General features: G+C 36.2%; 3 protein-coding genes across 3 annotated transcripts in view; 1 reads left to right on the top strand and 2 right to left on the bottom strand.

The window, feature by feature from the left end:
• Window positions 1-34,605: 34,605 nt before the first annotated feature.
• Window positions 34,606-64,856, bottom strand: LOC121429283 (regulator of G-protein signaling 3-like). Its single transcript, XM_041626280.1, has 8 exons — window positions 64,591-64,856; window positions 52,851-53,176; window positions 50,932-50,982; window positions 48,031-48,092; window positions 41,755-41,849; window positions 40,009-40,074; window positions 36,212-36,272; window positions 34,606-35,185 (listed from the first exon to the last, which is right to left on the bottom strand). Exons 2-8 carry the CDS (start codon window positions 53,146-53,148, stop codon window positions 35,174-35,176), a joined length of 645 nt encoding a protein of 214 aa, XP_041482214.1. The 5' UTR covers window positions 53,149-53,176; window positions 64,591-64,856; the 3' UTR covers window positions 34,606-35,173.
• A 3,881-nt stretch (window positions 64,857-68,737) lies between these two features.
• LOC121429248 (monocarboxylate transporter 14-like) lies at window positions 68,738-90,873 on the top strand. The gene is made up of 6 exons (XM_041626218.1): window positions 68,738-69,478; window positions 75,328-75,624; window positions 86,252-86,787; window positions 88,976-89,201; window positions 89,902-90,045; window positions 90,556-90,873. Exons 1-6 carry the CDS (start codon window positions 69,295-69,297, stop codon window positions 90,759-90,761), a joined length of 1,593 nt encoding a protein of 530 aa, XP_041482152.1. The 5' UTR covers window positions 68,738-69,294; the 3' UTR covers window positions 90,762-90,873.
• An 8,988-nt stretch (window positions 90,874-99,861) lies between these two features.
• The window catches only part of LOC121428397 (transforming growth factor beta receptor type 3-like), a 14,947-nt gene continuing 5,407 nt past the window's right edge, over window positions 99,862-109,401 (bottom strand). The window contains exons 7-10 of the mRNA XM_041624997.1: window positions 108,930-109,092; window positions 107,815-107,862; window positions 107,121-107,222; window positions 99,862-106,143 (exon numbers count right to left, since the gene is read on the bottom strand). Coding sequence (XP_041480931.1) covers window positions 105,905-106,143; window positions 107,121-107,222; window positions 107,815-107,862; window positions 108,930-109,092 — 552 coding nt within the window. The 3' untranslated portion in view covers window positions 99,862-105,904. The remainder of the gene's footprint in view (window positions 106,144-107,120; window positions 107,223-107,814; window positions 107,863-108,929; window positions 109,093-109,401) is intronic.

Here is a 109,401-nt window from a genome sequence, read left to right as displayed (position 1 = left end):
CAGCTCCTCAAGGTTTCTGTCTCCTTCGCTTCTCTTCTTCTTCTCCTGGTGCAGTCCGTCTGTCTTTAGCCACCTTCTCTGTCTGTCCTTCTTTCCTGCTTTTGCTCCTCCTTCAATCAATTCCGCCTTCTCTGTCTCTTCTAGTGAGTCATCTTCTCTCTTCCTCTTGCGGGTGTTCAAGTTTGGTCTCGTCCAACTGTTTGTTGGGTGCTCCTCTTTCTTGTCCTCTGTTGCGTTGACCTTGAGGTGCTTGGTTCGTCCTACATCTTCTCTCAGGAGATGGTACCAACCGCTGATCACCTGAAACAGGAACAAAAAAGAGGAAATACGTGGTTATTCACAGTGCAAGGTGCAATGTACTTCCTCCAAGAGACAATATGCAATGCACATTCCTCAAAGATAGTACTAACAATAATAATCATGTCCTATCTTTTTTACCCAGGGTAGCCACTTTAGTTCCGAAAACTTAACATGATAACGGTATTACCCCGGTTTTAGCACGGCTACCTTGATTGGGAGCTCGAACATTCAAGGAATTTCTTCATATCGGGTACCCATTCACCTCACCTGGGTCGAGCGCAGCACAGTGTGGATAAATTTCTGGCTGAAGGAAAACACGCCATGGCTAGGATTCGAACCCATGACCCTTTGTTTAAAAGGCATTGGTCAGAACCACTAGACCACTACGCACCCACTAGTACACAATTCAATGCTTTTTATTAAAGATAGCAGACCTTATGAGCATCATTGCGCCGTCATCTTAGTGGCCTTAGATGCTGAAGTCATTGCCTTGCATGCAATGATGATCTGCAGCTGACACAACTCTGACTACTCTGTTTATATGTATTCCCATATCCTTTGAGGGAGGGCGCTATGATATTTTGACATCACATGCATAAGGCCTGTAGACAATCTCTTCTCCTTGGGTAAGTACATGTAGTAGTTAAAATGTTTAACACAATCACCAATCATTTTACCAATAAAATGAGATTAATATTATGAGGAAAAAAATAAAAATGAATACTTGTCATGAAAATGTGGAACATTATTAAAGGTCAAGTCCACCCCAGAAAAATGTTGATTTGAATCAATAGAGAAAAATCAGACAAGCACAATGCTGAAAATTTCATCAAAATCGGATGCAAAATAAGAAAGTTATGACATTTCAAAGTTTCGCTTATTTTCAACAAAATAGTTATATGAATGAGCCAGTTACATCCTAATGAGAGAGTCGATGATGTCACTCACTATTTCATTTGTTTTTTATTGTTTGAATTATACAATATTTCAATTTTTACGAATTTGACGATTAAGACCTCCTTGCCTGAAGCACAAAATGTTAAAATAATGGAATTCCATGTGTTCAGGGAGGAACGAAACTTCATTTCAAGTGACAATGACGAGAAAATGAAAATATTTCATATCATAAATTACAAAAGAAATAGTGAGTGAGTGATGTCATCAACTCTCTCACTTGGATGTAACTGGCTTGTTCATATAACTATTTTGTTGAAAATAAGCGAAACTTTAAAATAACTTTAAAATGCCACAATTTTCTTATTTTACATTCGATTTTGATGAAATTTTCAGTGTTATGCTTGTTGAATTTTTCTCTTTTTATTCAAATCAAGTTTTTGTTGGGGTGGACTTGTCCTTTAAAGAAATATATAGCTTGGTCATTTATTAACATCTCACCTATAGGTACCTGATGGTGTACCTTACCGAGTGGTGAACATCTGCAAATGCAGAAAAACATCAATTTTGTCTTGTCAGATAAGTTGATCTGACATCTTATATTAAACAAGTTTGAAAGCACTTATTAAAACACTTTTACAAATTTCAGCAGGAAATGCATTCTCCTTTCCAACTTTTTGCAACATCATCAAACTATTCGCAAACTGCTTTCCAATATTTCCAATGCAAATCAACAACTCAGAGCAGAACTTGACATTTTCTTTTGCCACGTACACTCAATGAGATTACTCCGGAAGGATTTTTCGGTAAGGAAGTCTTGCCAGTAAAGAATATCCTGAAAATGAACGGGTTGATATAATGATGGTCTATCAAACAGGCTATTGAAATAGCTAGTTTTAAGTTGCTTGCTTTCATAAATTTCCTCTTTTTTTAATTCATTAGGTAGCTATATGATTCATCTTAATAAGTCTTTCACATGCAGCCATCTCAGACCTTGACACAGAGAGGGCCATCTTAAGCAAAAACCTCCGCGGAAACAGATGAAAAACAACTCCCTCTTTTTAGGTCAGGGATATGCGGATCTCTTGTGTTTTTGATGGCACACCCCTGCAAAGCCGTAAGAACACTCCGTCCCCAGTCAGGAAGTTTTGGTCTGGATCGCTGGACAATCCCAGGGGCGAAGCAGAACCGACCGAAAGACCGAAGCTGCGATAAGAATCACCTTCCCTCCTGGGAGGGTTGGACCAACACAACACGAGGTGATAGTGGATTGTTTCCCCTTGGCTTCCCGGAGAGGGAAAGGCCAATTAGACGGATGGCCGGGGGACAGGAAGCTGGGAGGGGGAATGTTCGGTGTTGATGTTGTTTCAGGGCGATTAGGATAAGTTTGGAATTGTAGATTAACGACCCCCAGTGGGGCTTTGATACGAAACTGGAAAGAGATAGGAATCGGTTATGTATGAATGATGGGAAGTCTCCAGCAAGGAATGGATCTATTTTTAAGGACATTTCTTGGCTCTTCTTGGTTCAAGTTATGAACAAAAGTCTGCAATGGTTTGAGGAGTCTGCCAAATCAAGGTCAAAGGCTCCTATGTTATATACCTTCATTCAAAGACTTACAACGCATTGTCTTTAAAAAAAAATGATTCTAATCAAATTAAAAAGTAAATAAATCTCAACTAATTTACCTTGAATCAGCGATCCGTCCATGAATGGAACAAGTTGTCAATACAGAGCTGATAACATTGACAGTTTCCAGGATCCCCTACCGAGATAATACTCCCATTCGTCCTCATAACTTGCATGCAAGTTAAAGGTCAAGTCCACCCCACAAAAAATGTTGATTCCAATATATATAGAAAAAAATCAAGTAAGCATAACACTGAAAATTTCATCAAAATCAGATGTAAAATAAAAAAGTTATGACTTTTGATAATTTCGCTAATTTTTCATAACTCAGTGACATGCAAATGAGAAAGTCAATGATCTCTTTCATTCGCTATTTCTTTTGTTTTTTATTGTCTGAATAGAATATTTCATTTTTTACAGATTTGATAATAAGGAGCAAATATTTAACCATCCAAAGTTGTTTAAAAGATATTTTCATAAATCAAATGGTAGCAGACCACATATTCACTTGCTTCCATGTCTCAAAAACAAGCCCCCTCCCCCTACATTTGAAAACAAAAACATTTCTACTAGTAATAAGCTTGAGGTACTGCACAATACTCCATACCGCCCCCCCCCCAAAAAAAAAAGTCCCAAGCCTATCCAACAGAATGCATTCCACATACATACTGATTTGCCAAACGTCAATTTCAAGTACACTCATACTGTCAAAAGATATTGACAAAAGAACGTCAGGTTTATCGATTTTGTCCCCAGAATCCCCAAATACCTTCTCGCATCTCCCCAAATTTGCATTTGTGAAGGCATGGATGATGAAAATTATACAGCAAATCTGGCGATGTCGTTTGTTTGTGGTTAGCAATAGCAGTAATTTTTTTCTAGTCAGATTTTATACATATTGTTTCAAGCATATTTCATTTCAAGCAAATTTTCAACAAGTATCAATGTGTTCGCACTGCAATTTTGTTTCTTCTTCTTTCTTATACGAGATATTTAATAAAGGCAAAGTCTACACTGGTCAGGAACATGTTCATTTGAATAAACGGAGAAAACTGAAACGACAATACATTGCAAATTTAATCTAAATCAACTGCAAAATAAAAGTTAAAATATCTTGAAGGTTTGCTATTTTCAGAAGACAGTGATTGCACAAACAAAGCCATTACTTCTTTGTATGTTATTCATGGAGCAGCAAATATTCCATATTCATTATTTTCCTCAAAATAATGTAAAATTCAGACTTAATCCCCTATTGATCATGTGATTTTGCCATTATTATCTTAACTTACATTTGATTTTCATTAAACTTCTAGCATTAAGTTATAGTATTATTTTATTTCAAGGTCTGTGACCTGAATAGGCCAAGATCTACTTATGTGCTAAAGTTATACAAAGCCAATTGAGGGGTAGGGTTGGCTTGGTCATTAAAACGCCTGCCTGTTTCAAACCTGAGGTTGTAGGTTCAAGTCCACTGTGGGTGGATGACTCAAGCCTGCATTGTGTGTAAACGTTTCCCTTCCCTGTTCCATAGATGCAGGCTATGTTACAGCACTGGAAAACACTCCGTTCCTCAGACTGGACGTTAGATATAGAAGCGTCACCACCTTTGCATTAAAGAACTCACTGCCCCATTCTTATAAGAATAGGGGGAAACCCCAGCAAAAATGTCTTAACTTTCTAATAATTTGACATCCAATTTCTAGAAAATGTTCAGCGTTAAGCATATTTGATTTTATTATATTTTTTTAAATCTTTTTTTGTTGAGGTAGACTGCCCCTTTGAATTAGACAGGATTTTTTCTCAAATTAAAAGATAGTTTAGAATAAAGAATACAGGTTGGGTTTGTCTTTTAAAAACAACTTATACACAGTAAAAATGATGAAATTTATACAATGCTGTTTTTGCAAACCTAAAGTAATTTAAACCATGCGCCTCCTCAACCACGTTATTGAGAATTAAGTATTAAGAATTGAAATTTATTCTTTAATATTTCATTCACTTGTTTAACTGCTGTTAAACAACTACTATAAGGTTCATACAGTAAACAACGTTGAATAAAGTTTGTAACAGCATTTTTATACGACTGAACCGATCCAAGAACCTGTGTATTTTTAGAGGAGTAGCATCATCACACCAATATGGAAGTAGGTACCCATTTTCTGACTCATGACAGTCAACAATCGCTTATCAGACAATAGACGATGACGAGAAGGAAATCAACAGGAAGGACAAGTTCTAAATATACAGACGTTTTTTACTCTCGTTCCATACTCTTAAATTTGATGAAGTTTCCTCTTTCCTTGTGTGCCAATGGCCAACATTTCACCAACTACTGAGCAAATTAAAAAAATTCTAACTGAATCTGTATAAAATCTAACAGAAATGTGTTGCTTCTTTCATGCAGTAAAGGTCTATTTTTCCAAACTCTCCTGATACTTCCCCAATGCTGACGTAGAAGACAAGAAGTAACTCTTCATTTCCAAGAGTTATTCAGGTTGAAAAAGACTTTTGAATCCAAGAGGAAATGGTGTAAATGGGAAAAAAATGTTAGATAACACAGTGCTAGTAACTAAAAAATTGAAATCAATTTATTTGCTAAACCTCATTAAAAAATTCAATCTAATCTTTGGTAAAATAAATCAAAATGGGTTAAATAGTTAGATGTCTTGGGTTGGACTTGAAATATAAGTCTCTGGAATTTAACCAGCTTGTCACTAACTTTACTCATAGTGAACTGATCAGCACATTGTGGATCAATTTCTTGCTGATGGAAATTAGGCTATGGCTGGGATTTGAACCTATGTCCCTCTGATTCCAAGTCTAAAGACTAATCCACTTCCTTCCATGTGAACCCTGCTTGTCTGTGAACTTGATTTCTATTTGAACATAATTTTTGGTAATATTTAATGTTTCTTACATTCCTCTGGGTTTAATAATAATAATAATAATAATATAGGATATTTATATTGCGCACATTTCCACCTTGTTAGGTGCTCAAGGCGCTCCTATACTCAATGATATGAATGGATATCTACATTACCAAATTCCATGCAATATAATTAACAATAAGTATTCTCAATCTCAATAAAAATATTGAAGTAGGGCAATGCTCACACAAATTTAGAACTAAGAAGCACAAAAAATGAATCATTCCAACCACTGGCAAATTTTTGTTTCAGCTCTTTACCATAAAAGGAGAATGAAATCATCAGAATAAGAGAGCTTTCTATGAAAACAGAAAAATAAAAGAATAAGAAAAAGTTTGTTTTTTTTATTTAATTTATTTCCATTAAACACAAATAACAATACATTGATTGTGAAACTGAATTAACTGACAAATGAAAATGGCAGGATGGCCCTACTCAGCAGCATCAATCATGGTGCTGCTGGTCTTCCGAGGGGTACTCAAGAAATGAAAAAGTTTGAGAACAGTTGGACACATCATGAGAAAGTCAAGAAAATAGAGAGCAAAAGGCATTTTATGTCTGGACGATGACAGAACTTTGCAGTATTCATCATTCATCTTCAGGTGAAAAGATGCATGAAGGATATTTCACTGGGGAAATCTAGAGATACAAATGACATCATTCCATTTCCTTTCCTCTGAGCCATTGAAAATTCCCCAGACCAATGACCTTTATCATCCTTTCAAACAAATGTGTAATGTCTAAACAGAGTACAGTGACGAATGTTTTCTTTTTCTTAAAGTGATTGGTTAACAATGGTTTGACTTTTAAAAAATCTGAGCTAGAAGGTCACACTTGTCACCTGTGTCTGTGATATGTTCCAAAAATGAAACCCTGAAAAAATTGCGTTCGAAAATGATTATTTAGTGCTTCAAAAATTGAAATATGAAGTGACCGGAAACACCATCTTAATTTCATCCCATACACTAATATGTGTACTATTTAGGTGTCTATAAGATGCCTATTTACTAAATCGGGGTTTGCCTTGTAGTTTTAGCTTTTCATTCTCAATAATGGTTGTTTTCAGGGTTTATTAGTTCTAATACATGCACTTGTACCGTACATGTTTCATCTTGGTTTGAGAATTTTTTAAATCGGCTGCTCACAAAGTTAAACAATATCTTTAATCCTTAGTTTTCTTTGCCCCAGATTACAGAGCATCAAACTGATGACGTCGCAAAAACTGTTAGCATTTTTTTGTTCACCATAGCTCGGCAGGGCATGACAAACACTCACACCCCAAATTTGGTGGGAATCGGTCCATGGGGCCCCAAGATATGACCTCATGAATACATAATTAGCCCCATTACAGTCAATGTAATACAATGACTTTAATGAGGCTAATTATGTATTCATGAGGTCATATGTCCGTCCCCCATGGACCGATTCTCACCAAATTTGGGGTGTGGGGGTATTTCATGCTCTACCACAAAATGGTATAAAAATGTTTGAACTTTCGCAAAAGTAGATAACGTGATGTCCCACTTCGGTACTGTATATCCTATAACCTCAGACTTACTTTATCTTTTTTATTTTTTACCCTTACAATCTTTTTTCTTTCCTGAAGAACTATGAAATCCAATAATACTTCTTAAATTCAGCAAACTGTGGAGAATTTTGAAGGGTCAGCCCAAAGACAATTGTCATTACTACTTGTCCATTTTTTTAATAAACACAAATAGGAAATGGCTAAGGATGGTCGAAAATTATTTTGAGGTCAAGGCCTCCCCCAGTATTCCAGTTTATGCTTAATGTTAATGGTTGCCCAGTTAGGTTAGAGGGTGGGGTATATAGGCCACACCTATAATTTGTTCTATGGTTTGGCACAAACTCACTAAATTAGAATCTCTTGCTTGTCCAAATGGAAGAAAAGTAGCCTGTAGGCACATAATCAACACGTGGGTCACAAGTTTCAACATACTGTATGGATCGGAGAAGCTCTAGTACACAAAACCAATTCGGATTAGTTAGCCTGCAAATTCAGACCACTTTCAAGAAACACATTTGCCCCCATTAACTAATGCGGACGGGGGAGGTGATAAGACAGTATCCACTCAAGCAGACGAGTGACCTTTATAAAGCACTATAGATCTGTAGAATCGTCTCCAATCAATACTCATAAAGCTGAAAGGCAGCAAAATGTGAAACTATGATGATGGAGATGGTCTCACCAAACTCTCTCATCGTTGATTCAGTTCATGCCCGAAAGCTCTTCGGGAGGAAGAAGGATGGTGATATTTGGGATGAGGGGTGCCAATAGGGTGCATAAGTAAATACCATTGCCTTTATTAATATCCTGATGGGAAGGGCACCAGCACAAGGCAGTGGGAACAGGGTCATAAATCAAGGTCATCTTCACAAGGGCGAATAGTAATCACTGTTGCCTCCATTAGAATACTAAATTAGGATTTACACACGCCTGAGCAGTACCCGAGGTATTAAATGGGAAGAAATTATCATCACACCTTCGCCATTATAATACATATCCTTATTCTTCACATTCAAAATCAGGGTTAATTATACCCTACATTTAAAAAATATTTGAAAAATTTCAAAGTATAAAAAGTAAATAAAAGAACCAACTTTCTAACTTATATTGACAGCTATCTGTATATTTTCAACACTTATGCCGAACAAAATCTACCATAACTTCACAGTCAGTATTGTTGCAGAGATTACCATGACTACCAGTCGGTCTCAAATATGGTTTGTGAAACATCCCCCTTTACTGCAGAGTGCAGATATTACCATAACTGTGCATTATCAATGGGGTAATATATCGTCATTTTTATCCCTTAATACTGGTAGGATTTCAGCAGTTATATGGCATGTTTTAAACTACCTCAAGGGCAGGGACAAGTCATTAAGTCAAAACCATATTACTCACACACTTACATCACTAGTCGTTAATCTCATTGAATGTGATCGAGGTTGCCTGATATGCTTTTCACACTGCACCTTTTTTCCTTAAAGGTCAAGTCCACCTCAGAAAAATGTTGATTTAAATCAATAGAGAAAAATCAGACAAGCACAATGCTGAAAATTTCATCAAAATCGGATGTAAAATAAGAAAGTTATGACATTTCAAAGTTTCGCTTATTTTCAACAAAATAGTTATATGAACGAGCCAGTTACATCCAAATGAGAGAGTCGATGACGTCACTCAATCACTATTTCTTTTGTTTTTTATTGTTTGAATTATACAATATTTCAATTTTTACGAATTTGATGATTAGGACCTCATTGCCTGAAGCACAAAATGTTAAAATAATGGAATTCCAGGTGTTCAGGGAGGAATGAAACTTCATTTCTCATGACAATGACAAGAAAATAAAAATATTTCATATTTCATATAATAAAATACAAAAGAAATAGTGAGTGAGTGATGTCATCAACTCTCTCATTTGGATGTAACTGGCTCGTTCATACAACTATTTTGTTGAAAATAAGCGAAACTTTAAAATGCCATAACTTTCTTATTTTACATCCGATTTTGATGAAATTTTCAGTGTTATGCTTGTTGAATTTTTCTCTTTTTATTCAAAACAAGTTTTTGTTGGGGTGGACTTGTCCTTTAACCTTCTTTCCTGGGGTTAAGCTTAGCCCACTTCGTTTTCACACGGTTTAGAAAAATGGACTTGCACGTACAGTACTATCTGGCCCTGCGAAAAGCAGGGTTAGCCAGCTTATTGAGATGAAGAGATGCAGTGTGAAACCTAACAGGGCTAAGCATCAGCCAATCACAGAAGTCAAAATTGCATGTTAATCGCGCTCTGCATGGTAAAATCATCAATATTCATGAGCTGTGTGATAGTCCGGGGTTAATGCCTTAACCCCGGCTAAGCAAATAGAATGGGGTTAAGAAAGACGGTGTAAATCGAAAAAAAAGGTAGTATGGGGTTAAGGATAGTCCGGGTCATGTTAAGGATAGTATGGGGTTTGGGAAATGAGTGTGAAAAGCATATTAGTGTGACAACTTTACAGCAGTATTCCTTAATATCATACTAAACAGCCCCGATACCTAATACAGAGAGTAGTTTAAAGGTCAAGTCAACCCCCGAAAAAATAGACCATTTCGTAGTTACTTCTTGGACAATTTTGGTCAAATGACCTTTCATTTCTTTCATTATGATAGGCAGATTTCAAAGCAAGATATTACGTAAGCTTGCCTTACATAGTAGGATGAAGAGATTGAATAGACCAGGTGACTAGAATAGCACACCAATGAACACTTTATGAAGGTATCTGTTGCATTCCTACTTTGAATGCAGATCATAGCATGTTGCACAATGTACTTGGCAAACTGTGAAATACCAGTCGTTCGTGGACGCATTGCTGTTTTTTGTGGATGTAAATGAAAACTACAATTCAAAAGAATATATGAATAATCAAGACATCAAAGTTGGTGCTTATCTCATTAAATTTTAAACCACCATGTCACTTCAGTACAAATGACCTTCCTCTGATTATGCGTAGAATATTTTGATCATGCACAGAAAGGAACTACGAACTGGCTTATTGTCACTGAATCCACGAAGTGGCACAATGTCCCGAAATCATGTGAAAAGTCAATTTTAAGCATCTTTCAGTTTTTGTCTATCATTTCACCGAAATACAGAACTTGATTTTCTCTATTATTAATGAGATAATTAAAGTGAAAAAAAATGACACAAGCCTCAATAATCCATGTATTGGCAGGCAGATGCACGCCGTTTCTATGCACGCTGAAGTAATATTTTCCACAAAACAACACTTGTCATGTTTGTGTTTGAATCACTTCTATGTCAAGATTTGATGTTCATTCGATAAATCTTTAACATGGAAGGCAGCAGTAGATACCTGGCTCTTGGTTTGTGCTTTCTTTATTCTGTTAAACTTCACAATTGAACAAATCTTGAATCTTGAAACAATCATATATAGCAACGGGCAGTTTAAAATGTAATATTCTTTATTCGCATTTATCTAAAAAAGAGATGTATTTTCAAAAGAACATACAGAAGCATGTTATCTTGTTGATATTTTGTGCATTCCCACTGTAAGGCATTGTGCTCGAGGAGAAAGCCACAAATCCCTGATAATTAAAGTACATGACAAATGAGGAACATCACCTCTACTACTTGTCAAAATCCACTAACCACATGGCCAATTTGAGATTTATGTACATTCTAAAAACAATACACTCAAAATGAAAAAGACAAGTGTCAGAGAGGCACTTAAAATATCGTCGGCGGTCATCCGAACCGTCGTATCCACGGTTGAAATCCCATTTCAGAGAACATCGACTTCAAAGTTTACTATAATGTTCACTCTTAAATCTCCAGCCTTACAACATATTCATTGTTAAAATAAATTCTTGGTATAGGAGGACCAAGACAATTGCTTGAAAATTGTATCCTTATTTTTACACAAAACCATGGATTATAGAAAATATCGCAAAAGAGCTCTGTGCTTGTAATTTCGGTTTGAGCATTTTAGATTTTCCCTGTACAAAATCCCCTCATATCTCAGAAAATAAAAAAATTGCTGCCTAGAAATTCATTTCTGAATAGAATAGGACTTGTACATTCATTTTCTGCAAAAATCTGAAAATCGACCAAAATTGACTGATACTACAGTTCCGATGAATGCCAAAGATATATAAGAATTTCCATTTAAAAATTAATTAGATTTTTGTCAAATTTGAAATCAACATGACATGAAGATTTTTGTCAGTACAACAAGAAACTTTTTAATGTTATTACTTAAATAGTGCTTATCTGATTAGATATAGATCAAATTTGAGTAAATTGTTTTTGGTATTATAAACTTAGTAATCTCAGGTTGATTTCTTTTAAATTTTCATTGTTCTGTTTTAATTTCTCATTTCCTCCTCTTAAACACATCATTTTAATATCACAAAGTTTTAATTTTGTCTGATTTCTTTAAAAAAAATTCACCGTTCAAATTTACTCAAATTCTCCTGGAAACACGTCATTTTGTCACCAAGGTATCTCGATATTTATTGAAGATGTCATATTGATTTGCATTTGTTTTTAAAGTAGAAAGGAATTGAAATAGAAATTGAAGGTTCTTCTTTAAATTCAACCCCTGAAAAGCTGGCATTTTTCAACTGAGTATTGCAAACCATTATCTAGGCTTAGCGAGCTGCAATACCCCCCAAAAAATGAAATTCTCCTTCCTTCGATCTACTAATAATCAAACCAATAAAACGCTTAGAACATGACTTGGCATTCAAATGAAGCGAGCAAATGAATTATAGAGCACTTTCAGTGCTTAACGCTCTGAGGCCCACTACATACGATTATCAAGCTGCAATATGGCTAGAATTTATTGAAAATGATTTTTTTAATTAGTAAGGACATATATATACGGAAATGTCTAAGAGTAAACAAAGGCTTTGGGACAATGGTTTATCGAAATCAATTCTCACTATGTTAAATATTGCCACTTATGCTATAAAGCAGCTGGCAAAGCTTCCTAATCAATTATAATTGCCTAATGATTATCTTTATTTCTGTTTCCCCCTATTAGAATCCATCCCTCTCCATTTCTTTCTCTCTCTCTCTATTTCTTTCTCTCACACAACTATAGCACTCATTTTCTCTCTTCCTCTCTCTGGCCCGTATTCTGAAGTCAGGTTTAAAGTTGTGGTTTAAGTATGGGAAGCCAAAAGTATCAAATTTTTTTATAAAGGCGTACATTTCTTGTTTACTGTGCTCTATTCATCGATGGTGAAGACAATAATCTATATATACTTCCTAGACAATTATGAAGGATTTGAGAGCCAAATGAGCTGAAATATGATATCTCTACTGTTAGTGATTTATGTAACAATTGGCTATCCATATTTAATTTTAAACCACAACTTTAAACCTGAGTTTAAGTTAAACCCGACTTCAGAATACGGGCCTCTGTATCTTAATAATATATCCCTCTCACCAAACTTATTTATCTTACGTTCTCTATCTCTCAAACAATCATCATAAATTTAAACTAATTCCATTCCAATCACATGGGTTATCTTGGAATTGAATGATGAGCAATAGATGTTATCAAATAGAATTTCAAAAACCACAAAGTATAGTCTACACCTTTGGGTTGGATAGTTTTGTTTGTGTTGATTTCATGGCAGTGCCACTCATCGGGACCAGGAAATTGAAATAATGCAATTTGAAATCACAACTGTGTCACATCACACCAACTTCAATGTAAATGGAAATATACTCTTGAAGTTGGTCTCCCACATTCCTGGCGAGTATCTGATCCATTTTTGACATTTACTAGTTCAAAAATATCACTGCCAAACAAATCTGTTTATTATGGAAAGGTGACAAGAATAACTCCTGGACAAAAGATACAAGAGTTAAAGGGGAAGTTCACTCTGAAGAAAACTTTGTTTCAAAAATAGCAGAAAAAATAGTAAAAAATATTAGTGAAGGTTTGAGGAAAATCCGTTAAAGAGTAAGAAAGTTATTAGAGATCAAAGTTTTGCATTTGTGACGTCATAAACGAGCAGAGCAGCTGCCCCATGTGTTATGTAATATAAAATGCATGAATTTCAATTTTTTTTATGGTTCCTGATGACTTAATTTTGTTTTCTATTCATGATCGGGTGTGAAATGATTTGTCTATTGATATACAAAAGGTACAGCGAAAACCATTATCAATTTTCTGAGAAAATGACATTTCATTGATTTTTTACCATTCGCTATGTAGGAATGCTGCTCGCATATGACGTCACAAATCAAATAATTGAAATTCTAATAACTTTTTAATTATATGATGAATTTTTCTCAAACCATCGGCAATATTTTTTATTATTTTTTCTGCTATTTTTACAATAAAATTTTTGTCAGGGTGAACTTCCCCTTCAAAGAGTGATTAATAGTAATGATAATAGAAATTCATATAGTGTCATCTAACTAGAAATAATTTATTCCGATGCGCACCGTTATTATTACTTCGGTTTTAGCGTCAGTTGCCTCCTAGCGCTAAGTGCATTTAGGGAATTAATCCTGCTGGGTACCCATTCACCTCACCTGGGTTGAGTGCAGCACAATGTGGTAAAATTTCTTGCTGAGGGAAACCATGCCATGGCTTGGATTCAAACCAGAGTTCTTAGGAAAGACAAGGGTTGCTGCACCGCTAGATCAAGACACCATGCAAGTTATGCATATAGGGGTCAATGAAGACTAATGCCTTTTTACACAGGATTTTCTTAACCCCAGACTATCGCTAACCCCGTACTATCCTTAACCCCGTACTATTTTTTTTCCTTTTCACACATGCCAAATTGTTATTGCTAACCCCGGATAAGGAATGCTTGCTTTTTACACACGAAACTCGCTAACCGCGGACTAGTGGTTTTTGTCAATCATTCGTAGTACAAGTGCTTCACTCGTACACTTTTTACACACGCTACAATTTCCTTAACCCCGTACTATAGGTAGGGCCAAATTGCCATTTAGCCCCACCTATAGTACGGGGTTAAGCTTAGCCCACTTTCGTTTTAGACATGCGATCTTAACCCTGTACTATTGCTCTTAGCACCGCAATTGGTGGGATAACCCTGCTTTTTTGCAGGGCCAAATAATCCTGTACTATAGGTGGGGTTAGCCCACTTTGCAAAAACGCTGTGTAAAACGAAAGTGGGCTAAGCTTAACCCCGTACTATAGGTGGGGCTAAATTGCCATTTAGCCCCACCAATAGTAGGAAATTTTTCTTTTTTTTAGCCTGTCTAGAAAGGGTATCTAAGTTAAATTCCATTGGTTTGCTCTGTGCATTAATCAGCACTTACACATTTCTATCAAAGTCATGCACCTAGCATGAAGAGAATATTTTATACTAATTATTTAACATACGGAGCGTGTTTGTATTGGCTTTTGAATATTTCTTAAATTGTTAATTTTATTTTATTTCTCACTGTAAAAAAAGCTGTTTAAATTTTAAGCACATTGTTTATGCCAGTCCTTTTAACAGCAATACTTTAAATTCTTTTTTTCTAATTGCTTAAATTTTAGACAACTTGTTTAAATATTTAAACAATTATAGAATAGGCGGCTTAAACAACATGGTTAAAATATTAAAAAGCATTTTAAACATTAATATATTACAGTAACTTTGACAGAATGGTAATTTCCCTGAAATCCTTGATTCTGATAGGTTACTTAGCATTGCTGTAACCATGGTAATTACGACTGGATGGCAAAGTTACTATAAAAGCAACTTTTATACAACAGGCAGGGGAATCCAAACACATGAGTGCACGAAGACAGTCAGAAATCTAGATCGAATGAGCATGACTCATTTCTCATGCTAATTAATTGGAGTCTTTTTGGCTCATATTCAGTTTTGGATTTCTGTCAAATAATACCATCATGTCATTATAAATGTAGAGGTATACTGATTGATAGCATCAGCAGTCCATGGACTACAGTTATTTGGCTATCAAAAAAAGAAGTGTTTATAACTGCAAAATCGTAAAAGAGCCTTAAAAACGGACATATTGAAGCTTTTCGTCATGCACTCATTAGAGTAAAATCGCATTAATGACCAGAACGCTTGAGCAAAAGAATACATAATAGAACCAAAAGTTATTTGGTTTACTTTGCCAAATGCCTGGCGGCTCATCCAGGTTCATTTTTGTGTTACTGCAAAAGTTACTTTTGTCTTTGCAATGAAAGTGTTTGATTTGTTTTATATCGTATGTATGTGGTCATGACTTTTACAAAGCACGCAACTAGGCATTTAAGTGTGACTCTAAATCATACTTAAATCTTGGTGAAAATCCCCCCCCCCCCCTTCCCGGTTGGGTGGTTGATAGGAAATTGTGTTTGTGTCAAAATGAAATGCACCTCCTACGCGTGCACCTCCAGTGGGCTGTTCTAAAATTTCATGCAACAGACCACAGATGTATCAAAATATTTCGGTTCTAATGTCCTAAAAAAAACAACCTCACCATACTCCTCCAAGAGTGGAGAACAACAACAAAGCATATACTTGAAAAGTTCTTTATAGAGACAGCACTTTGAAGAATGTTATCATTATCACCATCAAAGGGTACTTTATCCACTTTCTAAGGGTACTTTGGGGGATGGATATATTGGAATAACATAATGTGTACATATAAGGGTGATAAAAGTCATATAGGGTGATAAGTCATATTTACTCTCAATATGTTTGCAAGTATGAGCTAGGTTTTATAATACCATTACCAATAGACAAACAGGATAATTTTCTTTGATTGGGATAAACATGAGTATCCTATTGAGAAAAGATACATGATTAGTATTTATCAAAGGACTAAACCAGTTCATAACTAAAGTGTCAAACAGCCCCACCCCATTTTTTGAACTAAGAAATAAGAGAAAACAAGCAAAAACAATAAGTAAAATTTAACCTTTTGCTTTGACGAAGGGCGATTCAAGCTTCCGAGTGTCTACTACCTAATTATCGATCGCTACATCACTAGGTCAAGTCGGGTCACTTTGGTCATTGCTGAAGAATGCAGCAGTTAGCAGCCGAAAATTTTGAGATAATACTTCAGATTTTTCTTTGTGTTGTGAGCAAAATGTTAAATTTTACTTATTTTCAATCAACACAGATGATATTTCATGAGCAAAAACAATTTACTTCCCATATACCATTCCATTCCCTTAACTCCCCATAATTCAGTATTTCTCATCTTAGGAATATTACAATGTTATTATAAATTCATGTTAAGAGTCGGAACTTAAGTTAGGCTGCGTACCCCCCCCCCCCTTCCTTTCCAATCCTCATGGTTCTATTCTGAACCGAATCTGCTCATTCAATATACATATGCATTACTTGTTTTATATTTGTTTCTGTACATAAACTTTCTGTATTGATTTTATGTCCCCCTACATCATGTTTACTTAGGACACATAACCTGGGCTTAATATTGTTTTGATTGTTTTTATCTATGAAAGGTGATTAATCCCCCCACCCTTCCCCCCAAAAAAAATAATAAATAAATAAATGAAATAATAAAATAAAAAATATATATATTGATATAAATCATATAATGATATCCATTAATATACCATACATTACTGTAAAGAAAGAATATCTAAAAAAAGAGGTGAAAAGAGATTTTCAAATCCTCTTTTAGAATTGAATTGATTGGAAAAAACTTAATGATTCTTACTTACCAAAATAAATTTGATAAAATCCTGATTAATAGATTTCCAATAAAAGTCAAATGGCAAGGACACTAACTGGTGATCCACATTCTAAGCCCAAAGGGATGAAAATACACACTTGAAACTATTTGACATCAATCCACCATGCAGCGGTGGGCCCCTCGAAAAGAGCTCGCACTGTAAATAAAAAAAATCCATCTTTCGGCATCATCGCTGCATTGCTAAGTCATGTGCGTCCAACACCCCCTGATAAACATGAGACGTGTGTGAGAGAGAGAAAGAGCAGTCACCCCCTCACGTTCACTCGCTTGGTCGCTCTTACTTCTTTCTCTCGCCGAGCCGACTTGCTTGCGCTTCCTCCCCTCACACTGAGTGGAGATCACCGTAAGAAGACTTTGAAATGGGGAACCACTCTGTCTCGGGCCAGGGACGTACAGTCATCGTCGTTGCCATGGCAGCAGCAGAGTTCCTGTCACGTGGTCACTGCCAGGGAAGGGTTAGTCATATAAACCTAAGCTCTGGGGGGAAGCACAAACTTCTCAAGATGATATGAAAAGACATATCGAGAGTCAGGTAGAGAGGGCCAGGTGGGGGGAGGGGAGGGGGGGCTAGTCTGAAATTTATTGTGCATGTTGCAGAGTCTGAAGTAGAAAGACTAGCTTCGCTTTAAAGGACAAGTCCACCCCAACAAAACATTGATTTAAATAAAAAGAGAAAAATCCATCTACATGTAGTATAACACTGAAAATTTCATCGAAATCAGATGAAAAATAGGAAAGTTACGACATTTTAAGGTTTCGCTTAATTTCACAAAACAGTTATGTGCACATCCTGGTCGGTATGCAAATGAGGAGACTGATGACGTCATCCAATCACTATTTCTTTTATCATTTTAAATTGTGAAATATTCTCATTTTCTCCTCATGGTCAAGTAAAACAAAGATTAATTCATCCCTGAACATGTGGAATTAGCATGTTTCAGTCAAGTTGGCCCTTAATATTGTCAAATCAGTAAAAATTGAAATATTGTATAATTCACACAATAAATAACAAAAGAAATAGTGAGTGAGGGACATCATCGACTGTCTCATCATTTGCATGTGGCTGACTTGTGCAAATAACTGTCTTGTGAAAATTAAGCTCAACTTTAAAATGTCATAACTTTCTTATTTTACATCAAATTTTGGTGAAATTTTCAGCATTATGCTAGTTTGATTTTTCTCTATTTATTCAAATCAAAATTTTTCAGGGGTGACCTTGATCTTTAACATGTATTTCTGGTATGAAAGACCGTGCAGTACCAGCTCTATTAAGCCTATCGTATCAAAAATATTTCCTACATTCAAACCACAAATATTTGGTAATCACTATCCATCGGGGGAAAACCACACTTTTCACCAACGAAATATCCCTGAATCCTATTCTCTAATACCCTTTTTACACACGCTAAAATTTCCTTAACCCCATACTTTAGGTGGGACTAACTTGCCATTTAGTCCCACCTATAGTACGGGGTTAAGCTTAGCCCACTTTCTTTTTACACAGCATTTTTGCAAAGTGGGCTAACCCCACCTTTAGTACGGGATTATTTGGCCCTGCAAAAAAGCAGGGTTATCCCAGCAATTGCAGTGCTAAGAGCAATAGTACGGGGTTAAGATCACTAGTGTAAAATGAAAGTGGGCTAAGCGCTCCCATTCATGCCCCGCAACAGAGCCGGCCCTGTTGTCCAATCAGAGGTAAGCATAATGAATATTCATGAACAGCGAACACGGCGATGAGAAAAAGCGAATGATCGACAAATGTATTTAAAGCCACTACCACTAGTCCGGGTTTAGCGAGTTCGTGTGTGGAAAGCAAGCATTCCTTATCCGGGGTTAGCAATAACAATTTGGCATGTGTGAAAAAAAAGTACAGGGTTAAAGATAGTAAGGGGTTAGCGATAGTCCGGGGCTAAGAAATTCCTGTGTAAAAAGGGTATAAGGCTGTGTTTATGCAACCTCAAGCCAGAATCATAATTTGAATCTTGATTCAAAACACAAACATGAATCACAATATCACAGTCGAACCGAAAGTAGCCCGACACAATGAGGTCATAGAATCACGATTGCATTTATACGACCTTTTTCTGTGTTTCATGTTTGTGATTTGAAAGACGTTTTCTTTCACTTTTGACTAAATGCAATCGTGATTCTGCAGAATTATGATTTGAATCATGATTCAGATCATGATTTTAGGGTAGAAAAGTGGCGTATAAACGCACCCTAAGTCTGCATTTATGCAATCTCAAGTCAGAATCATGATTTGAATCATGATTCAAAACACAAACATGAATCGCAATACCACAGAATCAGCGTTTAAACAACCTTCATTCTAACGCCGTTTCTCCTTGGAGTCGGGTCTATCCAGTGCACATCACAGTGCGCAGTTTGACCCAGGAAGTACATTGTATAGGTCAACTTTTTTGTGCTTGTTTTTGCTCTCGAAAAATCAATCTTTTACTTCCAGAATTTAGTCTATTATACCTCATTTTGTTTACTTTTATTCATCTTGTTGGTTTTATTAAAAATGGTGTTCAGAAGTGACAAATCTGAATCTGAATATGAAATTTACTAGAATTTCGCTGATGTGGTTTATGGTGCACCATGTGGACTTTTAAAAATCACTCTTGAATGATTGATATTCCACTCCATCAGGAGTGGTCCCTCAATTCACTCTTAGAGGAGTGTATGATTAGGGATCAGATTCGCTCCTTTGCATTTTGAGAGTAAGTAATATTCCAATTTCTTAGGGCGTAAAATACATCATGCAGTGAAAGAAAAGTACTTTGAATGCAGATAGATTTTTAATTTATATGGTATTAAAAATAATTCTACTTCAGATAAGTTTTCTTCTTTTTTACAAAACTCAGTGGTGACTTGGGCATTGAACAGTATTTGCAGATATCTATAATATATTCGTGATCAGCAAGTGCATACCAGCATGAATTTCCTTTTATGAACTCTCTTTTGATTCAATAGATGATCAATCATTCAATTTTTATCTAGGTTATGGAATGGTCTTCCCAAATTCTTTTGACATGATCACCAACTACCCATCTTTGAAACTGGAATACAATACTTTATTTTTCAGATTATTAACAATGGATTATTTACTCTTTTAAAAGGATCTGTTGGTGAATAAAAACTGTCAAACCGATAAAAATGGTCTATATCAACCAAAATTTTGGTAGATGATAACCAATATATTGGTTGATTTGAACTTTTTTTTTGTTGGTCAGATACATAAACACCAAAACATCCTTTTATGCATTACATATAAAGTCGTTTTTTTTTTTTCCGTCTCATCTAGGTCATTCCTTGGCAACTACATAGGAAGTGGATACAGGGGTAAATTACCAATTCGTCTATTGACAACTCGTCCACTCATCACATCGTCCAATGCCATTCCGTCCACCAACATTTCGTCTTAACAACCATTTGGTCCAATCATCACTTTGTCTAATCACCAGTTTGTCTATGACCATTTCGTCTCATAACCAGTTGGTCTAATATCCCTATCATTTTCATTCACTTCAACCAATTAACACTTATACCCCTTTCATAAACCCAATTATGCGGATAATATCTGCATAATTTGGTCTTAAAATTGGAGCGGGACCAGAGTTATCTGCATTATTTTGATGCTGCAATTATCCGCATAATAGCGGCATCAGGGCCAGATTTTGACTTTATGAACGCATTTCCAAAGTAATGCGGATAATTGCCATGGTGCGGTCACGAGGTCACCCTTTTCCAACATAACCCCATCGGAGGGGGTGTGTGCAGTTGCCATGACAATTATCCGCCTTTTTCAGGTCGGGCGCTCGTAAAAAATAGTGCAGATTATTTTCGGAGTTTGTGAATGCAATTTTTATTGAATTATCCACATTTCTCTTAGGCGGATAATTAGATGGGTTTGTGAAAGGGGTATTAAAGTCCAATTAGACCAAAATGGTACATGGACTAAATTGCTATTGGACCAACTGGTTATTAAACAAAATGGTGAGTGGACGTACCCTGTGTCTAATGGACGAACTGATGGAGGAGCACATGATACATGTAGATGAGTTGATAATTGGACGAATTGGCATTAGAACAATCGAACACAAACCGATCGGGGGGGGGCTGGGGGCTCCTGGGTGGTCAGCCGAAATAGTAACTCTATGGAATGGATGCCACTGGGTCCCATGTATTTGTGATGGCACTTAATTTTTGCTTGTCATATTTGGTTGTTGTTTTTTTTATGACAATGATGTCATTCTTGCCAACAGGGACATTTGCTATAATCTTTTTAATTTTTGCAAACAAAATGGAAGAATCAAGGATAAGCCTCCTACTCTGAGGTTGATATTGGTACTATATACTAATTCCAGGAATAGATCACTACAGTAAAACTAAAACTTCACTCCATCTACTCGAATCAAAAGTTATAATATAACATAAAAATCAACTGTTTGTTTACAACAAGAAGGGGATAATTATAAACACAAACTCTTTGACAATGTCAATGAGTTAATTGGAACATACAAATCATAGAAAGATACCTGCAAATATCATCACAACTTTGTCAGTTCTATCTGAGAAAGATCATAATATAATTTTTTTCTTCTTCAATTATCTGACAGATAAGATTCTAGGTCTGTCTTTCCTGATGAATCCCCAAGTCTGGTGGCATTTACAGAATGCTGAGGCAGGGGAGACAATACTTCCTTTCCAGTAAGACTCTGCGGGTCGGGTTACGGCATCGCGAAAAGAAGAATCTGTCCATACGGGGTTTTATTCCTCAAATCTAGAAACTGATCTTTAGTTGGTGTATAGCTTATTCTATGGCATAGGCCTAACATCATCATACATGTGGCTGAGTGGATTAGTCTTCTGAATTTGAAACAGAGGCTCATGGGTTCAAATCCCAGCCATGGCGTCATTTCATTCGGCAAGAAATTCATCCACATTGTGCTGCACTCGACCCAGGTGAGGTAAATGAGCACCTGCCAGGAATTTATTCCTTGAAATGCCACTGCACTGTAAAAGGCTGCGGGGTTAAAGCCAGGGTAATAGTATCTTAGAACTGAGTGCATAGGACACATTTGGCAGTGATATGCACAATAGCATGTTGGTATTATTATTATTATTACATATTATTATTATCATTAATATTATAATTATTATTATTATCACTATCATTATCATCACCATCATCATCATCATCATTATACAAGGGACTCGAGGAATAACACCTCTATTCCATTGGATATCATTGATATTTGAATTAAGTAACATTCCTTTGTGATGATCTTTGAATTGAAAAAGCACTTCCTTAGCTTCAAAAATGACAAAACTTGTCAAAATGTATCAACAATGTCAATATCTCGCACAAGTAGACTATACTTGATTGAATGTAGAATGAATTCAGCAAGAGCCTCAAGAAATAATAAAACAGGGTTTGAAGTTCGGGACTTACATGTACTTCAGCACGAGATTTGAAAACTGTGCAATCTCTATGAAGTTTCCGATCAGCCCCCCCCCCCCCCCCATTAAAAAGACTCTAGAAACTCATCATATTCACAACGTAGTTTTACAACTTTATATTTTGAAAGTATGAAGAAGGAGAATCACTCTTACAGAGCTCTTATTGTCTTATTTTTACTTTTTGAAGATCAAGTTCTCATTTTTAGCTATTTACAGAGAACCATCTTTTGAGTGTGGCTGGTCACATATAGCAATATTTAATTCAAACATAAAAAAATGAAATCATCAATTGTTTCATTAAAGTAAGCATAACAGTGTCATATCCCTAGATTTAAACTTAGTTTGTATAGACACATTTTAGTAACCGAGGCATTTCGCCTCCTGTGCATACAATAATGTGCACTTCCTCGTAACCTATGCCAAGGTCTACCGGCCAGAGGCCACAATATCATGAAAATATTATCTCATAAAGGGAAAAGTATTAATTTTGAAATAACGTCCACCTAGGTGAGGTAAAAGCAATGAAGCTCAAACACATTTCTTAAGTTTGTTGATGGAACAATTGTATGCATGTTATACAATGAGTAAGCTGATGATGTTACACCCCTTGTAATGGTTTTTTTTAATAATTCATTTTCATTAACATACAAAATTTGCATCCCTTTCAAACAAACAAGTTAAAATAATGAATAAATCCTGTGTTTTAGAAGCAAAACATCTTTAGACAATATTGTATTTTTGTAATGAAATACCAAAAAGTGGTGATAATGTTTCATCAGCTTTCTAATTGAAAACAAAATGATATAATGGACATAAAAAAAATATAAAGTTGTATTTAAAATACAACTTTATATATTTGATATCCGATATTGATGGAATTTTAAATAGTGTGCTTCTCCAATTTTACTCTATATATTCAATTTATATAAGTCATAGACAAGGCAAGGGTACTCTTTTAATACAAATAAGAAGTTTTTTCAAAGGGTAGCCCCATGTAGGATATGAACTTGGTTCTATTTCAGGCAGTCTTGGCAAGGGAACTACATGTACACCATTTCTTTCATTTCCATTTCTATTAATTCTTCCCACTCTAAAGAAAGTCTATGAAAATGTACATGTATGTTAGGAAATTCAATCACATGTTAAGCTTATTGGGGCTTATTGAATATCCGTAGAGGAAAAGAAAGTTATAAAACAAGTGAGGGTTTAAACTCAAAGAGATGATTAAATACTGTGAAATTATCAACAGTTGATAGAAATGTACATATCTGAATATAAGGGAGTTATTGGGGATGAAATAAAAATTCAAATGTGATTTCATAAATTACGTGATTGATTGACATTCTAAAATCTCTTTAGATGGTTTGACCCAACATTTAAATTGTTGGGACTCACGTGGGAGCGTCGTGGTCTAGTGGTTAAAACTTTCGGCTTTCAATCAGAGGGACGTGGGTCAAATCCAAGCGATGGCATATTTTCCTTCAGCAAGAAATATACCCGCATTGTGCTGCACTTGACCCAGGTGAGGTGAATGGGTACCCGGCAGGATTTATTCGTTGAAGCCAGGGTAACAATATGATACCAAGTATCAAGCACAGTAGAGTATAGAAGCTGCACTATACAAATGAAACATATTACTATTATTATTATTATTCAGCTTTGTTCGAGGTTGGATATGACATTTGGAAAAGGTTGTCACTCCTCCAACCTTTCAATTGTTAAAGGTCAAGTCCACCCCAGCAAAAAGTTGAATAAAAAAGAAAAATTCAACAAGCATACAACTGAAAATTTCATCAAAATCGGATGTAAAACAAGAAAGTTAGGACATTTTAAAATTTTACTTAATTTCACAAAACAGTTATATGCACATCCTGGCTGGTATGCAAATGAGGAGACTAAGACTTCATCCACTCACTATTTCTTTTGTATTTTATTGTATGAAATATTCTAACTTTCTCCTCATTGTCAAGTGATACGATTAATTCCTCCCTGAATATGTGGAATTAGCATTGTTTAATACTACATGGTTCAGTCAAGTTGGTCCTTATTGTCAATTCTATAAGAAATGAAATATTGTATAGTTCAAACAATAAAAAAAAAAATAGTGAGTGATGGACGTCATCGACTGACTCACCAAATTGTGCATATCAGTGCTGTTTTGTGAAAAATAAGCGAAACTTTAAAATGTCATAACTTTCTTATTTTACATCTAATTTTGATGAAATTTTCAGTGTTATGCTAATTTGATTTTTCTCTATTTATTCAAGTCAGCATTTTCCTAGGGTGGACTTGACCTTTAATATAACAATTCAGTTCTTAGAAGGTTTGCTTTAAATCTTTGTTTCCATATTTATAGATCTGAATAAATTCAAATGAAAGGGTTGGAGGACTGACTGTAACTTCAATTCTTTTGGACTTGTTTCAAATTTTGAAAGTTTCAATGGTACCTCAGGTAGGACATTTCGCTTTTCAATTTTGATTCTTTTTCATCAAGATTTGAACCGATAATTTCCTTTTATTCCTTTTTCTTTTACCAATTTGCTCTGATGCATAATAATAATAACATTAATAACAGGCATTAATATAGCGCCATCTATCTAAAAATATTCTATTCCGAGGCGCATTGTTTATTATTATTATTACTCAGACTTAAGCTCGAGCTACCTTTCAGCGCTCAGTGCATTCAAAGAATTAATCCTGCCGGATACCCATTCACCTCACCTGGGTTGAGTGCAGCACAATGTGGATAGATTTCTTGCTGAACACATAATTTACATGAAAAAAAGTTCTATACAACTTCTATGTATTCATTAACAAGTTTATTATTGTTTTAAGCATTGTGTCCAATTTTAGTAGTAAAAAAACCTGATCTGAATAGGAATAAATAAGTTAAATTATCTGCCTTAAATATAGCATAAATGACAGACATGTAAGATCATACAAAATTTCATTTATGATATCTGGGCCCCGTCTTACAAAGAGTTACGATTGAACAAATCAATCGTAACTATGGAAATTCATCAGTGTCATAATTTTTCTACAGGAAATTTGCAAAATGTCCTTTGTAAACAAAGAACATACCAAATTGTCAAGTAATCAATTAATTCATGGATATATTATGTACAATAATTTTTGAGCAAACATGCATTTAACATGTTGACTTTTACGGCTTTCCATAGTTGGGATTGGTCAGATCACTCACAACTCTTTGTAAGACGGACCCTGGTGCATTTCAGTGTGACAAGCTGAAACAAAATAATATTAAAATATTTGCCTCGAGTCAAAAGATAAATATGCAAGATCATCAAACATTTACTCATGATATCTGTTGTATTTCAGTGCAGTATTTATTAAAAGTATACTTTGAGAAATTAAAACAGAAATGAAAAGATGGAAAATGGGTAATAAAAAATTGTGAACCCCTACATGTACAAAGAGCAATTTTGTTTAACTAGTATTTTTCTTCTTTAATAAGATTAATTGACAATTCAAACTTGACATCTTTTTTTAAGCCTTTACTCCTTTTTGTCACGACTTTAAATTGCTGTTGATATTTGAGAAATATGCCAGGATTTATTGGTACCGTACCGCTAATCAGCTAATTCCAATGACCTTCTTCGACCAATTTAAAACAATTAGCAATTCCTAATTCCTCTGAATTATAAAGTGCATTCATGTTAACATAATTAGGCATATTGTTACATTTTGTAACATGAAACTTAAAAATGATTCTCCAATGGTGAAAAAAATCAAAAGTTTTATGTCTTAAAGCCTGTGTATATATTGTTAAATTTGCATATTCAGATCTTTCTTATTCACAGGTTAGTGTATATCATTTAACATAAGATAATGGAAATGCTATGTACAAAAAATATTTATGGGTAAAATGTCACATGAATACTTTTAAGTGCCCCAAAGTTTGCAAGAATTTGTTTTGCTCAGATTTAGGGAATATTGGATAGCCTTGAGTGGGATGCGAAGAAATATTGTTCTTCAGCGAGTAACAATATTTCAACACATCCCACGAAAAATGGTCATCCAATATTATTATTATTTAGATACCCACACAAAGCTAAACATAAAGTAATGAAGCAAAAAAAAATTGTTTTTAGTAACCATCATTTATGGCAATCCTGTAAATGAGCATGGCGCCCGAGTATTGTCATTTTTAAAAAAGAAATATCTGTAATAAAGTAAAGATGCACAAGCATATAGTGCAAGCGCATTTGAATTCAATAAATTGACGCTCCTTTACCACACCTCCTGGCAACTAATATGCAATGCAATTTCATTGTGACATAACTATAGCTTCATGCACACAATCATTTATTAACAATGATAATCTTGTGGGTGGGCAAAATATTCATTTCGTCCAATATTTTCAATATTGGATGGTTTTCATAGGCATGCACGTTAAAAATTAGTTGTAATATTTTGTCTCTTTGAAACAACCTCGCAAGACATCAAAATATATCTGCGCCTCTAAAACCCTACATCTAAATAATAATAATGAATATGGTTTACATCATTAGTTCTTTATCAGAACTGTAGATAGGTCTGGTTTAAATTGAGGTTCCTTCTATCTGCAAAGGCTTGAAATCTAGAACAGTATAAAATTCAGACTCACATTCCTTGATTCCACTATTCAGTGATCATATGTCATTTTCTTGTAATTTGAACCTAATTCTAGTGTATAAAGTTTACAAAAATTGAATTGTGATACTGATAATCTGATTCTTCCTATTTTCTATAGTTCTTTAGTTTCTAGCCATCTTTGCCCCCCCCCCCCCCCCCCCCCCGCTTATCACTATTCCCCCCCCCATATTCTTCTTCATAAATTTACCTCCTTCTTCCCTGCCAGCCCTCCCTCTTCTCCCCCTGTCTCTATTAATTAATCCCCCTCCCTCTCTCTCTTTCCTCCTCCTCTAAATTTATATCCCTTCCCCTTGAAAACACCTCTCTCATCCTCCATTTCTCTGTCTTTCTCCCTTCCCCCTTCCTCTCTCTCTTCCTCTTTACCCCCCCCCCCCCTCCCCCTTCTTAATCTAATATTCAGCTGGTCACTATTCACAGCTGATCTGGGGGGTGTTTCACAAAGATTTAAGTATGACTTAGGTCACACTTAAATGCCGGCGCGTACATGATATGCAACACGCAATGATCGCAATCTTATTGATCAATACGCAGTAGTGCATTTCCTCTGCCTTTTATACTGTGTGTAACCAGACATTTAAGTGCGACTCTTTGTGAATTGTGATACGCGCCCAGGTCATACATGTATAATCGGTCACAGTAATTGGATTAATTTGAATCCTATACAAGCATATATTTGTCTGAATAATAATTCTCTACATATGTCAGTGTTCGACTTTGTGTAAATATCTCCTTTTTCTATGTTCAAATACCATGTAAAAATGTAAATTTTCATTTAATTACTTAGGCAATAAATGCTACCTCATGAAACCTTATGAACCTTTTAAAACCTTTGAAATGATGCGGATGTCAACACCTATTTTCCGTAATTTCCCATTTCCAATCTGATTGTTTACATGAAAGCTTATAGAGGAAGTAATCACTAGTCTGTGACCATACAACCATATATCCATCCAGGGGTGCGGAAAATGCCTGGTAGGGCAGAGGTCGCTGGAGGTCAATTTCAATCTGAATAGCACCTGTCCAAGGAGTTACATGCATTCCTTGATCTGTCCCATCAAGGAGAAAGGGTACAATTCATACCGACAGCACCCCTTTTCTTATCAATGCAAAATCATACAAAGATCTTTCACTGAAGCACGACCATATGACTCTAATCTCCAATCCTTACAATAACAATAACAACACAAGCATATATGATTTCATCCAGTCATATTGTGCTTTGATATGCACGGCATACGGACACACCCACGCAACCTAGTAAGATGGAGGCCGACTCGAGTGTACGATGGCAGACGATATTCACATTTATTGATTACCATCGTATCAGCGGAAATTTATAAAGAAAAAACATCCTGGTACTAGTATATGGCCGAGAGGTCAAGCAATTGGATCAATGGTAAGGATTATCTGTTAACTTTCATTATTTTTATGGATTTTCACGTTAAGGGTGAAGAAAGGAGTCAAAGGTACAAGACCTCCTGTAAGAAAGTGTTGTTATCATACTTGATGGGTATAAGCCTATTTAACATGAGCAGGTATACAGAGTCATTTTACAATTGCGTGTAGATATGAATGATATGCACATACAAACATAATTTGAATATGAATTAGTGGAATTCAAACAAGATGTGCTTGAGGCAATGTCTGTATAAGCATGTCAACAAAATTAATTTTCATTAAGTTGGACAATAAACAACAATAAAAATATCATGTATTGGCTTATATCCTGCTGCATTTGAAATTGTTTGATATGATTTGTTTACAAAAAGCATTAGCAGGCACGCTACAACTGTAGAGTTATAATATACAGAGTTAAAATCATAATTTGAAAATGATATGAGTCGTGATGAATAGTATACTAGTAGTAGTGTAGAAAATAAAACATACAACTGGATAAAGAAATTTGAAAAATGTTCCCTCACTATCAATATCATAAATTCAATGATGTTCAGGTTTGTGATCAGATAGTGGCTATATAACATGGAAGAGCCATGGTGTAGTGGTTCAGAATCTAGCCTTGTAAACAGAGGGTCGTGTGTTCGAATCCCACTTCAGTCTAGCGTCCTTTGGCATGGTGTTAATCCACACTTTGCCACTCTCGTGCTAAATGGGTACCCGGTAGGATGCGAAAGATGTCGTATGTTTGATTTTGCCAGCGCCATAATGAGGCTGCAATGAATGCTCCCCAGGTAGTGGAAATTGTGCACTTTTCGTGCGGGATTGAAATGAATCCAATGGCCGGGGTAATAATTATATAATATTGACTAGCCTTGAGGGGAACATCAAATATATTGCCAGCAAATGAATCATATTGGCCCGAGTCTTTAGACGAGGGCAATATGGGTCATTTAAGGGCAATATATTTGATGTTCCCCGAAAGAAGAGCTAGTCAATATTTTTATTATCATCCAAATCAGATATCTAGAGCAAAAATCATGATAATGGGGATATTTCTTTTAAAAATAGAGTTATATTGTGCCATGTTAATATCGGTCTAGGCTCTGCACTTTACCATTATGACGTACTTGTAAGCGCTCGGATCCAGCGTTGTCTTTATTATGACGTATTTGTTGGTGCGCGGATCCTTATGAAGCGTATCTCTTTATAAGCATCCTAAAATGCCCGGATGTGAGACCAGGGAAAATACAAAGGTATATTTTGTGTCGTCTCTACATGCAAAGTAAATACGCGCATTGAGACCGAGGAAAATACAAACAATATACCTACCCTTCCCGATATTCAGAAAATGTAGGGCAATACGGTTTTGTAAATGACCAGCTCAGATGTCTGATACGGGTGATAATATGCTGTAATGCCCTTTGAGCCGTTCTGGGGAAAGCGCTCTATAAAAATTGGCTATTATTATTATTATCATTATTATCATTTTCAATGTTTTAGTCTATCCTGAACCTGATTTGTACAGTGTCACAATTTATTTAAGTCCAGCATATCTAACAATATCAATACACAATCATAAATTATCAGTACATGAATATTTTATCTATAATATACAAACATACCAGGCTTGGAGTAAGTATAGCGGGATTATTCATCCGAGGTTGGACTGGCATACCATAATTTAGCCAGTACGACCGAGGACAAATAATTCTTTCTATACTGGCGAAATAAAGGCCTGGTATATTTGTTTTACATGTATATCCTACTTTAATAACTTAGAGCAATCATAGATCTTGATAATCTAGTTCTTGTACTCGCAGTTCATCCTTTTTAAATCTGAATCAAGATAACCCTGCTGCGCTGACTATAAACCTACTTTCCCTGAAGCCATGCACTTAGCACGCAGAACGCGTATTGGTGCTTGCGCCGCCATGATCTGTGACATCAAGATGGAAAAGTCGACTTATCCATCCTTGACATCACAGAATAGCACATTTTCTTTGGAGAGCGTTTCATTTTCAACATCATCGCAAAATAGAGAGAAAATGTTTGGTCACATGATGCTATTTACACCAATCAGCATACATGATTTGATTTATGTAGGATAAAATATGAACTATATCCGGGTAGCGTGGCAGCATAGAATATACATGAGAGCAAGAAGCAAATCGCCAGGGAATGCTTTGGGGCAATGATCTTTTCTAAAGTTGCCCAGAGATCTGCTACGCATAATAGTCGAGGACATTTAGAAAATCAATATTCTACATCCAGCCGAATAATAACAGCATAATTGCTTGATGAACAAACAAAGGAGCCCTTGACATGAAAGAAATTGCCCACAAAATGCCCCCAATGGCCCCCATTTGTTGCTCCTTTATTTATATGTATATTCTTTAAGATTGTGCTGTATTTTGCATAATTATATGCATGTAAACAAACTGAATTTCCATGAAGTTGGAAAATAACTAATATATCATATAATTCAGCAATTGCTGCAATGAGGCAAAAACAAAAATTATTGTCAAGCCTGCTTTGAAGATGGAACAGTGACATTGATTGAAGGAACTTAGGACTGTCAGGTAAACTGATTTGATGAGTGAAGAGGATTAGTAAGATTTAACACAGGAACTATCACTCAATTGTGAATGAGATCATATTACTCCAAAATGAAGTGATACGTTCTGCTCGATCTAAACTCCCACTTTGCTACCATACAGTGCACCTACATGTAACGCTTACCCGAGAGAAAAACCAGGGTGTATAGAGTCAAGTTTTAAAAGGAAGCTTGACACCTGTATTAGGTGTTAATTGAAGATGTTCTACACCAACCTGAATTAAATTCTGAATGAGATCATATCAATCCTATAAAATGAAGCTATACTTTCTGCTTGATTCCAATTTTCATGTTGCTTCTGTAATACCCTTCTATAGATACACTTAAATAGCTTACCCTCGAAAACCAGGATGTATAGAGTCAGTTTTCATGGGAAGTTTGACACCTGTATTAGGTGTAAATTGATCAAAGGTGTTCTACACCAACCCAACTTCAATTTTGAATTAAATCATATTAATCCCACATGTAAATGAAGTGATAATTTCTGCTTGATTCTGACTCCCACTTAACCTTCATTTACTGAACCAGCACTGAATAAATTATTCATTACAAAAACAAACCGGTCTGCATAACATGCATTGAAAGGAGCTGATTAGAAAACCGTTCCAAGAGAGATACTGATTCTATAAACTTGCTTGCTGTAATTAGTCAATGGTGCTAATTGTCAAGAGGACTAAATGATTAACAACTAGTCTAAAGTCAAGGATTAGTCTGGTAAATTACGCTGTGAGCGTGCATGTGTTGATTAGTATCATTTAATGTTCACAGATAGGCCTACACATACTCCTAAACCTTATTTCAAGATGGTGTAACAGTGCCTACAACAAACCAATTGTAACTTTATTTCTAACAAAGTCAATGGAATATGAAGCGATCAAAACGCCCTTGAGACACAAGATGCCTTCCCCCGCCCCCTTTCTTGAGGAGTGGGGTTTCTCTGGGCTGAAAACAGATTGGAATCAATAAATTTCTGAAAAGGGAACACCGTCTTTAGAGTTAGATATAAAAATTAAAGGTCAAGTTCACCCCAGAAAAATATTGTTTTGAATAAATAGAGAAAAATCAAGTATTATGCTGAAAATTTCATCAAAATCGGATGTAAAATATAAAAAAGGTATGAAATTTTAAAGGTTTTGCTTATTTTTCACAAAACAGTGATATGCACAACTCAGTGATATGCAAATTTATGTGCCAGTCGATGACATCCATGACTCACTATTTCTTTTGTTCTTTATTATTTGAATTATACAATTTTTTACAGATTGACCAACTTAACTGAACCATATAGTATTAAACATTGCCATCTACACATGTTCAGGGAAGAATTACTTGTTGTTTCACTTGACAATAAGGAGAAAATTAGAATATTTCATATAATAAAATACAAAATAGTGAGTGGATGATGTCATTATTTTCCTCATTTGCATACCGTCCAGGATGTGAATAGAACTGTTTTGTGAAATTAAGCGAAAATTTAAAATGTCTTATTTTACATCTGATTTTGATGAAATTTTCAGCATCATGCTTTAAGGAAGTTCCTCTTTTTATCAAAATCAACTTTTTGTTGGGGTGGATTTGTCCTTTAATAAGGAATGTTCCAGTGCTCCATTCATTAAATAAAAACAGCTTTGACTCTTTCAGAAATAATGAAAACAATTTGCAGTCCCGGGTTGGCAATATTCTGATTCAGACTATTTGAAGGTGAATTAATGAACGGGGTACTGGACTAGTTTGTCACAACAGGGACCGGGGAGTTGCAGAAATATTTGCAATCAATTGTAAATTTAAGATGCAAATTTTCAAGGGAAAGATCAATTTCAACTGAAATCAATTCATATTTTTTTAACATTGTCAATTTCTTTTATTCTTGCTATTTGCTAAATATTTTTTAAGTACCATATTCTTCCTTATCATGTATATGAAGAGTTGCAAAAACAGTGAATGAAATGAAATTTTAAAAAAATCATACTTGTTGATGCAAGAGGCAGACCACAAATCAATTGCAAATTTGAAATGAAATGCAAGACTTGTGATTGATTCAGGGACCTGGAATTGACTTGCGATCAATTACAAGTTTGTTGCAATACCCCACATGTTTGATACATCTCAAACGGAATGTGAAAATAAGCAATCCAACAAGGTCAGTCAAAAATAGAAATTAAAATCATAGGAATTTTAAACACTTGGGGTGTGCATATGAATCACAATCGAGTGGGTGAGTGCTAATTTAATTACCAAAGTGATTAAAATATCTTGAATATGAAGTTCATATTGACATAATTCGATATAGAAAAGTAATGCAACATGTAATAGACTCAACACAAGTTTAATTCAAAATATGGTCTAAGGTTGTGGTACTATGGAATAATATGGAAAGCCAATGTGACACAAATCTCTTCAATTTACCACATCCATTGACAATTGATTCATTTATGATTTGTCTCTAAATATCTACATGTACAATAGTTTTCTTTACTATAAAAAAATCTGGAAAATAAACAGTAAAGACAGAAAAAAATACAATAACAACATATTAAAGGTTTTTTAGCTTCAAATGATTTTAGCACCTGCATGACCAAAGTTAAACTGGATTTCAAAAAGCATGCCAATCAATGATGTATTCAGAAATTTATGGGGTTCACTTTAGTTCTTCTTTTTGCGTTTGCAATGGATTCCATATTAATCTATTAGTGATCAGTATCACATTTAGAATCATATCTGCATTGCTTTCTTGATGAATCCATGCATTGGTATATCATGAGTCATTGCATTACGATTATAAACCTGAATATGAAACAAGATTCATGATTAACATTGCTGTGAGTATCAAATCGCAGATAATATATTTGTATGCATATCATCACACAGAAACATCTCGAGTATTCACGATATTCACTTTCACCTTTCGAGAAACTAAACTTTTTACAGATCACTTTCTTTTATAACAATTACTTCACAGATTTATATCTTAGAACTTAAAGGGAATGAAACCTTTGGGATAAGTAAGCTTTTGTCGAAACAGAAAAATCAAAGAAACAGATCAGCGAAAGTTTGAGAAAAATCGGACAAACAATGAGAAAGTTATGAGCCTTTGAATATTGCAATCACTAATGCTATGGAGATTCTCCCATTGGCAATGCGACAAGGATGTGTGATGTCACGTGTGAACAACTTTCCCTTTGATGGACTATAAAATGCCCCCAAAATGTCTCTTTTTGCTTTTTCTTATGCTGATACAAACTCTTTATCCATGATGTATTCTTTAAAAATCTAATAGATATGATAAAAGAGGCAATTCAAGTGAAATATATACTAAAGTAATGGGGAGTTGTTTACAGGTGACATCACACATCTTTGTCAAATTGCCAATTGAGGATCTCCAAAGCATTAGTGATCGCAATATTTAAATGCTCATAACCTTCTCATTATTTGTCCAATTTTTCTCAAACTTTTGTTGATCTCTTAGATTTTTCTGTTTTCACACAAGCTATCTTGTTCTAAAGATTTCATTCTCCTTTAAAAAGCCTACATTTGTTCTTGGTAAAAATCTAAGTGAATGTCACTATTCTGATTCCAAATTAGACTATAAGAATGTGTATGCCCTATAAAAACAATCATATGAAAGATATGGGGGGATTTTTTTATTGAATATAAATTTTGCATGAAAATCTGTTTTGATCATGTGCAAGATCAAAACAAAATATCTGGGAGTTTATTCATACAATATAGATCTTTGAATCTGTGATAATGTGTTATTCTAATGTGAAAAGAATATATCATTACCATGTGACTATTCTTATTGTAAATAATATAATTTTGTTAAAAGTGCATTTGGGATACATGCATATTGACCAATAATGTGTGTCACAGAAATAAAAATAACTCATATTTAGTGAAAATATTAAAGTGTTTATAAACCGATGATTTTAATATATCACTCTGCATCCACATGCTGATTATTACAGGCTTATCAAAAATTATACAGTAAAACTGTAAAGTGCATATTAATCATAAATTTCTAGTTAGTACTATCGCAGACAGCACACTTACCGTTTATACTTGGGATCCCCATGCAGCAAGCGATAATACATATAAAACAAATGTGATTTGCTGTTAATGATACTAGTTGAAACTAAAGTGAATATCTCTGCTTGGCATTTGGACATGCAGGAACATTTTATTGATCCCTTGTCGGAATTAGGGATTCCACCATAAATCTATACTCCATATCACATTACAAAGCCATGGCTGAATTTCCAACATATAGAGGTAACCTGACGAATCTTTCTGATTTCATTAAAACGTGTTGGCTCATATATATACATATGAAATATCTTGGCATAAAATGTGTCAGAGGGAAAGAGGTTTTTAGAATTTTGAAAAAAAATGTTGGTTTCTCTTTGCAGTGAATATTATAGGTGCTGTACTAAAACGAGTGCTCTAAATAGAAATTAAAAAAAAATCACTTCATTTGCACCCAAATGACCCGATGAGGAGCGGACATTTTAGGAGTTAAAATTCAAATGCATGAGCTGCGTACGGATGTAAGTTTTACATAACATGCCGAAAGACTACAACATACCCAGTAAATATGTTGTTTAAAACTTTTATACAACACTGTTTTATATGAACCTTACAGTAACTGTTTAGACAATTCAAACAAGTGTTTAATATCTTAAACAACAAAGATTAATTCATTATTTGTATCTCTCAATCAATCAAGAATGGTTGTTTAAACTTTTAAACAACTTCTGTAAGGCTCATATAGTAAACAGAATTGTATAAAATTTTGAACAGCATTTTTACTGTGATAGGAGCTTTGACACAGTAAAAAAAACTTTTAGAGTGTTTGTTTAAACCTGTCACTCTAACAAATTGTTTTTAAAAAATTCAAATTGTTTAATTCTTTTGTAAAATTGTTTAAACATTTTAAAACAACTTGCTTAAAACTTTAAACAACAGTTGTTAGAGTGAAGGGCTTAATCCATGCACTTAAAGTTTTAATCAGCATTTTTACAATGTAAACCGTATCTTCATTTTATATTCACTTTGAACAATTTAAATAAGAATTGTAGAAATCTTACCTTAGATGAAGATATCATATTCTTCATACCAAAGGACATACAGCCAATGACATCATCAAATCTGCAATGAGAGCACAAAAAAACGGACAAATGAAAGATCATTTATTTTAACAATTACAATAATTATGTACTGCACTCAACCCAGGTGGGTGTTTCATAAAGCTGTTCATAAGTTAAGAGCAACTTTAAGAACGACTGGTGGTCCTTTCTTGTGGTAAATGATATGCACCATTTAATGTTCATTGGTGGTAATTTAGTGCGCAAGAAAGGTTCACCAGTCATTCTTAAAGTCGGTCTTAACTTACGAACAGTTTTATGAAACACCCTCCTGGTGAATGGGTACCATTAAGAAATGTTGTTGATGGATTTCCATGTATACTTGAGGTTGAAGCCTAAAACGTAACTCTTTGTAAGACAGGGCCCAGGACCAAAGATGATGCTCTTCAAGGTAGCCGTGGTGTAATGGCTTTACTGTTACACGGAACAAAATGATTCTTAAAGTCGCTGGTAACTTACGAACAGCTTTATGAAACACCCTCATGGTGAGGTAAATGGGTACCATTATGAAATACTTCTTCAAATGGCTAAGAGTACCGGAATCTGTAGACTAGCTTGACCAGAGTAATATCGGAGTGTCTTGAGCACCCAACAAGGTAGATACGTGGACTATCCAAATACCCTATATTACTGTTGTTGTAATGGTTTAGAATATGGGAGAATCTTTGAACAACCACAACCCCTACACACTGTACGGGTTAACTATATGAAGAATAGCTTGATGATTTGAGAATTGAGCTCATTTTATACATCCTTGTATGATTTTTTCTATGATTTTTTTTCATGTTTCCATATGTCTTTCTCCTATTTTCGACCTCTCGTATCATATTATTTATTGGGATATACTCCTTCCCCACCCCCATGGTAAGCTGTATAAAGTGCCTTACAATGTTGACTTTTGGGAAACACTTATAGGATATAATGTTATAATCAATGGGTTCCTGGCAGTATTGGTTTGAAATGCCTGAATCACTGTTCTTCACAGATAATGATCATTTGAGTGGTTTATTGAAGTACTTCTGACCTAGAAGTATAAAAGGGTCAAGGAAGTCTTTTAAAGGTAATATACCACAGTTATCTTGTATAAGCTTCAACTCAGTCCTTTAAAGGACAAGTCCACCGCAACAGAAAGTTGATTTGAATAAAAAGAGAAAAATACAAGTTTAACACTGAAAATTTAATCAAAATCGGATGTAAAATAAGAAAGTTATGACATTTAAAAGTTTTGCTTATTTTTCACAAGACAGTGATATGCACAACTCAAGTGAGACAGTCGATGATGTCCCTCACTCACTATTTCTTTTGTTTTTTATTGTTTGAATTATACAATATTTCATTTTTTTTATAGATTTGACAATAAGGACCAACTTGACTTAATCATATATTATTAAACAATGCTAATTCCACATGTTCAAGGAGGAATTAATTGTTGTTTCACTTGACAATGAGGACAAAAATAGAATATTCCCTATTTCATATACTAAAATACAAAGGAAAAAGTGAGTGGATGACGTCATCAGTCTCTTCATTTGCATACCCACGAGGATGTGCATATAACTGCTTTGTAAAATTAAACAAAACTTTAAAATGTCATAACTTTCTTATTTTTCATCTGATATTGATGAAATTTTCAGCGTTATGCTTGTTGGAATTTTCTCTTTTTATTCATATCAACTTTTTGTTGGGGTGTACTGGTCCTTTAAAGTATCTCTACGAAGTTCTAGTAAATATCAAGCAAGGTAAATTGCAAATGGGGCCAGTGTAAATACTTCAGGGCCCCCATCTTACAAAAGACTTACGTTTGATCAGGGGGGCGTTTCATGAAAGGACTTGTCGGACGTTTTATCCGACAAGTCCCATTTTATCCGACAGTTACCATAGTAACAGTACCTCTCAGCCAATCAACATCTGAGAAAGATGTCAGATCTGACAACTTATTGGATGAAAATGTTGATGAAACGCTCCCCTGATCAACCACAACTATGGAAAGCCAGCAACGTCAACATCTAAACTGCATGTTTGTTCAAAATATTCCGTAGCTATGATGTACGTTCATACAGTCACTGTTTTCTTGACGATTCAGTACATGCTTCTCTGTTTTCAAAGGACATTGTGCAAAGTTCCTAAAGAAAAACATGTCATTGATGGATTTCCATGAAAACTTGAGGTTGATAGGATCAATCATAACTCTTTATAAGACGGGGCCTAGGACTGGCGATGATGCTCTTCAAGGTAGCTGTGGTGTATTGTCTTCAAATTTCACCATTACAAGGGACAAAATGATTTTTCATACATGCACTTTAAGAAATTATGCATTCTGGGTAATTAATTGGGACTAGTTTGAGTAGTTCAGGATTGGAGAGGGTGGTCTTCATGGTAGCTTCGGTGTATTGCCTTTGAAAACTTCACCATTTCAAGAAAGAAATGGATTATAGTATGCACTTTAAGAAAAGTTTCATTTTGGGCCATGAATTAGGAACAAATTGGGTAGTTTAAGACTAGAGATGAAGTTAATTATTAGTAGCTGTGGCCGATTACTTTTAAAGCTTCACCATATCCTGTTACAAAAATGTCATCGTAGCACACCATGGCTTGCTAACGATTAACCAGCTGATGTCAGTTCAGGTTGGGACAGTCCTGAACCTTTCCTAGGTACTTTTGAATTAGTCACATCAGAGATCTACGATGGTGGCGTCAACGGAACTCCGCATGTCACATGACCCATAAATGTGTGCCCTTGACTTCCAGGGTGGCCAGGGGGAGGGGGGTTAGGGGAAGTGACATAAGGAAACATGAAACCAAGGCTTTTGGTGGGATAAGAGCAGTATTATGTGCAATGAGTCTAGAATTGCATGAGTTTGAACTGTGTTATAGTTTGAGTGACAGAAAGGCTTTGTTTGATTTAACACCTTTTTGACAGTTAAAGTCATTTGGGGAGTAAAAGTAAAAGTTAATTTAACCTATTAGGTTTTTGATGGTACTTGAGGGTCTGTTATGTCCCTTGTTAAAAGACAAAATAGCAATAGCTCCTTACATCTCATAAGACCTGAATTATATGTATGTATATCATAAAGCCCTAGGAAACAAAACTGAAAGTAAGATATTCATCAGATTGAAGGGGAAAAAAGGGAAGATTAGAAGAGAAGAAAAAAAAGGAGGAGTAATACAGGAAGATGATGACAAAGAAAAAGGAGGTGAAAACGACAACAAAAAAGGAGAAGTACAAGAATTAGAAGAAAAAGAAGAATGAAGAGGAGAATGATGAGGAGGGAAGGTAGGTGGGAGGAAAGGTAGATGGAGGATAAAAAGGATTAGGGTTAGGGTTAGAGGAAGAAGAAAGCAGAGAATGCGGAGAAGAAGAAAGAGAAGATAGAGAAAGAGAAGTAGAAGAAGACATTGGAGTAGAAGAGGAAAGACAGTGGAGTAGAACAAGAAGGGGAAGAAAAGAAAGACGATGAAGACGATGATGACGGAGAAGACGGAGATGCAGATGACGACAGCGAAAAAGAAAAAGAAAAAGAAAAAAAGACGACAAAGCTGATAACAAAGAATAAGAAGAAGGAGAAAAGGAAGAAGAAAAGGAAGAAGAAAAGGAAGGAGAAGAGGAAGAGCTCAACTAAGAAGAAAGCAATGACAACAACAAAGAACAAGGACAAGATAAAAAAGGAAAAAAGAAAGAAGTAGAAAAAGACAGGAAGACAGGGTGTGTAGAAAGAAAAACAAGATGACAATCTTTTTACCTTTTTCCTGTCTGTCTGTTGAGATGAATGATGAGTCTACTTGAGATTTGAACCAGTTCTAATGGACTGTGATGAAAGAACAGAAAAAATATATATTTCAAATTTCAATCATTTTACTTTTCTTCCACATTAGTACATCTTTGATATGAAATGATGTAATACCTCCTAATCATGTTCGATTGTCATTTTTAGTCATCAAAATCATTATTATTATCAAAACATTTTTCAATTTTCATAATATTAAGACTAAGAATTGTTTCTAAACAATATGTCAGAAGTTACTTGCTCCTATAATTCAAAGCATTGTCAAAAAATATGATTGCTACATATAACAAATCTCTAGGTCGATTACTGTAAATACTATACTTCCACCCTGCCAGCTCCATTTTATATATGCATTCCTATGCTACTTATCACAGATTTATACTTTTAATCAGGTCATTCACTCTTATTTCTGAAACCAGACAGGTTGAATTTACACATCTTTATATAATGTCGCATACACAAGCGAATCAAATATGGAACATAAAATTTTTCATTAATGAGATCATAATGGATTCTTTGGACTGTCATTCTTCATCAGACTACAGATTAAATTCTCAACAAAGGGCTGTAATTAGGCAATAAGCCAGGTGCATTGCTTTCAGTGCATACATTATTTTTTGTTAGGCAAACTTAGGTGGTTTCAGACCGCCTCAAAGTTCGCCAGTTCCAGGTATTCTCTGATCGGGAAATTTACCCCGATCAGAAAATACCAGGTATTTTGGTAATGTGAAAGCAAACTACGCGTAATTTCCCCGAAAGAAAATACCCGCTAAATAGTAGGTACTTGGCGAAATTACGAGAACTTTCGCGGGGATTTTTCCAAGGTCGCAGGTATTTTGGCAATGTGAAAGCAAATTACGGGAACTTTTAGCCAAGCGTGTCGTTGGGCGCGACGGCGTGGGTGGCTGCTGGGCTAGTGATTTTGAATCTCGCGCCTTGCCTGCTCATCAGAGCATAATGCGCATGCTCGTAACTTCAGGAACTTATCCCGAAAGGGTATGTTTCGGGGCGGTGCGAATGCAGGAATAATTAATGGGTACTTTTTAGCCTAAAGAAGTTCTCGCAATTTAACAGGGATTCTTGTGATCGAGGCGGTTTGAAACCACCTAAAGAAGCTGCCCAGTAAAGCCAGGGTTAACACCAAAACGGAATCCTCCCAAATAAATTTGGACCGATTTTATGGCCTGATTCGGATGGATTCTGTGGTTTCGTTTCAGAACCTATTTGTTTCTGATTTGGTGAGCTCCCCGAATAAGAGGTGAATAGGTCCAGGACAGGTCCCAAATCAGAGCAGAATCATCTAATATTGACTGCCCAGAATACCCCCATGCCTCTCAGAATCCAACAAAATTCCATCCAAATACATCCCGAATGTGGCCCGAATAAAACCACATTCGGTAGTATTTGGGGGGGGGGTATTCAACTGGTTTTGAACATTTCAAATCAAGCCAAATCCCTCTATGAATGTTCTTGCATTCGTGGAGAGATAACAGAATAAATAATTCTGAATCCTGATGAATATGTCTATTCAGATGGATTCGCAGCTGATTTGGTTCCGGTGTAACCCTTCCATAAGAAGTCTTTGAAACAACTATTTTGGGGGAGGGGGGAGGGTTCAACTATTATTCAAAGGGAAATCATTTTTACAGAATACATCTCACATGTGAGATTATCAAGTGCTGTTCACATCAGCATACTTACATATAGAATGTTTTGTCAAACTTTGGTTCTCTGGTGTCATGTTGGACAGATGTGAACTCCCTCAGGATCTCTTTGCCTCGAGTGACGACAGATATCTTCAAATAAAAAATGATTAATAATTACAAATTCATAAAACTTAAAGGCCCAAATTCACAAAAGTGGTTTTGAAAACCCACGGTTGAGTCCATGGTTTATGCAGATTTCCTGTATAAATTACGATTTATTTACCGCGTATCGGGCGCGTGTATAAAACATATCCAATGCTGATGCGCGCTTTTGTCACAGTGCGCCTAATTGACGCCTGTTACCATGGTTATCTACGCTATCTTATTCATGAGTCTACTGTTTGAAGAGTGGACTCATGAATAAAATAGCGTTGATAACCACAGCAACAGGCGTCAATTAGGCGCACTGTGACAAAAGCACGCATCAGCATTGGATATGTTTTATACACGCGCCCGATACGTGGTACATTAAGCGTAATTTTATTCAGGAAATCTGCATAAACCATGGACTCAACCGTGGGTTTTCAAAACCACCTTTGTGAATTCGGGCCAAAATGGCCTTTTTCTTGTCAGAGAGACCAAGGGACAAGACCTTTTTTTCAAAAGGGCACTCAAAGGCAGTGCTATTTCTAGGGGACATCCAAGGTCAATCAAAAAGTGCATTGATAGCAAATGTAGGACTAAACATTAGCAGTGGCCCGATGGCCTGGGGCAACCAAAAATGAGAGTCGGGCCATTGAAATTCTCTAAAAGCCCACACTTGGTGGCCCGGTTGGATTACCAAAGTTTTGATAAATTGTAACGCTTCCTTTTGTTTTGCTGCCAGCAAATTTGCTTCACAGGCCCCCAAAAATATGAAATTGGTGATTTGGGGGAACGATCGGGCCACCAACAAAAAAAGTTAGTCTGGAGCATCGAAAAATGTACTTTCAATAGGACACATGCACTGGAATAATGCAGGTTACAAAGGCCAAAGGCAAAAAGGGCACTCATTTTTTTTTACTTTTAAAGTCTACAAATATTTGGAAGGGCATCAAGGCCAATCAAAGGACATTGGAGGCTATGTCCTTGGATTGCCTTGAGTTTAATAATTTGAGCCCTGTAGTCATCACATGGTACCCCAAGCTATCCGTTAACACCCAAACCCTTATTTTCTCAAAGCATTCTCAATGCCAAATCCTTTCTTGATCAAAATGTCAACTCCTGGGGAAAAGCAAGTTGAAAGACGCTTGGATGAAGAACAATACCTTCTAAATTTAGGGTTGATATGGAGTTGACTGTATTTTTGGCTTCGTACCCCCGAAACCCATCTTTGCAGCGTCCAAGACAATTTTAATTTCCTCCGAGCCAAAAACCACTCCTCAGACCAGAGGCCTTTCGGCAACAAGCGGGGTATTGGACAAAACATGGAACTGTGAACTTTAAAAATTCAATCATTTAGAAGGTAATTCTTAGGATACAGTAAATAGCTTAGACAAAACAAATATAGAGAAAGAAATAGTGAAGGAAGAAGCGGATTGATTGAATGAATGATTGAGGTTTAATGACACTATCAACACAATTTGTCATAATAAATGTCTGCATATTAATCATTTTTATGTTAAATGGCAGAATTTGTTTTCTGAATGTTATCAATATCATCTATAGATTGAATTAACAAAGTAAATGGAGTAATAAAAAAAAGTTAACTACTTCACCAAAGACATCTTGCCTGGGCAGTCTTCAGAAGTAGTTAAGGGGGGAATTCAACTTGACAAAAAGTTTGTTGTAACTAAGGAAAGCAGAAAAAATGAAAAAAAAATATTGAAGGTTTGAGAAAATCCATCAGACTATTAAGAAAGCTATTAAGTTTTTGATTTGTGATGTCACATACGAGCAGCTGCCCCATATGTTATGTATTAATGCATAAATTCCAAATTTTTCATGGTATATGATGACTCACTGTTTCATTTCTTTCAGGAGCAGGTGTGTAATATTTTTTTCTATTGATATATTAAAGGTACAAAAATCAATTTTTCTGAGAAAATTACATTTCATTGATTTTTTTTTACCATACTATCTGTGGAAAAGCTGCCAATTCTTCCAATAACTAAAACATCTACTATCATTTGGTCTACCACCAGTTCGTCCACTATCCACAGGGTCTAACTGCCATTTCGTCCACCCACCATTTCGTCTAATAACCAGTTGGTCCAATAGCCATATAGTCCATACACCATTTGGTCTAATAGGACTAAGTGTTAATTGGCCAAAGTGAATGAAAAGAAAGTGGGTATTAGACCAACTGGTTATGAGACAAAATGGTCAAAGATGAAATGGTGAATAGATGGAGTGATTATTGGACCAAACGGTTTTTAGACAAAGTGTTGATGGACGGAATAGCCCTACTAAATGAAGGTAGACCGTGTGATGAGTGGAGTGTGCAATGGACGAATTGGCAATTTACCAAAGGAATAGGATGGAAAGTAGGTGTGACTGAAAGATCAGGGATTGGTGCTTATTTAGAGATTGTATAACATCTTCATCTATTTTGCAAATTAGCCCAAGACTTTGGCAGAATAATATTACTGAATGGGAACAAGGAGTGAATAGGAGTGTAAAGAGTGGTGGGGAATACTTTGGATGGACAGTCTGCAGAAAAACAGAAAAACCTGGAATGAAATACCAGGAAGTTCAGACTGTTGTCAAATGCGACGGTAACTTGCTGCTGAGTTTCGTCATCTCTGACCTTTGTTGCATGTTGTTGTATGAACAAGCATTAAGCCTGCTTATAAAGTGTGGAAAATAAGTGGATAATGACAACGGGAGATAATCTTTATTCTCAAACTCAAAGTTCATAAAGCAAAGACTTGGCCATTTGGGAATGAATAGATTTCAAAAACATTCTTAGATGTAAAAACTTTCTCCACATTTTACTTAGCAAATGAGCACAGAAAATCTGAAAATGGCAATGTGATACCAGGAATATTAAACCCTAAAATAGCATAAAACGCATACCAAAAATGAGTTTCTTTACAATAACAAAGCTTTGTCATCTCCTGCAACTACATTGATACACAAGAGAGCTTTTAATTAAATCAATACAATAGAAACCTAAACAGGGCATACTTGTTCTTGTCTCAATTGTCCACGAGACAATCAATTGTTACAAAAATCCCAATTCTACTTTTAACAGGAAATTCTTTTCTGCACTCAGCCCATTTTAGTTCAATCCAAATATTCTACCTTGCCAAGAAAAATCTTAAGATAGTTCCATCATCAAATGGGGAGAAGGGGGCAAGATTGCGGGGGATAAAACTTGGCGATGAACATGAATATCCGCTTTTGACTCATCACACACCCGTCAAAATCAGTGACATTTCAAAAGTTGGTCTCCAGAGTTGGTAGGTGGTGACTTGCAGGTTTCATAATAGTTTTTATTTGTTTAAATTAATTAAGAACAATTATTTGAAAGACGGTTTTCCACAAAAGGTACATTGTAGGTGTTCGTTGTAATTTCTAGTAGGTTCCATGGTAACGTACATGTCTAGCCAGGATCACCAGGCACTACTAGTTCACTTCTCCTCTTTTTCCTTCTCTTGCTCCTCCTTCTCATCCTCCTCTTCTTCTTCCATTTCCTGTTTCTTCTCTTGCTTCTTCTTCGTAACATTCTTTTCCACTTCCTTCTCCTCCTTCTCTTCCAATTCCTCTTCCTATTTTTTTTTCTTCTCTTTCTTCTCTCTCTTCTTGTTTTCTGATTGCTTGTCCTCTTGTTTGTATTCTCTCTTGCTTCTATTTCCCCTTTCTTCTCCCTTTCTTCCCTTTCTCATTCTGCTTCTCTTCCTCCTCCTCCTTCTTCTTCTACTTCTCCTTCTCCTTTTCCTTCTTCTAGTTCACTTCTCTTTCTCCTTCTCTTGCTCCTCCTTCTCATCCTCCTCTTCTCCTTCTTCCATTTCCTCGTCCTCCTCTCGCTTCTTCTTCTTCATAACATTCTTCTTTCTCCTTCACTCATTATTCTTTCTGAATCTCATTCATCACATCCTTATTTATCTTCTACTTCTAATTTCCTTCTGTATCACTATATTTAGTTTGTTTTTATTGACATTGATTTCCATTATTTCGCCCTTTTTACACTTTGACGTACAGAACAATGGAGAAAGTTGCAATTTTATGACTCAATTTTATAATTCCTTGAATTCCTGATAATCCCACCCAATAATCAATTATAAATTAGGCACTGAGAAATCTACTTCTGATGGGCAACAATATATTTTAACATGAACATGAAACTAGAATTCCCAGAGGAAAACTCCAATAAAGCAGAACAATCAATTGCCAAATTTGGGGTCCTCGGCAATTTAAGGTAATCAAAACCGTTGTTCATCCACGGTTAGATCAGTCGCAATCTTTGGCAAGCCAGGTGTTAGGAGAGACCTGGAAAATAATTAGGGGGATCTGGGAAGGTGGTTCAAAATGGCAATATGATTGCCAAATTGGCATTAATTTAAGCATTACTGGTCATGTCGGACCCATAAATCTTGCTATTTTTGGAAAAATTACTGGCCGACAATGATATTTTTTTACAGATCAAGTCGGACAAGTAAATCTTGCTCTTTCTGAAAATCTACTGGCCCGACAGCGATTTTTACCGGTAGGGGACCGTCAGACCGGCACTAGTGTCGCGCCCTGCTGTTATATATAAAATGAAAATAAATTCTTGGCTATGTCACAATTGTGATTGATCAGGGGCTAATACAAATAATTGATCATACACAATAATCAATGCAATCAATCCTAGAAAACAGTCCCAGATCAATTGCTAAGCTTTATGTTACAAGGCCCCTGATGCAAGTTTCTCAATTAAGACAGGGTCACGTATCTTCAACCCTGGACATTAAAACATAAGCTTTGTAATTGATCATAAGTCCGATATCTATGATTGATCATACACAATAATCAATGCAATCAATCCTAGAAATCAGCCTACGATCAATCACTAAGCTTTATGTTACAAGGCCCCTGATGCAAGTTTCTCAATTAAGACAGGGTCACGATGTGCATCACTGGACCCAGTAACATAAAGCTTTGTGATTGATCGTTGAGCAGATTTTACAATTGATCATACCCAATGATCAATGCAATCAATTGTAGAAAACAGCCTAACAATCAATCACTCTGATTAATGTTAAATGGCGCTGATGGGTGCAAGCTGTTTGTAAAGGCCACCACACACTTTAAGATTGGTCTGTGACCCAATTTCGGAATAAAACATAGTAAAACTTGATGACAAAATTGATACGTGGAACATCCGTTCAAAATTCTAAATCATAGTATGAATATTCATGTTCAAATCTGTGACTACACTATTACAATATCATCCCTATTAGAATAAATGCAAACTGAATTTATTGAAATGTAATGACGTCATAGCAAACGTATTTGGCAACTATGGAAACCAATTTGGCCTTTACTCCAAAATAAAGGCTTGCAATCACCCAAAATTGAAAACTTTTCATTCATATTTTCAGCAAATAAGCAAAATGTGATTTGTTCCAAAATCTGACCGTGGACCAGTGGTAAGGTGTACAGAGGCCTTAGTTATGAAGTCTGCAACATGTACTTTGTGTATAAAACCAGAATCTCAACTTTTATTGCAATCACAAGAAGCTATTCACACAGATTAGAATTCTTGCATTCAATTGCAAGAAAAAACAATTCAAATCCCAAACAAAGGGTGGGGAAGACATTCACAGAACTGTTGTAATTGACCAACATAATTCAAAACTAAATCATAACTTTGTTATCCAAGTTCTGATTTTGATCCAATTTTAAATGTTTTGTTTGTCCAATTTTACTTCATCTGTTCAAATTATATTTTTTTTTCTACCAGGGGCCTGTTGCATAAAGCTTTTTACCTGAGAAAACACTGGTAAAAACTGAAAACTAAGGTTAGTCTGATTTCTGCCATTCACTTTAACACAGGGCAAAAACTCTGGTAAAAACAACCCGAGTTTTCTCAGGTAAACAGTTTTATGCGAAAGGCCCCTGGAGTACCCCTTTAACCAGCCCAAACCAGCCATATACTACTACCAAAGTAATCAGTAATCATCTTTTTTATTTTTTTGTTTATCCCTCTCTCTCTCTTCTTTATAATATTTCCCTTTTCTTTCTGTTCTAAGGGGGTGGGAGGGCACGTTTGGATAGAACAGGTCATTGATTGAACTTTCAACGCTGTCAAGGTCTATTTCCTTAATATTAATTTTCATTCTGCATATAAAAAATGCACACTCACCCTTGCATACAATCTGCACTCCGGAGTCCTGGTTGGTATTTTGAGTTCCTTGGCTCCACAAACTATGGTGTGAAATAAAAACAGATGACACAAAGGGATTTATGAGTTTGGCACATATTTCTCTGCACACTACTGACAAATAACCTAGATTACTAGTAAGATCATTGTGAATAAGTGGGATTAATGATCATCACGTCCATCTTCTTTTGTTGGCATTCATGTAAATCCCCAATTGCTTTGTCGCTAAGCTAAGCTTAAAAAGACACATCACATCAATCAAATAGGTAATGCATACTAGGTAAAGTATATTGATCATGAATTTTGTAATCTCATTTTGTTATAAATTCCTGAATTAATTAAAGATGTACTCCAAAATGATACTATTGTAACACTGAATATTTTATGTTTGTTAATATATATATTTTTGTAGTTATGGTAGCGTTCGATGGCGTATCGAGGCCAGTGTTACAAACGAAAAAAGATGACAAGGCGATAAATATTCAGTTCTGATATAATATATTTATTCACCCTTTCCTGATGGTAGAAAGGATGTAATAATGAAGCACAAAAGGAATATCGATGAGAAGTATACAAATGAAGAAATATGAATAACAATATATATGAAAGCTATAGGACTACTTTGCTTACGGCCATGGGATGGGCCAGGAGAATGAACTGTATGATTTTATGCGGGGTGGAGCGGTAGCTCAATAACCCCCAAATCTCTCTGAAATATCTATTTTGTAAAACTGTATAATAATAATAACCCGCTTTTATATAGCGCTTAATCCATCGGAACAACGTTTCTAAGCGCTTTACAGATATATTTATATATATTTATACCCTGGACTTGATATACATGTATGACAATCACAATGTTTCTATATTCTTGGACCAGTTGACTCATACCATTTCTAGATAAGAAGGAAATGGGTGTGAGTGAGAGAGGGAGAAAGAGAGGCCCAAGTATGAAGCAGAAACCTTGAGTCCGAAATGGTCATTTTCATGGAAGAAAACTTTGAGTGTGACATAGTGAACAAGTGGACTTAAACAAAGTAGTATTGGGTTAGTGAACTCTTTGATTACAGTTCAACTAATTTTTCTTATTTTAAATCATATATTGATTATTTCTACTCTTACACTATCAAAGAAACATATTCAAAATTGTAAATATACATACACGTATATGCTAAATTAAAAAACATTGTGAGCTTCTGGATCAATCTTTGATGGAACTGTTCATCATCTGTGTCACAGTCACAATTAGAGGATGTTATTTCTGATATTGAGTGTTTTCGTGTTTGAAGTTTAAATTCATCCTGGATTATGCTCTGAAGCTGTTAGAAACCGTCTTTCTCCCTATCGCTATCTTCCCTCTTTCTTTCTTCCTATCTCTCCTTTTCTTTTTCTAACCTTTCCTTTTCTTTTTTACTCTTGGTTAACTTTTCAATGTTCTGCATATATGGGTGTGTGTGTTGGTATATGTATGTTGATGTGATTGTGTGTGTGTACGAGACAGTTTTTCTTTTTATCTGCTTTACGCTTTAACAATGTAAGATCTGTTTTGTTTTGTAAATTATTGTACAGGGCCCCATCCTCGCAAGCTATGCTTTTCTTGGGGTCCTTCCGATTTTTAGTTATGAATTTTGTATGTATTTATTTTGATTGAGTTTTTAATGGAAAATAAATGAACTGAACTGTCTCTGATGATTTGTTTCCAATCCCATCTAAAAACGTTAAAACTGATTGACATCTCAACTGGTTTCAACTGATTCCAACTGTTATCATAAAAGAAATTCGAAAGTAATCCAGTATCTACCCATTCAGTGTTTTTCTCCTATCATTCATCAAATTTTCCTCACCAACATACACATTACACACTAGTCATATACACTCACTGTATTAACAATTTGTGAAAATGTAAAAAGTAAAAATAGCATCTCTAAGATGTAGAGCTCTTGGAATTCCAGTGGGTGATGCAAACCTGTATTTTTTTTTTCTTTTTTGTAAATTATGTACCGGTTTGTATTTTTAGTAACTTAAGATCTCTTTGTTGACTTTGTTTACATGTATTTATATGTAGTTTATATACATGTATCCAAAGGAACTGTTGCTGGGCTAGCGCCATGAGCGTCTTTAAACGGTGTGTGCACTCAATAAGACATCACCATTATTATAATATTTAATCAAGACAACAAAGACTTTTATTTGCTCAACCTGCATTGCATCAGAGTCATTAATAGAGAGTTTGGCAATTCTGGTTTCAATAGGTTACCAACATCATCAACATGGGGCAATTTCTTTCGAATTGGGCTTGCCCAACAAAGCATTATGCACTGTGTTGGTAACCCATTGAAACTGAGTTGGCCACACTCTCCCTCTATTAATGGATTTGCATTGCATTCCGTCATACTACCCTCTGTTGTTCAAATTGAGCAGCATTCAACTTTAGCTCCATATGGGCACTGTTTCAAAAAAACTTGTTATCAATGGAGGGATGCACACTCCGGTTATAGGCTACTGGAATGAAGCTTTCTGACTGTCTGAGAGTACATTTGCCTTGAAATTTCAGTATTTCACATTGAAAATAAGTGTTACAGAACAAGATCAGGATAAAGGCCTTTTCCAATTTAGTTTTAGTTTGGTCATACATGTATATTCAAGCAATTAACTATGCATTAATGTATTTATATCATTTCCAGGAAAGATGAAATACAAGTACCTCGAAAACATACATGTAAACGCATTGCATGTAAGTATGCTTTGGTCGAATCAATTGCAATAAACATAATTTAAATAATCATAATCATTTCTGGATTCAAAGGATCCTACAGTTTTGATTAAAAGATTGGTGAAATTTATTTTACATCACTCAGTCTCATGACTGGAATAGTATCTTACCTCGAATTGAGAAACAGCTTGACTTTGTCTTGATTAAGATCTTCAATTTTCCTGAAAAAAAAATAATAAAAAGAGAAATTATAAGATTTTTTTTCCTTATGCAAAAGTGTCAGTTACTCTATAGATTGTATCAATAAATTATAGTAAGAATCATAATCCTTATCATGGTCATCACCAATAACCACATGTATCATCTTCCAAATCATAACCACCATCACCATCATCATCATCAACATCATCATCATCATCATCATCACCACCACCATCATTATCATCATCATCATCGCCATCATCATCACCATCATCATCATTATCCTGATGCTCAATACCATCATCATTATTGAAATCACTATCATTACCATGATCACCACCACCAACATCATCATTATCAACATCATCATTATCAACATCATCAACATCATCAACATCATCATCAACATCATCATAATCATCATCAACATCAACATCATCAACATCATCAGCAGCAGCAGCCACAGCACCATCACTATCATCATCATTCTCATCATCACCAACATTATCATCATCATCATTATCATCATCAACATCAACATCATCAGCAACAGCACCATCACTATCATCATCATTCTCATCATCACCAATATTATCATTACCACCACCATCATCATCATCATAATCATCATCATCAACATCATTAGCAGCAGCCCCAGCACCATCACTATCATCACCATTCTCATCATCACCAACATTATCATTACCACCATCATCATCATCACAATCATCATCATTCTCATCATCACCAACATTATCATTACCACCATCATCATCATAATCAACATCCTCATCAACATCATCAGCAGCAGCAGAAGCACTATCACTATCATCATCATTCTCATCATCACCAACATTATCCTTACCATCATCATCATCATAATCATCATCGTCATTACATCATCATCAACAACATTACCATCACTTTCTTTACCATCATCATCTATTATCACCTTAACCACCACCACCATCATCATCATCAATATCATCATAATCATCTCCATCACCTTCACTACCATCATCGTCATCATCATCACCACCACCACCCTTTATAATCATCATCACTATCATTATCATCATTAAATTGAGATACTGCCCTGTGCCCACTAATTGTCTTTTTGGTATCTTTCCTTCAAATTGTTTTTATTCACTCATGTGTACATAAGGAATCAAACGAAAGAGGAGCCACTAGCTTAACAGGTTCTGATAAATCATTGAAAAATTCTGGGTCCGGTGTTTTATGACTGAGACACACTGTATACAGAAGTGGAAACTGCTAGACTCAAAATTTAATAGCAATTAAGATATAATAAATCCCAATGCCAACTAGCAGTCTTTATTCATGTTGCACTTGCAAAAAAATAACCGCTTTCTGAAGTACTAGGCTCTGTAGGCTTGCAATCGACAATGACCAATCACGATCATCGTCGTATGCACAATTTGTTTAAAGCAATGATCAGGAACCAATCCCAAATGTCTTTTCATATTTGCAGTCCATCGTGCACATTTGTGTTACAGCACTTTAATATAAAGACTAATCCATCAAGTTAATACTGGTATTATTTTTATTAACTCTCGATTACAAGTTTGTTGAGTGGCATTTAGAGACAGACCTCGATAGGTCAATGACCTCCTGTCTGTCCTTCACATCTGTCAAATGACAGTTTTTTCTTTGCTTTATTGTTTTTGTTTGTTATTTGCTCATTTTGTAAAACATTAATATTATGATTATATTGTAGTCTTGTTATTTCAATATTTGTGATTTTTAGGAGAAATTTAACAATGAAATTGAAATTAAAGTTGATCTTTAGCAAAGAATGAAAAATACTAATGCTGCCAACACAATGTAGGGATTAAACAAACACATTGTCTTGGAGGAGTAGACGCACCTGTCAATTTAGCAGCCTCACTATCCCCCGTGTCACACCGCTTGGCAGCTAGCCTCTTGCCACTGCGTCTCACCGACTCACTCCGGCTGAAGTAACCATACTTCTTGCTATCCTGTTGCTGCTGCCCTCTCTTGTCAGGCTTCATATAGTTTTGCTGGCCATGGCTGCTGCTGCTCTTGGGCTGGAGGGTGGCAGAGGGTTGCTGGTGAGTTGTAATAGCTGTAGCAACAACTCTCGGCCTTGTTTCCCCTTTGTTGCGATGAGTTGTGGATAGTGAATAGTAGGATCTGGATGCCATGTTTATGAGAGCCTTTAGCACTTTCAGTCTGCAAATGTGCAAACAAAATATCATTTGAAATAACACTGTATCAACTCATGATACGAAGCTTTATTAGTAATGCATTGATGTGCTTGTTGATTGATTTGTTTACTTCATCTAAATATCAAAGGGGATTGAAAACTTGGGTGACAATGGTAAAATTTGATAACCAAAGCGATGACAGTTTGAGAAAAATTGTACAATTAATAAAAGAAAGGAAGGATAATTTTTTAATGTTGATACCGATTATTAATGATGTGGATATCCGCCCGTTGGCAATGTGACCAACATGTGAAGTGTCGTTCACCTAATTACTTTCCAAAGATATACTTAAACTGTCAAAATTTTATCAAGCCTATCCATGTAGATCTAGTGGGTTGAGTTTTTTTTTCATTTAAGGCTTGCGACAGAGGTTTCAAAATGTGTATCATGGATAAAGAGTTTATATAGGCCTACTATCATTAGAATGAACAAGAGATGTTTGGGGGCATATTTTCAATGTAAATAGGGGAGAGTCGTACTTGTATGACATCACAAATCTTGGTCGCATTGCCAATGGGAGGATCTCCACAGTATTAGTGATTTTTTTACATTCAAATGCTCATAACTTTCTTATGGTTTGTCCAATTATTCTTTTTCCCAAATATCATTTTCATGTGAGGCCTCATGCACTTCTGTTGTTACATATATGAATAATTGTAAAAGAATTTTAAAAGGCAATTACATTTATCTATTAGTTATTTCCCTTTAAGGATAGCCAAGAATTGTAAAGAACATTCCAGGATGTCTTTTTATTATGCAGGCCTTGCCTATTTAAAGGCCAAGGAGTTTTATTGTTGAATAAGGAAAAGCCAAACAATAGAATTGTATTGGTAGTGGAAATGAATAGGCTTAGGTATTTTGTTTACCCATGTTGATTTCAATGAGGTCATTCAAGAATGTTTTAGAAATAAAGAAGCTTCCAGAAGAGTGAATTCTAGAAGCTTGTAGATTAGTTGAAATTTGAGAATGATCTAGAACACTTGTAATTAGTATAAAGCTGCAGATTTTTCAAGATGATCATCACATCATATGAGAGCAGGAGATCACATCACATCATATGAGATCACTTCACCAGATCAGATCAGAGCAGTTTATGCATCAATGAACTGTTTGCAGTTATTTTGAGAAATTATCAGTTCTCATCGAGATCATCAACATCATCAACCTGTTCAATGAACACGCTTCAACCCATGGATTGCTGAAATTGACTGTTAATCATCATCAACATCGTCTTCACGGACATTTCAACTCGTTACAGTGACTTTTATTATTCATCGGACTTCAACATCAGTTTCATCATCGCCATCATCAATAAGGAATCTTCCCAGCCTACCTGGAATATATATATATTGGACTATAACAGTGAACTATAACCCTGGATTGTACATCAGACACTTCAAGAGATTTATGTAAGATCATTATTTGTTTTATTTATGTATAATTATTTCCTGTAATAAAAAAAAGGAAATTTAAGTAAAATTTTTTTATTGTTATTTGTTGCAGTATCGTAACAAATAATTTTGGGGGCTTGTCCGGGAAACGGAAACCAAATTTGTACAAGCCAAGGCAATTTGAAACAAAAACCAAATTTGTATAAGCCAATTTGAAATTAAAACCAGTTTTTCAGGAAACGAAAGCCAATTTGAGACGAAAGTCAATTTGAAACAAAAGCCAATTTGAATTGAAAACATTTTGGAAATTTTTGGAAAGTTCTAGAATATACTGTACTGTGTTATTACTTGCTTGTATTTGTGTATATTCACTATGGCTACATTTGATGTTGAAGAATTTCTTGCAATGACAGAATTGTCATATGATCATTTGAAGTCACTGAAGAAAGATGATTTGATAACAGTTTGTGATCATTTGGGTGTATCTCTAGCCCCAGGTTTAAAGAAGGCAGAGATAATTGACTTGTTAGCTAGTCACATGAAGCTTACAGAGGAATCTGAAACTTCTATCAATATTTCAGATGATGCTCAGATCCAACTAGCAAATATTGAATTGGAAAAGGAGAAAATCAACCTTGAAAAGGAGAAAATAAACATTGAAAAGGAAAGAATCAGAGAAAACATTGAAATGGAGAAAATGAGATTGGAGTACCAGTTAAAGTTGAAAGAAATGGAGTTACCTCATGCAAATACTAATACTAACTCTGTTAAAGATAAATCTCCCCAAGGCTTTGATGTGGCGAAAAATATTCGCCTTGTGCCAAAATTTGATGAAGAGGGAGTTGATACATATTTTGTGTCATTTGAAAAAGTGGCCAAGAGACTGAATTGGCCCGAGGAATACTGGACTCTTCTCCTCCAAAGTGTTTTTGTTGGAAAGGCTGCAAAAGTCTATTCGTCGCTCTCTGAAACGCAATCATGTGACTATGCTACAGTGAAAGAAACAATTCTCAATGCATATGAGTTGGTACCAGAAGCGTACAGACATAAATTTAGGAACATGCAAAGACAAACAGGCCAGACGTATGTTGAATTTGCTAGGGAACAAGAAATGATGTTCGATAAGTGGTACAGATCACTGAAAGTTGACAAAGATTTTGTTCACCTTAGGGAAGTTGTCCTCCTAGAAGAATTCAAAAAGAGTCTTCCTTTTGGCATTAAATCTCACTTAGATGACCATAGAGTTACTGAAGTCAGTAAAGCAGCCATAGTAGCTGATGAATTTGAGGTCACACATAAAGGTAGTGGAGATAGGCCTCCTTTCAAGAATTATTGGAAAAAGAAAGGTAAAGGGTCATTTGAATCCCACAATAAACCTAGTGAGGGAAAATATGCAAGCAAGGACAAAGACGCTAACAAGAATCAGGCTAGTGGGGGCACAGAATCAACCAAAAGGTCTGAGAGTCGTAGTTCCAAAATTTGTACTCATTGTCATAAATCGGGACATTTGAAAGAATCATGTTGGAAATTGGTTGGAATGCCAACCAAAACTAAGAAAGACATGGGTTTTGTCAAGCAAACAAGTGTTCCCTCGATGGAGTTTGTTCCATCAGAGCCCAATCAAGATGTTGAGAGTGTTTCTCTGGTATTTGCTGATAAAGTCAAACAGGTTGATGAAACTTTTAGAAGTTTTTTGCATGATGGTGAAGTATCCCCTTGTTCGACTGGTGCTGCTGGTAGGTCAGTGGTGATCCTTAGGGATACAGGGGCTGCACAGTCCCTGATGGTGCCAGGGGATTCGGCTCTTCCTCCGGAGAGTTCAGAGAATGCCAACGTCTTAGTTCAAGGTATTGGCCCAAATTTCATGTCGGTTCCTTTGCATAAGGTCGACTTAAAGTGTGACCTAGTTAGTGGTCCTGTGACTGTCGGTGTCGTTCCAGAATTACCCATGGAAGGTGTTGATTTCTTGTTAGGTAACGACTTGGCTGGAGATAAAGTTGTTGCATCTCCAGTGGTTTCGGAAAAGCCCGTTGAGGTAGCTGAAACTGAATTGTTGCAGGAAGATTTTCCAGGGATTTTCCCGGATTGTGTTGTTACTAGGTCTCAGACTCGTAGAGCTGAAAAGGATGATGCGAAATCTGCTGATGTAGAGGAGAGTACTGATGTCTGGTTAGCTGAAACCTTTTTCAAGGATTTGAATGGGGATAGTGTTGAAGGCTCTGTTGCTAACAATGATAGTTTGTTTAGTAAATCCTCCCTTGTACAGGCACAACAGGCAGACCCAGAATTAAAAAGCTTGTCACAAAAAGCATGTTCTGAGGCTGAGGCTGATAAGGTTCCTGAGTGCTTTTATGTCAAAGATGACATTTTGATGAGGAAATGGAGACCTCCCCGGAGACCAGCTGATGAAGATTGGTGTATAATTCACCAGGTTGTAGTTCCTCCTTGTTACCGCACAGATATTCTGAAAATGGCTCATGAATTACCTATGGCAGGTCATGTCGGTATTCGGAAGACAGAAGATAGAATTATGAGGCATTTCTATTGGCCTAAGATGCACAAAGATGTTGTGCATTTCTGTAAGACATGTCATACATGTCAGATTATTGGTAAGGCACAGCCTTCTATCAAGCCTGCTCCATTGATACCCATTCCTGCATTTGATGAACCTTTTACTAGGGTTCTTGTTGATTGTGTCGGACCCTTACCCAGAACGAGGTCGGGTCACAGATTTCTCCTGACGATTATGGACTTGTCTACACGGTTTCCAGAGGCGATACCTTTGAGAAGTATCACTGCAAAGACAGTGGTGCAGGCGTTAGTGCAGTTTTTCACTAGGTACGGTCTGCCGAAGGAAATTCAATCTGATCAAGGGTCAAATTTCATGTCAGGAATATTTCAGCAAGTTATGAAGGAGTTGGGAATAAAGCAGATTAAGTCTTCTGCTTATCACCCACAGTCCCAAGGAGCGTTAGAACGCTATCATCAGACTTTGAAGACCATGATTAGGGCTTATTGTGAAGACTATCCCGATGACTGGGATAAAGGGATCTCATTCCTACTGTTTGCAACTAGGGATTCCCCGAATGAGTCCACAGGTTTCAGTCCATTTGAATTGGTCTATGGTCATGAAGTTAGGGGTCCCCTAAAGCTTATCAAAGAGAGGTTTATGGTTCAGAATGATGATGTAAACCTTCTAGACTATGTGTCAAAGTTTAGAGAAAGGCTCTCAAAAGCTTGTGATGTGGCTAAGGAACACTTGAAAGAGTCGCAGGGAAAAATGAAAGCTCACGCTGACAAAAATGCAAAAGAGCGAAGTTTCAAGCCTGGAGACAAAGTATTAGTGTTGTTGCCTTTGCAAGGTGAGCCCTTGAAAGCTAGGTTTAGTGGTCCCTACATAGTCAAAAAGAAATTGAATGATGTCAACTATGTGATCAGTACCCCTGATCGAAGAAAGTCTCAAAGAGTTTGTCATGTAAACATGTTGAAAGAATACTTTGAGCGAGAGGCTAGTCAGCCAATATGTACAACACAGGTCAAAGAAGAAGAAAAACATGTAAATGTACATGAAGAAGAATGTTATGGAAAGACAGATAATGAATTGTCTTATACAGATGTATCCAAGAACGAACCATGTGGTATAAAGTTATCTAACTCAGAGATGTTAGGAAACATGGATGAGGCATTAAAACACCTGCCTGAAGATCAAAGAAATGATATATCTGGCCTGTTAAGAGAATATGAGAATGTATGTAAAGACAAACCAGGTCGTACACCTTTAACTGTACATGACGTAGACATAGGTGATGTAAGACCTATCAAACAGAATCCTTATAGGCTCAATCCAAGCAAGTTGGAAATGGTGAATAAGGAAATACAGTTTATGTTAGATAATGACATAATCGAACCGAGTCAGAGTAGTTGGAGTTCTCCCATTGTAATGGTTCCAAAGCCAGACGGCTCTCAGAGATTTTGCATTGATTACCGAAAGGTAAATGCAGTAACTAAGACTGACTCGTATCCAATTCCTAGGTTAGAAGATTGTATTGATAGGGTTGGAAATTCTGCCTATATCACAAAGATAGACTTGCTTAAAGGATATTGGCAAGTGCCACTGACTGACCGAGCCAAAGAGATATCAGCCTTTGTTACACCTGAAGGCTTGTTTCAATGCAAAGTCATGCCTTTTGGAATGAAAAATGCACCAGCAACCTTCCAAAGGTTGACAAATCAAGTGATTGCCGGACTTGACAATTGTGTCGTATACATAGACGACATCCTAGTATACAGTGATACTTGGAATGATCATCTGAATCATTTGCGAGCACTGTTTGACAGGCTGGACAAAGCCAATCTAGTAGTGAATCTGATGAAGAGTGAATTTGCCAAGGCAAAGGTCACATATCTTGGTCATGTGGTTGGTCAAGGGCAAGTGCTACCAAGAGACGCCAAGATACAAGCTATCTTAGACTTCCCAATTCCCACAACTAAGAAAGAATTGCTCAGATTCTTAGGTATGAGTGGCTTCTACAGGAAATTTGTTCCAAATTTCAGTACAGTGGTTAGTCCTCTGACAAACCTGCTGAAGGCAAAAGTGAAGTATGTTTGGTCTGACGAATGTCAAAGATCATTTGAGAAATTAAAGGCCATTTTGGTGAATGAGCCTATTTTGGCAGCTCCAAACTTCACAAAGCCGTTCAAAGTAGCTATTGATGCATGTGATGTTGGAGTAGGAGCAGTATTGCTCCAAGAAGATGAAGAAGGCATCGAAAAACCAGTGTGCTACTTCTCTAAGAAACTCAATCGGTTTCAAAAGAAATACTCAACTATTGAAAAAGAGGCCCTGAGTCTCGTACTAGCCCTTCAGCAGTTTGAGGTGTATCTAACCAATGGAGAGATTACAGTCTATACAGATCACAATCCTCTTGTGTTTTTGGAGAAATTTAAAACAAAGAATCAAAGACTGTATAGATGGAGCCTAATGCTCCAACCATTCCCTTTGAAAATTGTACACATAAAGGGAAAGAATAATGTAATTGCTGATGCTCTATCAAGAGTATAAAAAGTGAAATTATTCATGATTTTGACCAAGTGTGTCATTTGAAGAAAACATCTTTGATGTTCATTTATTTCAACATGTTCGTTAAGTACTATATCTTTGTACACGATAACTGTAAATGATTTATCAAGATGACTTTGAGCAGTTAAAAGAAAAAAAAGTAATCTTAAAGAAACCTTTACTACGGTAAAGCTTTCTTTTCCCCGGTGGGGGAGGTGTTACATATATGAATAATTGTAAAAGAATTTTAAAAGGCAATTACATTTATCTATTAGTTATTTCCCTTTAAGGATAGCCAAGAATTGTAAAGAACATTCCAGGATGTCTTTTTATTATGCAGGCCTTGCCTATTTAAAGGCCAAGGAGTTTTATTGTTGAATAAGGAAAAGCCAAACAATAGAATTGTATTGGTAGTGGAAATGAATAGGCTTAGGTATTTTGTTTACCCATGTTGATTTCAATGAGGTCATTCAAGAATGTTTTAGAAATAAAGAAGCTTCCAGAAGAGTGAATTCTAGAAGCTTGTAGATTAGTTGAAATTTGAGAATGATCTAGAACACTTGTAATTAGTATAAAGCTGCAGATTTTTCAAGATGATCATCACATCATATGAGAGCAGGAGATCACATCACATCATATGAGATCACTTCACCAGATCAGATCAGAGCAGTTTATGCATCAATGAACTGTTTGCAGTTATTTTGAGAAATTATCAGTTCTCATCGAGATCATCAACATCATCAACCTGTTCAATGAACACGCTTCAACCCATGGATTGCTGAAATTGACTGTTAATCATCATCAACATCGTCTTCACGGACATTTCAACTCGTTGCAGTGACTTTTATTATTCATCGGACTTCAACATCAGTTTCATCATCGCCATCATCAATAAGGAATCTTCCCAGCCTACCTGGAATATATATATTGGACTATAACAGTGAACTATAACCCTGGATTGTACATCAGACACTTCAAGAGATTTATGTAAGATCATTATTTGTTTTATTTATGTATAATTATTTCCTGTAATAAAAAAAAAGGAAATTTAAGTAAAATTTTTTTATTGTTATTTGTTGCAGTATCGTAACACTGTACACGTAGAATTTTCATTCTCCGAATCTTGGCCCTTTGGTTATCAAGAGTGGTGTGGTCAAATTCCATATTGCTGTCTCCGTAGGTGGCAGATTTCGTTGCCAGATAAACGTGATAATTTTTTTTTGAAAAATTCTTTTAAACATATTTAGTGGGTGAACCACTAGAGTTCCTTTTGCCGACAGCCACAGTCTCAAAGTGAAAAAATATATATTAGGGTTAGGGTTGTGGTTAGGGTAGCTGTCACAAAGGAACTATTTTCAGTTAGTGGGAGAATTTTAAAACAATTTGGGGAAAAATTTGAGATCTTTGAGAAGTGTAGGGGAGACCGGGGTTAGTTGGAACATGGGGTAAGTTGAAACATTGCAATTTTCTTTAACGCCTGTAAAATAAATTTATGCGATACTGCCCTCAATTTATAGCAACAATAATTCAACACTGTTGTATTATTAATAGCAATAAATTAAGGGCAGTATTGCATAAATTTATTTTACAGGCGTTAAAGAAAATTGCAATGTTTCAACTTACCCCATGTTCCAACTAACCCCGGTCTCCCCTACTTTTAATGCAGGGATAATGAAATGTTATAGCCTACACTATAGGCCTACATGCAGACTGTTCTCAGTAAACTTAACTGTTCTCAACTCAAGACAAAGGAGCAAAGTCATATCTGTGGCTGCAGATCTAGGCCTACACCTAGCACAGCCAGCAGATGGATCACCTGCACAGCGTGTCCAATCATCTGGCCGGAGCGTGATTTTTCCATACATGATAATACAAATTAGTTCATGAATATTCATTACCAAAAAGGCCAAAACAATAAGTGAATGGGAATATCAGGTGTAAAAAAAAATTGGACAGACATCACAGTCATGACTGCCCGGGGGGGCCACTTACATTGACGAGTGGATACCATGCGCGACCAAAAAAACACGTAAAAAGGATGTCCTTTTCACCATAGGGCACGTTACGTACGTAACGTGAAAAGGGTGTCAAAAACACAAAAATTATGAAAAAAGGGTATCTATTTCGCTAGGGAAATTACGTGTTTAGGGTCGAATTTGCGGGGATGATAAAACAGAATTAGAATGTTTTATAAAGGATGTCCTTTTTGCCCCAACATTACGTGTTTAGAGTCCTATTTGCGCGAGGTGTAGAAGGTGGGGTCGTACTAAACCAAATAAGGTAAAATAGCCGACAACCAAAGGACCCGTAACAATAAAACATTCCTGTACTTGTTTAGGGGATCATTTCAGGGAATATTTGCCAAGAGTATCGTTTTGTTTCCAATACTTGTTAAGGGTAGGGTTTCACACGCCAATACTTGTTAAGGGGTGCATTTTCAGAATATGGAAATTACGTGTTTAGGGTGCTTTTCGAGACCCCATGGTCGCGCATGGTATCCACTCGTGAATGGAAGTGGGCCCCTGGGCATGACTGTCAGAAAAGTGGTGTCAATGTCAGGTGCACGTCAGGAGAAAATGGGGTGACATAAATGGAAACACCGATTGTGAGCTTGTGAGACTTGAACGTAATTAATATTTCTAGTGCCATCATGACTGGTTACCGATTCCCCCCCTCTCTCCAAAAACAAGGAGGCATAATTTCAAAGATCAAAAGCCTTCATGCAGATTCATGCAGTAGGATTGCAACATCGCCATCTCCAATCTTGGAAGAAAATTCAGTTCTGACAGACAGTGCATGCATGATTATACATTTCTAAAATAATGAATTTATAAGATTTTCACCCCCTTTAACATGACTGCCACCTAGCCTGGGGCGTTTTGGGGAGTGAAAGTTATATACTGTACGTATGGAGTCACTCCCCACTAACGCCTGGGATTCCTCCCTATACTTCCCCACATACGGGTACAAAACCAGAAACTTTCGCCCCCGAGAATTCTACTTTCCCTCTAAAAGATCTAGCCCTAAAACATGTACATGGGGTCCAACTTCATTTCCAACATTTCAGCGATATTGATTTCATTTTTAAAGAAGAATTCATTAAAAAAACGAGAGATTTGTTTTGAAAAGATGGAAAGAGCTTACTTCCGTGTTTACGTCGCCATCTTGATTTCTTTGTCTTCCGCTTGGAAATCAATATCGCTGAAATGTTGGAAATGAAGTTGGACCCCATGTACATGTTTTAGGGCTAGATCTTTTAGAGGGAAAGTAGAATTCTCGGGGGCGAAAGTTTCTGGTTTTGTACCCGTATGTGGGGAAGTATAGGGAGGAATCCCAGGCGTTAGTGGGGAGTGACTATACGTACAGTATATAACTTTCACTCCCCAAAACGCCCCAGGCTACTGCCACCTGGATGAGCTGTCCCTCTTTACTTTCTGTATCTGTCCGTTGACGTACAATCACCAGCATCTGGTTGTCGCGTACGTTTGGGTTTAGGGGGTCAAGCGCTAAACACAGTTAGTTTTGGTAGTGTGCTTTGGAGACAAGAGTGTTGATGTCCAAACTTTCAAGTTTGAGTTTGAAAACTCCTACGTCTTTAGAATTTCTAACATCCTCAGAGAGAAGGTTCCATTCTGGGATGGTCTTGGGATACAGGGAGTATCGGTAGCAGTCTTTATTTGATCTTATAACATTGTATTTGAGAGTTCCCTTTTGTCTTGTTCGATATCTACAACTAGTTGGGTTTTGAGATTGAAGGTGGGCTGATATGTTGGAGGGTACAAATCCATGTGTCTCTTTGTACAAGGTTGTCAGTCTAGCCTTACTTCTGCGGACTTTCAATGTGTCCCACTTTAGTTTTTGTAGCATCTTGGTGACACTAGATTCCCTACTGTAATCCCCGGGGGGGGCACTCGACCAAAAAATTGGTAGGGGTGTGCCGCGGGCGAGACAAAAAACGGGGGCCCCGGAGCGGGCTTATTGTAAAAAGGAGGGTCCTCGGAACGGGCTTCGGAACTACAATTTTGTGAAAACGGGGGTCCTTGGAACGGATCGCCAGCAAGTGAGTACGTGCGTATGCACCCCTATGGAACGGGCAAGCGTGCATGATGCAGCTAGCGCGGCCTCCGCCGGGTGCGCTCGCACAGAGACGATGGTCGGACAGCGCTCGGCGGCCGCTTTTCACCAAAATCGCAGCAGATCAATGCGACCGGAACGGCGTAACGAAAAATATGCGAAGCTTTGGAGCGGATTTCTGTCTTACTTTTTTCTCGATAAGAAGAAAATGGTATGCCTTGGAGCGGCTTTCTTTGTTCTTTTTCTCAATAAGACAAAAATGCTATGCCTTGGAACGGAAATTTGAGTGTAAAAATGGGGGTCCCCTCCGCGGCACATACCCACTATGCATTATATACTGAGTGCCCCCCCCCCCGGGCTGTAATCCTTCAAGGTAAATCTAGCCGCTCTATGTTGAACCCTTTCTAATTTATCCTGGTCTGATTTGTGTTGTGGATCCCAAACTGCTGCGCAGTATTCCAACCTTGGTCGTATTAGAGATTTATATGCAATTTCCTTTGGTAATAATTGGGGTAATACTTTAGTAATACCCCAATATCCAACAATAAACATGTCTAATTCCCATTCCATTAATATGTGAGCCAGGCTCGTCGAAGCATCACAACTTGTTCAGCCTCAGTTGCAGCTCAATCTCATTTTCGACAATGCAGCACACATGTATGGTAAAAGCAGCTCCATGGTAAAAGTATAATGGGGATTTGACTGACTGGCCGTGTGTGATTGAAAACAAATTATGATCAATTAATATTAAATCGATTTAGTCTTCATGCAGGACGCAAACAATATTCTGTAATTTTCATGATTTCCTAACGTCAAATGTAACATACAGATAAAATATGAAGGGGAGATACTCACCATTCACCGACATTAGAGAAATCGCCAAACTTTGCAAATACGAAAAGACCGCCATATTCAAACAACGGGAGCTCTGCACGAGTCACACTTGACTCGACTTCAATGCATGCATGCAATGCACTGCACTGACACTGTACGTGCATGAACTCTGGGGAATCGCGGGCAAACAAAACGTAAACAAACATTGAGCGAAGCCAATAACTGGTGAGCACTGTTTCGGTGTTGGTGGAAGTGGTGGTGGTAGTGATGGTGGAGGTGATGAAGGTGATGGTGGTGGTGATGGTGGTGGTGGTGGTGGTGGTAGTGGTGGTGGTGGTGGTGGTGGTGGTGGTGGTGGTGGTGATGGTGGTAGTGGTGGTAGTGGTGGTGATGGTGGTGATGGTGGTAGTGGTGCTTGATGGTGGTGGTGGTGATGGTGGTGGTGGTGGTGATGGTGGTGGTGGTGGTTGATGGTGGTGGGTGGTAGTTGGATGGAAGTGGTGATGGGGAAGATGATGTTGTTATGATGACGAAGGGGCTGCGGAAACTGGAATCTTTAGAGGGAATTTGAAGAAAAAAGTTTTTGAAATAACCGTCTGATTTGGAGGATGCGAGATCAGCCAGTAGCCAAGCTTAGGATAAGGGTTGGGTACCTTCGACAGGCTCTTGCGGAACTATGTTTTAAGGTGTCCGAATGTAATTGCTTGCGACTTGCAGAGCAATCCCTCCTCTAACTTTTCCAAGAGGTTAACGCTTTTTGCCCTCATACCCATATAATGTAATATACACTTTTCTTTCGCGAAACTCATGACATGCATTTATGCGTGCTAGTCACACCACCAAAGGCGAGGCAAGACTGATTGAGTCAATTGTACTCGTTTGAAAGGCAAGCTATAGTGAGCGCATTTAAGTCGGTATCACTAGTGTGACTATGACGGAGGTTGCTTTTTGGTGTCATTTTATCGCAATATCGGGGAATACATTTGGAAGTATTTTCCCTATATCTAAGCAAGTTAATAATACTGTCATGAAGCATATCAATATTCTCGTTTATATATTCTCTTTCGTTTTGAATGCTGATATTTTTCATTAATTGTTGATATCAATGACAAAACAGAAAGATATCAATGCACACGCAAATTTTTACCCCAAAACATGGAAATTTTTGCATAAATTCTTATATTTTTTCAAAAAAATATTAACCGGACTAAATGATTGCAATCGATTTCTACTGTCTAAATCATTGTGAAATGCGTATTTATTTGATATTTTTCCATTGTTTGCACAAAAAATATGAAAATAATTGATTTTCATAAAAAATCCAAGATGGCCTAGGCGAAATTGGGGTCCTCTGGGCCTTCCGTACAGGATATGACCCGGCAGCAACACATTTTCTTGACCACTGATGTCATGCCAACATGTTGGGACCATCAAACCTTATGTACCCGATCAGCTGAATAACCCCCCCCCCCCCCCAGCCCCCGGACTATTACCTCCAAAACTAAATAGACCTTAATCCTAATCTTTATATTATTCTGAACCAAAAACTCTATTACAATCCTAGCTCTAATCTTATGCCTTCTGAGATATTAAGACTGGAGCAATTGTCACAGGAGCAAATGTAGTGCTACCACTTAGGTTCACCACTTAAGCCATTATTCCAACAAAAATCTAGGTTGTTAAAATTATAGACCTTTCACCCCCAAATGTCATGATATTTTTATCAAATGAAAACGGGTTAGAGAGTGATCTTGCAGTGAATTGGAGGGCGCCATCTTCTCTAAGAGTAGTTCTACTTTTTCCACAGAGGCTCCACCTCTACGACTACTACCTATGTACTTAATTATATTGTATGTCCTTTTTATCCACGAAATCTCAAGGATGAGGAGTATATCTAGCGACCAGCCGAACATTTTATTTATTTCAAATTGCAAACGATTTCAATTCAAATCATTTTGCTTTCCACAATGTTTAGATATAAATCCATTGTTTGACTGGGCACATCCGATCTAGATCTTTATATTTTACATCCTTGAAATTCAGAATACACATTGACATTATTAAGTTAGCATATAATGGTTATTTTGGGGGAGCTTCGAGTATATACCTAACAAAAGATTATTAATGTATTGGGATATCAATGTACCTGGCTCTTTGCATGATCAATTGAAAGCGATTTTAGAAAATAATTTTTAGAAGCCCCCCCCCCTCCCACCGTGATGACAGGCGGATCAAGGGGACATCCTTTAAGAACATTTTTTTTTTAATGTAAATATGTCGTTTTTACCACAGAATACCCCCTCCTTTATTGTTTATTGTTTGTTTATTGTTTATTTAATAAGGGGTAGCCCATGCAACAACAGTTGATGCATGGGGACCCTTATTTGCTTGTCCGCGGACGAAATAATGACCTTCAATTTTTAGGAGAAAATATTTCATTTTTATTTTTTTACTTGTCAAATTGATGTACAATATTGAGATTTGGTATGGTAATGACATTATTTGGGGCTAACCTCGATTAGCATCTTGCTATTATGTTAGCTCCAATTACCAAATGTTTTGTTTATATGTGATGCACCATCACATATAATAAATAAAATAAGATAATAAATTCAATTCAATTTTAATTTTCATCGGGAAAATGTGCCCCCCCCCCTTGGGAAAATCCTGGATCCGCCCCAGCTTGTTGGCCACCAAAGGTTGCAGTGATCTGAAGTTGGATTCATCTATAGACCATGCATGTAGACCCATCACATGGTTATGTCCCTAACCTCGATATAAACAAACTTCTATAGTGCCAAGGGCGCCATCTCAGTGTCTTCTTCACTGTGGGCTCGATCCCTCGCCGAGTGCCCGAGTCCCACCAACGATTTTTATTTTAATTTGATTTGATTTATTGATTTCCGTTTCACAACATAATTATGATAAATATAACATAACAAGGTCGAAAATACTGCAAGACATAATAAAATTTATATATAACATAATCTTAGATTTAAGGAACACAAGTCAATGAATAAAATTACCTAATATGACATTTGTATTTAAAAGTAAAACGTAGGGTCTTGCCGAAAAAAAAGCAAAGCTTATACAAACGGCAAGCCCCTAAAAACTTAGTCAAAGTTCTTGTTAAAGGAAGGTGATAATATTGTCGTTGCCTTGTTGGGTAGCAATGTACGGATGCATTTTTATGAAACATATTTGAAAAAATAGTGGGGAGATCGTCCTTGCTTAATTTGAACATGAATTGACTAAGTTCGAAGAGATATATGTCACTTTGAGAATGTTATTTTCAAAAATAAGATATCAGTATGTGATCTAAATTGTGTTTGAAAAATTATTCTTAGAGCTTTTTTCTGGAGAAGTAATATTCTATTTAGTTGTATTTGTATTGCACATCCCCCATGTCCCCATGCAATTATTCCGTAATTAATAGAATATGGTTCAAGCATAAACGAATCATTGGACATTAATGTCATGATAGTGAATTGACTTACAATTTCTACATAATCAAAATAATTTGAATGTATTTTAATTGGGAGTACTCGATTTGCACTGTTGCTATCTTTGTGCAAATTTCTTTTCATTTTTCCGCAAACATTGACAAGCTATTTGCGAACTCTTTGAGCGAAAATTGTCAGCGTTCACCCAACCGTCAAAAGGCAGGTCCACACGGGTTTGTCCTTTGTGGTTTTTCGAATATCTGGTTTTCAGTTTGAAGCATGAGTTTGACAGATTTTTCAAATGTGTACTTCATACACGTACATTGTGAAAATTAAAACGAAGGGACGTGGTTCAATCCGTTTGCGACAATACAATTTTGCTTTTAGCATAGCGTTAAAATGACTTAAAATGACAAAGAATTGTGCCCGTTTTCTTAACGATTATGGTAACTTTGTCACGATGGTAATACAGCCAATCAGAATCTTCGTTTCCATTGTATAGTTATCATATTGAAAATGATACCATAACTCGTAAGTCCTTTGTGAAAAGGACCCCTGTAAGTTTCATGTATGATTTTTGTTGCTCGTTTTGGTTCCTTTCATCATGTTCATGGTACGGTTTTTGTTATATACATCGCGTGCAGACATAGAAATTAATATGACTCGCGGTTCGATAAACATGCGTCGATACGATTGTGAAACGTGTAACGGTGATCTAGCTACCTCCTCATATCTATATTACATGCGTTTCCCTCCGTGCCATATTTCGTGGTCATATAAGAGCTAATCATTGTTTGTAAAAGGGCAGAATTCAGGGATTGGTCACGATCACTTCGACTTGACATCGTCACTATCATAACACTCTTTCTGACGTACGTTATCGTTATTGGTATACCAATCCCTAGACACATTAATGGTGGTACAAGATGGATTTAATAGGCGCTTTGTAGATGATCAAACAATATCATTTTGATATGTGGAGTTGGATCGACATTTATCTATATTGGCTGCTCTCGGCCCGGGGGCTGTTCTGAATCTATCTCTATGTTTATTATCGCTGTCATCTTTACCACTGACCCCATAACGTCATTTAGGACGACGTCGATCGAAGCGGACAATGATCTCCTGAGAATTCAACCCCCACCATCCATTGCATAAATCATATGTTTTGTTGTCTGAACTTAGGTCTTTGAAATTGGGTGACATCGGGACAGGCCGTCCGATTCCCCCTCGTCGTCTTCGTCAACAGTTGCGACGTCTCCGGCGTCGCTGATCAACGACCATGTCTAGACCGTGGATTCGAATGAGGGAAGTCCGGCTTCCAGGCAGAATCCAACGATACTGGGGGTGGGTCGTCACGGTATGCGCCGCGCTCATTTTCATCGTCGTTCATGGTTTCTTCTATTCGTTCGGCCTCCTCATGGTTGAGCTCATGGAGGAGTTCGACAGTGACGTCACGACCACGGGTAAGTGAAAGCATGACGTGTCTTTTGCCACTTTTAGTAATTCAGCACGCATGTTCTAGACAGGGGGCGGATCGCCAGCTGGTTCCATGATATCTGCTCCGGCAACGATAATGCTCCGCTCTAAATTCCACACTACAGTGCGTATCAAAAAAAACGGGACAGATTTGAAAAGTCTATAAAATTTTAGTTTCATATTATTATTTCTATATTTTGGTGTTAATAGGTGCTCTAAGGTCTGGTCTTCCAAACGCTAATAAAAAAAATAGTTTTGTTCATGCTTGAGCGAACACGGGACGTTTTTGTTGGGGGTTCAAAAAGAGGCTTGCGCCAGAATTGCAGAATATGAGTAATATGATGATCGGACTTCTTGCTTATTAGCAGACTTCCTCTTAACCTTTTCATTATCTTTGCCATAATTTTCAAATCATGCGGTCAAAATTCATTTTCAGATCTATTTATTTGCTTGAATTATTCTGTTATTTCTTTTCAATATGCTCTCTGTTAGCTTTGAATATTCCTTCTTCAAGCTGAAATTATTTTTTTTCAACCGAATTATGGGAGAGCATGGATTTTTTTATTCAAATCCTTTCATTATGTGCTACAAAGATTATGGTGCCTTTTGAACAAAGCCACACAGATGGGTGGGCGCTCGGGTTGCTCCCCCCCCCAATTAAAAAAATCATGACCAAATAAAAGTGGACAGGAAATAAAGGACAGATAGAAAGTAAAATATTATATTCTTTTCTGAATATTATGTCAAAATCTATCACAAAATTTGACATTGTAATTAAAAAGTGGGAATATTTGCGTGCTCACTTCGCTTGCTCACAACTTTTTAATACATTTTACCCGATCTGCCATATCTAGCTCCTTCAAAATTGACTCAATACACCATTGTCATTGAAAGACATGAATCCCTTCCTGTGTTTCCTGTCAAGCAATTAAGCTTGGTCAAGGAATTAATGACCCATTAAAAAATAGATTCATGTCTTTTAAAGGTACATAACATTGTTTGTTTCACATAATAAAACGATTTTAATAATCACAAGTTTTCCCAATTAATCATTCAAATCTTCTTGCTTGGGTTGACAAAAAAAAATCTTCTTTTCTCAGTTACTTATGAAGGAAAATTAAAAGGTAAGAGAAGATTAAATGAAAAAACGAAATAATTCAATTAAATAAATAACTTTGTAAATGAAATTTGAGAGCATAATTCGAAAATTGTGGAACAGATAATGAAAAGGTCAAGAGGATTTCTCCTGATTAGCAAGAAGTCTGATCATTGTATTACACATATTCTGCAATTCTGGCGCAAGCCTCTTTTTGAACCCCCAACAAAAATGTCCCGTGTTCGCTCAAGCATGAATAAAATTTATTTTTTTAAATTGCATTTCAAAGATAAGACCTTAGAGCATCTATTAACACCAAAATATAGACATCATTATTTGAAACAAAAATTTTATAGACTTTTCAAATCTGTCCCGTTTTTTTTGATACGCACTGTATAATTGAATGGCTAACTTCAACCCTGGATTTAACACTCTACCCTACCCTAAACCTAACATTAAAAAAAAAACGCTCCTGCAACCCTAACCCACCTTAACCCTCCATCTCAGACGAAATTTAGCCCAGAGCAATTGTTCCAAGAGCAAATTTCTTTTGACCATCCAGATTTATAAACTGGACAGAAATTATGGAGAGTTGAAAAAGGAGATGGATTTTCACTTTATTTGAATTAATTCAGCGATGGCACCAAGATTTTTATATAAAGGGGGGGGGGGGATGAGGATAAATGTTTCACCTGGGGGCGGTACCTTACCTAATTATTCCGCAAATGACTAAATTGAAAACGTGGTAGGGGGGGGGGGGGTCTTGGCAGGTCATGCCCATGTGCCGCCGTTATAAAAAGGATGAATCTGATTTCCGAATATTCTATAAAAAAAAAAATAAGATGACATGATTATTATTTTTTTCATTTTTTTTTTGTTCTGGGTCGATAGCGTTACTGTGCATGTGGTAATATTTCAATTTTCTCCTTTTCATTTTAGAGTCTGCATTTAAAATGTAAACATGAGTTGGTTTTTTTTTAAGTTAGTTTGGTTCAACATCAAGAAGGCACTTTCCTATTTTTTGCTTTAGGGGAGGGGGTAGGATGTAAGATTTTATTTTCACGTTTGACCCTTTCGGGATATGAGAGTCAGTGGTTTATTACCAACAGAATATATGATACATATATATATATGTCACTACATACATGTAAAATTCCATTCAATTCTATTTATGAAAACTTTAGTACAACCCTAGACAGTAAAATCGCTGTTTAAGATTTTATACAACGCTGTTTACTATATGAACCATACAGTATTTGTTTAACCGTTTAAACAATCATGTTTAATTTATTGAAAATTAAACTTTGTTGCTTAAGATTTAAAAACTTGTTTAAACTGTTAAAACAATTACTGTAAGATTCGTATAGTAAAGAGCGTTGTACAATTTTTACTGTGTATTTACGTAATATAAACAACGTACAACAATTGCACAAGCAAATGTACTAGTGCATTATATATATATATATATATCTGCATCCCGACCTGCATAAAAAATACTAGTAAAAAGAATGTATGTAACACACATTATACCGTGTAGTTTTTATTCAGAATTATACTCCATGATTATAAAGTCTATTTACACACCAAAATCATCTGAATCTTATTTACCATTGCGCGAACGAACTGAGTACTATAGGATCACATGAAAAGTCGCGAAGCAACGAAGTATCCTTGTGGACAACAATATAACATAATAATAGCAGAACAAACACAACTCTTGAATTTCAAATGACACCCCACCCCTGTGCCCCCACGACCCCCCCCCCCCTCTCTCTCTCTGCCTGGTTATTGGTAGTGATTTTAACCTGATTGGTAGGAAATAATTAGGCAAGTGACCAGAGGACCGACGGGTCGCGACGGCTTTAGATCATCTCCGAGGGACCTGGTAATGAGGATTAATAAAGGGCAACAGTGCACCAAGTGAAAATCGAACCCACGTCACAGGAATCCACAACCCCTCTTTACCGATTGTGCTCAGTCATATTCCTTTGAGGTGTTGTTATTGATGGGCAATTTCAGAGGAGGGATGTTTTACACACAGGGTTCTGCACCGTACTTTCATATAAAAAACAAGATCAGGTATTATGAGACAGATTCAATTCATTTTTCATTCTTCAAAATAATACAAATAAGTACAAAATTGATTCAATTAAAATAATAGCATAAACAAAATTCAATATTGAAAAAAAAGATATACATATTCGAAAGTGATTCAAATATAAATTAACATACATGTCAAGTTTAAATCAATATAATTTTATAAGTTTAAATCAAGATTCAGATATTATCGGATAAGAAAATCAGATAGGACAAGAAAAGATGCGGTATACTGGAAAATATATTACTAAACATGGTTTACACTACTTAATGTGAGTGTTTTAATAATATTGGATAGCGATGTACAAAAGCTCCTGACAACTTATCAATTCATCTCAAGTTTGAATGTTTAGTTCGTTGGTAAGCTCCTTGGCAGGGGCCACGGAAGTGGGGAATGGGGGATGGGCTGCAGCCCCCTCTTTTTTTCCAAAACCGTGTACAAAAACGTAAAAATGACCATATGATTGTGGTTTTTGGCATGGTCAGCCCCCCCTCCCACTTTGAAAACCGTTCCGCGGCCCCTGCTTGGTACATATATATATATATATATATATATATATATATATATATATATATATACGTGATCTTTTGAGTTATAATAAATCCATTCATATTCTATGTTACATTATTATGTAAACGATCCCCGCGATATGGACGTGTATTTATGCCCAATATTTGCACCTGCATGGGCTCTATAGAAGTAGTGATATTCATGTCGCCAAAGTTTGCTAAGTTTTGTCACTGCTCTGTAGCATTACGGCGTGTATTATTTTGAATAAGTAGAAAACTTTTGAAATGAGATCCGTTGCTATAACGTGTTGCCACAAAAGAAAAATCACCGCGCAGGAGTTGCTCCTTGGCCTGGATTCGTACGCACCATTATTGGAATTCAACAATGCAATATGCAATTTTCACCTTTCATCTATATATATATATATATATATATATATATATATATATATATATATATATATATATATATATATCAACGCTTATACCAGCTGAATATACTTTAGCACTACATTATTGAACTTTGCATCATATACAGTGCGTATCAAAAAAAAGTTTACACTTTGAAAAAATCCTGTAAAATTATACATTTGTAATATCCTGAAGATTTTTCCACATTTTAACTTTGGTACAGATCCATTTAAACAAATGACGATATAACTGTCGAAAAATAGTTCCGCTTGAGTGAGCACCACTTACTTTTGAAAAGTTGGTGAAAAATGATTTGCGCAGAACTTTGAAATAGTTATGCGAATAAAAGTAGACATTAATCATGAAGAACACGTTGAATTTAGCTAGTACAATTGATTTGAAGATACCTTTTACATTTTTAGCTTGTTTCCTTGCCCGAAACACTTCGAAGAGTGCATTGCGCCCCACCCAACTCCCCAAACACAGAGGCCATCGTCACGATATTTGCCATACACTGAGCTGTGATTTACATGAAATGGCTTAGGCTTGATTTTCATTTTGTTAATCATTGTCAAGCTTGGAAAAAGTGTGGAGAAACAATAATTAAATGAAAATGAAATGTGAACCCACTTTAAATGATGAAAACTTAGTGAAAAAAATGCTGGAGATGTCCGATATAAACTTTTGTTCAGATTTAGTTATGTCCTCAGATCCAGTTGGCACAAAAAGGGTAAAGGTTTTGCTTACTAAGTGTTTAAATTTCAATTTTGGTGGCAAAAAATGTTACAAAATGCTTGAATGTATCCATTTATTACAATTGACAAAAAGTGCATTGGGAAATGTATGAGAAATGTTTCGCAGGGTAAGTTTGATTTCGCCATTTCCCCTTGACACAGCGTGAAAACGAGCATTTCTGCGCAAAGAGATTTCTGCGAGCTTTACAAAAATGGAGAGTGCTCACTCAAGTGTAACATTCTGTCAAAACTTTTACTTTCATTGGATAGATGAGACCCAAACCAAAGATTATATGTGAAAAAATTACCCACATGTTGTATATTTTTTAATTCCCAGGGCTTTTTCAAAGTGTAAACTTTTTTTTGATACGCACTGTATATTCTTACGTCAGGGATCCCTTGTAAAGCAGGCTCTGGCTTGAACGGGACTACCCTCCAATTTAAAGGAGAAAATATAAATATCGGAAGTTGCGTTACATGTTTGTTTACTATACTTTAATTTAAAAGTGTTAAAACAATGGGAATTCCACATGTTCATGGAGGAATAAATCTTAGTTTGTTCAACGAGGAGAATATATTTCATAATTCAATGTAATGAAAAACAAAGGAAATAGTGAGTGGGTGAAGTCATCAGTCCCCTCGTTTGCGTACCGAATGTTCATGTTACTGTTTTATGAAATTCGGCGATTTTTCCCCCTCTTAAATGTCATTACTTTCTTATCTTACATCAATTTTCTGTGTTATGCATGCTAGATTTTCCCCCTTTATTCAAATCAGCTTTTTGTTAGGTTGGACTTGTCGAGTTATAATTAATTTGTCAACGGATTCAAGCCAGTGAGACCAGATTGATGGCTCACCAATGCGAGAAAATCTAAATATCTAAATCAAATACTCATAAGCGGTCAAAGTGATTAAAAAATGCATTGTTTTATTTTCATCTTCACTTCCAATAAGTCTTTTTTTTTCTTTATTCTTCATTTTCGTCCAGGTTACCTCGGGACGGTCGCCTACGGGTGCACCTGGATCTTTTGCATCTTCGCTACACCAGTCGTCAATCGCATCGGGTTCCGACCCGCCCTCATCCTGGGCGTGGTCATTTGTTCTCTCTCCACCCTCATCAGTTCCTTCATGCCCGGTGTATTACCCCTCTTTGGCTCTTACAGTATTCTCTTCGGTGTGGGTAACAGCTTCATCTGCTCGGGTGCCTTCCTCTCTGTCCTTGCCTACTTCCCCGTCAAGCACACCACATTGGCGTTCGGGATTTCAACGGCTGGGGTTAACACAGGTAAATTGTGTATCAAGGTCAGTGCAATCTGAAAAAAAATATTGGGTAAAAGTGCCCCATGAGAGTAAAGTGTCCAACCAACATTTAACATTTCTTTTGGGCATTTTTATTTATTCAGTGTGATGAAAAAAATTGCCCATTATATTTAAGTAATTGCTTCTTATTTTTTGACGTATACTGGACAATATCCTTCCCGCATTGGGTTAAACACTGTCCCAAATTGGTTGGACAAATAATTACCCTCGTGCTGGTTAAAATTTTACCCAATACTGTTTACAGTGTGGCGCACCCAGCGGGGTGGGGTGGATAAGGGGATGCTGTGTACAATCATCCCCCAGTTTTCGAGGTAGGAAATAAAGCCGCGGTTTTCGCGTACATGATTCAACTTGTGCTTGTCATAATAGTAGAGCGGATAAGCTCCAAAAATCACAAGAATTGTGCAAAATTTGACTAAAGCATGAAACTTTCACAAGTATTAGTATATGCCGTAAGATTTATTTAAAAGATGGGAGGTAAATTTTGAAATGCCATTTTCGGCCGTTGCCATGGCAACGGAATAATTTCTCAAAAATGACATACATTCCCATGTAAATGGTAAATAAACATGATATAGATGAATAAAATGATAACTTTCAAGCTTCCAATTGAATATATATATAAAATTTAGAAACATTCAAAATCAACAAGATAGTTCCATTTGGTCCGTTGCCATGGCAACGGCTTGTTTTTCCCCAGAAAAATAAAAATTTTGATTAAAAAAACGTTGTAGAATATGATTTATCTTTAATTTTCCCTAATTTTACAGTGTTAAACAAAGATATTTTGGTTGCTAGATGTATAAATCATATCTCAAGCCATTGCCATGGCAACCAAATAACAACTGATTTACAAAAATAACATGGTTGACAAGACAATGGGCAGGTGGAAAAATCAACTGGAATTGACTTTATATGTATGCTTTAGTTTTGACCCCCTCATTTGAACCAAAATACAGAAAGTGTTCTGCAGGAGTTCTTTATAAAGATAAAACTTTATGTTGCATTGGTAATGCTTGAATTAAATAAAAAGAAACAATGTTGCAAAGAACCCGTTGCCATGGCAACAGCTTATTTCCCTCTAGAAAGGTAAAAATATTGATAAAAATGTAGAATACATGTATGATCATCAGTCCATTTTCAATCATTTTTTAGGTACTAATCGGGATATGCTTTTGACTAAATTTATAAATATAATATCTTAAGTCATTGCCATGGCAACCAGATAACATCTAATTAAAAACAACAACAACAGGGATGACAAGGTTATGGAAAGGTGAAAAGTACAATGAAAATTAACTTATATGTACATGCATAAGGTTTGACCTACTCAATTAATTTAGGGGAAATAATACAGTGAGTGTTCTGCATGAACTAATTGGAATGATACAGATTGATGTTGACTTGGTAATACTTGAATTAAATGAAAAGAAACAATGTTGCAAAGAACCCGTTGCCATGGCAACAGCTTATTTCCCTCTAGAAAGGTAAAATATTGATAAAAATGTAGAATACATGTATGATCATCATTCCATTTTCAATAATTTTAAGGTACTAATCGAGATATGTTTGTGACTAAATTTATATATATATATATATAAAACATCTTAAGTCATTGCCATGGCAACCAGATAACATTCAATTTAAAAAACAACAAAACAGGGATGACAAGGTTATGGATAGGTGAATAATACAATGAAAATCACTTTTATGCATAAGGTTTGACCTACTCAATTATTTTAGGGGAAATAATAAAGTGAGTGTTTTGCATGAACTAATTAGAATGTCCAACATTGATGTTGCCTTAGCAATACTTGAATTCCACGATAAATATCAATGTTGCAAATGACCTGTTGCCATAGCAACGGCTCATTTACACAAGAAAAGTACCAGTTTTGATTAGAAATATGACTATAGACTCTGATTTTTCTTTCATTTCTCCTAATTTTGTGATAAGAATTGATGTTTGCTGTTAACATACAAATAATATCTGAAGCCATTGTCATGGCAACCAAATTACATCGAATTTGAAAAAAACATAGTTGACAACACAATGGACAGGTGGAAAATACAATTAGAATTATTCTGTATATGCTTAAGTTTTGAACCCCTCATTTGAACATAAAGTATAGAATGAGTTCTGCAGGAGTTCTTTAGAAAGATAAAAAATTATGTTGCCTTGGTTACGCTTGAATTAAATTCTTTTTAAAATGTTGCAATGGGCTCGTTGCCATGGCAATAGCTTATTTCCCTGTAGAAAGGTAAATATATTGATAAAAATGTAGAATACAGACATGTATGATCATCTTTCCATTTTCAATTATTTTAAGGTACTGATCAAGATATGTTTGTGACTAGATTTATAAATATAACATCTTAAGCCATTGCCATGGCAACCCGATAACATCTATTTTTTTCAAAAACAACATGGATGACAAGGGTATGGAGACTATGGACAGGTGAAAAATTCACTTAATGTGCATGACCCCATTTTGGAGGCCATCTTGGATTTTTAACATATCATTCCATTGATTGTCCTTGTAACTTGTTCTAATGCATTAAAAAATGGTTTTATGATAATGGTTGAGACATCAAGATCATATTCCCCAGACAGATATTGAACAAACTATGTCCTAATTTATTATTTGACTCTTGTAACTATGGTTTAGACACCAGAATCACATTTCACAGGCGGATATAGAATGATCTACGTCAGATTTGATTAAAAACAGTCAATTTTAGACCCCATTTTTGTAAGTCACCTTGCGTTTTTTTACATACCAGACCAATGACTGTCCTTGTAACTTGTCTTAATGCATTACACGACCCTTTAAACTATGGTTTAGACAGCAACATAATATGCCCCAGACAGATATTGAACAACCAATGTTTATTTGTAAGTAACATTAGATATGGTTTTACAAAACTTTTTTTGTAAGCCATCTTGGAAATGTGGACATACTAGACCACTGACTGTCCATGTAGCTTGTCCTTATGTATTGACCCTTGAAATATCAATTCATATTCCCCAGACAGATATTGAGCAAACTATATCCTAATTTATTATTTGACTCTTGAAGCTATGGTTTCAACACCAAAATCATATCTCACAAGTGAATATAAAAGGAGCTATTCCATTTTCAAGTATCAGCAACCGTTTTAGAATAGTTTTTGGAAGCCATATTGGATTTTCAAACACACCTGTCATTGTAACTTGTCCTAATATTGTTAGACTCTTGAAACCAATGATTTAGACACCAATATATCATCCTCTAGGCCAATATGAAATGAGCTATGTACGCTTTAGGTATCAGCAACCATTCTAGATTCAATTTTTCGAAGCCATCTTGGATTTTTTGGACATTCCAAACCACTGGCTGTCCTTGTATTTGGCCAAATGTACTACTTGATCCTTAAAACCAATGAATAGAAACCAAATTAAAGCCATTTTATAAAGTAATGGATAAATTGTGAATTTTTAGCTCGCGGCAGCCAGTGAGGGCATCATCTTGGAACACCCTTGAGTGCTTAAATTATTTTTAACCTTTCAACCAGTAAGGGTATTTTTATCGTATTTGACCAGTCTACTTTTCATGTAAAATAACCAGTGAATAGATTAAACTTCGTGTTGAATAGATTCAAACGTTACTTTAAAAATTATCACAGTATTACAAAATTTTCTTCGTCAAAATCAGCAGTGTAATTTTGAGGGGGCCAGATATGACGTATCGAGCAAAATTTACTTTAAAATGTTCTCACCGAGCCAGCGACAGAGCAAAAAATTTCATTTTGTTTTTCATTTTGGGTACATTATTCGTAAAATAATATTTCATCCATCTCTCTTTCACTTTCTCTTTATTTTTTTAGTAATGATTTTTTTTTGGGGGGGAGAAGGGTTGCTAAATTACTGGGAATTTTCTTGAAACTTTCCATGGGAATAAATTTGACTTTTGTGGGAATTTTTTAATTTTTGGCAATTTTCAGGAATTAAAAAAAAATGATGGGAATTTTTAAAAAGTAACAATTTTCTGATATTTATATGCAGGAAATAGGCATATCCTGGCAGATGATGCTTAATAGTGCTTTGCTATCATATTTCAAGCCAAGTATGCTAAAACAGTCAGACAAGGCATGATTTCAATGATCTCCATGTAAAAGATGATTTACTGTATTTACCTTGATTTGGATATCAAGACCATGTCGACTCCTTACATAGACCTAAGATTTTGAGTTATCAACCCCTATAATCCCCTTATATATTGATATGTTGAACAGCTTTAAAACACATATCACCCCAAGATGCTTTCTTCAAAATGGCCGCCTGCGAATACTTTGAACGAAATTGTCCAGCATCGAGTTTCGGGCATTTATTTGAGCCCACAAAACTCTGATACGAGTTTTGTTGGTCTTATTTCGATGCCATGTATAATGAAACAAGATTGTGCTTATCATTTAGCATTTTTATGTTCAGCACCCCCCTAAAAGGGGAAAAAATAAATAAATAAACATATTTTTATCGATATTTGTACTTTTCTGGAGCCATTTGCAACATTGATATTCATCTTTATGTTCAGCATTACAAAAACATAAGTATTTTTGTCAACCTAATGGAACAATGCATAACACTTAATGTAACACTTGTTCAAAATTACATGTAAAAGAGCAGGTCCAATCTTGTGCATATTAAGTTAATTTTATTGTATTTTCCGTCTGTCCATTATTTTGTCAGCTATAGGTTTTTGGGGTAAATTAAATGTTATGTTATTGCAATATTAATGCCTCAATATGTTTTTATAAACAACAAAAATGTACGCGTATCTTTGGCACCCTAACTTTAGTAAAAATAAATGAAATATAAGATTCTACTAGGTATTTTTTTAATCAAAGATGGTCTTTTTCTGGAGGAAAAATGATCCGTTGCCATGGCAACCGAACACACATTTGCAAACATTGATATCATTAAGTTCAACCGTTACCAAGGCAGCATCAGTTTTATCATGCTATTGTACTCATGCAGAACACTCACTGTAATTTTTGTTCAAAACTTAATGACTGTTCAAACATTATGTAGATTAAGTAAAATTTTATTTTACATTCCACCTGACCATTATCATTTCGGCTCGGTGTAAAAATGGCAGAGGTAATAATGGCAGAGGTAAAAATGGCAGAGGTAATAATGGCAGAGGTAAAAATGGCAGAGGTAAAATTGGCAGAGGTAATAATGGCAGAGGTAAAAATGGCAGAGGTAATAATGGCAGAGGTCATAATGGCAGAGGTAAAAATGGCAGAGGTAATAATGGCAGAGGTAAAATTGGCAGAGGTAATAATGGCAGAGGTAAAATGACAGAGGTAATAATGGCAGAGGTAAAAATGGCAGAGGTAAAATGGCAGAGGTCATAATTGGAGAGGTAAAAATGACAGCTCTAGGTAAAATATGGCCAGCCGTAAACCCCCATGCAATGAATCAAAAAGCCCCCGCATGTACATAGATTCAATTAGAAGTGCATGTAACGGTTAGGCATTTCATCATATCATTATGTCTTTATCGGCCTAACAATGCTACGAATTCGTTGGAGGTGTACCGTGAAGGCTTTTTAAAAAGAAATCAAACGAGAAATATTTTTTCATTCAATTCATCAGGAGCAAAATGAAACTGCACTATTCTTTTTCATCATTTGAAGACATTTCTTTTTGTCTGTTTTTTTTTCATAAAGTTTTGCCAGGTTTACCGATACAAAGAGGAGGAAGAGTAGACATAAGAGAGGTGGAGAGACGGAGAGGGTTAGGGGGTGGGGAAAAACATAGAGAACATAGCGGGGAAAGCTTAGACGTTGAAATTGTCACGAATGATTGTGGTTAAATATTATGTCCTTATTTGTATTGTCGTCTGTACTATTCTTTTTAGATATTTGAATGACAATAAGCATGCGTTCCCAGACTTGGCACTGAATATGTAACTGATTATGGAAATTTGGGGTCGATCGAGGGGGACCGTCTGGTTCAGATTCTTTGCATAAAAGAAGACCCTGAACCTTCTTTACCACTGCATCCAATATGATATAGACGGCTTGATGGTTATTACCCTTGGAAGCGGAAGTGCTGTTGGGTATTTTGTACACCATAAGCAGCACCCTCTTGGTAATTAGCTTGGTATGCTAAAAAACATTGTTTATTATCTGATTGTTATTATTTTTGTTGTAATTCTTTTTTCTGACCCAAAAGAATTTTTTGAGTCATTTTCCCCCTAACCAAATCCCCTTTGTTTTAGAGTGAAAACTTTTTTCTTCTCGGCTTTTTAACAAACCAGCACCCCATATCTCTTTCATTTTTGCTTATGCCATCTTTATCTTTGCCATTTTCAACTCCGCCATTTTTTACACTGTTAGAAAATTTATACTTAAAAAAAAAATTGCTGCAACAGAGTCTGGAGAACACCTGTAATCTCACTGCACTGTGTAATCCTACATGCATGCATTTGTATAAACTTACAGAAAATTGGTATTCTGTGCATGTACCCTTACAAATTTATTGTAATAAAACTGTTTTCCCCTTTTTTAAAAAACATACCTGTTCTGTAAAATTGTAGCAAAATTATGGAAAATCCTCCTGTTATTATAATCTTCAAAATTATTTTTTTTCTGTAAAACCTGTTTTTTTTTTATTTTTCTTCTGTAGAATCTACTGTTTTTTCCAATAGTGTACCTCGGCCACTTTTACCTCTGCTATTATCACATCTTCCATTTTTTTTTTAATCTTGTCATTTATGTCTTTGCTATTTTTATCTCTGCTGTACTTACCTCTGCCATTTTTACCTCTGCCATTTTTACCTCTGCCATTTTTACCTCTGCCATTATTACCTCTGCCATTATTACCTCTGCCATTTTTACCTTTGCCATTATTACCTCTGCCATTTTCACCTCTGCCATTTTTACCTTTGCCATTATTACCTCTGCCATTTTTACCTCTGCCATTTTTACCTCTGCCATTATTACCTCTGCCATTATTACCTCTGCCATTTTTACCTCTGCCATTTTTAGTTCTGCCATTTTTACCTCTGCCATTTTTACCTCTGCCATTTTCACCTCTGCCATTTTTACCTTTGCCATTATTACCTCTGCCATTTTCACCTCTGCCATTTTTACCTTTGCCATTATTACCTCTGCCATTTTTACCTCTGCCATTATTACCTCTGCCATTATTACCTCTGCCATTTTTACCTCTGCCATTTTTACTTCTGCCATTTTTACCTCTGCCATTTTTACCTCTGCCATTTTCACCTCTGCCATTTTTACCTTTGCCATTATTACCTCTGCCATTTTCACCTCTGCCATTTTTACCTTTGCCATTATTACCTCTGCCATTTTTACCTGGCACCATCATTTCAACAGTGTAATTTTTTTGTATTTATAAATTACATCTTAATCTCAATGGCTGAAGATGTTATCTACATATTAACAAGAAGCATATATGCTTAGCACCCTAAAATTAGGTGAAATGAAAGAAAAATCAAATTTTACCATGTTTTTGTTTATCAAAGTTGCTTATACTTTTCTGGGAGGAGGGGAACATTTGAATTACTAATATTTATCATTAAATTCAAGTATTACCAAGGCAACATCAATTTATTATTCTAATGAACTCATGCAGAATACTTAGTAATTTTTTTTTCCAAAATTAAATGACTGGCCAAACCTTTCACACATTGAGTTATATTGTATTTTCCACCTGTCCATGATATTGTCATCCAAATTAATATTTTTGTAAATTAGATATTATTTGGTTGTCATGTCAATAGCTTTAGATGCTATTTAAACATTTTGCACCAAACATATCGATGTTTAACACACTAAGAAAATGTAAAAAAGATTAAATACTTAGGTGCCATGCTCGATCCGGGCTTGACTTGGTGTGAACATATTACTAATATCGTTTGTAAAATATCTCGAGCAATAGGTTGTATAAGGCGGATTAAGCATTTACTGTCCTTTGATATCATGAAAAAGCTGTACTTTTCTATGATTTTACCTTACATTGATTACTGTATTACATCTTGGGGAAGCAGTGCAAAAATACATTTAGATAAGATACAAAAACTTCAAAATAAATATGCCAGGATGCTTTTGAAAAAAGATTATAATACATCACAAATATCTCTGTTGCAGTCACTGAAGTGGCAATCAGTAGATCAGCGTATAAAATATCAGTATTGTGTTTTTGTATATAAAATAATGAACAATTTAGTTCCAAATTATTTAAAACCTTTAGTATGTAAACGGCCCATGAAATACAGGACACGGTTTTCTTTGCGATGCCCCCTTCAGCTTCCCAAAGCTAGAACTGAATATAAAAGAAAATCTTTCGCATATTTCGGACCCAAATTATTTAATGCACTTCCTTCAAATTTACAAGCCTGTACGTGTACCTCCTTGTTAGTTTTTAAAAAATTATGCAAAGCCTTTCATACGAATTGATGAAGAGCGAAATAATATTCCATTGATTTACAATGCTATGTACTTGTATGTTTAGATTGTCACTTCCCACTCTAAATTTTTTTGATGTTAATTGTTTCTGATGTTAAATAGTTTGTATTTTGTATTTTTGACGTTGAATGTTTTTTGATGATATATTTTATAGTTATCTTGACATGTATTTTAAACTGCAGGGCGCCTTTGTAAAGCAGTTTTAAGAACTGAACAGGCCTACCCTGCAGTATAAAATAAATAAAACAAAATAAATAAATAAATAAATAAATAAATAAATATATAAGATTAGGGGAAATGCAAGAAAAATAAGATTATATAGTCCTTTTTTAATAAAAATTGGTACTAAATGATCCGTTGCTATGGCAACAGGCCATTTGCAACATTGATTTTTATCCTTGAATTCAAGTATTACCAAGGCAACATCAATCTGAATCATTCCAATTAGTTCATGCAGAACACTCACTGTATCATTTCCCCTAAATTAATTGATGAGGTCAAACCTTACGCATGTATATATAAGTTAATGTTTATTGTACTTTTCACCTATCCATAACCTAGTAATCCCTGTTGTTTCTTTTTTTAAATTAGATGTTATCTGGTTGCCATGGCAATGACTTAAGATGTTATATTTATAAATTTAGTCACAAACATATCTCGATTAGTACTTAAAAAATTATTGAAAATGGAATGATGATCATACATGTATTCTACATTTTTATCATTTTTTCCTTTCTAGAGGGAAATAAGCTGTTGCCATGGCAACGGGTTCTTTGCAACATTGTTTCTTTTTATTTGATTCAAGTATTACCAAGGCAACATCGATCTGTATCATTCCAATTAGTTCATGCAGAACACTCACTGTATTATTTCCCCTAAATTAATTGAGTAGGTCAAACCTTATGCATGTACATATAAGTTAATTTTTATTGTACTTTTCACCTTTCCATAACCTTGTCATCACTGTTGTTGTTGTTTTTAATTAGATGTTATCTGGTTGCCATGGCAATGACTTAAGATGTTATATTTATAAATTTAGTCACAAGCATATCCCGATTAGTACCTAAAAAATGATTGAAAATGGAATGATGATCATACATGTATTCTACATTTTTATCAATATTTTTACCTTTCTAGAGGAAAATAAGCTGTTGCCATGGCAACGGGTTCTTTGCAACATTGTTTCTTTTTATTTAATTCACGTATTACCAAGGCAACATCAATCTGTATCATTCCAATTAGTTCATGCAGAACACTCACTGTATTATTTCCCCTAAATTAATTGAGTAGGTCAAACCTTATGCATGTACATACAAGTTAATTTTCATTGTACTTTTCACCTTTCCATAACCTTGTCATCCCTGTTGTTGTTGTTTTTAATTAGATGTTATCTGGTTGCCATGGCAATGACTTAAGATGTTATATTTATAAATTTAGTCACAAGCATATCCCGATTAGTACCTCAAAAATGATTGAAAATGGACTGATGATCATACATGTATTCTACATTTTTATCAATATTTTTACTTTTCTAGAGGGAAATAAGCTGTTGCCATGGCAACGGGATCTTTGCAACATTGTTTCTTGAATGTTTCTAAATTTTATATATATTTAATTAGAAGCTTGAAAATTATCATTTTATTCATCTATATCATGTTTATTTACCATTTACATGGGAATGTATGTCATTTTTGAGCAATTATTCCGTTGCCATGGCAACGGCCGAAAATTGCATTTTAAAATTTACCTCCCATCTTTAAAATAAATCTTACGGCATATACTAATACTTGTGAAAGTTTCATGCTTTAGTCAAATATTGCACAATTGTTCGGCTAATCCGCTCTACTATAAGTGCTCACTTCCATGAATAGTGCCAGTAGTATAGCTCAACAAAGCTATCATGACCATATGCGCGGCTGAAAACAGATGAGGCTTTAACGAAGCATCCTTTGCTGTATCCTCTTGCTTGAAAGACTCGAGTAAGATGTTAAGCGTCAGTTTCATATTCCTATAACTAGTGAATGCCTTTTGATATCATAGTTATCAAGCTTGTATCATTCACTGTTCTTGTTATTGATATTTCTTTCTATCCATTTTATCCTACGTATATAGGTATGCTTGTATTCAATCCGATCATGTACGCCATGATCTCGCGATGGGGGTGGAGGAACGCCTTGCGTATCTCGTGCGCCACCTTCCTCAGTATCGCCCTCCCCTGCACCATGGTCTTCGTACAACCACCACCGTCACACGACGTGGCCGACGATGACGACGAAAAACGATCGCGGCTTTTCAACGAGACTGAAATCTCAGCTAAAGAGAAGATGCTTCAGGACGAACCTTTGAGTCAACCGCGCATGGAGGAGAACGGTTGCATCGGGGAGGATTCGAATGCTCTTGTTGGTATGGCAACGGACGACAAAGCCTCTGGTTGTTCCGATGTGAAGTACAGTGCAGGAGAAAGTGGCGGGGATGAAAAATTAGTGGCGATTAGTTCAGAAGATGGAATTAAAGAAGTGACGGAAGACAACAAGAAACTGTCCAAGTGTGGTGGTTGGTTACAACTGTTGGGTTACCCGGACGTCTGGCTACTAGGGATAGGTGTGCTCTGTGGGAACGTATGCGTGTCTTTTCTTTACTTTAGTACGGTGAGTCCAAGTTTTGTGTTTTCTTTTGTTGTGTCGTCTTCTTCCTTGGGTACGCAAGCATTTTCGAGAGTCGAAAATTGCATTCACCATTCACATTTTATGCCTTGGCTAGAATGTTCGCCAAACTTGATAACAATGACGATACTGATGCTGATGAGGAATAGGATGATGATGGTGATAATGACGATGGTCGTGACTGGTGATGAGGATGATGTGGTACCAGTGATGTATATAATGTTGGTGGTGATAATATTGATAATGATGATGATGGTGATGATGATGATTTTTATGATGATTATCATGGTGATGACGACGACGATGATGATGATGACGATGATGATCATTGTCATGTTGATGATCATGCTGATGATGATGGTGATGATAATTATGATAGTGATGATGATTATGATAATGATGATTATGATGGTGATGATGATCATGATGGTGATGATGACGATGATGATTATGATAGTGATGATGATTATGATAGTGATGATGATTATGATAATGATGATTATGATGGTGATGATTATAATGGTGGTCATCGCGATGATGATGATTATGCTGCTGCTACTGCTGTTGATGATGATGATTATGATGGTGATGATGACGATGATGAGTATGATGGTGATGATTACGTTGCTGCTGCTAATGATGATGATGACGATGATTAATGCTGCTGTTGCTGCTGCTGATGATGGTGATGATGAAGTAGATGATGTAGTAAAGGAGGTCAAACTGGTTGTAAAGAAAAGATGATGGTGGAGGTGACGATGATATAATCAAAGTATTTATTTTCTTGAATAATGATTTTCATTTCATTTAATTTCCACGAAATGCAAATAGATTAAATACAGTCAAGTATTAAAAACAAGACAATACAATAATACACAATACTGTATCATCGTTATAATTGAAATAAAAAAAACTGGTTTTGCTTGATACTCTTTCATTGTTTCACTTTGATCATTTGTACTGCTTTTCTTTGAAATAAAGAAATAATTACGATCAACTAGGGGAAATGGATACACACTATCAATAACAAAAGAGAAAAAGCGCATTGATCATAAAACTTCTTATGATTTTCATTCGGCGAAAATGGAGAGACTCGATTCTTTAAGTTGTACCGTACTTATAGGGACCAACTTTGTGGAGGTTGGCAAAAAACCGAACACAAATGTTTCAAGAGGAAATTCTGAAAATCTCATTTCATAAGCATCATTACGTGTTTTGCAATACGTAAAAAATTGTGATTGTTTCCCTCCACAGCATACAGTTTATTTTCACTTAAAGGGGCACTCCGGGCTGAAAACAATTATATATAAATAAATAGAGTATAACCAACAAAGCAAAATGCTGGAAATTTCATCAAAATCCGATAACACAATAAGTTATTGAATTCTAAAAGTTAGCAACTTTTTATTGTGAAAACAGTTCATGCACATCGTCATGAATATTCATCAGGTGGGCTGATGATGTCACATCCCCACTTTCCCTTTTCTTATTCTATTACTTTAAGTTATAATGATTTCATATTTTCCCACATGTATGTGTATGATACGTCTTCGTCATGATAAAAAGAAGTTACAGCAATGGATATTTAATGAATCAAGCCAGTTGTCAATCCATTTTTTTCCTTATAGTTCTTGGAGAAAAAAATGAATAAACATAATTTCATGTAATAAAATACAAAAGAACAAGTGGGGATATGACATCATCAGTTTGCTCATTGAATATTCGTAAAGACATGCATAGAACTGTTTCACCGAAATAATGCAAATCTTTAAGATATCATAACTTTTTTTTATTCCTTGTCCGATTTTGACGAATTTTTCATTGTTTTTGTTGCTGTTAAAATCATATTATTTTCAGCCTAAAATACCCCTTTAACTTGAAAGTATAGAATTATGGACGTTCGTTGCAGCAGCAGCAATTAAGTGAGCAATTAGCTTAGTGTCTGACCTTAAGGTTTACAATTATGATTAGGCATGAAGTTGAAGAAATGATCTTTAAAAAATTTATTCAGTAAATGGCATTTATGCGAAGAGGAAAGAGGAAACATAAAATGAAATGAAGATCGAACCACTTTGTTTTTATGGACATTTTGAAAAGATTTTAACAAGATAATGATCGTACTGTATTGTTATCCATTATCTGATCTTTATTATCATGACAATGTGATTTACAGGTCAATTTCATCGTGTTGGCGGGATTCTCCAAGTGGAAGGCGAGCCTGATGATGGCCACCATGGGTCTGACCGAGATCTTCGGCAAGATCCTCATCGGCATCGTCGTCGATCGACTACCGATTCCGAAATTATTCTACATGATGGCTGCCAATTGCGTAGGTGCCGGCGTGCTGTATGCCAGTTTCTTTGCGAAGACGGAAGCTGTCATGTTCGCCATAGTTGCCGGTAAGTTAGTATTTAAAGCAAACATGTGAACCAAATGCCTTGTAACACACAAAGAGCTTAACTTCCCAAGACTCCTTACTAATCATGCAACATTATTATGACCAGTGTAGTGATAATAATTATGATAATAATAATGATAATAATAGTAACAATAATGATGATGATAAGAACAACAATTATAGTAATTATTATAATAAAATAATAATAATCCCAGCCATGACGTAATTTCCTTTGGCAAGAAATTTATTCACATTGTGCTGCACTCAACCCAGGTGAGGTGAATGGGTAAGCTTGCCTTACATAGCATGGTGAAGAAATTGAATAGAGAATAGCACACCAATGAACACTATGAAGGTATTTGTTGCAATTCTGCTTTGAATGCAACAGTGCGTTGTTATAACAATGTACTAGGCCAACTGGGAAATTACCAGTCGATAGCGGACGCGCATTGTTGTTTTTTGTGGATCTAATGGAAAACACAATTCAAAAGAATATGTGAATAATCAAGACATCAAATTCGATGCTTACCTTGATATCAAACCACCATATCTAGGACAATTACCTCCTTCTAATCATGCGCAGAATGGAACTCCGAACTGGCTTGGGAGAGTAGAAAAAAACAAACACCTTGTTCCCGCACTGTTTCCATTCATCTCTCATCCCCGCCATCTTTGTAACTGTTTTTTTTTTTTTTTTACAGTTGAAGGTTGTTTTATCATGGCGCCACTCGATTCCCTCTCTCACTCAGTCGCTTACCAGCTCTACGAAGCTTCTTTCAGCTCTTTCCTGTGGTCTTATGCCATGTGCGCATGTGGTATTGGAGGGATTTTGGCAGCCATGTTTGGTAAGGGCGCCGCGGCATTTCGAAAATCAGTTTCAAAACAAATCAAGTAAAAGACAGTTATGTATTGTTTCATATGACAGGTGAGAAAACCTTATCAGTATGCCGGTGGAACAACATTTGTCATAAACTTCGGTTATATAATAATGATAAACATCCGGTACATAGGCCTAATACCATGGGAACAAACTGAATTAATAAGGCATTTTCGACATCCCATCGAATTATATTCACCAACTCAGAAAAAGAAAATACATTATTCACGAACATTCACCAATAGAATAATATGCCTGATATAATTGTTGAGAAATACGTATTCTTTGATATTGACTGAGGGATGGCAGTACTGCTCTTTTAATGTTAGTTTATATGTCAAGGAGAAGAGATCTATTTCCCTAAACCTAGAAATGCTTGAGATCTACTCATAATGTAATATACTATAATCGACGAACTCACCCCCCCCCCTTTCCTTTCTTTCATCCGATCACCCTTTTCTCTCCTTTTCATACGCAGGTGAAAGTGTGGACAAAACGGGTTCATACGACACTGCCATCTACATCATTATCGGTGTCTTTTTCACAGCTTCACTGTTCCTCGTTTTGGTTCCCGTTTATCAGAGGACTTTCAGCAAGGACCGGCTCATCGTCTTCAAAAACGCCAGGCAACATCAGCGGAAGAAACCTGACGAAATTAAATACCAAGCTCAGGACACGCTATGATGATATCATACATCAGCCAATACCGACAGATTACAAGATCGCCGTTTCGGACCGTCACGCAGAACGCTTTCGAGAACATAGAGAACATAGAGAATATATTGCCAAACGCCCTTCATTCTTGACAAAAAGCAACCAAGAAATCTTTGTCGAAAGTTGATGAATCAAAACAGCAATTTCGGTCTGGACTCTGGACATACGACATTATACACTGTAAAAACTGTGGTGTTAAAACTGACACCAACTGGTGTCAATAGAGGACCACACCCTGAGGTGTTAAAATAACACCCTAGAGATTGAACATAACACCAAAGAGTGTAAATGTAACAACCATATGTGTTGAAATAACACCTATAGGTGTAAAATTAACACCACCAATTTAACACCGGTGTAAAATAACTGGTGTGATCCTCTATGTACACCGGTTAACACCACCGTTTTTTGCTCTGTATATTTGCATTTTTTTCTTCAGCCTCGAAACTTCGGACGAAAATGCTTTTCCGAATCACCAATTTTCGAAAAAGTTCATTGTCATTTGGCAGGGAAATTTTCATTTCATCTACATGTTCTTGAATTTAGTCTGCGTGTCGGTGCGAAAAGTCTCTACTTTTCAGGAAGGAGCAGTATAGTTTTGAATCCGTATGGAAGTTGGTTATGGTGACTGAGATTTGACAGAACTATACTAAACACGGCCACGCTCTGTGGTTGAACGGAATTGATCTCGCACGATCTTTAGCGATATCACGACCCTCTGTCAGATACCGACATCCCACACTATCACGATTCGCTTTCACGATTATTGATGATTCGTGGCACGATATTGTGCAGTAATCGGCGTGATGGTAAAAGTCCATTAAGCCAATGATAAGATATAAAACTGCCATGCTCAAAAGAATCATTTTATTCATTTTAATCACGATCACTGAATCAGACTTAAAAAGCACGATATGTTTCTGTTTCTGGTAACTCCCGTAGGAACTCGGCAGGACAGCATTTTGCTGGTAGACGCCAAGCTGGTAGGCCTGTATAACCAATTACCTATGAAATATTTCTTGTCTATGTTTATCAATCATAGAGGCTGACGTTGTAGACGACATATATCACTCTCGGGCCTTTTTTTTATCAAAGTGGAGACAATGGCAGAGTAGGGATTCGAACTCACAACCTTGTGATTATGAGTCCAATGCTCTAACCACTGGACCACACGACCCTGTCGCAGTCAGACTGAAAAGGCGCAACACGTCGCCCCTAATCGTAGCCTGGAATAGTGGTAATCAGAACCCAACCTTTGAAAAAACCCAGGACATTCAGATCTTCGGAAGATTGATCTGCGATCTTGCGTGATCTTCAGACGATGAGTCTTGTATCTTTGATGAGAAATACCACCCAATTCTGAGTCAAGATTAGACTACTAATGAAAGGCAGTCTCAAAAGCGGTAGTTCAAGGATCAGAGCTATTCCTATACGACTGACCAGTCGTAGGTCTATTATGCCTATATTGCATTCGTCATGTCCGTGTTCAAATCACGGGACAAGGTGGACAGGATTATGGCAGTTGAACTTTAGGAATAAGGAGACCATGCTGCCCATATATTGCTTTATCTAAATAATCAAGTCCATTACATTCAAGACAATGAGTAATTATCATGATTGTGGCGATGAAAGTAGACATATACGTCCGTGTTGGAAAGTTGGAAAGTTAATCCACGCCAGAGGAAATGAGGAAACATTAAAGTCCCATAATTGGAAAACATAGGCGATGGGAAAGGGAAGATGGCATCTTAGCACTCAAATTGTTTCCGGGATTACACCCGATCAACCCATCTGCTGTTGGTGTATAAACAGTGTCAGACGTCTTTACATACAATTTCAATGAAAGCAAAAGTTGGTCGGCCTATGTTTGTAATAAAGTGCCGTGGCCGAGTGGTATTCGACGCTCGACTATACACGAAAGCCCGGGTTTGACTGCCGGCATCGCCCTTGATGTAGGCAGAATTATATACATTGCCCTTTATCTTGCATCAAATATACGAAAGTGCCTTATATGCATTACATTAATACCAACGTGAGCACTTTCTTTTTAATAATATCAATCTATTACAGGTTGATTAAAAAGATCTTCAGATCTGAGTTAATGAAATAAAATGCAATGCTGCATGCACAACGTTTTCTATTTTAGCATGATAGTGAGTGAAATATATATTCGTTCTTCCATTTTTCATTGGTACTAATTTTTCGTAAGATGAAACACAGGGTAAAAAAGTGTATTTCTAGATTTATGATGTATACTTTAAGTAAATGTTTATTTGTCTTTAGCCAACGACTTTAACTTTGGCTTTCTATTAGGTTATTAGCCAGAAACTTTATATTGATGTATCTTTTTATTATTCTGATATGTATATCATGCAATCAATATGAGTGGTTTCAAGAATTTGTAATAGGCATCACGGCCGTACGCAGATTTTTTTTTTTTTGCGGGGGGGGGGGAGGACGCGGAAACTTTATTTGAAATAAAAATTAAGAGCGAGAGAGTGAAGCGACCGCGCTTGTCATTCGGATGCTTTTGCATTTTGTAAAGTGTAATTAAAGGATTTTATGCACACTTTTGGTAAAAGAAGTTTGTGAACATTTTCATTAAAATGCGTACGGCCATGATAGACCCTAAAAGAATAGAAATGTCAAAGATTTGATGCAGTGACGACAGATTGAATATGATTTGTGTGTTACAACGTTAGCAATGATCTAGATGTTGGAGAGAGGGTGAAATCGAGCTTTCGAATAGTCTGATCTGTGCGTGTTCATGAGCCCACCAAAGCTGGTTCAGAAATGACTGTAAATTATTTGCAGAATTTGATTATATGTATTTTTTTTCAATCTTCTTACACTTAAATTATTTCCCATGCAACGGACTCTATTCTGTATCGAGATGCTTTGCAATAATTTTATCTTTCTATCAAGAGAACATTTGTTACCAAAAAATTGCGAGGATTGAGTTTATTGGTATCGCTATAACAGATAGTTGTGACAATAATGGAATCTCATTTTATGGTGGAGGGGTATAAATAGAACTTACCAGGTGGACCATGAAATTATCTCATTATAGCAAGCTTGTGGTAAGTTGATGTTCTTTATATTTAGCGAGGTTCATCTTGATTTGAAATTTATTGTATAACATTGAAATACTTATTGAAATACTATAATAGCGAACAAATAAAGCAATATCTTATTCAATGTTCTTACATGGTTGTGTGTTCTTTATGATTATGTTATTGAACTTGCATATTATTCTTCAATTCAAAAGTTTTCCCTGGGGCACACTATTACCGAAACACTTTATACGATTTGGAACAATTCTTTCACAAGATGTCCTGTAAGTCAACTAGAGAGAACGGGATATTTACAAACTATCGGTCTCATCACCCCTCCCCCCCCGCGCTCATAAGCCCCTCATTTCAGGAGTCAGTTCCCGGAGACCTGACCCCCCCTTTCATGTTAAATTAAAGTTTCCAAGCACCCCCATTTACAGTTGGCCATCTATAGTTCTTCCGTTCGTATATATATCGTTTCATATTTTGGGGCCCCGCACACCCCTACCCTTTTACAAATCCAAGTGCCCTACAGGAGGGACAAAAATCACCCTTTACAACAGTTTTCGGACCAAACCCATTAAATAATATCTTACCAGCAGAAAGGAAAAGAAAAAGAGCATCTATATTCAGTCGGGGGGGGGGGGAGCTCTGTCTCCTGTCCACACATGCAGGGGCGGAAATCTCTCCCAAAAGGTAGGGGGACAAGGGGCTGAAAATTTTGTCAAGCAAAAACAAAAAAGGGTTATCATCCCGAATTTCAGGTCATTTCGACGAAAATACATTTGACAAGCAAAAAAGGGGGTTATCATCCCGAAAGTAAGGTCATCTAGTCGAATTTAAATTATCTATTTCGAGTAGGGGACACGCCCCCCCCGGGATTTCCGCCCATGCACACAAGGCGAGGTCTGCCTGTTTCTTAGGTGTAAATTATTACATGTGTACTAATTCATTTTTACATTTTGTTACTAATTCATAACGCGAAGCGATCAACAGAGGAGATGAATATCTTATATTCGTAATGCATTCTTTCTTAAAAAAATATTCTACAATAATAAGGTATTTCTCCCATATGCCTATTCACTTAGAGCACCTTGTCAGGTGTCATAAATGTGGATCTCTAAGCGCTGTGTGTTACAACAGAACGAGATAAAAATGTGGGCCATATTCCGGCGATGGCTTATCAATATACCATCAAAGGCGGAAACCGCTGCATTATATCTTGTCAATTATGCCAATTAAAATGCTAGGCAAACACATCGACAGAAATGCGCATGCAACGAGGACTGTGATAGGCCAAGTAATTTAGCGATTAATCGCTAATCTTTGTGTTGCGGGACCCTGCGCCCCTTCATTCTTTCATTGATGATTTAAAAATACAATCTACGTTCTTCTGATTATCTCGGTCGCATCGTTCTCTCGCAAGCACATACGTTCTGGCAGTTCCTCTCCAACGAGAGAACCCCCCCCACATATCTCCCCCTTATGAGCGGAGATGGTTTATCAACCACAAATTTTAGGGGGGGAGGCAGAAAACAAAATTGACAAGCCCCCAAAAAAGGTTATCAACAAAAAATTTAGGGGGGGTCGCCGCCTATGATTCACACACAAAAGATGAGGGAAATCTCTTCCCTTATTCGTTGAAAAATCAATACATCAACAAATTAATGCGGCGCTTCCGCATAATTATATTGTATCTCGTGGGAACATGTTTGTAATGGATGCATTATAGTTTGTTGGAAATTTAATATAAACAAATGGAAAAGTAATTGGAACCCATAAGACCCAGTGCACACAATGTTGCAAGCAAGGGCGCCGGAAGCGGGGGGGGGGCAGGGGGGGCACTTGCCCCCCAAATAAAATTTTTGGGGGGCAAAACGAGATTTTGCCCCCCCAACGTGCCCCCCTGAAAGATGAAAAATGATAAATTATTTAAGGACAAAAGTAAATGAAGGCACTTTTCTGCCTGAAAATTGTCATTTCCATTGTCAAAAATGAAAAAATTTTGCCCCTGACGGGGCAAATACATTATCTAGTAAGCCTCGCTTCTTTTGACGAACAGTTCCTCTGTGAAACATAGCTTTGATTAGCCACTTTTCCATCTTATTACAGTGTGATCACGTTTAACCTTTTAATGAATACATTTCAAACTAAAAGCGAATGGCAAATTGATAGTGATCCACCAATGATTAGGTTTATAATTCTATGATGCTGGCTGTGTCGTCTAACAAACGCGCGGTCGCCCAGAAACGCTCAGACCGGACCCGATATAACTAACGCGCGTGAACACTAGTTACTCGAGCAAGATAAGGAATCTATGTCATAGCTGTCAAGCACAGAAACCATAACATCTCGAGAAACTTGTTTCAATAATTTCATTTTCAACTAAATATAAATTGAGTCAATACAGTGATAACAAGAGAACCGTGTTGGCTCAGTCGGTAACGCGTCTGCCCGTCGAAGTCGAAACCGTAGGTTTTGAACTTCGTTATCAGAAAATTGCACTCAGAATAATCAAGTGTAGAGGATTATAATCTATAATTTTTAAAAATGGTGAATCCCACTCGAAAGCAACTTAGAGATAATGTTTAGACATGAAAAAAATAAAATCATCTGTGAAAGTGTCTTCTTGAACGGACTCATATTATCCGAGATGTGAATAAAAATATAAAGAATATAAAAAAAAATTAGCGTTACAGTAGTGCTCTACTATAAAAAAAAAATCTTAAAGATATTTTCACAGCCCCGTATTTTCCTCTATTCCTTTTCATTGGCATGATTGGAAGGCGTTTTGTCTGATACTATTTCAGCTCATATATAGCACTTATGCATTTTAGATTCCAAAACTTCTTCCCATTACCTGTTACTAATCAGATCGAGATGGCAGCTATATGTTCTCTGGTTTATCCCAGCTTTTGTTATTCATGGACGTTTGCAAAAATATATAAAAAAAAAAAACCGGGAGTGGGTGGGGCTGCAAGACCTAAATTTTCGAAGAAACGTAAGAGCGAGGGGATTTGTGATGGGGGAGCTTTTGCATTTTCTAGAATGAAATTGAAGGATTTCGTGCACACTTTTGGTGAATTTTGCCCTCTCGATCGGCGGCCCCCGGCTGCTTACAGTCATGTTTGTCATCTTAAAGTCTTTAAAAGGCCTATATTACACTAGTTTGAAACAATTTCGTTTGCAATAAGGCTCGTAATTTGCTGGAACTGCGACCCTGGTCTTGAAGAAACACCAGGATGGGTCAGAAGGGAGGAAACAGAAGGAGCTAAAAGAACTCCAAGACTGTTTAATTCTCAAGAAATTTATTTTTGAATGCACTTAGAAACGCAACTTTTATCCTCCATTTTTACAAAAAATCCTTACTGTGGGGGGGGGTCCCATAGCCTCTCCCGCTCGATCGCTTCGGTATCTCACGCTGTCAAAAATATTGTGCCCCCTTCGGGATTTTGCCCCCCCAAAACTGAAAGTGTTCCGGCGCGCCTGGTTGCAAGGAGTAGATCGGTCAAATGTTCGGAATAATAAATCATAATTTTATTTCGCGCCAAGCACTGTGGTCGGAGAAAGTCCAAATCGGCTTCAAGTCGCAGCCGATGGTGACGTCATTACGATTGAATTTGATTTTATTCCTACAAGAGGCTCGAACTTGGCTGAATTTCAATTTCAGTTAGTCCTGCTACTATATACTCTTTAGTGTGATCGCTAAGATTTTGGAACCTTAAATGTTTTACTTTTTCGTTGAAATTCGGATTGCATAGCGTGTTAACAATAGGTTTGTGCATTGTTTCCTGTTTATTTGTAAAGTCGATTGTATGCGGTTAAGGTTGTGTTCTAATATGGAGAGTAAAACCAGTCTGACAATTTAATTTGTTAGCAGATAATAAAAAAGATTAATTAATTAATTTGCAAAGGAAGTGAAACGGTTTTTAAAGTCGGGGAGGGGGGGGGCTGAGCCGAAGGTGTGTGTGTTGGGGTAGGGCGCTGACCATGCAAAAATCACAATCAGATGGTAAGTTTTATGTTTTTGTACAGGCTTTGGAAAACAAAGTGGGGGCGATTTCCGATAGAGCCCCAGCCCCCCTTGTTTCATCGAGCAGATTAGCAATCGATCGAAAATTTGCAATTAACTGCATGGCATATGCTTGATTTCGGGAACGAAAACATACTTGCAATTGATCGCAAGTTTATTGCAACGTCCCATAAGAAAGCATTTGAAAGTCGAGAACACTCCGCCTAGATCCCCCCATGTGATGTCACACACATAAAATCCTGTCGTTTGGTCACTAAACATAGATCAGTGACCTCTTTTTGCTCATTCTAATGATAGGACGGAAATTTATTGATCAATGATGTAATGATGTGTGCACATATTACGTTTCCTCAAAAGAAAAAAAAATCTAGCGGATTGTAAAAAAGAGAAAGTTTAGGTGAAATATACGTAATTTATAGATTGTTATTATTCATTCATTTTTCATCAAATTCTCATTAATCTGTTTATTTGACTTTTTTCTCTTTAAGACCTATATCACAACAACTGGTTTCACGGCCACCGCACACCTTACGACTGTTGCGATCCGATTTTGGAACAAATCGCATTTTGTTCATTTTCTGAAAATGTGAATGGAACATATCATTCATTTTATTAATATTAATTGAAAGATTACTAATACAACCATTTTGAAAGATTGCAATCCTTTATTTTGGAGTAATATAAAGGCCAATTTGGTTACAAATCGTATCCATTTGTATGACTGCTATGACGTCATTACTAGATATCAAATTTGCCTTTGTTCTAAGAAGGATGATATCATAGTCTCAGATTTGATGATTTCGAACATTACACAGTAAGTTATTTCAAGTCTCAATATCAGCACCAAATTCTACTACGTTTCATTCCAAAATTAAGTGGCAGACCAATCGTATAAGGTGTGCGGTTGCCTTTATACGCGCTAAATTATCACCAATGAACAATTAATAGTGAATATCAAAGGATCACCAGTCGTTCAAATTGAAATTGACGAAATTGAACAAATAATGAGAACGTTACGATCATTTGAGTTGAGATCACCGTGATCATGTGATATGTATGATGCCCACTGCTTCTGTACACATAATGTTCGGATCAGTGCACTGCAAAAACTCCGGTGTTGATTTAACACCAGCCCGGAATCTATATACATGTCCACACCAGAGAAGTGTTGAAACACCACTTTGGAATCGAACCGATGCTGTTTTAATACCAATTGGTGTTGTATAAACACCTATATGGTGTTAGACCAAAACGAAACCGGTGTTTAACACTTCTCTGGTGTGGACATTCATAGATTCCGGGTTGGTGTTAAATCAACACCAGAGTTTTTGCAGTGTGGTGATGTCAGATTAAAATGTATACCTCCCCAGTTACTTTACTAAATATTTTACTTTAATTTGTCACTTTCATCAAGCCTATACGCATACCAGGGTCCCAATTCATAAAACTTGTTATAAGCTACTGAAATCCTTCAATTTGATTGGCTAATAATAAATTTGTTATAGAAAGTGTGCATTTGCTATCATGAAGAGTCTTTATGAAACGGGACCCAGGTTTTTTTTTATCATAGGATATGCAATTGAGTTTTTATTACAATGTCATATATCATGAAAAGAGTTTGTATTATCATTAAAATGAGCCAAAATAAATGTTTCTGTCTACATATATATGTTCAGGGTACAAAGGGGCGAGTTGTTTTTCAGTGACATCGCAATTCTTTGTCGTATTGCCAATGTGAGGCTCTCCATAGCATTAGTGATTTCTAAATCAAATGCTCAGAACTCTTGTTTGTCCAACAGTACTATTCTCAAGCTTTCATTGATATTATTGTTTGAATATTCTGTTTTCATACAAGCTAACATGTTCAAATTTGAAATAGGTGAATTTTAATTTTATTTTGAATCTGAATTTGAATATAAAAAAAATCATGTCATAATTATCATCACTATAATGGAGGAAAATGAAGGACAGACACTTGTTTGGATTCATTTGCAGATTTCAGACATTTTATTGTTAAAAAATATGACATCTACACATTACTACCATAGAACACGTTACAAAACATTCATGGTAATACATTTTCACGCTGCCTCGTATCACAAAACAAATATATTCACAAAAATAAAAGTAGAGAGAGAGAGAGAGAGAGATAAGAAATTAATGAGGAAAAGAGGGGGGGGGGGTGGGGAGTGGAGAAGACAGATTGAGAGAGAAAAAAGGGGGGAATGTATGGTCTAGCATAAAAAATACTTGGGAGAGAAAGGGGGTGAAGGAAAGTGAGATACTACTAGTGAGAAAGAAAAGGAACAGTAAAGAGGGGTTACAACTCAGTAGATCTCTTGAAGGAGGAAAGAGAGAGAGAATGAAAAAGGAAGAAAGTGACAAGTTTGGAATAAATTAAAGATGGAAACGGAACAGAATGAGGTGTTTGGACAGAGGTATGGAGAGAGAGAGAAAAAAAATGACAGACTGAATTGGAAACAAAAAATACTCACGTAGAGTCCAACACCGAGATTGAGATTCAATGCACGGAGCAGTTTACATGCAAAAATGGAATGAATATTTCAATAATATGTAAAATGCATTCATCTCAATGCATCAAAAGACAGTAATAAGAATAGAACTTGGCAGGTGAAACAGTACATTTAGCATGTAAAATAAAAAAAAAAGAATATCCATGATTTGCCGGATCTGGACCTGAATCAAGAAGACATACAATCAATATCAACAATAAAAGGTTGTAACTTTCTGCACATACTCTGTCATTGATTGAAGTTACACTTAATAATTTTCAAATCGATTGTATCCTTCTATGTACCAGGGCTCAAATCAGGCAGTGATAAACTGCAGCAGTTGAATTACTTAAGAAACAGAAATTGTAATTCTTTTCCCACTTGTTCAATAATATATGCTTAAACGCATATAACATACATAGCCTAAGTGAAGACATTGGGGGCCCTGTCACAAAAGTTTACTTTCAATATCCTTTCTTTAAGCCAATCAGATTCCATGATTTTGGTAGCTTATAACAAAAGCTAATACATTGAGATTGATAACAAGCTTCATGAAACGGGGCCCGGGGCAATATTCAATTCAATACCCAAGTCAGGAATATGATAATTTTCCTTCGTTTTGACTTTGAAGAAACACTTTGCCGACTACGCCACTGGTTCAAGAATTTAGCGAAGTAACTCACTCTAAATTTTACACATCTTCACACACCCGAGTTCTTAATTTCGGACAATGTGATATTTACATGTTCATCATTAACTTGAAAGTATTACTACCAGGGGAGTATGTGACTTGTTGATACACAGGATCATGTTACATAAGTTACATATTGCAACACCTATTGATGATTTCTGTGTGTGTTTTGTCTTTTATTGGCAGAGTGACTCTATCCAGTTAAATCTTAGAATTAAGTTTATCCTAATAAATCCAACAATAATAAAGTCTAATACTGTTTATATGATAGGGCTACATTCACTGACAAGATAGCAATTATAGCACATCAGTGGATTGGGTATTGAATTGAATACAGACACAAGAAATATACTCCAGGCAGTTTCCATTCACTTACACATATATAAAAAGTGTATTTTCTTGTGGCAGTTTAACATGTAACATATCAAGGGTTCACAAATCTGCTCTGAGCCAATCAGAGGCAAGGATTTCGGTAGCTTATAATGGTGGTGAATCCATGAAATGCTCCCCAATATGTCAGCCCTTGATCATCTCATCAAGTCTTCAAAGAAAAAAAAACATAGACCAAAGATGAATAAGATGGTGACAGCCGTGAAACAACATTTGCTCCTGTGACAACTGCTCCGGTCTTTAACCTCCGAGGGCAAAGGGTTAGAACTAGGATTGTAATAGAGTTTTCGGTTAAGAATACTAGTAATGTAAAGGTAATGATTAGGGTTTATTTAGTTTCGGATGTTAGGTTTTATGCTTTGGTCAATGCGCAGATTTTCTATCGGAGCAATTGTCGCCGGAGTAAACATCATGGAACCTAATAAGACACATACATAAAGAAAAATAACACAATCAGAAACATTGAGAAAAAAAAATACTTAAAATATTATGCACCATAGAGGAAATCAAATCATGTAAGTGATTGTAAAAAAAACAACAGACATAACAAAAATGCAACACTAAATAAATATGTTATTGGTAGTTTGATACAAAAATAAATGACATGATTGAAGGTTTATACTCCTAGTGGTGCAACAGTCATACATCATTGGGGTACTAGTTACTTTGGTTGGAAAGCTATGCACCTATATGAAAATATGTGTGATACAATGTGATTGATGCACAAAACTGGTTGTGGTTGAGAAATTAGAGTGGTATGAAGCTCGGACTAAAAACACAGATAACTTTCATGATATTTCTTGTTTTATCACAACTAATTTAGAATCATCGTGAAATCAAGTTTCAAATTAAAGATTTGCACATATTAGATAATGCAAGAGGCAGCGGGAGCTTAATCAGTTACAAATTCCAGAACTATTGGCATATCTTAAATTTGATTTTTTTTTTTACAATTTTATGAAATTCATCTTCGAATATCTAAAACTTATGAAGCGCTGCTGGCATATTCTAAATTTGATCATTGATTTTTCTGACAAGTTTTGAAAATATATGTATATAAATCAAAAGTGAGGTAGCTTGCACATAAAACACTGACAAGTGTACATCATAGTTCATTGGTCACAATATGAAATCAAAAGAAACCAAAATAGAAATGAAAATTATTTATAGATAAAATCTTTCAAAAACACTTTCAAAAACAAATATGCAGTAGCATTGGCAATTATATGCGAACAAAATCTGTGTTTTTTATGTTATTAAATTATGTGGCACCATACAAATGCTGGGAAAAATCATTTTATCAAGTATGTGTAATTGAGTTTTAACAGACAGTTTACATTTGAGACATGATTTATTATGTCTGGGACTGACCTTTCATGTCACGGTCCGAAAGACACAACTCAGAATTGAACCCATGTCCTGAGGCAGTTTAGGAATTTTATGATTTGCTAGATTGAAGGTGAACAGTGTCCTTCTATTTTCAACCGTGTATAATTCATAGTAATTGTCCGAGATGAAATAAAATGTGTAAAATTCCACTTGAGCTATTCCAATTTTAAAACTTGGTGGAATTTATTCACGATAAAAACAATTAATATTCACAACAGGCAGTCTACAAAAGTGAAGGAGTATAAATTACTCAAAGAAATGCATTCTAACGAGTATAGAAATATGAGCTAGCTCAAGTAACTCTTTGGTCGCATCTAGTTTCTCATCAGAGAATGTCAAAAGTTGTCTGTCAAATACATGCAAACAGACTTACAGTTTGTCTCAGGTTAATTCATATTCATATTTGGTCCAGTTGATAGATTTACTCAACAAAATTAAACCTGGGTTTGAGATAACATCCTTATCAAGAACACATATATCTTAATGAACTAATTTCACAAATGAACTTGAATAAAACACGTTTTTTTAACCTAAATGCACAGATTTTTCAATACCTTTTTTCGCAAATGCGCCCAACTATGCGATACCCTTTGGCTAATTTCCATAATCTTTTTCAGTTTTCAAGAGAAAGATGAAAAAACAACAACTATACTTGACCAAAGATCTGAAGCAGTAGGTGGGATTAATTTTATTTCCAGTAATATATATATGAATTCTTCATATCTCATCTTCAAAATAATTCCCTGATATAGAAATATCGCTGTCACATGATATGTAGCTATCAGACACATCAAATTATCACTGGGCAACCACGATCTGTATTCCAGGCTTTTCGTATTTACTACGGGGAAACTCTCCAAAACGCACCAAGTCCTTTGAAAATGCAAGTCAAATCACAATGGAGCGCTGAGAGGCTTTTGCCGAAAGTTGGTGGACCGGGACAGCATCGGAATCTCTTGACTCTGGACAACGGCATATTTGCAATTGTCCGTCCGGTGCAAATCTTCGGATAATCTGCTGTCCAAGTCCCTCAACATTCGACAAAAGCCTCTTAGTTTTCCATTGTGATTTCAATTGCATTGTCAAAGGAATCGATGCATTGTATACAATAGTAAATGCAAGAGGATAGGTACAGGGTAACTAATTACAAAACAAAAAAGCATGGTAAGAATAAGTACAAGTCACCAACCATTAAATACCAACAATTGATCACGATATGAGTGTAACGGTTCAGCTTAGAGGGAATAATACTGAATGGTATAGGGTTACACACATTTAGATATTGCATCGTATCTTTTCTGAAAAACAAAAAAAAAGGAAAAGTGAATTGATGCAATCAATACAATAGATTCATTTAAGGACATGACACAGGTCTTGCTGTAGTTATTCATATAATGCTATGATGAAAAAAAAACACAATGTAAGGCAATCAAAACCCAAATCAGTCATGAGGCTGGCTCATTTAAAAAAAAACAAAATCTTGATGACAATAATAACATGAGGACAAGGCAGATTGCTAATATTTTAGAGCAAGGTGACTTCTGCAAATTGTCACCGTTTTCAGGAACATTTTGGGTGAATCAGAGTCAATACAAAGCCCCGGTCACATACAAACACGGACCAACAAGGATTTACTCAGCGATCCCCGGATCATGATCAAGTGTCGCTCGTTCATGCTTTATCTAGGATAGTTTTGCCCCAGGTTGAGCATCAACAATTGACTCTATACACGGCTTCTACCTGCGGACCTAAATGGACCACGCCAGTAGATCTGTGACAGAAAAATCATTTAATTTTCTCCTGGGGAGTCTAAATGTAACACATGTAGCATATGATGTAACTTCTGAAGATTTCCATGGCGAAGAAGAATAGAGTAGTAGGTTTCACGGTACACCATGTTTGGGTAGTCCTTTTCAGGACCAACACTAGCCCAAGAAAGATACATGGTGTACCATGAAACCTACACTATGTAGCATATGGAATAAAATTGGGATGGTGTAACCAGTCACGTAATTTTTCACTTTTTTACGCACTGAATAATGAAATTCGGATGAAATTTTTCAGGGCTTCATTTTTATAGATCATCACAGAGATAGGTGACAAATGGGACGTTACTGCTCAGGTTTTTGAACAGGGAAATCAAGGTTAACCAATGGCTTTCACTATATTGTGCTGAAAAAAAAATATTGCATAAGACAGCACTTGATAAAAGTACAATGGTAAACAGACAGAGACACATAAATATCACAATACATTTGCTTTGTAACATAAATCACACTTTCAGTTTTTTTATCACACTGACTACGCGTTGCGTAGGCGACAAGTGCTGTACTGTGAAACTTTTTCTTTTGCGTAAAAAAACGAAGAGACAGGGAAAATAGTCCAATAAAATTTTCTTCTGCGTATCGTTCTGCTGTACATGTTCGAAGATGTCAAAATCTTCAGCACCTCCATCGATGGTCCTATTTACATTTGAAAGCAAGGAGGGTCAATTCAATCGAGTTCTTCAACGGTTTGGATAGAATATATCTGAACAGGTTCCATATTGGCGTTGGAAGCAAGCGGACACTTGAGTTGTTTTACCTGTCATCCTTCCCATAACTCTTCACAACTGACTGCACCAGGCTCCTATATGCGTTTCCACAGGATTGCCTAGTCTACTATGTCATATGTGAAAAACTCTGCATGCATTTATACAGGAATATCACCTGGTCCATTCACATCGTGCGAAGCTGATCTATGAGAAGGTTGACCCGTTTCGATGATCGTCCTTTCCATTCTATTGCAAACTTTTTGCTCCACTCGTCTCAGAAGCATCGAATCCTTCGCGTCGGTCGCTTCAAAATGCCCCTTTCACATTGATTATCCTTTCAGCTATGCCACGGTGGATTCAACTGAATATATATATATTCAAACTCGACTCTCCGGTGCGAATGCTCTCCTCAACAATGTGGAGAAATACACTCTCACAGAGCTCCATTTCACACTAACAATTTTAGCACTGATCCAAAGCTGCACACGCGGCAGTTCATGTTTGGTCACTCTCATACTGACTCCCCGATGGGTCCGTTGATAAGTCCCCGCGCGGGGATCATGTTAGGGTTCATACCGTTCGCTAAGGGTATGTGAAGTGGTCCATTTGGGGCGGGCGCCGGCGGGGGCCGCTGTCGGGCCACCATAGGCCCCCCGTTCGGTAAATGTCCATTTGGTATGTGACCGTTCATCAAAGGTGAACTGGGTGAGCTTAATGTACGAGGTGATCCAGGGATCTCTCTCCGCGGACCTGCAAATAGATTTAAAATGTAGATAAAATGATTTAGTGGAGATGTTGTGGTGCAGTGGTTCAGTCACCCGACTCCTGAACCAAGGGTCGAGCATTCAAATCCCACCCGGCGTTAATGTCCTTTGGCAAGGCACACTCTCCATCCAGGTGTTAAATGGGTACCCGGTAGGATGTGAACTTCAAAGTGATTAGATTGGCTTGCGTGCACTGATAAAAACTGGCTGCCTTGCCAAGTTTTTGCATTCTCCAAACTGATGAACAGTGAATAAACAAAATATATAAATTGCAATCTTCAAAAGATTATCACCCAACATTCCAACCTGATCTAAATCAAGTACACTGTATTGATATTATGGGCCTACTATTAAAGAAATCTGATTTGTATAATAAGTATTGGAAAATTCAATACAATGCAACAGAAGAAATGGTTGGCAGACAGACTAGAATTAGACCATGTATGATGAGACCAAATAGCAAGTAGACAAAGAGATTGTAGGTCAAGTGATCACTTGACCAGGGCCCCGTCTTAGACAAAGAGTTACAAGGTCCTTTGTAAGCAAAGAGAAGTCCCCTTAATTTCCAAGAAAAAGATGAATACATAAATAGACATATATCTAGAAGATCGTTTGGACAAATATGCATTTTAGATGCTGACGTTGCTGGATTTCCATAGTTGTGATTGATTGGATCAATCGCAACTCTTTGTTAGATGGGGCCTAGGTATGATGAGACCAAACGGAAAATACAAAGCGGTTGTAGATTTACTGACCACTCGTCCTGGGTCCAGTAACACAAATGGTAGCGATCGATTGTACGCTTGATTTTCACGATTGATTGTACATTGTACTCAATGCAACCAATCATCAAAAAATGTTCTACGATCATTGCTAAGCTTTGTGTTACTGCCCCCTGGTGGCAGCGGTGGGATTTCAACACAAGCCTATCGCCATGATTATATGCAGTGGGTATATTCTTACCTGTATGTGCATGGATGAACCACAGGCATGCTGTAAGTAGTACGCCGATGGTGAATGCTGCAAAAGCTATAGCTGCAGCTGGCCCTGCACCTAAACCTGAAACTAAACAAAAACATAATCACACAAAACAAGCAAATTAGATGATGAAGATCTCTTTCCCCTTTCCCACCTGTTAATGTCACAGCCCTTAAAAAAAAAATTGTTAACAGTCAACCCAAAACCAACAATAAGTCGCCCAAAATGAATTTTGAGATTTTCATTGAGCTTGAAAAAAAATGCATCCTAAGCTTTAAAATGTTAAATAGCTCATCAAAATTGATCAACATTAACTCTCACAAGTACTTGATTGAGTGTAGAAGACATTGAGCAGGAGCTTCAAGAAATAAGGAGAAAATAATGAGATGTGCATACTGCACAATCACTTATCTGGTAACATTCAATTGTTTTGACAAGTAACCATTACCCTCAGACCTATATACTCTCATTGTTATACCCTTTTAGTCAATTGATTTCTGACAACACCATAAGTAATGCTATTTCTGTTTCTTTTAGCTTAGTTTACTTCTATGTGATTGATTCTCTGAAACTAAATAGAATATGAATTTTTAAAAAAGTCCATGAAATTGATTTTCAAATGTAATAATTTGACTTCAATAATAAAGAAGTTTCCAACTACGGTCATATTTTCACTTACTTGTTTCAGCACTGTTTCCTTCTAGACATGCTGAATTTCCTACATTTACTGGATAAGGAAAAAAGTTAGAAATCATGTTAGAAACAGTATAATATATAGGTACTTGGATTGGTGTTAATCTGAACTTGGTATTAAGTTACAAGAAGACTACCTTTCACCATCACAACGACCAAATATAACCAGTATAATCATCAGCAGCACCACCTCCAACATCATCAACATTAACAACCGATGTCATGTACAGAACAAAGTTTTTAATAATTTCTAATTTGTTTTGATGACTCTTTGTTTCATCTAGTAAATAAATTTTTATTTAGATTTGAATCTACCGATTGAGGGCGTATTGCATTTTGTCCAGTCATGGGAAGCGTGTCGCTTGTTCATAGTTGTTGTTAAAGTTCTTTAATTTTGTGATACGACCCCAATGATGTAAGTATTATTTTGTTTATTTTGAAGTTTATTATCAGATAAGCTGAGTGGCATGCTGAAATATTGTTAAGTAATGAAATCAATGTGTCCAAGTTATGTAGGCCGAGTGAATTGTTCAAACGAAAACGCTGTATACATGTACATGCATGCATTACGTAGTAGAAGTGGCAGTAGTTGTGTATGAAAGGCAAGCAATTTGAATTTGGCGGCTTCCGGCACGTGGTGATATTCATTGTCATAAGCCATGTAAACCGAAACGCAGTTAAGTCGACGTTATTTGCCTGTTTGGAAATCTGTAGACATTGTCTATATGTGTCATGACATGTTGTCAATTCAGCTTATACAAGTATTGTTTATTCTGTTATTAAATTGCAGATTGAACCATGCAGTATCATTGCGCACATATCAATACTCTAGACTCGGTCACCATCACCACCACCACCGCGATCATCACAACTACAACCATCATCATCATCATCATCAACATCATCACTACCATCACCACCACCACCGTGATCATCACCACTACAACCATCATCACCACCACCAAAATTACACCACTGTCATCATCATCATCATCCTCCTCCTCCTTCTCCTCAATACCACCACCACAACCAGCATCCCCACCACCACCAGCACCATCACCACCACCACCCTCCCCCATCATCCCCATCCTCATCAATTACCTTCATTATCTATATCATTACTATCCACTACAGGTATTTCTATTGAGCTGTCTAGTAAAGGACCAATCTCCAGCGTCTTGCTTGGTCCAGTGGTCAGCTGCTGGCCAACCCTAACTCCCGGGTTTCCCGAACAGGCTTGCTGAAGGGCTTCTAGTGTTGAACACTGTCAAGATAGAATGAAGTGAAAAAAGATCACACATAAATCTTTCTGCTGCAAATTGGCAACAAAAAATAGTTTGTTTTTTTTCTTTTTTCATTTACTTTTTGTTATTTCAATTTTTTTGTTATTCATTATCATTATGGTCATTGCTCATTTACTTATCTTTTTATTTATATATTAATTATTTTTTTTTGGGGGGGGAGTCATTTATTGTTGTACACAACATTCTCAAAGAATATGAAAATATTTACATGACTTGTAATTGCAACTAATATGATTGCTAATTCGAATATTAATGTCCAAGCGTCGGAA

Source organism: Lytechinus variegatus, chromosome 15 (assembly GCF_018143015.1).
Source record: "Lytechinus variegatus isolate NC3 chromosome 15, Lvar_3.0, whole genome shotgun sequence".
NCBI lineage: Eukaryota > Metazoa > Echinodermata > Echinoidea > Temnopleuroida > Toxopneustidae > Lytechinus > Lytechinus variegatus.
The sequence above is the reverse complement of the archived record's forward strand: the minus strand, read 5'-3'. Positions and strand labels throughout refer to the sequence as shown.

What these genes read in the sequence shown, in the direction of transcription:
- LOC121429248 (XM_041626218.1), top strand. Translation starts at nt 69,295, where the DNA reads ATGTCTAGACCGTGGATTCGAATGAGGGAAGTCCGGCTTCCAGGCAGA. An exon ending in CTTTTCTTTACTTTAGTACG is followed by an intron (nt 86,788 to 88,975) that starts GTGAGTCCAAGT and finishes TGTGATTTACAG; the next exon opens with GTCAATTTCATCGTGTTGGC. An exon ending in GATTTTGGCAGCCATGTTTG is followed by an intron (nt 90,046 to 90,555) that starts GTAAGGGCGCCG and finishes TTTCATACGCAG; the next exon opens with GTGAAAGTGTGGACAAAACG.
- LOC121429283 (XM_041626280.1), bottom strand. Translation starts at nt 53,148, where the DNA reads ATGGCATCCAGATCCTACTATTCACTATCCACAACTCATCGCAACAAA. An exon ending in TTTGACAAAACATTCTATAT is followed by an intron (nt 40,075 to 41,754) that starts GTAAGTATGCTG and finishes CTTTCATCACAG; the next exon opens with TCCATTAGAACTGGTTCAAA. An exon ending in AACAGACAGACAGGAAAAAG is followed by an intron (nt 36,273 to 40,008) that starts GTAAAAAGATTG and finishes CTCTCATTGCAG; the next exon opens with ATTTGATGATGTCATTGGCT.